This window comes from Bos taurus, chromosome 3, assembly GCF_002263795.3.
Source record: "Bos taurus isolate L1 Dominette 01449 registration number 42190680 breed Hereford chromosome 3, ARS-UCD2.0, whole genome shotgun sequence".
NCBI lineage: Eukaryota > Metazoa > Chordata > Mammalia > Artiodactyla > Bovidae > Bos > Bos taurus.
In genome coordinates, this window is record NC_037330.1 from 17087656 (window position 1) to 17229886 (window position 142231).

Consider the following 142231-nt stretch of genomic DNA (forward strand, 5'->3'; position numbering starts at 1 on the left):
TAAATAGATACTAAAAAATAAAGGAAAGTCCAGATAGGCTAATACATTAATAAAACACAATGTGAAGAATAAGGTATTCAATTGTTTTCCTGTGGGGTGAATGCTTCGATAATCAGTGACTTATCTAAAATAATCTCCCCGTCATTACTCCGGGTTTCCAAGGGTCTGGTGAAACAGGAGGGCCGGAAAATGAATGGGCATCTCTCACCAGAACCCAGCCAGCAAGCTGAGTTTCCATGCTGCATCTTTGGGACATTTACCGTTGTCCTCACTTAGCAGAAGGGGTGGTGATGTTAGTTATGGAGAAGGGGGTTGGGAGCTGTCACCAGAGTCTCTGCACCAGGGATTTTGACTTGGTCTATCTTGCCTGGAAAATCCCATGGACAGAGGAGCCTGGTAGGCTACAGTCCATGGGGCTGCAAACAGTCGAACACGACTGAGCGACTTTACTTTACTATGGTACATCTTGGGGCTTCCTAGGTGGCGCTAGTGGTAAAGAACCTGCCTGCTAACCCAGAAGATGTAAGAGACTCGGTCAGGAAGATCCCCTGGAGGAGAGCATGGAACCCACTCCAGTATTCTTGCCTGGAGAGTCCCCATGGACAGAGGAGCCTGGCGGGCTACAGTCCATAGGGTCACAAAGAATCAGATACAACTGAAATGACTGAGCAAGCTTGCACGCATGGTACATCTCTGGAACAGAACTGAAGTTGAGTACACCATTCTGATTGTATGTGTATATGCTCATTCCTCTGAGTCTTTCATCACTAAAAAAGGATGCAGACACCCCTCAAATGTTAATAACATTTGTTCTGGCTTCTGTATTTTTAGTAATGAAAGGTAGAGTGTGTATTTCCATTATTGTTGTTTTGTTTGTGGCTAGACTCGGTGGGGTGGGTAGCGGGTGGGGAACATGTGCTGCTAAGGGCTAAATTAGTTTCTCTGCTGCTGCCCCACCCCTTCACAACTCTTCTGCTCTGTGAAGCTGGGGTGGGGGCACTGTGTCCCAGGAGATGGATGCTGGCTTGGAGTCCCTCTGTATGCATCAGGCACTGAACCACTGCATAAACAGCAGGGAGCCTTCCACCCTCCCTGGGATGATTGTGTGCCTCTAACTCCAGGAGCCTGGGCTGTAGAGGAACCCAACTCTGTGAGGGTGAAGGTGGGGGAAGGAGGGGACCCTTGGTGAAGGCGGAAGTGCTTCAACCCCAGGAGGAGAAAAGGAGTTGGCCAATCCACCCCCCACCCCCCCACCCCCTGGATTTCAGGAGAAGCAAGTTTCTCCCTCACTCAAGAAAATGCCACTCAGATGAACTGGGTCCCAATGCTGAAGATTACTCACCCCAGATCACTGGGCTTTTCCTTTGTGGTAGGGTTTACTCATACAGAAATGCAAATGAACAGGGAAAGATTACAGCTTAAATCCTTATTCACAGAGCAAGTCTTTAATTACCAGCTAGCTTTGTTATCAGCTAATGTATTAGTGAAAATGGTTGGCAGTCAGCAGAGAACTGAGACTGGGGCATAGAATGGGATGGGGGATCTAGTCACTAAATATGGAGGTGGGCTCCCTCTGTGCAGGCTTGGGAAGGTTGGAGACAAAAGCTCTTCCTTCTCAGTTTTCCTGGAGGATCTCTTTATCTATTCCCCAAAGCCAAGTGTGTGCGTGCTCAGTCGGTCAGCCGTGTCTGACTCTCACCCAACTCAGGAGTGTGAACACACTCTGTACATGGAGGAGGCTCTCACTGCAGTTCTGAGAGGCACCTTTAAACGTGAGCAGCTTGTCCAAACGTGGCCCAGGGCAAAAAATATGGGAAAGGTTGTCATGGTTCACCAAGAAGCATCCCAGGCCTCACTCAATATTTAGGGAACATAATGGGTGAATGCACAAAAGGAGAGGGCAGCCCCATTCTGCCTCAGTTATCCACATTGGTGGTGGTGGTGTGTATATGTGTGTGTGTGTGTGTATTTGTGTGGATATTTGTATGTGTCTGAGTGAGGGTGAGGGGCAACATATCCCAGTGCTTCACTCTCCTTGAAAATGCACGTTAGACTTGTTGCTAATGGATTCTTTTGGGTGGGGTGATGGTGGGGGCTTTACTATTGTTAACTGTGCTCTGCTGGTTGAAAGTCCAATGAGTCCACTTTCTCTGAGTCCTCTCAGAGGACCATGGCGAAGGCAGCCCAGAATGCCCTCTGGAGTTTCACCATAAGTGATGGGCCAGTGATTGTGAAGAATTGTATTGACCCTGAGATGTCAAACGGTTGATACCCAAGCTCATGGTTGAATGTGGGAGGTAGACCAGCTGGCACTGGCCACCTGAAGGATGAGGTGGAGATGAGTGAAGCCATCTTTGGAAGGTCTGTGGAGGAGGCAGGCTTGCAGACTGTCATGTACAAACAAGGCTGTGCCCATTACAGGACCTACTGGGCAGAGTCAGGCAGGGCTTGTAGCCCAGAGCAAGGTGTTTCAGTTTCCTGTTGCTGCAGCAGCAAAAGAAGAACAAGGTGGTGGAAAGTTGAGAAATAGGTGGTTTAGTAGGAAGCCTCATGTCATTTTGAACCCACAAAGAACTTGGCTCACCAGTTGAGGCAGATCCGGCCTTAAAGGATGACTTGTCTGAAATCCCACTTCTCCACCCAGGCTCCCCACCCAAGACCCAAGACTCCTGACTTCAGCCAAGTGCCTTGCAGTTGTGACAGAATTATTAAAGAGCACGGGGAGTATTTGGAATTGGGCAACTGGTGTCTAGGAGCTGAACAGACAGCTTATTCCAGAGGAGAAGACTTCCTTGTACATCCTTCTACTTGGGAGCCACAGTGATTCTGGTTGGGTCCAGATATCAGCCTAGATTCTGGCCTCCTGACCTAGGGAATTCAGCCTAAATTCAGATGGGCTGAGAAGAGGGAAAAAAGTGTTATTTGCTCAGTTGTGTCACCTCTCTGTGACCCCATGGACTGTAGCCCGCCAAGCTTCTCTGTTCATGGAATTCTCCAGGCAAGAATACTGGAGTGGGTAGCCATTCCCTTCTCTAGGGGATCTTCCCAACCCAGGGACAGAACCCTCGTCTCCCGCATTGGCAGGTGGATTCTTTACCATTGAGCCACAAGGGAAGTCCAGAAGGAGAGGGAAGGTGCTATCCTTCTGGAAGGCAGTGTGAAAGGAAAAAAAAATCATCTCGAACCTGGAGAAAGACAAAATGGTGATTGCTTAAATCTTTGATCTCAGGCTAGAGTTTGTCTGAGTAGAAGCAAGTCTTCGCTGCTTGTTAACCTTCCATCATCTGGCACTTTGGGAAGTGTAACATGGTCAGCACAGTATGTTTGGTTAACAGGTCACAATGGATAAAGAAGTAGGCAGTTCACATCTGCTTGGTGTGGTAATATGATTCTATAGCTTGGCAGAGATGTTAAACCTCTATTTATTTCCACATGAGACATACTCCATAGCCGACTTTGAGGCCATGCAAAGTTGAATTGAAAAAGGCAGCATATGAGCTCTGTATGTGTGTGTGTGCTAAGTCGCTCAATCATGTCCGATTCTTTGCGACTCCATGGATTGTAGCCCACCAGGCCCCTCTGTCCATGGGATTCTCCAGGCAAGAATACTGGAGTGGGTTGCCATGCCCTTCTCCAGGGGATCTTCCTGACCCAGGGATTGAATCTGTGTCTATTATGTCTCCTGCATTGGCAGGAGGGTTCTTTACCACTAGTGCCACCTGGGAAGCCCCATATAAACTATCTACATTTGTTCAAATAATATTATGCAAAAGAGAAAAACTCAAATATATACATGACACTGAAACAAAATAGTCATTAGAAGCAATTACTTATCTTAAATTAAGTGACAATTCAGTATTATTCCAGTGTTTAGCTTTGGAAACAGGAACTGTTATAGATACAGTCATCATAAAAATAAAATCAAGACATTCACATTTGAGGTTGTTGCTTTGATTTTTATCTCCCTATTAAACCTTGAGTCATATTTAAAAATCTTAGTCATTCCTTTCCTGAATGTCTTTATATATTCTCAAATATTCTTCAAACCAGCTTTTAAAAATCTTTGCTGATTCTCTCATTAATGAACTAAAACAAGAATTTTGACACAGGCTCACTATATTTGTTGATAATTTTGCTTTTAAGTACTAGACTTTGTGATAGCTTATCTCTTTTGTTTCTTATAACACCCCTATAAGACTGATACTTGCTATTTCCATTTTACACATAAGGAGGTTCAGAGAAGTTAAGAAACTCAGCAAAATTTATTAATCTGGCAAATGGCAAAGCTAGGATTAGATCTGCGGGTGTCTCCAGGCAGGAAACCCCAGTTCAGACATGGAAGTGCTTTTCTTCTAGTTGATTTCCAACCTGTGTTTGCAGAGGGCCCGCCCTTCCTCTTCTGCCCTTCTTGGTCTCTTTGTCCTTGCCCCCTGCAGTTACAGGGACAGACTTTCTCTCTTGGACTTCTTTCTTCTGTCTCCAGGTCCTCACCCTCACTTGGGCCTGAATTACTGTGGTTATTTTTTTTTTCCTGGTATGAGCAATCCTCCAGACAATGACTGTAGAACTGGGGATTAACATTTTGTGTTCCATAAGCTCTTAGGGACTGTCCCTCCTTTTCGGTTAAGGAGTCTTCCTTCTAGTTTTAGGAGTGGTGAAAATTTCCATGTGAATAATTGTCTTGTTTGCAAAATCACGGTCTGAACTGGCTGCTTAGGTCAGGGCATAGACCTTTAGCAACTCTTTCAAATGATCTGTACCCATTGCTCTTTCAGTGGGCAGAAGTTTCTTCTTCCTCCTAAAGGGACCTCATTAGCAGCAGAAAGCATAGAACTATATCCTGCATCCAGAGTCAGAGATTCTTCATCAGCCTAGCCCAGTAAGGGCTCCACTCGGTTCAGCTTGCTCAGCATCTTGCTTTGTTATGGCATATTTCTCTTCTGTGCTTTCCAGAGCAAAATATCAAACACAAATAAAATGCTCTGGATTTCTTTCCTGCTTTGGTCCTAGAACTCTCCACTATAATGTAATTCATTAAGACCCCATCATAAATGTCATACTTAAAGGAAAAACATTAGACATTTATTTTTTTTTGAAGTATAGTTAATTTACAATGGTGTGTTAGTTTCAGGTGTATAGCACAGTGATTCAGTTATACATACATATATATTATTTTTCAGATTCCTTTCCCCCATTGGATATTACAAAATATTGAGTATAGTTCCTATGTGCTATACAGTAAGTCCTCATTGGTCATCTGTATAGTTGTGTGTATATGTTAATCCCAAACTTCCAATTTATCCCTCCCCTCTACTTCCCCTTTGGTAACCATTAGTTTGTTTTCTATGTCTGTGGGTCTATTTCTGTTTCATAAATAAATTTGTTAGTATCCTTTTATAAAGAGTCCACAGATAAGTAATATCATATATTTGTCTTCCTCTGTCTGATATATTTCAGTTAGTATGATAATCTCTAGATCCCTCCATGTTGATGCAAATGGCACCATTTCATTCTTTTTCATGGCCAAGTAATATTTCACAATATATATAAATATATACCACGCCTTCCTTATCCATTCACCTTTTGATGGACATTTAGGCTGTTTCCACAGACATTAATTTTTAATAACAGGAAAAACACAAGGATGCCTCCATTACCACTTCTATCTAATATTAGTATTGTGGGGCCCTAGCCAGTGCTATAAGACAAGAAAAACTAAATGAGAAGTAATGGGACATCTGGAGACACTGAGCTTGTGGAGCAAACCAATACCCCACGGGGCACTCTTGTCTCTGAATTTCATCACCTCCTCTGTTTCTCCATCTGAATAACTGCTACTCTTGTATATTTTTTCAGGAATGTGTCCAGCCAAGTTGGACTTAGTTCTTCCCTTGAGGCTATTAATGTCATTACTGGAAAACACACTGATTAGCTGGTGTTTCTTAGTTTTCTTTGGAGGCCGAAGGGCTTTTTCTGCAGCCTGCATCCGGAACACTCAGGCTTGGAGCAGAATCAGTTCAGTTCAGTTCAGTTGCTCAGTCATGTCCGACTCTTTGCCACCCCATGAATCGCAGCACGCCAGGCCTCCCTGTCCATCACCATCTCCTGGAGTTCACTCAAAACTCACAGAATAGAGGGTGCTATACTCTGGGACTCCAGAGGTCATCAGATATTAATACTGAATCCTCTCCTCTAGGAAAAGGTTCAGAAATTTAGAAATTTACAGTCTGAAGTAGGAACCTCAGAAATCATTTCTGATGCACTCCCCTCTTCAGTTTTCTATTCTGGGTCTCACAGAGAATTACTTTTTCAATAATTTTTAAAAAATGCTTTAATCTGCCTTCTTTTTACTCCAGAAATATTCTGCCAACTATTCCATGCTGTTGAAGGGTTTGGAGGTATCCTGTACAAATCCTTCAAACTCAGCCAGTTCCAGCATAGACAGTTGACAGTCAACATCACATCTGCCCCATTAACCAGACTTCTGACACAATTCCAGCTACTGTTTCAAAACGCAACTGGCTCCAAATTCCAGGAAAATCAATTGATCCACAAGGCAGATGAGGATCTTCCAAGGAACTTCCAAATGCAATAAGTATGATCATTTACAACTACCTGTTTTTATTTTCCCAGTTAACTGCTCAAGTTTCCACAAATCATACTAAGAGGGTGTCTGGTATCTGCTTCTTGAGCCTGGGGCTCACTCAGGCCAGTGGGGAGTCTGAGGATCATTCTGCTCTCATGAACAGCAGTAGTCTCTTGTGTTTGCTTCTATTCATTATAAAAGCTGATGTTGAAGGCCATCTGCACAATTCTGTGGATGATGCATTTCTAGCAAGCTGCTGGGAAGCCCTCTATAAAGGCCAGGCACTGCGGCCGCTGTAGAGGACACTGCCACCCAAAGCACATGGGAAGGTTGGGTTTGGAAGAGTTTCCATCAATTTTATTGTTCTTGTGTTTCCTTTGTCACTGGCATGATCTCCCCTTTTGCTCACCATATTAATTTGGTTTCAGGAAAGTTTTCCTGCTGTGGATCCGACTGGGGCCAAATGTCTCTCTTGCCTCATATCTCTAGGAGATTTCTCTTCCCCATTGGGCCAGCAGTGATGTTGACTAACTGCCTACCGGGGTGGGGATGGGGGAGGGTCAGAGGGCACGTATCTCAGTGCCATTGCCCCACAGAGCAAAGCAGAACTGCTTCAAGATAGCTCTCTGTTTTCCCTATTCTGAAAGCAGGTAAACAGCTCCTGTTTCAGGCTTTAATCCATCTGTATTTGGACACTTGTGGCTGATCCATCACTCACGCAGTTCTCACTTATAGGGTTGTGGACTTCTCCAGTTCTGGGGCTCTCCTGGCTGGGAAGGGGTGGCCCTTGCTCCCTCTCACTTCCTCGCTTGTTCTCTGATGGGGGATGCAGCTGGAGGGAGCAGAGACCTCTGCTGAATTTCTTTTGGATGTCTGCCTTTCCCCGACCTGAGTTTTTATTGTCTTCCTCTAGTGTTTCTGCACCGGGGTAGGAAAAGGCCCTGGTGATTACTGAGCTGAATCCTGTGGGGCTGAAAACTTCTCAAGAGGCCTCATCTCCCGTGTATGTCAGCCTCAGCTTCTGGGACACTATAGACAGATTCACCATATGGGATCAGGTCACCAGAAAATAGCCATTTTATTCACAGATAGGTGAGAGGATGGCCATTTTCATTTTCTCAAGGTTTTTAGAGGTTGTCTCAGAAAAAGCTCCTTCTCAGACCTATCTTCAGAGCTTTGGAATTTCCCATTGGCTGATGCCCTGAGTGGAATTCAAAGTCCCAGTCAGGTGCCTTGGCCTGTATGGGGCCCTTAGCTGCTTTCTCCAGTGAGATGTGTCTGTCTCTCTTTTCCCTCCTTCTATGGACCAGAAATTACTGCCTGCTCCCCCACCCACCCCACTTCTGGGACACAAGTCAGTCTGGAGGGCCTCAGCCCAGAGACTTTTGTGACAGGTGTCCCCCTTTCCCCTGACTCGAACAGGTCGAGCCTGCCTGGTGCACCCTTGGGCCCTGATGCCTCCTCCAGCAGTTTCTGGAGCACAGGGTCTAGCAACAACAGTCACCTTCTCAGGTTTCTGGGAAATCCCACTGGGGCCATGTAACTCTGCACAGCTCCAAGTACACCTTTTGTGGCCTCTGCTTCTCCACCAGTTATGGACGCTTTTTCTACATGAAGCCCATATGGTTCTTGCAGAGCCTCTTGACCTCCTTCATCTCTTTTTTTTTCTCTTACAGTTTTCAGCCAGGTTCCCAGTCCTGCCTGGAATGCATGCTCCCCTGAGGCTGTAATGTCAGCTTTCATCAACCACAGTCCCTCTTCACAGCGGACTGGCTCCACCAATCGCTCTAGGTTGGGTCAGAGCCTCAGTGTAGCCTCATTCCCAGAACCCACTGATCCAAGCAATGTGTGCCTGCCCCCTTCTACGAAGGGGCTCAGAGTCTTAAGAAATTCAGTCTGAGGTAGAAAAGCTAACAAATCATTCTCCCCCACCCCCTACCCAGCACAATATGTAGTATTTGCTTTATTTAAAATAATTTTGGATTTCCCTGGTGGTCCAGTGGTTAAGAATCTGCCTGCCAATGTGGAGAACGTGGGTCTGATCCCTGGTCTTGGAAAATTCCACATGCTGCTGGGCGACTAAGCCCATGTGCCACAACTAAACTGAGCCCACGCTCTGCGAGCCCACACTCTACAGCAAAAGAAGGCATGACCATGAGAAGCTGCAGCTGGAGAGTGACCCCGGCTTGCCACAACCTAGAGAAAGCCCTTGTATACCAACAAAGATCCAGGGCAGCCAAAATAATAAATAAAAATTTTTTAAAATTACGGATTTTTTTTTGTAGGAGCAAATCACTTTTTTTTTCTTTAAAAGGCATTTTATTTTATTAAATTGACATATGGTTGATTCACAATGCTGTATCAGTTTCAGTTGTACAGCTAAGTGATTCAGCCACACACACACACACATATTCTCTTCCCCCCCATTATGATTTTTCTCAGGGTACTGAATACAGTTCCCTGTGCTATACGGTAGGGCCCTGTTGTTTATGTCATAAGTTTGCATCTGCTAATCCCAAACTCTCAGCCCACCCCTCCCCCACCCCTCCCCCTTGGCAACCACAAGTCTATTCCTACGTCCCTGAGTCTGTCTCTGTTTCATAGGTAGGTTCATTTGTGCCACAGTTTAAATTCCACGTATAAGTGATACAATATGGTATTGGTCTTTCTCTTTCTGACTTACTTCATTTAATATGAAAATCTCTAGTTCCATCCATGTCGCTGCAAATGACATTATTTCATTCATTTTCATGGTTGAGAAGTATTCCATTGTATGCACATATCACATCTTCTTTATCCACTCATCTGTCCATGGACATGGCTAGTAACAACCATTCTTAAAGCATTCTTGGCTACTCTGCTAGCGTGTCTGGTGACTCTCAGAGAATTACATTTTTCAGCAAACAAAAAAGTTATTTAGTTTCTTCCTTCTCTGCTTTCTGGAATACTTTACTAATCACTCGGTTTCTGTCCGGAGTACTAAAGGCTTCCTATAGATTCACAGGTATTTGCTGCTTTATTTTGCCTTGTAATGAACTTATATGCTATGTATAGTCTTTTGCATGTCTCAAAATGATATGGAATGCAGTAGTAAGCGGGGGAACAAAAACAAGAAAGAAGCGCTCATCTGGAGTTCTTCAAGCAGTCTCACCCCTTCGAGCTGTATCCTCCTGGGCAGCAGTGACTACTACTGTTCAGTGGTATAAAGTTACAGTCCTGGGAGATGAAAAAGACCTAGGGATCTGCTGTACAACACAGTCAGTTCAGATCACCCAGTCATGTCTGACTCTTTGGGACCCCATGGACTGCAGCATGCCAGGCCTCCCTGTCCATCACCAACTCCCAGAGTTTACTCAAACTAATGTCCATTGAGTCAGTGATACCATCCAACCAACTCATTCTCTGTCATCCCGTTCTCCTCCTGCCTTCAATCTTTCCCAGCATCAGGGTCTTTTCCAATGAGTCAGTTCTTCGCATCAGGTGGACAAAGGATTGGAGCTTCAGCTTCAGTGCCTACATAGTGCCTACAGTTAAAGATATGGTATCATGCACTGAATCACAAGCTGGAATCAAGCAAGATTCCTGGGAGAAATATCAACAACCTCAGATATGCAACTGATGTCACTCTAAAGGCAGAAAGTAGAAAGTAAAGAGGAACTAAAGAGCCTCTTAATGAGGATGAAAGAGGAAAGTGAAAAGCTGGCTTGAAACTCAACATTCAACAAACTAAGAATATGGCATTTGGTCTCATTAATTCATGGCAAATAGAAAGGAAAAAGTTGTGGTGGATTTTATTTTCTTGGGCTCCAAAATTACTGTGGACAGTGACTGTAGCCATGAAATTAAAAGATGTTTGCTCCTTAGAAAAGAAAGCTATGACAAACCTAGACAGCATATTAAAACACAGAGACATCACTTTGGTGGTATAGTCAAAGGCCCATGTAGTCAAAGCTGTGGTTTTTCCAGTAGTCATGTATGGATGTGAGAGTTGGACCATTAAGAAGGCTAAACACCAGAAAATTTATGCTTTTGAATTGTGGTGATGGAGAAGACTCTTGAGAGTCCCTTGGACTCCAAGGAGATAAAATCAGTCAATTCTAAAGGAAATCAACCCCGAATATTCATTGGAAGTACTGATACTGAAACTCCAATACTTTGGCCACCAGATGTGAAGAGCTGACTCACTGAAAAAGACTCTGATGGTGGGAAGGATAAAAGGAGAAAAGGGCAGTAGAGGATGAGATGCTTAGATAGTATCACCGACCCAATGGACATGAGTCTGAGCAAACTCCAGGATATAGTGAAGGACAGGGAAGCCTAGTGTGCTGCAGTTCTTGGGGTCACAAAGAGTTGGACACGACTTAGTGACTGAACAACAACAACATCGTGCACTCGAGTGTGTGTTAAGATGGTAATCTCACCCTAAGTGTTCTTACCACAAAAACCAAAAACAAAGCCAAAGGCACTCAAGGAAGTTGTCAGGGGTAATGGATGTGCTTTTGACCTCGATTGTGGTGATGGTATCACCGGTGTTTGAAAATGTCTAAATTCATTAAGTTTTACACATTAAATATGTGCAATTTTTGTATATCAGTTATGCCTCAATAAAGCTGTTTAAAAAATAGAGTTAATTTCACCGGAAAAAGTAAAAAGAAAGGGAGCAGTGACCTTGGACAGGCTCTGCCACACCCAATTTCCTAACATAATCACAGCCTTGTATCAACATCGGTTGTCTAATTCAGAAGGGGTAAAGTAGCCCATGACACTGAGTAATCTGGATGTGATTTCAAAATAGAGTTGTGACATGATTTGCTCAGTTCAGGATGAACACAGCACTACAAGTCTCTTATTTTCTTGCCATCTGGCTCCTACCCATCTAGTTTCTCTTCCTTCTGCAGCCTCCCCATTCCTGAAATGCCCAAACACTCCAGTGGCTTTCTTAGTCCATCGGTAGGATCTGTTCTGCCTTCACAAGCCAAGGAGATAGGGATCTAGGGTCTCACTAGTTGCCTCCCCCAAAGCAGTTGCTTCTTGTGGTTGTAAGGTGTGGCCACTGAAACCTCCTGGTCTGGGCAGTTTTAGGGACAAATTGCTAGCCCACTACTGCAGAGATGTGCTACAGGGGTGGTCTGGGTCCTCATTTAGGCAGTACCTGTTGCCATGGTAACCATGCTACTACAAAGCATGTAGTGGAGTCTAGAGTACTGAATGGAGATCACTAGGCTAGGTTTCAAAAAGATTTTATTTCAGAATCCTTGATAACCTCTTCCTACCTTGGAGCTTTGATCCTGGTCATCATAGCCCAACTTGACAGCTTCTCTAATAGCCAAATTCGGGAATTGTGATGGTAAAGTGGGGGGAAGGCATAGAGGGATTGGTGTCTCAGTTCCTGAAAACCCTTGGATCCTTTCTGAAAAATGCTCCAATGATTAGCTTTGCATTCTAGAAAAAACTGAGGGAGAAGTCTCCCTTCCCTTACAGACAGAAAAGATTTTTGTCCACTTGCCAAAACTGAAGATAAGGCTGATTATTTTGTTCAAACAAAAAGAAGCAATTGCTTCCCTGCCCTTTTTAGCTCCATCACCACCTTATCAGAGAGCCTTTCCCATCCTAGAACTCCCTAGGCTGTTCAGTGAGGGCAGGTTCATGTCTGTTCTGTTTGTGGCTGCTTTCCCAAGTGCCTGCCCAGCAGTGACCAGCAGATATGAAGGGCTAGGAGGTGTTTGCCAGGTGAAGGAACCCACGCTGCCCTTCTGCTCACCACTGCTCAGAGGTTAGAGTTGATCTGAGCCTGCTTCCACATCTCCAGGAATGGAATCCCTTTAGACCCAGAACTTCCCATCCTTTACAGCAGGGGCCTTCAACCTTTGGAAGCTAATGCCTGATGATCTGAGGTGGAGCTGATGTAATAATAATAGAAATAAAATGCACTATAAATGTAATGAGCTTGGATCATTCGGAAACCATCCCCCTACCCTGGTCCATGGGAAAATTGTCTTCTACAAAACCGACTCCTGATGGCAGAAAGGTTGGGGACCACTGCCTTAAAGTGATGTCATCCTCTTTTCCCCCCTCTCCTTGCTTACCTGGGAGTGTGTTTCCCTCCCAGAGAAGCATCTTTTAGAGAGGGTGCTTATGTAAGGGCAGGCACTCATATTTATTGTCTCTACCCAGAGCTGGCTCTGGGATAACTTGGAGGGTGATCCCATCTTGGTGGGCTGCAACCTGCCCCTTCTGATCACCCTGCCTCACCTTCAGCTCTGTGTGTGCCCCTCCCCATGTCTTGAGTGTGACTAACAAAGTCATTTCAGCTGCTCTGAGTACTTTGTGGGTGATTTTAAACTTGGATATAATTTCAGTTTGATGTAATTTACTTTGATAATTCCAAACTCACAGAGAAATTACAGGTGCAGTACAAGAAATTCCCATATATGCTTTACTCAGATTTATCAACTTAATTCACTGTTTCCATGCATTATGAAAATTTAGTGAATATACATCGACAAGGTGTTTACATGATCACATTCAGTTTAATTCTTTTGAAGATCTATCTTCTACTTTAGAGCATGTATTTATTTCTCATTGAGGTTAGAAGAGTTAGAAAGAATTCACGTTTTTGTTAGTTAACATTTTCTTTAATGTGCTGGGTTCCCCACTGTTGTCGTGGTATTTTAACTAACTTCATAGAGGGGTGCAGGCCCCATTCCAGTGTGGAATCCAAGTCACTAGTCTTGGCCTGATTAGTGCTCAGAAATCTCCAACCTCCATGTGCGGTGAACTGTGTGTGTTATGATTAGGAAGGTGTCTGAACCCATCAGACTCCAAATTCCTGGAAGGCAACCACGGAATTGGTGCCTCTCTGTGGCCAGGTCTGGCACAGTGAGTTGGGGGTTGTGGAGGAGCGCAGAAGAAAGGATTTTTAAAAAGGCTAATCAAGAATTGACTGTGTTAAAAAAAAAAAAGGAAGAAAAAGATCAGTCAGATACAAGATGGCATCATTTTCCAAAAATTAGTCTTTTTTTTCTATAAAAGGTATGAGCATGTATTATTTTTACAAGAAAAAACAACCATTCTCATTTTAAAGAACAGTTACAAAATGGCAAAGGTTTTGAAAGCAAACAGTCTTGAATTTGGCACTTAGAAAAGTTCCTTAACCTCTCCAAAATCCTTTTCTTCATCTTCAAATGAGCAAACCATTAGCACTCACCCCACTGTTGGAGTGAAGGCTGTTTGGAGAATTAGGTGAGGTTTTGTGTAAGGCAGTGCCTGGCATGACGTGAGTGGCCAACACATGCCCACTTTTAAAAGGAGGGGATTTCCCTGGTGGTCCAGTGGTTAGGACTTGGTCTGTCAACTGCTGTGGCCTGGATTCAACCCCTAGTCGGGGAAGTAAGATCCCGGAAGCTGGGCAGCATGGCCAAAAAACAAAAACAAAGACTTCGGGCTTTAAAACAAACAGCTTTAGTTGTTCCCATAGTCCTGCATAGCCTCCCCTATTGTTAACATCTTACATAGCGTGGTACATAAGTTACAATTAATCAATCACTCTTGACGCTTTACTATCAACTGAGTTCTAAGCTTTATATTCAGATTTCTTTAGGTTTTTTTTTTTTTTGGTATGAGAAATGGCATTCTTTATTCATAAATAAAAATATATAATTACCAGAAATAGTTTACACGGCCAAAAGCGGGCATCAAAAATAAAATAAAACTGTCAAAAGCAGAGCAAACTAAACAGCACACAACGAAGAGGAAATAACTCTGTACGTACTCTTCCCAGCGCTGGGCCGTGGGCAGCCAGCCTGGGCCAGAGTTCCTGCTCTGCGAAAGCAGCACAATGGGGCCGCCGACAGGGGAGGAGAGCGGAGCGTCCACGCCCGCGGTGCACACACAGCTGTGCGCCCTCCTGCTCGGGCAGCTGTTGCTCCCACAGCCCAACCTGCCTGACCCTTGGGATAGATTTCTTTAGTTTTAAACCAGTGGCCTTTTCCTGTTTCAGGGTTACACATCCACTTTGATTGTTTTTTTATTACCATTCTCGTTTTTGTTGTACAGACACTTAGCAAACGCCTCTCCCCAGCCCTTCCCTTTCTGGGTAGGAGCTATGTAGGTGTTGAAACTTGTTTTCTTAGCCTCTTAACAGGAAGCAGGGAATAGAGCTCAACCTGCAGGCTGCGTCCTGCCCCAGGACTGAGAAACACGGTGGGCACGTGTGTGTGTGTGTGTGTGTGTTGGGGCGATGGGGTGGGGGAAGTGTGGGTGTGGCAGGGATGGGCGTTCTGTTTCAGGCTGAACGGGGGGTGGCAGGTGGCATGTGCCATGGGTGCAATCTGAGCTGCCTTCATTGCAGTCAAAGCCATAGGTCTGAAGCTTCTCTTGAGCAAGAGTATCGACCAGGGCTCAGCCCAAGATGAATCAGAGATGTTTCTTCACCAGAGGTCAAAGGTGCAGCCTGATTTATAAAAACCTCCCTACCCCAGGGCTCCTCACCACTGCTGTGCACTCTCCTGGCATTCCACACTTCTGTGCAGAGGGGTAAGTGTCCTTTCCTCGACTCAGCCCTCGGGGGTCACTTGGCAGGATGGTGGGAGCCACAACTCACTGCCCTCTGAACCCGCTCTGGCTGACTGCATTTTGGGACCAAGGGTACCAGCTCTTGCTCTGATGGGAAGACCCAGTCTCAGGACTTGGGAATGGCCAAGGTGGGAGGGGTGGCCGGCATGTGTAAGAACCCTAAAGTACCGTCACTTGGGGAAAGGAAACAGCCTGGCAACCACAGAACCCTTCCCAGGTGAGCCTGAGTGACCAGCACTCTCTGAATTATACTCCCCAGGAGACGGGGGCCCATGGAACAGGTGGCAGTTAGGGCTGATTCTTTGATACTTTAGGTGGTATCCTATGTCCTTCTCCCCTATTCTATCCACAAATAAGAACATTCACCGTGGGTCAAACAGAGCAGCAGACCCGGGATAGTAGCCCTTGTCTAAACCATTAATGAGGAAGGAGGAGACAGTGGAAGCGTGGGGCTGGGGAGGCGCTGCTCTAGACCTCCCTTGTCTCCTGAAGGTGAACGTAGTTTGGTAAAATGACTAAGCTGGAAGATCACCTGGAGGGAATCATCAACATCTTCCACCAGTACTCCGTTCGGGTGGGGCATTTCGACACCCTCAACAAGCGTGAGCTGAAGCAGCTGATCACAAAGGAACTTCCCAAAACCCTCCAGGTATGGGAGGCCCCTCTCTTGGCAGTTTCCCACCCCCTTGCGCTGAGGGCAGTGGTCTGAAGGATGATGGTGGGGGCAAGGACTGGGGTGGGTTCACCCCAGTTTGTGCTTCCAAGGATGTTCCCCAGCCCCTCCCAGCTGCGGTACAGGGGCCCACCGCTCTCTCTGAATAGCTCTCTCCATCACCTTAGATCATGCCTTCCTTTCTCGGTAAAGTGGAGAGAGGCAGGGCCAGGCGGGGTTGGATTATTGAACTATACAACATCTTCTAGGTTAAGACTTGGTTCTAGGATGGCTTAAGACAGCTGCTTCTGTCTGCCTTTCATTTTCTCATATTGGATTCTCCCACATAGTTTTGGATCATGAGTTACTGTTCCCTGGCTGCCCTGGGCTGAGTTCTGAGGGATGCGAGGCCTAAAGAAAGGGGAACTCACTGACCCTGCTTTCTCTTCTCCCAGAACACCAAAGATCAACCTACCATTGACAAAATATTCCAAGACCTGGATGCCGATAAAGACGGAGCCGTCAGCTTTGAGGAATTCGTAGTCCTGGTGTCCAGGGTGCTGAAAACAGCCCACATAGATATCCACAAAGAGTAGGAAGCTCTTTCCAGCAATGTCCCCAAGAAGACTTACCCTTCTCCTCCCTGAGGCTGCCTTACCCGAGGGAAGAGAGAATTAATAAACGTACTTTGGCAAAGTTCTTAGCAGAATCTGTGTCCTTTTGTTTTCTTTTACCAAACTTGATCCTTCCTCACCCCTGCTGTTCTGACAAGCCCCGTTTAGACCTCCGAGACCCGCTTCTCTGTCTGCTCGTTTGTTCACCAACAATTTATTAAATCTCTCTAATTTGTTCATGTATTCATTTATTTAACAAATATTTAGTGAGCATCTATAATAGCCAGAGATCAAAGACATGAAGTCCTCATCCTTCTGGGGTTTTCATTCTAATAGGGAGGGAATTGAAGATGAACCAACCGACAAACGACTAAGTATTAGCAGGCCAGTGCATCCTGTGATACACTGGTAGGTAATGAAAAGAGATATGTAGAAACCTAAAGCAAAGGAATATAGGGTAGAGGGAAGGACAGGGTTCCTGGTTTAAATATGTTGACAGAGGGATGCATTTGGGCAGAGATCTGCAAAGGATGCAAAAGCTGCAAAAGATCCACAGCTTGCGGATGTCTGGGGTCAAGAGTCCTGTAGAGAGAGGTCGAGGCCCTGAGACAGGTTCGAGCCTGACCTGCCCGATGGCCAGCACGATGGCGGGTGCAGAGCTGAGGCAGGGCTGGTGGGAGATGAGCGCCTGCAGGAAGCAGGTGTAGGGAGCAGGGGCTTACAGTCTGTGGGGAGGACCTTGGACTTGGTGCCAAGTGTGCTAAGGAGTCACAGGCGGTTTTGAGCAAGCAAGTGAGTTGACTTCACTTATTCTTCCTGTATGGATCATGAAACCTGGGGCATGATAAAAGGTGTGGGGAAAAGGGAGACCGGAGCAGGAGGCAAGCATGAGGTACGGGGGAGGGAAGACTTCTCAGGCCAGACTCCCTCCCCACGCTGATCTAGGCCAGGTTCTTCGTGACATGTTCCCCTAGGACTGTGTTGCTCTCCTGCTGGGCTCTTCTCTCCTGCTGAGATTCTGTATCCACTGGGTGCTTATTTGTTTAATGTCTGTCTCCTGCATTGATGGGGGTGTGTGCACGTAGGTGCAGCATCTCTGTCATCAGCACTGTGCTTGGCATGCAGCAGTTATTTCAGAAATATCTTTTATAGAAGTGAACGTATGGGCACTTACCTGGTGGTCCAGTGGTTAAGAATCTGCCTTCCATTGCAAGCAGGGGACCCAGGTACCATCCTGGGTCTCACAACAGGGCTCACAACAAAAAGCCCTCATCCTGAAACAAATACCCAGTGCAGTTAAAAAAAAATGAATGAATGAATGGAGATCATTGTTGTTCAGTCACTCAGTCATGTCCAAATCTTTCTGACCCCATGGACTGCAGTGCACCAGGCTTCCCTGTCCTTCACTATCTCTGGGAGTTTGCTCAAAACTCATGGAAATTAATAGGCTACTGATTTGATCCCCTATAAAAGGTCCAGGGGAAAATAGGAAGGAGCATGGAGTAATCTCCCTAGGGGCCAAGTGTTGGGTTCCCTAGTGAAAAGTGCATCCATCTGAATGGGAAGAAGTTAGTGGGGGCCTCCCTGTCTACCATCCCCTGTCGAGTGCTGAGTCAGGTCTGGGATAGATGGCATGCCCCTTTAGTCCAGATGTCAAGAGGTCCATTTTGTTAAGTGGTTAGAATACCCGCACATTATGGGTGCGTGTACCCTCCCAAATTCATTTGTTGAAGCTCTAACCCCTAGTGTGTTGGTGTTTGGAGATGGGCCCGTTGGGAGGTAATTAGATTAGTCATGAGGGTGGGACCTTCATGGTGGGATTAGTGGCCTTATAAGAAGAAGAATAAAGATTTCTTTCTCTCTATGAGCACACATGGAGAGGAGGTCATCTGAGCACACAGCAAGTCTACAAGACTGGAAGAGAGCCCTCACCACACCCCCAGCTCTACTTGCAGCCTGATCTCAGGCTTCCAGCCTCTAGAACTGGGAGATTAAATGTCTGTTGTTTAAGCAACCCAGTTTATGGCAAGGCTCCCCAACCTTCAGGCTGTGAACTGGTACCTCCTGTCAGACCAGTGGCAGAATTAGATTAAAAATAAAGTGCACAACAGATGTTATGTGCTTGAATCAACCTAAAACCAACTCCACACCCTGTCCATGGAAAAATTGTCTTCCATGAAACTGGTCCCTGGTGCCAAAACGTTTGGGGACCTCTGGTCTAGGGCATTTGTTATAGCAGCCTGAGCAGGCTGGGATACCGTGAAAGCAGCATCCAGGGCACAGCCTTAGGCTCTGACAGACACATCTTCCTCCTCTTCAGCAGCAGGAACAGGCCAGGAGGGCAGAGTTTATGACACCATTTAAAAAGATTAGATAACTTGCTGGAGCCCAGGTATGACCGATATGAGGAAAAGTGAGAAGAGAAACTTCACATTGGGGCAGGGGTGGTTTTGTATTTTGGTGCAAAGCCGGGCAGAGATGATGTGTAGAAAGCTGGGATTCAGGACTGAGGCCAGGAAGTGATAAGTCCTGGCCCCAGAGGCCCCAGGGTTGGAGGTTCGCTGGACTGTCCATCAGAGGAAAGCACTCTGTCTGTGATGTGGATCTGAGGCAAGTTGAGGCTGGAAGGGATTGTGGAAAGTAGGAACCTGTGGAGACCTCTCCTGGGGATGAGGCTGGGGCAGAGGATGAAGATGGGGATGGAGTAGGATTGGCAGAAGATGAAGGAATTCAGGACCCAGAGAAGGCAGTCTTGGGATGAAGGCTTCCATCACTGAATGAGAAAGGAGGACCACTCAGGGAAAGCCCTCATTTGCTGACTGACCTTGGGAAAATCACTTTGCCTCTCTGGATCTCTGTCTTCTTCATATTTGAAGAATTCAAAGGAGTTTTGGAAATTCATTTGAAGAGTTCAGACTAGGTGGACACTCAGGTATAATTCAACTTTAATGTTCTGAGATACTTGGATGGGATGGAGAACTTTAAGTAAGATCTAGAAAGATGGGAAGCAGGGTATTCTTGGGCAAAGAAATGATGGTGGCCTAAGTATGAGGATTAAAGTTATATTTCTGGATTCAGATCCTAGTTTTACCTTTTACTAATTGTGAGACCTTGAACTCGTTACTTAAAATCTCTAAGCCCCAGTTTCCCCATCAATAAAGTAGAAATAACAGCAGCATCTTTCCCAGAGTTGAAGTGAGGATTAGATAACCTAACAAAACATGCAAAGCACTTAGCACAGCGTCTGATGCTAAGTAAGCACTCAGTAGGTATTAACACTAGTAGTAAAATACTAATTTATATGGGAAGGCCACTTGCCAATGCAGGAGACGTGGGTTCAATTCCTGGGTTGGGAAGACACCCTGGAGAAGGAAATGGCAACCCACTCCAGTACTCTTGCCTGGAAAATCCCATGGACAGAGGAGCCTGGTGGGCTACAGTCCATGGGGTCACAGAGAGTCGGACACGACTGTGTGACTGAGCCCATATTGTGAGCTAAGGGACACAAAGTGCACCTTCCAGGGGCTCTGAGTGCACCCCTGCCCTTCAGGAGGATGTCTTGGGCCGGCACACTGCCACACACCGTGAGCTAAGCTTACTTGCACACTGGGACTTTGGAAGTCAGGAGAAGAATCTGGATTCAATGAGATGGCCACCAAGAGCCTCTGGGGCTAGCATGGCTAGGACTTGTCATTTAACTTGGCCCATATGTAAAAGTCTTCAATATTAAAAGGAAGCAAACCAGATTGTGAAAATCTGATGGGCAAGAGCCGACTTCCTCTGCTTCTCTGATTTCCCTTGTTACTTAACTCAGCCCCGGGTAAGCAGAAGTTCAGTTCTTGCCCTTTCAGCATTAATCTGAGGAATCTTTCCTTAATCCTCCCTCCTCCCCATACCTGCTCCACCCAAGAAGACTAATGAAAAGCACCTCCTCTGTGCTCCCAGGCACCCTGTGCTTCTCATCGCCTTTGTTTTACGGCCACAACTTAATATGGAAAATAGCTATTTGGGTGTCTCTTGCCCCTGTTAGGTTAAAGGTTCCTTGAAGGCAGGGGACCTGCAAAGTGTTTGACACAAACATCAGGCTCAGTAAGTCCCTATAACAGCCTCCAGCCTGATTCCTGTGCTCCTTTACTCTGGGTCCCCAGTCCCTTGTCCATGCAATAGCCAGTGTGATGCCCAAACATAAGTCACAGTGCGTCACTACCTGGTGAAGACCCTGCAGACTTTGTCCAGTGCTTCTTGTCATCCAGGTCTCATTCTCATTGTCACCTTCCTGGGAAGCCCTGTCTGGTTCCCCAGCCCAGTTAGCAGTTGTTCTAGCGTGTCTTCCTTTTACTGCGGCACTCGTCCGCACCTGCAATGATCTGTTCTTTCTTCCTTGACTTGTTTCTTGCCTGACTTTCCCTAAGCAGAAACTCCAGCCGAGCTGGGACCTGCTGTGTTTTGTGAGCTTGTGGCAGTGTCCTGCCCCTTCCGTTATTCAGTGATGCCTATTGGTTTAGTAGGATTAAGTTACTGTTTACTAACTGAGGGGAACAACAGCTTTTATAAAATGAAAGTGAGATGCTTGTGGTGGCGGTGGGGAGGGTGGGGGTACCCTACGGCAAGTACACCCCATCACAGAGGGCTTTGGAGCCCTCGCTGTGGAGAGGACCCCTCTCTCCAGACCTCAGCAATATTCGAAGGCAGTTGTCACAACCCCCTCCAGCTTCTCTTTTCCAGGCTCAATACCCTCAGCCCTATCTATAACTGATTCCCATTGTAATCTCCTTCCATTGTTAACGGGCATCTCAGAAGCTGAACATCTTGTTTAGGAGGTGTCAGGAAATGGCAACCCACTCCAGCGTTCTTGCCTGGAGAATCCCAGGGACGGGGGAGCCCGGTGGGCTGCCGTCTATGGGGTCGCACAGGGTCAGACACGACTGAAGTGACTTAGCAGTAGCAGCATCCCTGGTGAGATATGACCCTGATTATACCTCAAAGGCATTCCCCTCCCTGACAATACCCTACTTACTTGAGACTGCACCTCAGGCCTGAGATCAAGAGGCAGAAAGCACCTTGTGAAGGAGATTCAGAAAGAGACACAGAGAGAATATTGTAGGAAGGGAAGAGAAAGAGACGGCAGACCAAGAGGAGAAGGAAGAGAGGAGGGGGATGGATGGAAGTGGGCTGCCCTGCCCTGCGCCCTATGCTGGAATCCTGCTGCCCTGGTGCAAACACCCACCACTCTCCGCTTCACCCCTTGCCTGCCTCAGTCTTGGTGTTAGGGGAAACACGCAGGCTGAAACTGCCCACCCTGGCCAGGCACCATGGTAACCATTCCTGTGAGTTCTTTTATGACAGGAGGTCCTGGGAAGGAACATGAAATTAACAAGCCACTTCAAATCAGAAGACTTCAGGAAAGGTCAAAAGGAGATGAGCGTCCTACTGACCTCCGAGAATCCTCCTCATTGGAATACATTTTGGCTGAGCCACATGTGCACCACCAGGAAAGACCCTGAGTCAGAGAGACTGGCCAGAGACAACCCAGCAACGAACCTCATCACCACAAAACCCGAGACTTCAAGTCATGTGGCAGAGTGGTTCCCCTGGGTCCCCTTACCCTGCTTCTCTCCACCCAGGTGCCCCTTTCCAGTAAAGTCTCTTGCTTTGTCGGAACGTGTGACTCCTCAGACAATTCATTTCTGAGTGTTAGACAATGGCTCCCTTTAGGGCCCTGGAAGAGATCCCCCTTTCCTGCAACACTGGCAATAGTCCCCCTCCTCACTGTGCAATCTCACCGTACATGAGACAATTCTGGGTTCATGGGCAAGAGTGAGGGAACTCACAGAGAACAGGGAAACCCTGGGAATGCTCACTGGAGGCCAGTCTCTCCCCCTACCCCGGTGACCACTTTCCCTGGTTGACGTGTGCAGGCCGGGACCTCTGAGGACAGAAGCTAGGGGTCTAGTTCAGCCAGGGGATTGACCAGAGTCTTGGGGTAGAGGAATTGTTTTAGCCCGAGTCCCAAGGGGAAGCAGGAGTTGAGCAACCAATTGTTTCAGACCTGCTGTCACTTTGGTAATTCAAGTGTCAAAATCCATGACACAGGGCTTTCTAAAACACAGGTTTTCAGCAACTGTGGGAGGGGACAGGGCATTGAGGTTGGATTCTGGAGTTTACTTCATGGCAGGGCTTGTGTCAGGCTTGTGTAAGATTGCCTCAGCCGGCTGGTGAAAGCTGAGGCCTTCCTTCCTAGCAAGGTCTTGGGAAACATCACACAATCCTCTTCTTTTTCCTGTAGAGGTGGTGAGAAACACTTGCCTTGTTGACATGGTCCAGGTAGTTTGAGATCCTGGCTGAAAGCATCATTTCTCTGAGAAGCACCACCTCGGGCTCTCCTAGCCTCACTTGGACCATCATGCTGCCTCCAAACCTGTCTCACTTCTGCCCCAAATCATCCCCACACAGCAGACTTTTCCAAAGTATGTATATATCATTTCCCTCCCCATATCTCCACTGCTGCTCCTGCCCTCTGTTTTCTGGAAAGTGTAGCTCCCTGGCCTCTATCTCCCCGCTCTCCTCTTCATCTCCCACCTCCTTCTCTTGTACATCCAGGCCTTTGCACATGTGATCTTTTTCTGAAGCACTTGCAGCTTCATCTGAGGATGCCTGCAGCCAGCAGCTTTAACTCAGCCCTCCAGGAGACCACCCAGGCGAACGGCAGCCCTCCCATCAAAGCCCCACAGAACTTCATCCCTCTCTGACCTTTGATTTTCTATATCAGACTCATTTAAGAGACTGTCTTGTCAGCCCTGCAGTCCTGGGAGTTCCTTAAATGACAGAGTGAAGCCTTATTTATTGCAGGGGCCCCTCAGAGCCTTATACAGAGCCTGACATACAATAAGTGTGTAGTTAGCGTCTCTCGAGTGAATAAGAAGACAAGTGAGTGACAAACGAATTAATCTCCATGCCCAGTTCTGGAAGCATTTCACAACGCCCAGGTCCCAGAGCATATTCTGAGCATCGTTGAGCCTCTGGGCACCACCCACGTCCCAGAGCATATTCTGAGCATCGTTGAGCCTCCGTGCAGTGTCCTGCAGTGGGGGGTGCCCCTGTACTTCCTCACCCCTCCCAGAAAGGTATGCAGAAGTTCAGGTTTCTCTGCCAAGGAGGGAAACTCCCTCTTATAGGAATCGGGGGACAGGCATCTGACAACAGGCTTTCTGTTCTTCAATCAGCATAATGCTGGGGAAACCCCAAAGTGTTTGTTTCTTGAAAGAACTCAATCATAGAGGTAGTCAGCATTTCTCACCTGGAATGGGAATCTTAACCTTGACCCTGATGCTCTCATTCTTTGTCTGAGGGAAGAAGATGACTCCCCTCTACTCCATAGAACCACGTTTTTGGAATAGGAGAAGCTAAGTCACCCTTCCTTCAGGTCAGCTCTTTTAACAAGATCTCACAGGGCTCTGCAAGAGCGGTTTGCTACCACCTCCCCCCCTGGGATCTAGAGCAGCCTGCCCCTCTCAGACCGAGCTAACAAAGAGATAAGGCAAAAGTGGAACCCTTGGTGTCTAAGAAGCTCTGTCCCTTATTGTTCTGAGCCCAGCTGCTCCATCATCTCTGGCCTTCAGGTTGCCAGACCATCGGTACACCCCTCATGCCCAAAGCGGTCCCCACCTCACCCTCTCCCCAAGACAGCCCCAACGTCACCCTCCAGCTCCACGGGGCCCTAGGACCATCATACCTTCCCTTGCTCATTCAAAGTGCTCCTGAGAGTTTATTCCATGCTGACCTGGAGGCAGTCGCCATTGCCCCTGCTTCTAGATAAGGGGTTACAGTTCCCTAGTGCACGTGCAGACATATTGGAGAGTCCTACGGGCCTGGAGGAACAAGCCCCGGTGTGTTTGAGGAAGGTGGGTGGTCAGGAAAGTGGGGGCGGTAGGGGGGGGTGGGCAGTGACACAGGCTCTAGGCCCTCATGGCCATTAAGGGACTCATTAGAGACCTCAAGGCGAGGAGAGCATTCCTGGTGCAATTGTGCAGAGCCTGGGGATAGCCGGGATGTGATTTAGGGAAAATGTTTTGGAGAACTGATTGGGTAGCTGTGTGCATAGACGGAGTTAGATTTATTCTGTGCCCCCAGTGGTGTGGGAGGAAACCATGGTTAATGCTCAGCAGGCACGAGGAGATGGATTTTGGCTGGTGTAAAGAAAGTCTTAGTGTCAGCACCAAAGGAGGACACTCCCTTTCCCGGAGGAGTTAGGGCAGGCTGGGGCCAACTTCTTGGCAGGGAGAGAATCACTCAAGTGTGAGGGTGGGACAGGTGGGGTTAAACCAGTAATGTTCAAACTTTTTTCAGAACAAACTACTTTATTCAGGTGGAAGCTTCTAGTGTGCAGAAGATGAAGGCAGAACTGGTAAGAACTGAATAAAGCTGGGGAGGGGCTCCAGAATCCCATCCCCTCACTGCCCTTATCTTCCCGTTGGAGATGCCATAATGATATACAGGACCTTCAATATTTTCCCCCGGTGATCGAGGCTTTGGGGACATTTTGCTGGTTTTAATCCTACTTCTTCTCCCTCCTTTCTTCACGTTACCCCCCAGAAAGGGATTGTGGAGCATGTAGAGTATTTTAGGACAGCTGTACAGTCAGTATTGTTTGAGAACCTGCTGTGCATCAGTCACTACTCCAGGGGCTGGGAATAAACTAGAAAATAAGACAGATGCCATGACTTGCCCTCATGGAGTTCCCAGTGCAGTGGGGAAGCAAAGTCAAAGACATACTTCTGGCACACTGCAATAGGTAATGGTGGATGCACGGGACGTGGGGAGCCTACTCTATCCGAGGCATCTAGTCCGGGCCAGTACCCAGGCTGTGGTTTTTCCAGTAATCATGTATGGGTGTAAGAGTTGGATCATAAAGAAGACTGAGCACTGAAGAGTTGAGCTTTCGGGCTGTGGTGTTGGAGAAGGCTCTTGAGAGTCACTTGGACAGCAAGGAAATCAAGCCAGTCAATCCTAAAAGAAATCAACCTTGAATATTCATTGTAAGGATTGATGCTGGAGCTCAAGCTCCAGTATTTTGGCCACCTGATGTGAAGACCTGACTCACTGGAAAAGACCCTGACATTGGAAAGATTGAGGGCAGGAGGAAAATGGGGTCACAGAGGATGAGATGGTTGGTTGGCATCACTGACTCAATGGACATGAATTTGAACAAAGTCCGGGAGACGGTGAAGGACAGAGAAGTCTGCCGCGCTATATACAGTCCATGAGGTTGCAAAGAGTCAGATGTGACTTAGGGACGGAAAAAACCTCCCAGCTGCCAGGCCAGCTCTCTTTCTCCTGCACCAAGCTGCACAGCAGGGACTTGAGGGTGGCTTAGAATGGCTGTCAGGAGATGTCTCCCCATTTATGGGGTCTCCTAGGCAGGGAAGGGACTGGGACCTTCTGAACTCTGCTCCCCAAGCTCACAGCCTGGAGTGCTTCCTGGAAACACCCCCATACTCTCAAGCAGGATCCCTGACATCCCTGTTGCCATAGCAAAGACTCTTAAAACAGGATTTGTAAGGTCCATGGCAGGCAGGCTGCAGGGAGCTGGAATCTGAGCCTGGTTCCTTGCTTCGTGCTCAGCACTGGGGAAGGAGCTGCAAGCTCCAGGCTGCAGAGAAGATGGATTCAAGGCTCTCTGCCATCTTCACCAACCACCACTGTCTGACCCTTCTGCACACTATGCCTCACTTTCTTTACTTGTAACCCAGGGGACAGATGCTGTTCATCTTTTCCTGCCCTGTGCCCCATCCTAATCCTGCCAGAGTTCTCTCTCTGCTGAAAGCACAGTGCAGGAGGACGACCCTGATTCGGGCTCTGGTGTTTGGAAGGCTCACCCCAGGCCAGTGATGACCCGGGAGAGGTTGCGCGCAGGGCAAGCAGTGAGGGCAGGGGAGTCACTTGGGTGTCTCTGAGGTGAGCGCCTGGGTCTGGAGGCTGCTGAGGCAGGGAACCTGGGAGCCAGGCCAGGCTGCAGGTTCACAGGGCAGTCAGGGCTTCTGCTGACCTGAGCTCTTAGCTACCGACGAGGCCCAGAGGAACTCCCGACCCCTCCAGGAGCTCAGTTTGACCTGGAATCTTAAGATCAGAACCTGCAGGCCCGGGAGGCTCCCCGGACCCAGTGTCCTTCCTCATGGCAGTGGTTCGGCCTCATGGCTGCAGACCCAGGGATGGCTCTGGTTTCTTCTAGCGGATAGGCTGGGCCCTTCTCACGCCCCCATCCTCCTGGGGCCAGGGCCCTGCTCCCCACCTGTGTGCACGCCTTCCCTTGTGTCCACAGGAAGGACGCTGCATCTGCTAGAGATGCCCTACACCCCCATGGATTTAGAACTCCATCTGTCCTTGACTCCAGCGTTCTTCTTCAGACACGCTGTGTCTGTGTGCACATCTGGAGGACTTCCAGAGGCCTAAGGTTCTGGTTCCCAGGTGGCTCAGTGCTAAAGAATCCATCTGCCAATGCAGAAGATGTGGGTTCGACCCCTGGGTTGGGAAGATCCCCAGGAGAAGGAAATGGCAACTGGCTCTAGTATTCTTGCCTGGAAAAAGCTCATGGACAGAGGAGCCTGGCAGGCTACAGTCCACGGGGTCACAAAAGGTCAGACATGACAGCACACAGCACTCACACACTCAAGGTTCTAGTAGGAGAGGGCTGTGTGGGCAGCATTGGGCAAAGAGGGGGTAGGGCTAGGTTGGGACATGGCTGGAAGGTCGAGGGGAAGGTATGACACCTATTTCTCTTTGTGGTGACAATGGCCAACTTCACTGGGAGGTCCTGAGCTGGGATGAGTAAGGGGCACCTGAGCAGTGGAGTCTGGAGTCATTGGGGAGGAGATGGTTCAGGAGATGAGCCCAAGGGACCCAGAAGAGATTCACAGTTTCTCTGCTTCTTTTTTTTGTTATTACTGCATGAAGAAGTTGAGGCCCAATTAAGGCCCAGGACTGTCTGATGCCCAGACTTCTGGGAAGGTCAGGTTGGGAGGCGGGAGGGGGAAGAAGCACGCAGAGCACTGACTCGGAGGAAGACTTTATTTCACCCCCATCACCCTGCCCCACAGCGAAGGCAGCCCTGAGGCCCTAGGTGGGCAGTGGCTGGCCTCCTGATTAGTGGCTGTGGCCATGACCGCCGTGGCTGTGGCCGTGACCTCCATGGCTGTGGCCGTGGCCGTGGCCGTGGCTGCCCTGGTCGTGGCTGCCCTGGTCAGGGCTGCCCTGGCCAGAGCATGAGCCTGAGCCACCCTTCCCGTAGCCTGGCCCGTGCCTGTGGCCTTGTCCTGGGGGTGCGGTGTTGTGCATCTCCTCGTGGGAGGCTACCGTCAGCCTGGCCACCAGCATAATGAACTCCTCGAAGCTCAGCTGCTTGTCTACATTTGTGTCCAGATCCTCCATGATCTCATTGATAGCAGCTTCATTCTTCTTCTGCTTCTGCAGGTGGGAGACACAGGGTGTCAGGGCTGGGTGTGGTCAGGGCTGGGGACAGGGAAGAGCACTGCAAGTGACCCGATGGCAGAGGCATAGGGACACTGGGCTTCCAGGCCTCAGTTTCAGCATCTATTAGATACTTTCTAATTCCTTCCGCACATAACCCGGGCACCACGATTCTCTCCCTTATACAGGAGAGGATCCAAGGTCAAGTGACTTGCCCAAGGTCACGCAGTAAGTACGGCAGTGTCTCCTCACTGGGTTCTTACGACAATTATAGAGAGACTTGGAATTCCCTGAGGAACACTTGCAAAAATGGTCTTGCAGAGGGTAACTAGCTCGTGCAGATTGCCAAGGCTTGGGAGTGGAAGGGAGGACACCCACGTTACAATCTGACCCAGAGCTTGGACTTGTCCCGTTCTCACAGCCTCCCCTCCCCTCCCTCTCCAGGCTAGTGACCCTCATTTCAACCTGTAGGGTGGGAAAGCATCTGAAGGAAATGAGATGGTGTGATAAGTGTGCAAGGAAGGGCATGAGGGGAGGATCCAGGCCCCCCTGGGCTCCAGCTCTGCCACCCACTGGCCGGGCACTTTTGCTGAGTCTCCTCTTGCAATGCTTCACCATGATCTCCTCTTCTGTACCTTTGCCATTGTCCTGGCAGAGCCGTCACTCCTGAACAGCCCCCGGGCAGGGACCTGGCTTTCACTCCTGGCCTATCTGCTCTGTATGTTGGGGGTGGTGGATGGGGTGGAGTAGGGGTCACACAGAGAATCTTGCCCACACAACATCTTGGCTGTATCGTCTCTTGTCCCCCCTGAACCAGAGTCTGTCTTGCTGAGTTCTGCCCCTGCGGGGAGCTGTCAGCATCACCCCGACTCTGTCTACTGCAATTCTCCACCTTACAAAGGTGGGGGGGGGGGCCCAGGCAGGGCTGGCCACCTATTCTGGGCTATCCTGCTCCAGAAATGGAACTGAGACTGGGACTTACATGTCCCAGCCTTCTGAGCACAGCATCTGTGTCCCCCAAGTCACCAAATTTGGAAAGAAAACAAAAAGATCCAGTGGAATGAATCTTCCTTTTCTTAGAGCTGCCGGATCATTTTCAGATCAGGGAAATAAACTAACATGTTATGGAGCGCTTTGTCCACACTGGTGCTGGGCTGGGTCCCTTCCCACACGCTGTTTATTTGTTTCCTACCTGAGAGCCTTTGGATTAGAAAAGTCCTCTTGGGTCTTCTAAGTTCATCTGACGCTTGGAGGCTCATTAGCTTCCTTCCAAGGGTCGTTGTCACTTGCTTCCCCTAGCCCCTTCCCAACACTCAGGTTTCAGCTCAAAGGTCACCGCCTTGCAGGGACCCTTCACGTATTTAACTAGTTCCCTGTCTCCTGCCCAGTCCACATTGCCCACAGCACTCTTTTGGCAGTGAATCTCTCTGTGTTCTTGATTGGTCAACACATTTGCCACAAGTCTCTCCCCTCAAGACAGTGGGTCCCTGTTGGCCACTACGTGCCCCGCCTGGGACGGAACCCAGCACACTGCACAAGCTCAGGCTGTTGGGACCAGCTACTGTGGACCGCCTCTAGTGACAGGGTCCAAATCCTGCTCTAAACACGGAGCCCACTGCCTTTGGAGGCTGGGTCGAGGGGCAGGAACATTTTCCTTGCTGGTTGCAGACTGTATCCCCATTCTCCATCCTTAGCCCAGACTGAGTCAGGTCTGCCGGGAATCCAGCCTTACCTTGAGAAAGTTTGGCAGCTCTTTTTGCACCAGCTGTTTGAATTCTTTCTGGATCAGGGTGTCATAGTGCCCTAGCCGTACAGAGTACTGGTGGAAGATGTTGATGATGGTTTCTATGCTGCTTTCCATTTGTGACATTTTGTCCTCCATTTTCCCGCCTTCTGTTTGAGCAACGGAGTTGGGTGCTTAGAAGACTGTCAAGCTTCCTTGGACCCTCCTACTGTCCGCACACAGGAATGAAGAGGAAAATACAGAATGAAAAGAAATTGGGGACTGCAACTGAACTGGGAGATGACCCAGTTCCAGACATGAGAGGAATGGCTTATAGAATGTCTAGGGAATGCCCAAAAAGAAGCCTTTGAGGATAGGAGACTGCAGCAGAGCATGACCTAAGAAAAAGGGAAGGAAGCTTTAAAGTGAGCAGTCAATCAAGGAGGGCGTCCAGGTTTGAAAGGAAGATGGGGAAGGGGAGTGAAGAGTCAGTGGGCAGGCTCCGGCCCCGGGGTAGCTGGCAGCTCACTTACCCAAGCCGAGAAGCCTCGCAGAAGGGTTTGACAGCAAGATGTGGGCCCAGTTTTTATACACCACTGATGGAGACACTCAGCCCTCTTGTGCGAAGATTGCTTCATAGGTGAGCCTATGTGGTAAGCCCAGGCTGGGCTGTTTCACTGCCAGGAAGGGGGCTGGGCCAGGACAGGAAGTGTTCACAGAGCTCTTTTTGACTTTTTGTGAAATTCCCAGCCCTGGCCTGGAGCTGGTTTGGGAGGAAGCTGGTTGCTTGGTCCACTTCCCCTCCACCCCACGCCCCTGTCCCCCTGAGTGAGGTAGGAAGCAGGCTGCCTCTCTTCTGGGACCCCTCTCTCAACAACCACCAAGGTTGTGCTTCCCACCTGTGATAGCCAGGGGCTGGTGGTGGGCTGAGGACCCCTGAGGTGGCCAACCCACTCTGGCTCCCGCTGTGGCAGCCCAACAAGGATGGCTGAACTTCCTGCACCTGTCTGGCTCTGGCTTTTAAGAGGGCGAGGGGTCTGCCTCCATTGTTTGAGCTGATGGAGGTGGTGCAGACGACAGCCTGCAGCCATCCTGCGCGGTTCCCTCCTCAGTTAGGGAATCTCTGTTTTAGGCTATGGGGCAAGTTCGCCTGGGTGCCCCTCTGTGTGCATCCACAGCGCCCTCTGCTGCCTCTATCAGGGCATGTTTCGCTCTGGACCAAGGATCCGAGACCCAAGCTCACAGGAGCTAGAGTCCTGGAGCCAAGTGGTGAAGCAGTGTGGGCTGGTGAGCACCAAGAGCACCATCCGTAGTGTGACTTGTGACAGCAGATGTGGGTCTCAGGGTTGGAGAGACTAGAGAGTGGTGGGGACTGTGGCAAAGGACAGCATTCCCCACTTGAGGGGGCCGCTGTTACTCAACCTCAAGGGAAGGCAGCACGTGAGAGAGTGGATCATTTAACGGACCTTTCAAAGGTTCAGGAAATCTGATTTTTTCTGTGAAAACTCTTGCTTATAAGATTTGTCAACTACTTTGAAAGGAAAATAAAAACATTAGCTATGAAACATGGTATGCGCTGAACAAAGCATGGTTGCAGGGCAACGCCTGAAGTTCTTGTGTTTCAGGTCTCTCTCCTCCACTCTGCTGAGGTTGCCCGAACCAGGGATGTGGCCTGAATCACCTCTGCGGTTCCAGGATGGAGCAAGAGCCTGCTCGGTAAATGTAGAATGAACAGTTGTTGAATTAATAAATGCAGGAATGGGGAAATGAGTGAGTGTGAAATACACACAGGTCTGTTTGTTGCCCCGTGACTTTCTGCAGAGATGTTGGCTGGGACCATGCAGTGTTGGTTAGGATGGAAGTGAATGGGTAGGAGGAGAGGAGGGTCGGTGGTTGGTGGAGTGAGCAGCTGGACAGGGCTTCGAAACAGAAGGGAGTCCTCACTTGGGGGTCCTGCTTTGGCAGTGAGTTCCCTCATGACAGAAGGCGGTGGCAGGGGCAGGGGACTTCCCTGGTGGTCCAGTGGCTAAGTCTCCATGCTCCCAATGCAGGGGGCCTGGGTTTGTTCCCTAGTCAGGGAACTAGATCCCACATGCCACAGCTAAGAGTTCACATGCCACAACTGAAAGACACTACATGCCCCAAGGAAGATCAAAGATCTCAGAACTCAGAGCCTGTGCAGCAAAAAAAAAAAAAAAAGGCCTTGGTTGGCAGACCTCATGGTCCCAGGCTAACCCAGGCCTGGGTGAGGCTGAGGCTGATTGTAGAGGCTGTGACCTGGGTTGGCTATTTCTGGCTTGGTCAATAAGTGCCCAGATCCCACCCAGCCTCCTCATTGCCAACCAAGGCCAGAGGTTGGAAGGAAACAGTGGTGGGAAGTGGGGTCTTCTCGTAGAGAGACATTCAGAGCTGCCTGAGTGGTCATGAACTGGGACAGTTTTCCTGGTTCTGGACAGGGGGCATGGCTTCCTCAGCTGTGTTAAAAGCACACAAGCAAACAAGGGAGCAGGCAGACGCTCAGCAGCTCGAGACCTATCAGTGAGCTTGGTCACCCCTGAGGCTACGACCAAGAGGGGTCCCAAGTCTAAATCCTTTCCCCTGACTCCTTCTTGCTGTCTTCACTCATAATCTCTGTGATTTCTGGGGAGTTTTCTTTCCCCATTTTCTGTTCCCTGGCTCCCGTTTTTCCAGTCCTTCTCTCCTATCTCTTGTGGAACCTGGTTTTTGTTCTCAGTGCGTCCCTGAAGTTCCAGAGCCTTCCAGAAATTCCTGATGAATATCTCAGCGTGTCCCTGTTGACCTCCTCTGCCTTGCGGGAATCCCTCTGAAACAGGAAATAAAGAGCTGTCACATTATCACCACGTTGGCGTTCTAATGGCTGACCTTGGGGTCCCTCTCCCTCACTAGCTTATTAACTCGTTTTACTCATCCCTGGAAGATTAACGTCATCTGAGAGGCATCTGATAAACGGTTGCAGAGTAATATGTGACTGACATGGCTTTGATAGAAACTACGCTGAGAAGATGATCATTTCCTGTAATTAAGAAGTTGTGCAGCTCGGGAAAATGCAGAGAAGGAAAACAAGGAAGTGGGGAGGGGTGAAGAAGATATGGAGATGAAGGAGATTCCGCGGGTGAACGGTAGGTAGCCTGGGATGATCAGAGTTCGTGCTGCCTCCTTGTGGCCTATCTGTGTCAGGACAGCCTGCTGCATTTCTTGGGCCCTGATTCTTAACCTTTCGGTTTTCAAGGCCCTTTGACACTTGACAGATTATTGAGTATCTAAGAGTTTTTGTTTATATGGGTTACATCTACTAGTATATACAATACTATACAATTTAAAATACTTATTAATTCACTTAAAATAGTATCAGTAAGCCCATTATCTAGTAACATATTTTTAAAGTGAGACATAATTATATTTTCAAAAAAAGGCTAGTGAGAAAAATTATATCTTTTGTTGCATTTTTGCACACCTCTTTAATGCATGGCTTATATGAAGACAAAAGGACTTTCCTACTTCTGTAATCAGTTTGTTGTATGTGTTGTTTTCTTTTTCTTTTTTAAAATTTATTTTTAATTGAGGGATAGTTGCTTTACGATATCGTATTGGTCTCTGCCATATATCAACATGAATTAGCCATAGGTGTATATATGCCCCCTCTGTCTTGAACCTCCCTCCCACCTCCTTCCCCATCCCAGGCCTCTAGGTGGTTACAGAGCCCTGGTTTGAGTTCCCTGAGTCATACAGCAAATTCCCACTGGCTATCTATTTTACATATGGTCATGTACACTTCCATGCTTCTCTCTCCATACATCTCCATACATCCATACACCCTCTACTTCCTCCCCACCCCAACCCACCCCATGTCCATAGGTCTGCTCTCTGCGTCTGCATCTCCATTGCTGCCCTGTAATTAGGTTCATCAGCATCATCTTTCTAGGTTCCATATATATGTGTTAATATATGGTATTTGTTTTTTTGTTTGAAGATTTGAAGACAATCGAGCCTCACACAGATAAGTAGTTGGAAAGAGGAGAATATATTAATAGTCTTTAAAAGTTGTTGCTGAAATGGCAAACCACTCCAGTATTCTTGCCTGGAAAATCCCATGGACAGAGGAGCCTGGCAGGCTATAGTCCATAGGGTCGCAAAGAGTCAGATATGACTGAGCCTACACTTATATAAATAATTACAATAAAATTTGTTGTGAATATTCTTCTTTGATAATTCACCAAAACTCAACAAGTGGAAGTTTTGAAAGGGTTGTCCTAGAATCTCAGACCATATTAATCAATTCTTTGTTACATTAGAATTCGTTGGTCTATCACGAAATATAAATAGGTCTCCTCAGCAAAAGAGACACTGATGTATAGAACAGTCTTTTGGACTCTGTGGGGGAGGGAGAGGGTGGGATGATTTGGGAGAATGGCATTGAAACATGTATAATACCATATATGAAACGAGTCGCCAGTCCAGGTTCGATGCACGACACTGGATGCTTGGGGCTGGTGCACTGGGATGACCCAGAGGGATGGTATGGGGAGGGAAGAGGGAGGAGGGTTCAGGATGGGGAACACGTGTATATCTGTGGTGGATTCATTTTGATATATGGCAAAACCAATACAATATTGTAAAGTTAAAAAATAAAATAAAAAAAATAAATAGGTCTCCTATGACTCTGTAACTTAATATACTGGTCACTTGGAAAAGATTGATTCACTGGGTTATCCACATCTTCCAAATGCTGGCACATTTCATTATCTAATATATAGACATATGTAAAAATCACATTTATTGATAAAACCACTGATCTCATCAAGAAAATCTTTACGTTTTGAGAGACTGTCAAACTCATGGTAGCAGAGCCAAATTTTTCAAATTCTAATTTTTGCTCGAAAGTTCCAGTTTTATTACACTAACACATCCTACTGGTTTTCCTTGAAGTAAAAGTTTAACTCTGTTCATTTTCAAGATAGATGTCTGCCTTATATACTGTAGCATGAGTATCCATAATTGAGCTGTTATTTGTTCTTTCAAGTAAAAATGGTGTTTCTATGAAAAAAGTGGCTAGTTCAATTTACTCTTCAATCACGCAAGTGCTTTTCCTTGAGAGGATCATGGTTGAGATCGAATGAAATGAATAGCTTCCATCGCTTCACATTTTCGTTTGAAAAGAATACAGCATGAGAAACGCAGGGGCTGCTAGTGCAGTGTGCTGCCGCCTCCCTGGTGCCCGCTAACATACGAATAGTCTGACCCACTGTTGTTCTAGGGTCACTGGGGTAAATATCAGTGCAGCGAGGAAGGGGAGGATCTGGGGATACTTGGTTGGTGGGAGGCTTCTTGTGGTGGGTGGTTCAGGGTGTATTATCATGGACTGCAATGTTATATCATGACTGGAAATAGTCATGACCTCATGGAGCCCCTGCAGGGTCTTGGGAACCCCCAGGTTCCTTGGAACGTTCTTCGAGAACCACTGTCTCAGGCAATACGTTACTTGAAGCAGCCTGTGTTATCTGTCTGCTTTTCTTTTTCCTTCCTTCTTTTCCACAGAAGGTCTCTTGGAAGAAGCCAGGCTGGATGTGGGGCCTCCTGGCCCAGGTGAGGAGTGAGACAAGGACCCTCAGCAAGGTAGCCAAGGAGGGTGAGAGAGGGGGAGATGACCAGGGTGGGGCTGGTCAACTTAGCAGGCCAGGTAGGATTTTGGTCCTAAGCGGGTGTCAGGAGGGGAAGAGAGCGGAGTGGGCTGCTGCTGCTGCTGCTAAGTCACTTCAGTCTTGTCCGACTCTGTGCGACCCCAGTGTTCTTGCCTGGAGAATCCCAGGGACGGGTGGGCTGCCGTCTCTGGGGTCGCACAGAGTCGGACATGACTAAAGCGACTTAGCAGCAGCAGCAGCAGCCCACTCTGCTCTCTTCCCCCTCCTGACACCCTCTGTTCAGAACAGGGTTTTTCCCTCAGGGACCCCCTCAGCCTGTTAGTCTCCAAGAATTTTCTGGTCTCAGGATGGACCTGGGCTCACCTGCTCGCCCTCCTCTCTCAGGCAGCCACCACCCACCCAGTCTCTCCTCAGGGTTCCCACCTCCCAAACCCATCTGCAGAATGGAACCATTCTCCTCTCCCTAACCTGATGCTCTGGGGGCCACAGGCCTCCTCTCTGAGAGCTTCACTGTGGGTCAGGCCTGGGAGGTGGAGGCCTGGGAGACAGTCCACAGGTTCAGGAAAGCCCCAGGCCCTGCGGTGTCAGTCCCCAGGCTGCAGGTCTCCCTCCCCCTCGAGTATCTCTGGGGCTGCTGCCACTTGCTCCGGTGGCCCAAGATGAGACCAGAAACGCCCCACTCTGCTGCCCACCACCCCAGAGCCCTTCTTCCCAGCCCTGGGCCTTTGTGGGTCCACAAGGGAGAACAGTAGATGGAACTAAGGTATTCAAGGGGCCCCTCTGAGGGAGGTTTTCTGGGGACCCCAGGCCTCAGGGTGACTCCATAGCTTCACTCAGGACAACCTGTCCAGATTTGAGGTGTTTCCTCAAAAGGGTCCATTCAGTGGTCTCAGGAGGCTGCTCCACCCATGGAGCGGAGGGAGCTCCTGCAGGTCCCCATGGAGACACATGTCCTATGGCATGCACACAAGGTGTCACGTGAAGTTTCCTCCACGAAGACTCAAGGGCTCCCAACACCAGAGCCTCAGACTGCAAGTAAACGTGGAACATGTGAGGTGATAACTGTGGCTTTGGGCTGACAGCGGCTGAGGGGCTGGAGTGTCTTGGCTTGTGGGAGGCTTTTTGGGTGGGTGACAGTCTGATGCTGAGGTGTGGGTGGTGGGTGAATGGGCCCCTTGGCCACAGAGTGGGAATCAGTTCTAGCGATAAGCACATATGCACGTCACCTTCTGGGATACACTTTTCGACTTTATCTGCCGCTGCTGGTGGGGCTGATGGAAAGGGGTGGGAGGTGGGGGTTGGGGAGCAACCTCCATCCAGAACCTTCAGACTCCTGGAGCAGATCTGTCCCCACAGGCAGAAAGTTCCCAGAGGTCAGGATGTGACCCCCAGGTCCCACAGGCACCCCTGGGTTCGCCAGGCTTCCTGGGAGCCTTGGGCAGCCGCACCCTTTCCCAGGGAGGAGGTATCTGGGATTATTCACAGGGCGGGTCCCTGTTGTCAGCACCTGTCTGGTCTTGATTCTTCTCGGTTAGAGGGAGCCGCTCAGAGCCTGGCCCTCCTCCTCTCCCCCCTTTTTTAGGGCTCCTGGCTTTGCTCTTCTCTCTGAAAAACCAGGGCCCAGCCTCCGTTCCCGGGGCGAGAGTGCCCTCTAGTGCCCGGGAGGGTGAAGGCCGAGGAGGAGGGCAGGGCCAGAGGCCAAGCCTGAAAGGAGGCCCTGCCAGCCAATGAGGGGTGAGCCGGCCGCAGCTTGACTTGTGGAGCTGGGATAGCAAGGGACCCACAGGTATTTCCACAGGTATTTCTAAGTGTGTGTGTGTGTGTGTGTGTACCTATGTTTCTTCTTGAGAAGCCCTCTCTTATTAGAAGGACTGGACTCTACCAGATGGAGTGTAAAGATCAGGATTTTTGCTCTGCTCTGGAAATAGGACCACCCCCCAACCCCCGCTCCAACTCTTATATACACTCCTCTTCCCAATCGCAGTCTATCCCCAGCTGGGAAGAAATTCTCTGCATTAGACCCATCGAAGTGAGTTTGTATTTTTCCATTCTGCTACCCCCGGTCCCTGGTAGCTCAACTGGTAAAGAATCCGCTTGCAATGCAGGAGACCTTGGTTAGATTCCCAGGTTGGGAAGATCTCTTGGAGAAGGGAATGGCTACTCACTCCAATATTCTGGCCTGGAGAATTCCATGAACAGAGGAGCCTGGTGGGCTACAGTCCATGGGGTCGCAAAAAGTCAGACATGACTAAGCAACCTTCACTTTCACTTTCAGCCCTGGACCTTATAGCCCTCTTCTATAAGAGTGGGGGTTAGCAACCCTAGATTGCAGGCTTGGTGCGAGGATTAAATAAAGCATGTGCGAGTGTCTACTCAGGCCTCACACATGGTAGGCACTCAATGAGATCTGGTTGCCCAGGGAAACAGGATGGGAGTGTTTCCCCATCCAATGAGTGCCTGACGTGTGCTGGGGACCCAGAGAAGCCTATTCAGGTGCTAACCTTCAGGAGGGCAGAAGGGGCCATGCAGTAGGGTGGGTGCCCCATTTGAGGGGTGAGCACAGTTGGGGTAACCACCATTGTCTTTCGTAGAGCCGAGGCCTCTCCTGTCCGTGTCCTGGAATCACGTGAAGATGCTATGGTGGCTTCTTGTCTTCTCCACTCTGGGTCTCGGGGCCTGGGGTGAGTTTTCTTCATTGGCTTAGAGAGTAACTAAGAAGGATCATCCTACAGTCTCGTAACAAGAAATCTTTAAATGCCTGCTCTCCCTTAGGAGGCTGATAGAAAGCCAGAGCAGCAGGAGGAGGACAGCTTTGCATTTAGAGCACAGAACTTGGAGTCCGTAGACCTGGGTGAAAATCCTTGCCCTGCCTCCAGCAATGATTTTAAACAAGTTAGTCACCTCTGGAAAGCTTAATTTTCCCACCTGAAGCCTGAGATAAGGTTATGATCTCTATTTATCGTGAGAATAGAATGGGAAAATGCACTGGAAGGACTTAGCACTTGAGCAATGGGGCAATGATTCTATTTGCAATATTATGTCAGCCTATGACTGGGGTTTATGGTTGTCAGTAAGAGAAAGTTCCTTCGGGGCGGGAATCTGTTGAAATCCCCAAAGTTCCTCCCACAGGAGCATGGGCATAGCAAATGCCCCCAAAATCAATCCCAGAGGAACTGACTTGATTTGTGCAGGGAACTCCAGTCCCTTCTGTGCACAATCTGTCCCATTGCTTCCATTAGGCAAAATGCTTACAAGGTAAGACTGTGGTTTTGAAGAGCCTGGATGCATTTCCAGGTGGTTTTTGTTGTTGTTGATTTTGCCAGTTGTATGTGGCTCATGAGAAAAGGACAGTATTTCCGACCCCCTGCCCTTGTCTGTTTAACTAACTTCCTAGGTTACCTGGAGCTGGTGTTGGAGAAAACCATGCCTCATGGTACTGCTGGAGGTGGTCCTCTGGCCCCAGAGGGGCTTTCTGAAAGGACTCAGAGATCTGGGGAGGCAGAAGGTTGTGGAGAGGAGCCTGAGCCTCTGCCACGGAAAGGACTGGTACCGAGAGCTGATGCGAAATGGAATGTTCCTTTACAGGTGATTCCTCCTGGGATAAAATACAAGATAAACACCTGTCCAAGGGACTTCAGGACCTGCTTGGCAACATCTCCCAGCTCATTGAAAAAGACAAACGGGGTCTCAGTGGTGAGGAGGTTTGAGGACCAGCTGGGTTTCTCTTGGGACCAGGCACTTAATGGTGGGATGGGGTGGTTGGGGCTGAGACACAGGAACACCTGGGTGGGTTGTCTTAGGCCTTGGCAGGGAGGGAAGAGGGGGAAAGGGGAAGTGGGAGTGCTGCTGGGAGGGGCCAGAAACCCAGGAAGGGGAGGTGCAGTCTTTGCATTCAGGCCCCCCTAGTCTGAGGTTGGAGACTTGCACTTTGCCCTCGGGAGTCCTCAGACTGAAGGGGAGTCACTGGCCCTGCCTGGAGGGCCCCCCAGGTTGAGGAGGAAATGCCCCCCTCCGGGAGCGCTGGGAGCAGGGCGAAAGAAGCAGAGTCCCAGAAGAAACTGTCAGTGAGCTTGGAGCACATGGAGGGCAGTAGCGCTGGGGTGGAACTGAGAGGGGCCCCTGGGGGCTTTCCCTGGGGCAATGGTGACATGAAAGTCTTCCTGGAGCAGAGCAGGGAGGGACCCTCAACCAGAGAAGGTCATCCAGGTGTGGGGGCCAAGCACCTAGGCTGCTCTGGGCAGGCGCAGTCCCTGCATTGGTGTGAGTAATGAAATGGAAACACAGAGGCAAGGAGAGGAGGCTGTGCCTGTCTGACCACAGAAGGCCTCCTCCTGCAGCTCTTCTGCAGCCACCATGGGGCAGAATTGGCCTCAGCTGGTGCATGTGGCCCAGGGGCCCAAGGTGGCAACAGTGGACCAGGGTGTGCCAAGTGACACCCGCACGGCTCCCCTGCAGGTGTCTCCACCATGGTGTCTCGCAAGCAGTGGGGGGCAGACGCCATTGGCTGCAGTGCCCAGCTGGCCCTGCCGGTGGACTTCCTTGTCACGCACCACGTTCCTGGGCTGGACTGTCAAAACCAGACCTCGTGCAGTCAGAGGCTGCGGGAGCTGCAGGGCCATCACGTGCGCAACGGCTGGTGTGACGTAGCCTACAAGTAAGAGGCTGGGCTGGGGGCGTGTGACCCAGCGCTCCTAAGGGTGCCTCCCTCACCCCTCTCTTCTCTGTTTCCCTCATTTTCTGGGTTGTGGTTGTAGCTGGTTAATAATGAGGGCAATGAAAAAATATCCTATAAAATTCCAAAGCCTTTGAAATTTTCTGTGAGGTTCTTGATTTTGAGCTCTCTTAAAAGGAAGCAAGGAAGTTTTAAGTGATGACTGTACTTTCTGTTCGCCTCCTAATGGTTCACAGAGCACATCGCAGGTTAGGAATGGCTTCCCCGTATGTGGGTGCATGGGTGCGTTTGCCCCCTGACAAAGTGTGAGGTTGGCTGGGTGGGTGTCACCATCTCCATGTTACAGGCGGGGGGACCAAGGAAGGGGATCAAGGTCACACTGCTGCTAAGTTATGTGGCCCAAGCTGACTCAGGATTGCCCCTTTGCCCTCTGATCCTTCCACTACAGTGCGTGTTGGGGCTTTCACCTTATTGAGGGAGGCATCCACGTCTTCCCCTGATGGTCACTCTAGCAGGCCCTCCCAGTGCCCAGGACCAAGTTCCTCACCCACCTCTGATGTCAGTTCATTGTGGACGATTCCTGTGTGTGGGAATGGCTTCCCACCTCAAGAGCACCTGCATCTCTCTGCTTTTCTGCTTCACGCTTTCATCCAAGCCCCTGACGGTGAACCCCCGGGAGGGCAGGCTTTGTGGCTAACTTCTTAGTCCCCAGCCCTCTGAAGGGGCAATTTTAAGTACTTCTGTCCTTGGAAGGTCACATGTCAAGGAACGGGGTGCTGAGCCCCAGGTGTCCATGGGGAAGCCAACCCAATTCTTCACACATTGTCGTGGTTCTTCCTGGCTCACTCTTCTGGCCCCTTCAGTCTGGCTTCTGGGGTCTCTTCCCAAATAAACTGCCTGCGTCCACATCCTTGTTTGAGGTGCTACCTCCTGGGAAGTCTATGTAAGAGGTTACCCTAGCCGAGAGAAATCACACAAACAGCCTGTGTGGAGATCACAGACACACAGCATTTTGGAAGCAGGAGGAGAGCCATGTTTGAGGAAGTGTAGAGGCCAAGAAGAATCTTACATTGTTTGGTTGGGTCTGGGGGAGCCTCTGGGTGGCAGCTCCAGGATCCCTTCCCTTTTACGTGTGCAGGATGATTTATATAAAACCCAGCATCTGAACTGGGGATGGGATGAGGAGTGTGGGAGTGGTCCTTCTAAGGATGAGTGTAAGTCACTTTGTCTATCCATTGTCTCGGATGAATCCATGCAAATTCCCTCTAATGAACTTGGTTTGGCCCTTCTCCCTTAGGAAGCTAGGTTGGGGTTCCTCTTGCAGGGGCGTGCCTGGGGCCAGCCACCAAGCCTGGATTTCCCTCTCCACAGCTTCCTGGTTGGGGATGATGGCAGGGTGTATGAAGGTGTTGGCTGGAATGTCCAAGGTGTGCACACCCAGGGCTACAACAATATTTCCCTGGGCCTTGCCTTCTTTGGCACCAGCAAAGGTAATGGTCACCCCAGCTGTCCTTCTCCATAGAGTTAGCTAGTTCTTTGTCTCACACTGTCTCTCCACCCTCCTCACACCCTCTCCTGGAATTTTCTCCCCTGACTTTGGTGAACGGTCTTCCTCCCCCTGCTCTGGCTTCCTCCCCGCCTCCTCGCCCTCTGGCCACCCCTCAGGGAAGGCTCTCCATCCTTCCTCCCACACCCTAGTTCTGCTCCCGCTCTGGTCTTGGGAGGATCCGGGCTCCAACTCTCACTCTTGCATCAAAGACTAGAACACCTTCTCTCTAGCTCAGATCTGTAGCATCAGGCCTGGCTTCTGGCCAGCCACTTCCTCCTTCCATCTCTCTCTCTCTCTCTGAGATTTTCTGTGCAATTTTTAAAAGCCATGTTGGGATTCCAAACCCAAGTCCCCTTCACAGTCCTCTAGTCTTACTGCCACCCTGCCCACCTGCATCCCAACATACATCCATTGAATTTCTGAATGTTTTCAGTTAATAAGTGGGCTTCCCTGCTGACTCAGTGATAAAGAACTCACCTGCAATGCAGGAGATGAGGGTTCAATTCCTGGGTTGGGAATATCTCCTGGAGAAGGGAATGACAGCCCATTTCAGTATTCTTGCCTGGGAAATCCCATGGACAGAGGAGCCTGGCAGGCTACAGTCCACGGGGTCTCAAAAGAGTCAGACATGATTTTGCGACTAAATAACAACAGTTTAGCAAAGCCTCTGCACGTCTAGTTTCTCATGGCCCCCTCTCAATATCTTTTGAGATGGCCCAGATAAGTTTCATGATTACAATTACAGTGCTGCTACTGCTAAGTCACTTCAGTCGTGTCCGACTCTGTGCGACCCCAGAGACGGCAGCCCACCAGGCTTCCCCGTCCCTGGGATTCTCCAGGCAAGAACACTGGAGTGGGTTGCCATTTCCTTCTCCAATGCGTGAAAGTGAAAAGTGAAAGTGAAGTCACTCAGTCGTGTCCGACTCTTAGTGACCCCATGGACTGCAGCCTACCAGGCTCCTCCATCCATGGATTTTCCAGGCAAGAGTACTGGAGTGGGGTGCCATTGCTTTCTCTGACAATTACAGTAGGTACAGCCTAAGTTTCAGAGAGGTAAGTAACCCAGGTGACATAGCCATAAGGAGAGGAACACAAGCTCATCCCTTCCATTTCTGCTCCAGGGCAGCTTCTGGTTTGCCAGAGGAGTCTCGATGTTCAACTTGGCTGGTTTCTGTGACCACTCTTTGCCCCTGGGTGTTACCTTGTGAGCTGTGGGATCTTGAGCTCAGTACTTCTTGGCAACCTCAAGTTCCTGTTTGTGAATAGTGGGGTTCATCATAGCATCTGCCTCACAGGCTTGATGTGAGGATTACAGTGGTCACAGCAGACAGAGAGGCTGGCACATGCCTGGAAGGGCCCTAGTGATGGGAACCCTAATGCAGCCAGGGGGCATTAGTGAACATGGGGCTGCCATCCAGCTCTTTCCCAGGGAGACAGATGAATGAAGTCTCAGTGGGTCTTTGGGAAAGGTCTTTCTCATCACCAAAGCTCTGTCCAGACAGACCTTTGAGTTCCAAGCTGTCCGACGCTCAGGATGAGCCTGTTTCCCTTCCTCCCCCTTCATCAGCTATGTGGGGGCTAGCAAGACATCTCGTCCTCCCCCACAGAACTCTGCAACTCAGGCCAGATCGAGGCTTCCTAAGGATCACTCTCTTCCAGGCCACAGCCCTAGCCCTGCCGCCCTGTCAGCCATGGAAGGTTTGATCTCCTCTGCTGTCTACAAGGGCCACCTGTCACCCGTGTATGTTCAGCCACTCCTTGTGAAAGGCGAGAGCTGCCTGTCCCCTCAGCAGAATGCAAGTCTCAAGGAAGGTAAGACTTTCAGTCTTAAAAAAATTTTTTTTTTGGCAGTGCTGCAAGGCATATGAGATCTTAGTTCCCTGACCACGGATCAAACTCAGGTTGCCTTCCTTGGAAGTACAGAGTGTTAATCACTGAACCCCCAGGGAAGTCCCTAAGACCTTGAGTCTTACTGGACCTCCCTCCCATTTACTCCCACTCACTTCCAAATGTCATTGGATGTGACTTTTTCAGTCAGGCTCTCACTGGAGTTGTTCTTTTTTTTAAAATTATTTTTTAATTGGTGGAAAATTGCTTTACAATTTTGTGTTGGTTTCTGCCATAAGACGATGTGAATCAGTCATAATTATATATATCCCTCCCCACCCCCCAGCCCTCTAGGTCATTACAATGTGCCGGGCTGGGCTCTCTGAGTTATTTAGCAACTTCCCACTGTCTGTTTTACCGATGATGGTGTATATATATCAATGCTACTCTCTCAATTTGTCCCACCCTCATCGTCCTCTGCTGTGTGTACAAGTCTGTTCTCTACTAGGTTCATCAGTACCATTCCTCTAGATTCCATATATATATGTTACTATATGATACCCATTTTTGTCTTTCTGACTTACTTCACTCTGTATAAGAAGCTCTAGCTTTATCTATCTCCCTGCTACTGACTCAGATTCATTCCTTGTTATGGCTGAATAATATTCCATTGTGTAAATGTACCACAACCTTTTTTTTCTTTTAATACAAACTCATCTGTTGATGGACATCTAGGTTGCTTCCATGTCTTGGCTGTTGTAAATATTGCTTCAGTGAACATTAGGGTACTTGTGTCTTTTATAATTGTGGTTTTCTTGGGGTATATGCCCAGTAGTGGAATTTCTGGGTCATATGGTAGATTTATTCCTAGATTTTTAAGGAGTCTGCATACTATTCCATTTGTCTTCCATAATGGCTGTATCTATTTACATTCCCATCAACAGTGCAGCAGGGTTCCCTTTTCTCCATACCTTCTCCAGCATTTACTGTTTGTAGATTCTTTGATGATGGCTATTCTGACTGATATGAGTGATACATCACAGGAGTTTTGGTTTGTATTTTTCTCATAACTAGTGATGTGAGCATCTTTTCATGTGTTTATTTCCCATCTGTATGTCTTCTTTGGAGAAATGTCTGCCATTTTTTTTTTTAATTGGGTTGCTTGTTTTTCTGATGTTGAGCTGTATGAGCTGCTTATGTATTTTTGAGGTTAACCCTTTGTCTGGGGAAACAGTGGAAACAGTGTCAGACTTTATTTTTTGGAGCTCCAAAATCACTGCAGATGGTGACTGCAGCCATGAAATTAAAAGAAACTTGCTCCTTGGAAGGAAATTTATAACCAACCTAGATAGCATATTAAAAAACAGAGACATTACTTTGCCAACAAAGGTCCATCTAGTCAAGGCTATGGTTTTTCCAGCAGTCATGTATGGATGTGAGAGTTGGACTATAAAGAAAGCTGAGCACTGAAGAATTGATGCTTTTGAACTGTGGTGTTGGAAAAGACTCTTGAGAGTCCCTTGGACTACAAGGAAATCCAACTAGTCCATCCTAAAGGAAATAAATATTCATTGGAAGGACTGATGTTGAAGCTGAAACTCCAATACTTTGGCTACCTGATGTGAAGAGCTGACTCATTTGAAAAGACCCTGATGCTGGGAAAGATTGAAGGCGGAAGGAGAAGGGGGCAACAGAGGATGAGATGGTTGGATGGCATCACCAACTCAACGGACATGAGTTTGAGTAAACTCCAGGAGTTGATGACAGACAGGGAGGCCTGGAGTGCTGCAGTCCATGGGGTCACAAAGAGTCAGACACGAGTGAGCGACTGAACTGAACTGAACTGAACCCTTTGTCAGTTGCTTCGTTTGCAATTATTTTCTCCCATTCTGCTGTTTATCTTTTCATGTTGTCTAGTTTCCTTTGTTGTGCAAAAGCTTTTAAGTTTTATTAGTTTCCACTTGTTTGTTTTTGTTTTTATTTCCATTAATTTAGGAGGTGGGTCAGAGAGAATCTTGCTGCAATTTATGTCAAAGAGTGTACTGTCTATGTTTTCCTCTAAGAACATTATAGCTTCTGGCCTTGCATTTACGCCTTTAATCCATTTTGAGTTTATTTTTGTGTATGATGTTAGGAAGTGTTCTAATTTCATTCTTCTACACGTAGCTGTCCAGTTTTCCCAGCACCACTTATTGAAGAAGCTGTCTTTTTCACTGGAGTCCTCTGATAGGCAACTGGTCACCCAACTCTCTGAAACATTAGGGCTGGCAAACCTTGAGAGGGACCTCCAGGTCACCTACTTGCCCCTCAGATTCCTAGAGTGATAGAGGCACGGCACTCTGCATAGTCCGCCGTGTGTTCACTCATTTCTACATCAGTTACTTACTGAGCACCTGTGCGTCACTGAGGATGTATCAAGAGAGCAAACGTGCAACAGCAGTGCCCTCGTGAAGTTTCCATCAAGATGGTAGAGAAACACAATAAGAACACAAACAAGTGAGATAGTTGGTGTGCTCCATGGTGAAGTGGTGAAAGTGCTATGAGGGGGAAAAAGCCTGGCGAGGGATAGGGTATGCAAACACAAGGCACAAATGCACACCTTTCTGAATACAAAAATTATCAATAGAGCTGCATTAATAGACCAAAGAGCTTAAGGTATTACTTGTATTGACTTAAAGGAAGAGTTTAACATAATTCAAGGAAGATTAAAAGCAGATTTGGAGTTTAACAAGCAGCAACATCAAAACCAGGACAATTAGAAGGGCGTTTCCTGGTGGTCCAGTGGTTAGGGCTCTGTGCTTTCACTCCTGGGGGTCCCGGTTTGATCCCTGGTTAGGGAACTTAGATCCCACAAGCCACATGGTGTGGCCTAAACAAACAGTATAGTTAATAGGCACTATTCACCTTTTCTTGGACTTAAATAGAATTTTAAAGAAAATTGGAATTTTGTATTAGACCTTGGAGTGAGTTTGGTCTCTGCCTTTGGATGGTGTCATCTGTCAGTGTTAATAATTGCTTACACTGACAGAGTTTTGTGGACTACAAGTGATTCTTTTTTTTTATTTTATTTTATTTTTAAACTTTACATAATTGTATTAGTCTTGCCAAATACCAAAATGAATCCGCCACAGGTTACAAGTGATTCTTAAAGACATGTTTTCAGATGAAAATTCAATTGATTTCTCCAAAAAGACCTTGTTACACACACACACACACACACACACACACACACGACAGTTGTTCAGATAAATAAGTATACTTTGCACTTGGGATAAAGCATCCATGTCCCCTCAAGATCAACATTCCCATTGTCCTTTGGGTTCTGATTTTTGGGGTTGTAACTGGTGATTCTTAGCTCCTGCATCTTGAACGCAATTCCTGTTCCCAGATAGGCCCCCAGGAGCTGCTGGGCTCTCGAGGTCCGTAGTCATGGTCAGGGCAGGATGCCAAGAGGGTGGGCAGGATGTTCAGTAGTGAGGTGGGTGACCTGAGCAGGCACAATAAATCCTCACATCCATTTTTTGCCCCACTACAGCTTGCCCACTTATTGTCCAGCGGTCTGCTTGGGATGCCAGGGAGGCCCACTGCCCCAAGATGAACCAGCCAGCTCAGTATGTCATCATTATCCACACCGCGGGGCGAACCTGCAACAAGTCTGATGAATGCCGTGTGCTGGTCCAAGATATCCAGTCCTCCTTCATGGATAGATGGGAGTCGTGTGATATTGGGTACAAGTAAGTGTGCCTGAGGCTGTGAAGGCTTCTCTTCCCATGGGGGTGGATACTGAGCCTGTGAAAGGAGTGAGAAGAGGAGCTAATATTTACTGAGAGCCCAGCATAGGAGCGGAAAAGGCAATGGCAACCCACTCCAGTACTCTTGTCTGGAAAATCCCATGGACAGAGGAGCCTGGTAGGCTGCCATCTATGGGGTCGCAGAGAGTTGGACACGACTGAAGCGACTTAGCAGCAGCAGCAGTAGCAGCAGCATAGGAGAGGTGGTCCTTCTCACTGAAGGATTCCTCACCAAGCCCTGGGTAGGCCTTATTTAGGATGTAGCTAAGGGGTGGTCATCTCCCTTGAGCACATTCTCAAAATGTGTGTCTTTATTATTTTAATTGAAGTATAGCTGTTTATAATGTTTTGTTAGTTTCAGGTGTACAGCTAAGTGATTCAGTTTTATACATACATATATATTCTTTTTCAGATTCTTTTCCCTAATAAGTTATTCAGTTCAGTTCAGTCACTCAGTTGTGTCTGACACTTTGAGACTCCATGGACTGCAGCATGCCAGGCTTCCCTGTCCATAACCAACTCCCAGAGCTTGGTCAAACTCATGTCCATTGAGTCGGTGATGTCATCCAACCATCCTATCCTCTGTCATCCCCTTCTCATCCTGCCTTCAATCTTTCCCAACTTTAGGGTCTTTTCAGATGAGTCAGTTCTTCACATTGGGTGGCCAAAGGATTGGAGCCTCAGCTTTAGCATCAGTCCTTCCAATGAATATTCAGAACTGATTTCCTTTAAGACTGACTGGTTTGGTCTCCCTGCAGTCCAAGGGACTCTCAAGAGTCTTCTCCAACACCACAGTTCAAAAGCATCAATTCTTCAGTGCTCAGCTTTCTTTATGGTCCAACCCAAATATACGTGACTACTGGGAAAACTATGGCTTTGATGAAAGTCTCTACTGTTTGCATTGTTTCCCCATTTATTTGCCATGAAATGATGGGACCAGATGCCATGATCTTAGCTTTTTTAAAGTTGGATTTTAAGCCAGCTTTTTCACTCTCCTCTTTCACTGTCATCAAGAGGCCCTTTAGTTCCTGTTTGCTTTCTGCCAAAATGGTAGTGTCATCTGCATATCTGAGGCTATTGATATTTCTCCCAGCAATCTTGATTCCAGCTTATGCTTCATCCAGCCTGGCATTTTTCATGATGTACTCTGCATTTAAGTTAAATAAGCAGGGCGACAATATGCAGCCTTGATATACTCCTTTCCCAATTTGGAACCAGTCAATTTTTTCATGTCCGGTTCTAACTGTTGCTTCTTGACCTGCATACAGATTTCTCAGGAGGCAGGCAACGTGGTCTGGTATTCCCATCTCTGTAAGAATTTTCCAGTTTGTTGTAATCCACACAGTCAAAAGCTTTAGCATAGTCAATGAAGCAGAAGTAGATATTTTTCTGGAACTCTCTTGCTTTTTCTGTGATTCAACAGATGTTGGCAATTTGATCTCTGGTTCCTCTGATTTTTATAAATCCAGCTTGAACATCTGGAAGTTCTCAGTTCACATATTATTGAAGCCTCGCTTGGGGAATTTTGAGCATCAGTTTGCTAATGTATGAGATGTGTGCAATTGTGTGGTAGTCTGAGCATTCTTTGGCATTGCCTTTTTTTGGATTGGAATGAAAACTGACCTTTTCCAGTCCTGTGGCCACTGCTGAGTTTTTCAAATTTGCTGACATATTTACTGCAGCACTTTAACAGCATCATCTTTTAAGATTTGAAATAGCTCTACAGGAATTCCATCACCTCCACTGGCTTTGTTCGTATTGATGCTTCCTATTTAACTTATATGCAGAGTACATCATGAGAAACTCTGGGCTGGAGGAAGCACAAGCTGGAATCAAGATTGCTGGGAGACATATCAATAACCTCAGATATGCAGATGACACCACCCTTACGGCAAAAAGTGAAGAGGAAATAAAAAGCCTCTTGATGAGAGTGAAAGAGGAGAGTGGAAAAAGTTGGCTTAAAGCTCAACATTCAGAAAATGAAGATCATGGCATCCGGTCCCATCACTTCATGGGAAATAGATGGGGAAACAGTGGAAACAGTGTCAGACTTTATTTTTTGGGGCTCCAAAATCACTGCAGATGGTGACTGCAGCCATGAAATTAAAAGACGCTTACTCCTTGGAAGGAAAGTTATGACCAACCTAGATAGCATATTGAAAAGCAGAGACATTACTTTGCCAACAAAGGTCCATCTAGTCAAGGCTGTGGTTTTTTCCAGTGGTCATGTATGGATGTGAGAGTTGGACTGTGAAGAAAGCTGAGCACCGAAGAATTGATGCTTTTGAACTGTGGTGTTGGAGAAGACTCTTGAGAGTCCCTTGGACTGCAAGGAGATCCAACCAGTCCATTCTAAAGGAGATCAGTCCTGGGTGTTCTTTGGAAGGAATGATGCTAAAGCTGAAACTCCAGTACTTTGGCCACCTCATGCGAAGAGTTGACTCATTGGGAAAGACTCTGATGCTGGGAGGGATTGGGGGCAGGAGGAGAAGGGGACGATAGAGGATGAGATGGCTGTATGGCATCACCGACTCGACGGATGTGAGTCTGAGTGAACTCCAGGAGTTGGTGATGGACAGGGAGGCCTGGTGTGCTGTGATTCATGGGGTTGCAAAGAGTCGGACATAACTGAGTGACTGAACTGAACTGAACTGAAGGCCCACTTGATTTTTGACTCCAGGATGTCTGGCTCTATGTGAGTGATCACACCATCATGGTTATTTGGGTCATGAAGATCTTTTTTTGGTATAGTTCTTCTGTGTATTCTTGCCACCTCTTCTTAATATCTTCTGCTTATGTTATCTATTAGGTCCATATTATTTCTGTCCTTTATTATGCCCATATTTGCATGAATTGTTCCCTTGGTATCTCTAATTTTCTTGAAGAGATCTCTAGTCTTTCCCATTCTATTGTTTTCCTCTATTTCTTTGCACTGATCACTGAGGAAGGCTTTCTTATCTCTCCTTGCTATTCGTTGGAACTCTGCATTTGGATGAGTATATTTTTCCTTTTCTCCTTTGACTTTAGCCTCTTTTCTTTTCCAGCTATTTGTAAGGCCTCCTCAGACAACCATTTCACCTTTTTTGTGTTTCTTTCTCTTGGGGATGGTCTTGATCACCACCTCCTGTATAGTGTCACAAACCTCTATCCATAGTTCTTCAGGCACTCTATCTAGCAAATCTAATCCCTTGAATCTATTTGTCACTTCCACTGTATAATCGTAAGGGATTTGATTTAGGTCATGTCTGAATGTTCTAGTGGTTTTCCCTACTTTCTTCAATTTAAGTCTGAATTTGGCAATAGGAGTTCATAGTGTGAGCCACAGTCAGCTCCTGGTCTTGTTTTTGCTGACTGTATAGAGCTCTTCCGTCTTTGGCTACAAAGAATATAATCAATGTGATTTTGGTGTTGACCATCTGGTGATGTCCACGTGTAGAGTCATCACTTGTGTTGTTGGAGAGGACGTTTGTTATGACCACACAATATTAAGTATAGTTTCCTGTGCTATACAGTAGGTTGTTGTTGGTTATCTCCTTTATGGACAGTAGTGTGACTGTGTGTCCTTTTGAACGATCAGATATTGACATGATGGAGACCAAGGCTCTGCTGAAAAGGTACTATAGAACATCAAATGCAGGGAAGATTGTAAAACCAGTAGAAAGGAGCATCTAAAGATTATGCCTTTTTCACATAATCACCTCCCACTCCTCAGCTTAGGCTCTGTATCTCAGTTCAGCACCAACCTGAAGTTTGTCTCCCTCATGTTAGACTCTCCTTTGCATCTGGAAAGTATCAGCCTCCTTGGGGAGGACATCTTTCCTTACACAGGAAGATGACGTGACGGGGAGCAGCCAGAGAAGAAGCAACTGGGAGAGTGTGGTGCAATGGAAGCTAAGAATGTTTGAAGAGGTGGGAATTGGCAGGACCTTCCCTGGTCGGAGAAGGCAATGGCACCCCACTCCAGTACTCTTGCCTGGAAAATCCCATGGACGGAGGAGCCCGTTAGGCTGCAATCCATGGGGTCGCTAAGAGTCGAACACGACTGAGCGATTTCACTTTCACTTTTCACTTTCATGCATTGGAGAAGGAAATGGCAACCCAATCCAGTGTTCTTGCCTGGAGAATCCCAGGGACGGGAGAGCCTGGTGGGCTGCCGTCTATGGGGTCGCACAGGATTGGACACGACTGAAGCGACTTAGCATAGCATAGCATAGCTGCTTCCCTGGTGGCTCAGATGGTAAAGCGTCTGTCTACAATGCGGGAGACCCAGATTCAATCCCTGGGTCGGGAAGATCCCTGGAGAAGGAAATGGCAGCCCACTCCAGTACTATTGCCTGGAAAATCCCATGGATGGAGTAGCGTGGAAGGCTACAGTCCATGGGGTCACAAAGAGTCAGACACGACTGAGTGACTCCACTTTGTTTCTTTCTGGAACAGAAAGGTGAGGGAAGGCAAGGTCGGGGAAGTGTTCTCCTGTCCAGACAATACCTTTGGATTTCTCTAATGGCAACATCTGTAATCCTTTTATAAAGAACACACTGACCTAATAGAAGAGTGGAGACTTTTTGAAGGATGCTTTCAGAGACTGAAGATAAGATGTTTGGGGTTAGATACTATCTAATATCTTGGACTTAGCATCTGAAAAACAACAACAAGTCCTATCAGAAACAACTGCACAGAATTTTAAATCTTAGGGTGGGTCTCTAGTAACCCAGATGGCATATTTGTGCATGTGAATCAAAGGAGCCCTAGTGGAGCTGGATTTTAGTCCCTACTTGTCCCCAAGCCCAGAACAGCTATGTGCAGGGACCCTGCCTTAGATGGGTTTACCACTGCTTGATATGTACTCCTGGGCTGACTGCCTCTCCTCTCTCCAATCCCTGGTAGTAACACCGTTTTCAAGACAGGAGGAAACTTTTCCTCCAACATCTGTTGCCCATCAGGATGTGTTTTGCTGGGCCCTGCTATGCAGAATTATTCCCAGTAGGAGGAGGGAATGGTGGGATTTCTCACCAAGACCAGGAGCCCAGCAAGGGGAGTAGGTGGGTCCAGGTGTGGGTTCATGGTCTTTCCGGATGGCAGCTGAAACCAAGGAAGTAGATGGGTTAGTCCTGGGACAGTGTGTCAAGTGAGAAGAGGGGGGTTAAGGCTGCATCCCAAGGAACCCCCTAGGTGCAGGGAAGGACACAGGAAGATGAGGTGATGAGGAGCAGCCAGAGAAGAAGCAACTGGGAGAGTGTGGTGCGACGGAAACTAAGAGTGTTTGAAGAGGCAGGGATTGGCAGGACCTCCTGAACAGAGAGGCCAGGGAAGGCAAGGTTGGGGAAGTGTTCTTTGTGTGACCTTAGTCGAGGGGAGGTGTAGGTCATCTGGGGGCAGCAGTTTCACTGGTGAGGTAGGGCTGCAGGGGTTGAAAGCTGTCACTCTTCCTAGTCTGTGAGCTACCTGCGACAGTGGTGCTGTGCTGAGGCCCATGGGCTCATGAGAGAGGATTGTTGTTAAGACTTTTGTCAAATCATTGGTAGGCTGAGATCAACCATGGTGGGAGATCAATGCCCATGAGAGCTGGCTGACCACCATGACACTGGCAAGGACTCCTTTTTTGTTACAGTGTTTAAAACTTGATAAGCTAATCAATGTCTGATGAGTAGACAAGAATGAATGAATGAATGGAACAGTCTCAGAGTGTCTCTCTTTCATGCCCTTCTCCATCTCCCCTGGCTATCCTCTAGCTTCCTTGTGGGCCAGGATGGCATCATCTATGAAGGAGTAGGCTGGAGTGTCCAAGGTTCCCACACCTCTGGCTACAATGACATTGCCCTGGGCCTCGCCTTTATGGGCACCTTCTCTGGTAAGTGGATGCTTCTGGCAGTAGTGGTCATTGTGTGGTATTTGAGGGAAAGCATCTGGCATGAAAGACAGTGGTGTCAGACACAGGTATCATTTTAGTGGCTGTGTGTGCTGGATTTAAATGGCAACCCACTCCAGTGTTCTTGCCTGGAGAATCCCAGGGACGGAGGAGCCTGGTGGGCTACCATCTCTGGGGTCGCACAGAGTCGGACACAACTGAAGCGACTTAGCAGTAGCAGCAGCAGCAAGCAGTGCTGGACTTGCCCGCCTCAGATCTGATGTTGAACTAAGTTCAGTGTGAGAGGTGGCCTCTGAGACAGAATTCTACCCTAAATTTACATCTTTCACACCCAAGTAAATGCCTCTCTCTTCTGATATCCAAGACACATTAGACAAGGAAAGAAGATTTTTGTGTATGTTTCTGATAAATTTTTACCATGACATCCACGTGTGGACACTTGCCTTATTTGCCAAACACACAGACGAGCCCCGTATCTGCATCCAGAGTGCACGCTGAGAATTGCCATTGCTCAGAGATTTGATCAGAGTCTGTTTAAGCTCAGGGGCCTTTTGTGGAATCTCTGGGAAGAGAAGGCTATGTCCCTGGGGGCTAATACTAAATCGGGCGTTGGATAGGGGAAAGGGTGAGCCAGGAATATGCCTGGGGATGATGCTGGGAATGTGAAGGTGAAGAAAACACTCCATGGCTAATGCAGGGTTGCTCAACCACAGCATTATCAACGTTTCAGGTCAGATAATTCATTGGGGCTGCCCTGTGCACTGTAGCGTACTTAGCAACATCCCTGGCCTCTAACTACTGGATACCTACAACATCCCCCTCACTGTGACAACCAAAAGTGTTTCTAGAAATTGCCAAAGGTCCCCTGGGGGGTTAGACTGTCCCCTGTAGAACTACCAGGCTAAAGGCTTTGTACAGCCCCAGAATGATTGCATATTGTATCTCAGGCTCTGCTCTTCAGGCTCAGGAAGAACTTTGATGCTGAGGAATCTAAAGTCTTGACTTGGTTTCTATCTGTCTGCAAGGTGAAATGTACCAGTTTGGTGGTAAAGGTGGGTTAGGGGGATCTGGGAGTGTGTCCTGCCCTGGAACAAGCTTGGGAATCCTATAACTGATGAGTCTGCTGTGTTTTGCAGGTTCCCCGCCCAATGCCGCAGCGCTGGAGGCAGCCCAGAATCTGATCCGGTGTTCCGTGGTCAAGGGGCACCTGGTCCCCGACTACCTGCTGGTGGGACACAGTGATGTGACCAACGTTCTGTCTCCTGGGCGGGCTTTGTACAACATCATTAAGACTTGGCCTCATTTCAGACACTAGGGAGCCCCTTTTCCGCCCAAGACCATTCCCGTCCCCACCCCCATCCCCTTCCCCAACCCCACCTGCTGGTCCTCCCCTTCCTCTCCATTCTGATTCAACACCTGTATCCTCTCCTTGCCAGCCCCATCCTGTCCCTCCTGCCTCAGGTTAGTATGATCATTTCCTGCCAGCATCTCCCAGAGCCCCTTAAACCCTGTGGTTGGATGTTCCCAGCCCTCTGAGCCTAGGCCAGTCTCCCTCTTTTCTCACCTTCCTCTCCCTGCCACCTGTGTCTTCAGCCAGGTGAGCTTTCTTGTGCCCTGGTGCACACCCCTCTCCTGGTGTGCCTTCCCCTGCCGTCTGCCTGGCAGCCCCCAGCCTCATGAAGTGTGACCCAGGTCAATGTCCCAGCCCCTCCTCTCTGTTCACACGCTGCCTTGCCCGAATCTGAATGCAGCCCTTATTTCAGGGCAGTAATTGTTTATAGATATTCTCTCCAATGGGCTGTGAGGTTGTCCAGTTTCATTCATGTCTGTGTCTTCAGTTCTTCAGCAGTGTCTAGAATTCAGAAGATGAGACAGATATTTTTTGGAGAAATGGATGAATAAAGGGGAGTGGGCCAAGTCCCTGCTCCCCTTTCCAATTTGCTGGACATACTCTCTTTGGGCAAGATTTGCTGGACCTTGGGCAGTCCCTCATCCTGCCAGCACTCTCTCTGTTCCATTCTTTTCCAATCTGAGGCTCAGAATCGGCTCTGGTTGCTTGTCTCTAGGGTCCCATGTCCCCATCCTCCCATACCCCTGTGAGGACAGGACCATGCACTACTCCAGACCCAGGCCTAGGCTGTGTCCACACAGGCCACCCAGCACCTCCCCACACAGGAGATGCTCAGAGATAAAAATTTATAAACTAGCATTTCAGATCCAGCTAAAAATATCAAGAAAATCATGTAAGATAGGAAAGAAAAATTAACTACAAGTGTAAAATATGAGAAATTGGGTAATAGAACTCATGAGAGAGTAAGAAAAATAATAACCATTTCAGAAATGACCAGGTAAAATAAGGAAGATAAAAAGTAAATGCACATAACAGATAATACCTTAGAAGAAAATGAAAATCAAATAAAGGAAAAAAATTAAAAATCCAAAAGAAATAAAAAACGAGAGTAAAACAACTAGATGGAAAGTAACCAATATAGTTGATAAGCAAAGAAGTTACAAGGTATGTATAATTGAAGTCCCTAAACAAGAAAATGAAAATAAGGGAATAGGACAAATACAAAAACTGTAATTCTAGAAAACCTTCCTGAAAAAAAAGTTTTGAAAATTTGCTTTTACTTTGCTTTGTATTTAAAAAAAATGATTAAAAAAAATGTATTAAAAAGATGAATTACAGGGTGTATTAAACTAACGGGTTTTCAATAAAAGTTTCCTTTGGGCATTCAGGATAAAAACCAAAAATGTGACAAATAAGAGAAAAATGTCATCAGACTTATGACAACATTTTCAGCTAGGGAAAAAATGGAAGAATATATTTAAAATGTAAGGAAAAAATGTGATAATGTGATCCAAGGGTTTTATAGTCAATAAAATTGAGCTTCAAATACAAAGGTCACAGATACAGTCTCATCAACATGTAAGAACTCTGGGAATATAGTCTCATGAACCCTTCCTTAGGAATCTACAAGATAATGACCTCAAACAACCAAAATAAGACATTAACATAATGACCAGAGATAAATATTAATGTATGTGTATTTGTAAATTAAGACTAAATGAAGATTATCAAAGTGAGAGTATAGTATGTAGTGGTTGTGAGTGCTAACAATGCAGCAGATTATAGAACTGAAAAAAATGTGGAGGGAATGAGAAGAGTGTCTGAAAATTTGCTTTTAAGCTATTTTAGTAATTATATTGTTGGTGCTAATCTTTGTATTGTTTTTGCATGAAAGTTTACTGTGAGATGTGGGATCAAACAAATGAGTAGATATGTGATATTCTAATTCCATCATCCCCAGTGTTTTTGAAAGTAAGATTCTCAGGGTGGAAAAAGAAGAGGTTAAGTAATATACCAGAGCCCTGGATTTGAATTGAAAATACAAGGATAAACTCACGAGGTACTTATGAACTCATGAAGTGTTTCATCTTAATGTTTTTAACCACTGTCTGGTGAAAGGTCTGGAAACTGTGATCAATCCAGTAGCAATAAGTTAGCACCAGATTGTGAGCTGAAATTACAATATCCCAATAAAAGAAATCAAAAGTTCTTGGAGAAACAACTGATTTTGTGTCTGGGGATAGAAAATGTGCAAGATAAGTGTGAAACATTTTCTCATATCAGATAACAATGAAGCCAAAAAACATTTTCTCAGTTTGGGTCAAAAGGTCTTGGGAGATTGCTGCCTAATGGGAGAATTCCAATGTCTACTATCTACCCAATGGGACAAGCTGAGCTTTGAGAGCAACAATAATTTCTATGGGTCTGAGCTCATTAAATTTAAATTCATAAGTTCATAATGATACAAAATGCCTAACCGATCACCTTTGGAAAACCTGAATCCACTTATTTATTTGAAAAGCTGTAAAAAGGGGAAAGAAAAAAGCCCCCATTCTGCTCTTCCTATACAAAGAACACAAGTGAATAACCAAATGGTAGAGAAACTTCACCAAACTTCACCAGATGTTCACATGTCAAGTGTGAATTTCCTGGTGGTTGGTGAAAAGGCCCTTAAAGTAATGTCAGACTCTAACCAGTTCCTGAGCCACGTGTGTTTCCTTTAGTATTACCCTTATAACATGACACTTGTAAAGGATACTGTCGGGTGATCATTACTTGTGATGGGAGGACAGAGGTTCTTGGAGAAATAATTGATTCCAAGTCTGGGATAAGAAATATACAAGATACATATGTGATCTATGGACAGTTCAGAGTGTGCCTATCACTGCAGAAATGTTGGGGAAGCTCGGCTTAGATCTTAGTTACTGTGAGGCCAAATTTATACATTCTATTTTTACTTTCACATCAAATAATGATGATATTGAAATACCTTGGGCAAGGCTAGTTGAGAAGGGATGGGAACTTACATTGTAAGAACTTAGAACACTGTGGATATAATAAGATAAAGAATCAAATGTCCACATATCTTTAGGCTGTTTAGACTAAAGGTGAAGCTCTTGCTTTCACATAGTACATGGTTGTTTCATCTGTAGGTGCTCTGGAGTGGGGAGAACTTGCCAGGGAACTGACATACGGATTCACCAAGTTCCTCCCTTCCTCAAGAGGAGAGATCCTTCCTTGCGAGAAGAAGAGGGCTGGAGGGAGGTGGTTTGTGCTCTAAGAGTCATGGAGCTGTGAACCTCAGGGTCTGCTCATATGCACTCACTCTTCCCCTCTAGTTTTGGGAGACATCTGTTCATCTTTTATGTCCCAATCCAGCATCACTTTCTCACAAACGTGCTCAGTGCCCTGCTTTTTCAGCACAGCGCCATCATCATTAGAGATGTGTTCATTCGATTGCTTTGTGTCTCTCTTTCCCCCTAGGATATAGACCTCATGGGGCAGACACAGGGTGTGTTTCTCTCCCTGGCATATCCCCAGTTCCTAATATGGTGTCAGGAGCACTGGGTCACCCTGGTAGCTCAATGTTTGTTTCATCAATCAATGTATATATGTTCTCGATTTCTGGATTGTGAGAGGGATCTCCTCATATTCCAGTTACCATAGATTGAATTTTGCTATAGACTGGTTTTTCTAGTAGTCTGTATGAATGTGAGAGCTGGACTATAAGGAAGGCTGAAAGCCAAAGAATTGGTGCTTTTGAACTGTGGTGTTGGAGAAGACTCTTGAGGGTCCCTCGGACTGCAAGGAGATTCAACCAGTCAATCCTAAAGGAAATCAGTCCTGAATATTCACTGGAAGGCCTGATGCTGAAGCTGAAACTCCAATACTTTGGCCACCTGATGTGTAGAACGGACTCATTGAAAAAGACCCTGATGCTGGGAAAGATTGAAGGCAGGAGGAGAAGGGGATGACAGAGGATAAGATGGTTGTAATGCATCACTGACTCAATGGACGTGAGTTTGAGCAAGCTCCAGGAGATGGAGAAGGACAGGGAAGCCTGGCGTGCTGCAGTCCATGGGGTCACAAAGAGTCAGGCACGACTGAGCAATTGAACAACAAAATAGATTGAATTGTGTCTCCCTGAAAATTCATGTGTTGAAGCCTTAACCTCCAAGGTGATGGTATTTGGAGATGGGACCTTTGGGAGGTAGAGCTAGATGAGATCATGAGGGTGGGGCCCTCATGAAGAGATTAGGGTCCTTATAAGAAAAGACATCAGCAAGCTTTCTCGCTCTCTCTTTCCCCTGACTAGGTCAGGACACAGTGAGAAGATCCCAGGGCCCAAGAGTACTCTCTTGTCTAACAGTTGGAAATGAATTGTCCGAAGAGACGCATGCGCTGACAAAGCAAAAGACTCTATTGGGAAGAGGTGCCTGGGCAGAGAGTGGGAGGGTAAGGGAAGCCAGGAGGACTGCTCTGCCATGTGGCTCACAGTCTCAGGTTTTATGGTGATGGGATTAGTTTCCAGGCTGTCTCTGGCCAATTATTCTGACTCAGGGTCCTTCCTGGTGGCTCACACATTGCTCAGCCAAGATGGATTCTAGCAAGTAGGATTCTGGGAGGTTGGTAGGACACGTGGCGTCTCCTTTTGACCTTTCCCAAATTCTTCTGGTTGGTGATGACTTGTTAGTTCTGTGTTTCTTACCAGGACCTCCTGTCATAAAATAACTCATGCAAATGGGTTGCTATGGTGCCTGGCTAGGGTGGGTGGTTTCAACCAGTTTTCCCCCTAACAGTTCCAAGCCAGGAAGAGAGCCCTCACCCCAAACTGACCATGCTGGAGTCTTAATTGTGGACTCTTAGACTCCAGAATTGTGAGAAAATAAATTTCTGTCTAAGTCATTCAGTCTAGGGTATTTTATGGTACCTCAAGCTAAGACTCCTATATATCTCAATATTTTATTTTAAATCAATACTGTCTATCTTAATTGAAATGCAAAACTAAAAATAATATGCAAGCCCAGTAAAGCATGTCTCCAAGCAGTCAGGTGCAGCCTCTGCTTTGTAGGCTGGTTGTTGGTGTGCTGGCCTAGCCTCCCACTTGTGACTTTGAGCTCCTTGAGGGTGGGGACCCTGTCTTCTTCCTCTCTGGATTCCACACACCTAGCCCATGCAAGGGATAACCGACTGGCAGGGCTTCCTGGAGGCTGGGGCTGAGGAAGCAGCTGGGGAGCCTCAGGCAGCCGCACCCTTTCCCAGGGAGGAGGTACCTGGGATTATTCACAGGGCGGGTCCCCTGCTGTCAGCACCTGTCTGGTCTCACTGATTCCCTCTCCATGCTGTAGACTGTGGACTGAGCAGAGTCTGGCCCTCCTTTTCCTACCCACCCTCCTCCTTTTGTTAGGGCTCCGGGCCTTTCTCTTCTCTCTGGAAAGCTAGGGCCCATCCTCTGTTCCCAGGGAGAGAGTGCCCTCTAGTGCCTGGGAGGGTGAAGGCCAAGGAGGAGGGCAGGGCCAGAGGCCAAGTCTGAAAGGAGGCCCTGCCAGCCAATGAGGGGTGAGCCGGCTGCAGCTTGACTGTGGGACTGGGACAGCAAGGGATCCACAGGTATTTCTTAGTGTGTGTGTGTGTGTGTGTCTTCTTGAGAACCCCCTCTATTATCTGAAGGATTGGACTCTGTAAGGTTACAAAGTTAACATGGTGGAGAAAGTCCCCCTGATCTCTACTCTTGAACTCTTCCTCCAAATAAGAAAACCCTCTACCTAAATTGTTCTAAATGGGTTTGGTTCCACCATGCCTGGATCTTTCTTGCCCAGGCTGTGGATCCTGGGATCACCTCTACCCAATTTCTTTCCTTTCTGACTAGCCTGGAATCCTTATCTATTATATCTCACTTGTCTCCTGTTCTAATATTTCATCTTCATTTTAAGTACAGAGAATACATAGTAATGTGAGCCATGGTGGGCGAATTGTGGCTGCAGCCTGTCCTGCTGGCTCCGTGTTTGCAATTAGAGGTAGGGGTGGGAGACACCAGAAATTCCTGCCTTGGCATGATCAGGGGTTGGGCTCAAGCTTTTCTTCTTCAGCTGTGTGATGTGACAAGCTCGGGACAGCATTCACTACATTATCATTCATGGCTGGGGAAGCACCATGATCAAATGACCAGAGTCTAGACCTCCTGTTGACCAGAATTGATTGCTGGTGTCTAGGCAGTTTTGCAAGATGCCAGCTTCTTTCCTGGGAGGCCAGCCTATGGGACTTCCATTTTGGGCAAGTGAATCCATGCCTCTTGTTTGACCAAAGAGGAAAGCTCAACACTTTCCCGCATTAGGTGACTGCCTTCCTTTGTGGAGGGCTCATTTGTCATCAGGACACAGTTTTCTTGAATGAATGGATTCCTGGGTGTTAATGGCTGAGAGGTTGCTTGTCCTGATCCAGGAAGCTCTTGGATGCTCATTTTAAACTGGGGTTCTAAACATTTTCCATCTGGGAATTACTGATGATAACATAAAATCTCTTGAGGGCAGTCATCTACCCCATTTGATCTCAAACCTCCCTCTACAGTTTCTTAGTAGGATAATTGGGAGAACTGTTGATGTTTTGGTTGACATCACTGGGAGTCGATATTTTATTTGGATTGAGTTTAAGCAAGCAGTTCATTTCTGCCTGACACAGCAGAAAATATTTCTGCAATGGAAAGGACATAATAATCCTGGAGGTTAACCTCCTGGACCCTTGTTGTGAATCTCCATCATCAGAAACTCAAGTAGATTGTGGAGAAATTCCAGGCAGAGGCTTTCAAATCAGACAGATCTGCCCTTTCTAACTGGGTAACTTTGGGCTAGTGACTTAACCTCTCTGAAGTCCAGTTTCCTGATGATAAGTACAGGTCTCATAAGTCATTGTGAAGATACTTAATGAATAACTGTGAAGTCACTTAATGAATAACTGTGAAGTCCTCCTGGAGAAGGAAATGGAAACCCACTCCATATTCCTGCCTGGAAAAGCCCATGGACAGAGGAGCCTGGCAGGCTGTACAGTCCATGGGGTCATGAGTTGGACATGAATTAGTGATTAAACTACCACCACTACCTCAGCAAATACTTGGAATATAGGATGTGATCAGTAATTGGCAAATGCTGCTATTAGTATCGTTCTCTCTTGAGAAGAAGTTAGGTGAGCGTCTGTCAGGAATCTTTGCGAATGAAGCCCACCCCTGCCTCTACTGTAGTTTGCTTTTTCTGAGCCTCAGTGTTCTCACATGTGAAAATGAGATTATGATAATTTCACAGTAATAAGAGAACAGACTCCATATGATTTCAAGACCATGCAATTTTTGCACCTTGTTTATGTCCCTGGGTATTTCTCCTAGCTTACAGTCTAAGAGAACTTGAATATAATTTGTGTCCTACTGTTGTGTGAAAATTGTATAAATTTCAATTATGTTCAGTTGATTCACAGGGCTTTTCAGGCCTATTATAGCCTTCTCTGTCTCTGTATATTCAGTCTGTTAATTTTTGAGAGTTTGATATTGAAACTCCAACTAAAAGTCTTAATTTATTTACTTAAAAAATAATTTAATATATAGTGGAACTATATGTAACCTTGTTCTGTATTTTCCAAGCCTCCTGTAAATCTGTTATCATACTTTTGTAATTAAAAAAAATTTAAAAATAGGATTACTAATATCTTATGGGAATTTTATAAGAATTAAATATAAAATAGCAGCACTAAGATGTAAAAATGTCCACACAGAGTTTATTCAAATAGCTACTCAAGAGTTTTAGAAATTGTTATTATCTGTGCTGGAAATCTGTAGATGAGGCACCGGGCTCCTAGGAGGGACCATGACTTCTCAGGGTAATAGTAGGCTGGTGGCTAGACAGAGGTGTTAGCTCACCTTTGCTGAGCATCTGCTAAGGGTCAGCCTTGTCCTGAGGACCTTAAGAAGCCTCACCAGGTGCTGGTCCTTAGGAGGTTCTCAGTTTGGCAAGGAGGCAGATGGGGGCCATGCAACTGGTAGGTGCTTTGTTTGAAGGGTGAGGATGATTAGTCTGACTATCGGTGTCTCTCCCAGGGCTGTGATCCATACTCTCCCTGTTGGTGACCTAGGACCTCATGAGGATGCTGCTATGGTTTCTTGTCTTGTCTGCTTTGGATCTCGCAGCCTGGGGTGAGTTTTCTTTTACTAGGTCACAAGTGCTTTTGGCATCAGCTCCAGCCTGGTTTTGTTTGTAAACTATCCTCTCCAGGATAAGTCCTCCCCCTCAGCTGTGTTCCCTATCGGAGCCCAGCTCAGGTGCCCCCACCCCAGCTGAGACAGGCTCCAGTCCTCAGCAGCCTCTCCAGCCTGCCCGGTACAGCTTGGTATCAGCGTCATGGTCAGGCATTTGCTCCTGATGATTTCACAGAAGGACAGAATCTCAGAACCACGATGGAGACCCTTAACAACTTAGTCTTGTAGACAGGGCAACAGGCCCCATTGTGGCAGTGACTTGCTCTTGGTCATCTGACAATTTGGGGGTGGATGCAGAGTCCAGTGGTTATGAACATGGGTCTGGGGTCAGACAGCCTGGCTTGGAATCCAAGTCCACAGCTTAAAACCCATAGCATTTTAGACAAATAACCTCTCTGAGCCTCAGTTTCTCATTTGTATAGAGGGAGTAGTTAATTTGCTTTGTTTATTTCACAAAGATTTTTTAAGCCACAAATGTGATAGAGCCCTTGAACATGCTTTGTTAACTACAGACTGGTCTGTGGGCGACACTGTTGTCCCAGTGACAGTGCCCCCATGACCTCTGGTACTGAACAGACAGAGGGGAATGAGGCATGTTTGTGATGATTGTGTGTGTGTGTGTGTGTGTGTGCGCACTCAGTCGCTTCAGTTGTGCTCTGACTCTTTGCTGCCCCATGGACTGTAGCCTACCAGGCTCCTCTGTCCATGGGATTCTCCAGGCAAGAATACTGGAGGGGGTTGCCGTGCCCTCCTCCAGGGATCTTCCAGACCCAGGGATCGAACCTGAGGCTCCTGGATTGCAGGGGAATTCTTTATTCACTGAGCCATCTGGGAAGCCCATTTGTGGTGATTAATCCTCCATTAATCCTATCTTAAAAAAAAATTAAGTTGGTAGGGCAGTCACAATGATCTGTAAATTTCTGTATTTCAAGAACCTTGCCTGGATCACTAGGTGCTTAACATATGAATACATACCAAGATGACCATCTTGGTATGTGACCCTCTGGTCTATTAATACATATACAGGTGAACTGGGAATGAGCTGGCCAGCTGAGAAGACAAGAGAGACTGCATTGAACTGGAAATGAAGGGAGGCTTGGGGAGGCTGGGGAGGGTGGGAGGGGGGAAAGGCCTCACTGGGGCAGATGTGAGAGGCAGGATGAGGCCAGATGCATCTGTGGTTTTCCTCTTTCTTGTCTCCTAGAGGAAGTCAGGTGGGTCAGATGGGAAGTTATCTGGGGAGACCGAGAGGCTGTGGGCTGTGGGGTCACAGGAGGAACATGGAGCCTGTGCTTCTGAGCTGGTCCAGGTATTTTCCAAGGACCAGCACCAAGCGCAGTGTTCCTTCGCAGGGGATTCCCTGGAGTTGTCCTGGAACGAGACCCAAGCCAGGGGGCTGTCACAGGAGCTTCTGGACCTGTTTGTTGGCATCTCACAGCTCATTCACACAGGTCACAATGGTGAGGCATTTGGAGGGGCTGCCTGGGGCTTTTTAGGGAGACAGAAGTGTTTCTTAGAACATCACTATGGCTGGGTGGGGTGGATGGGGTAGGGTAGAACCACAACTCCTCCCATGGATTGTCCTGAGTCCTTGGGCAAAGGTGAGTTCCAGAAGGGAGAGGAAAGCCAGGGAAAAAAGACAAGGATCCCAGTCTCTAGCTCTCAGGGTAGAGATACCACTTCGCTCAGGCAGTTCCCGGGAGCTCCCAAGTAAGGATACTGAGGGCGCCCTCGGGGGTCCTGGGGTCCTGGGTGGGGCTCTCACAGCCTTGCCCACAGTGCATGTTCATCTGGAAGAGGGAAGCCCCCACCCCAGTGTTCATGGGGCTTCCTGCAGGCTCTGGCTGGGGAGCTGCTGGTTTGAGGAGAGTGGCAGAACTTTCCTCAGGAGCCTGGTCTGGTGGTCTACAGTCCATGGGTCGCAAAGAGCTGGACAGGACTGAGTAACTAACACTTTTACTTTCACTTTCAAACAAGAGATGGAGAAGGGAAGGGGAGGCTGAGGTGGTGCAGGCCTCCTTCTGGGGCCTCTCCCATCACAGAGGATTCAGGATGGCCTGGACAGCCTATGGAGGGCATGGCAGGGCCTCAGCATGCCAGTCTATTTCCCCTCTCCCCTCCCCCCAGGTGTGCCCACCATTGTCTCCCGCAAGGAGTGGGGAGCGAGATCCCTGACCTGCAGGGCCCAGCTGACCCGGCCCGTGGCCTATGTCATCACGGACCAGATCACAGGGATGGAATGTGAGGAGCAAAACGCGTGCAGTCAAAAGCTGAGGGGCCTGCAGTCCCGTTCCGTCTACACCAAAGGCTGGTGTGATGTGGCCTACAAGTAAGAGGCTGGGGGGGTCCCTGGAGCCCACGTTAGAGTTCTCCCTTTGAGGGGTCTCCTGTTCCCCCTTCTCTGCATTTCTTAATTTCCCATTCATGTTGCTTTTCTAATGAATAAAAAATGCTAATATAAACAGAATCCAAGTCTCCCAGGGGTCATGAGGAGGACCACCGTGAGCCACATATTCAGATGTGGTCTTGGCCGCTAGGAGTTCCAGGAAAGAAGTGAGGGAGGTTGTGTGATAAGTACAGTCTCCCTCTTGACGCTCGAAGAACATTTCAATTTACGAAGGTCTTTACAAGTACTACTCAAGTAGGCTCTCCCTGCCACACTGAGGAATGGGCTGGAGAAATATTTACCACCCCTGTGTCATAGGGGGATGCTGTCTGGAGAAGTTAGAGAATTTGCTGAAAGTCACTCAGAGAAGGAGTGTGAACTCAGAACTCTTCCCAGGCTGCCTGCTAGTCCTGCCTTGTTCCACTTCTGCTCACAGACAGGGCTTTCTCCACCAGGTACCCTGAAGGGCCCCCTCACAGTGAGACTGGGATCCCACAGGAGACGTACCACTGGGGATGCAGGGAGGAGGGCCTGTAAGTGTGTGAGGCGAGGAGAGGCTTGTGTTGTGTACTGAGTATGCTCTCTGAGGATTATCAGTGGAGTGGATGCCCACAACCTCCTCTTTTCCCCTTTTTCTTTATAGAAGGAGAGAGAGAGAGGGAATGGTGCTCTCCTCCCTGATTCTAAGTTCAGTTCAGTTCAGTTGCTCAGTCATGTCTGACTCTTTGCGACCCCACGAACCCCAGCACGCCAGGCCTCCCTGTCCATCACCAACTCCTGGAGTCCACCCAAACCCATGTCCATTGAGTTGGTGATGCCATCCAACCATCTCATCTTCTATCATCCCCTTCTCTTCTTGCCTGAATTCTAAGGACAAGTATAAATGCTTTCTGAATTATCCACTTTGGAAAGGGTAACCCACATCCTATCCTTGATTTATTGAGATTGCAAATAAGTAAGAGCAGCTGGAAGCCCCCACTGTGGTCACCAGAGCCCCCGAGGGCCAGGGTTGGAGTCTTCCCGTCTGCCCTCTGTGGGTGCCGTGTTCACTACAGCTCAGCTGCTGAGCCTACCACGAGTGCCCCCGCAACTCTGCCGGTGTGGCACTGCTGGGTTGCCTGCTTCAGCCACTGCATCTCGCAGCCAGGTTTCTGGGGTGACAGTGCAGCAGTCTCTAGTTTGTACGATGCAGTTGCTGTAGCCATAGGGACTATTCACTTTGGGCTCACCAAAGGCTGCAGGGACAGAGTACCTTAGTAGCTGAAAGTACTGTGGCAAAGCCAGGGACACGGTGGACACAGTGAGGCCCCCACCTGGTTCTCAGGCCGATGTCACTGCAGGCTAGGAGGTCTGTTCCACTAGGAGGTCTGTTCCACTCCATTCGGGGTCTTTGGTGACTTCGGGGAAATGTTCTTTCTGTGCTCAGTTTGCTGTGGAAATTCATGACCTGTTAAAAGCTGAACACGTAAGAGTTGTGAAAATAAAGTTTTTAAGACTGCAACTGGAATGTGGAAGACAAGAAAGTTATAAAGAGAAGAGGAGGTAGAAGGAAAAAAAAATACTTTGGCCTCAAAAACTAAACTGGGAAAAGGAACATCCTAACCAAATTTCTGCAATAAAAAAGAGCTTAGGGATTCCTAAGGAGAAACTGAAGAAAACGTTAACTTAAAGGAATCCCTAAATTCTGGTCAACTGTTTTCAATGTACAAGTGCTTGGTCCTATAATTTAAAAACATGACGAATGGATTCTCCTTGAAAAATGTTGAACTAAAGTTCTCAGGTTCTTGAGAGTCACACATTGAAATTCTACTTTGAACCAAATGAGTCTTTTTAAATTGAGATTCTGGGAAACACAGGTAAACTAAGTCACAAGAAAATTAAAGACATATTCCTGCATCTCTTGGAAGTTTAAAATGCATTATTCCACTCGGTCTCAGTGTTAGGTCACTGTAACATATGAGCCTCTAGAACTTTTTGCATTCTGACGATGGGTGAGAAGTTTTCTGTTACAGAAATTTTCCATTTAATCATGTTTCCTTGCCTGGCAGCTTCCTGGTTGGGAACGATGGCAGGGTGTATGAAGGTGTTGGCTGGAACATCCAAGGCATGCACACCCAGGGCTACAACAACATCTCCCTGGGCCTCGCATTCTTTGGGAATAATCTAGGTAATGGTCACCCCTCTGGCCCTCTACCAAGAGTTGTCTACACTGTCTTCCATCACCGACTCTTGTCTTTTCAGCCTACATCATGTTGTTCTCTCTGATGATGGCCCCTCTCTTGAAGTTCTTTTCTCCCTTGGATTCTATGATGGGGCATTTTTGGAGTTCTCTTTCTCCTCTCTGGTCTGTACTCCCATGAGGCTGCTGAAGCCACCACTGATACTGCTTGAGCTCATAGTTACTGCCATCACTCTGAGAGTCTGAAAAAAGTGGAAGTCGCTCAGTCGTCTTCGGCTCTTTGTCTCCAGGCCAGAATACTTCCTTTCTCCAGGGGATCTTCTCGACCCAGGAATTGAGCCAGGGTCTCCTGCATTGCAGGCGGATTCTTTACCAACTGAGCTATCAGGGAAGCCTTGAAGTTGATAATTAGGAACTGGCGGAGGCAGAAAAACATGGCTTCTCTCTGCCTCCAGTGTCTCCCATTGGTAGAGCCCAACCAGTGGCCAGCAAGCAAGGAAGTCTGGGAAATGTAGTTTGCAGGTTTCTGCTGCTGCTGCTGCTGCTGCTAAGTCGCTTCAGTCGTGTCCGACTCTGTGCGACCCCATAGATGGCAGCCTACTAGGCTCCCCTGTCCCTGGGATTCTCCAGGCAAGAATACTGGAGTGGGTTGCCATTTCCTTCTCCAATGCCTGAAAGTGAAAAGTGAAAGTGAAGTCGCTCAGTCGTGTCTGACTCTTAGCAATCCCATGGACTGCAGCCCACCAGGCTCCTCCATCCATGGGATTTTCCAGGTAAGAGTACTGGAGTGGGGTGCCATTGCAGGTTTCTAGTCCTCTGCAAAGCACAGGAGAGCACAGAGTAGGCCATGGCTGATTCATGTTAATGTATGGCAAAAGCCACTACAATATTGTAATTAGCCTCTAATTAAAACAAATCAATTAAAAAAAAAAGGAGCCAACAACAACTAATTGGCATCTGCCAGGATCCTCATCTTCCAAGTAGTAGGGCTAGTAATAGCATTTATATCAGAGGTTTTCTGTGAGGATTACATGAGTTAATGGATGTGAAGAGCACTTGGCCTCATGTCTGATTGTGGAAGCTATTAAATAAATACAGTCACCTTTTCCTCCAAGCGAGGGCATTCCTGACTTGGTCAGGTGGGCCTCCTACATGTAGCTTTCACTGTCTCCGAGTGACTCCACATAGTGATAGAGTGGATAAATAAGGCACTTGGAAGAAGTCACCAACTTGGTTTCTAAGAGCTGTGTGTAAGTACTTCTTTGTCTCTTAGCCTCTTTGTCCTGGCTACTGGACTGGTTTTTTCTCTTCTCATCCATCAGTCATTTAGGCTCAAGGGGTCAACTTATCCTCCCTCTACATCTAGACCAGGTTGGAACTTTCTGCTAATAGTTCTGTGCTCCATGTTGTCCTCTCTCAGGCAGCAGTCCCAGCCCCACTGCCTTATCAGCCGCAGAGGACCTGATCTTCTATGCCATAAAAAATGGTCACCTATCCCCCAGGTATATTCAGCCACTTCTCTTGAAAGCAGAGAGCTGCCTGGTCCCTCATCAGCCACTGATGCCCAGGAAAGGTAAAGCCTCTCCGTTCTGCCTCATCCTCCTCCCAGTTACCACCCAGCAACAGTAGGGAATGCCTTTTATTATTGATATTCATTGGTTTCTCAGACCAAGAACATCTCTTGCTGAGATCTGGAAAATTCTAAGAGGGCACCTTTCTGGCCTCTCCTTTCCACTGGAACCATATAGCCATGGAACCATTCTTGACATAAATATATATGTACACATGTTTTCACTCAACGAGTGTTTACTGAATACCAGGCACTCTTCTAGGTACTGAGGGTGCAGCTGTGAACAAAACTGATGAAACTGCACATTTAAGTAGAGAAAGATAGAAAATGAAGAATCAATAAGTAAAAGGTATATGATGTTAGATGTAACATCAGGGTTATGGAGAAGAATAAAGCATGGAAATGGAGTGGGGTAAAATATATATATTTGTGTATATTACATGAATACACATACACACACAATCTCTGTCTCATACTCTCCCTCGCTCACACACACCTCCTTCTAAAAGCAAAACAAGCCAACCTTCCACATGACCACAACACAGAGAAAAACTTGGGTTCACAGATTACACTGCCATGAGTGTGAATAGTCCAAGAAGTCGGATAATAAAAATCATGCACTATTTTGGAAAGACAAGCAGCAACCTAAACCCAGTACAATTATAAGCACTTTCAATAGTTTAACACTCTCTGCTAGAGTGGGTCTTGCCTAGGACTCAAGAATGTTTTTCATTAAGCTTTTCAAGTTGCAAATCTTTAAAATTTGTCTTGCTTTCAGACTGGTGTTGTCTTCATTAATAACAGTTTTACATGTGTAGAATTCTTTAGAGATTTTAAATTACCATATGCATGTGATCAGTTCAGAAAGTCAGCTGATTTCTGCACACTGGTCTTGTCTTATAAGTACACATATCTGCATTTATCTGCAGTGCATATTCAAGCATGTAGATATCAGTAGTCTTTTCCCTTCTGCTCACATGCTGATTTCCATAGTTGTTATCAGAACCTGACTTTTGCCTCTGTCCCTTGGCTCCAGCTGCCTGACCCAGACAATCCCTATCTAGACTTTCCCAGAATCCCACAAAATCTCACATGTTAAGCTGTGTTAGTGGGTGCCACTAACACAGGTTGGGGATTCTGAGGAGTTACCAGCCTGCAGTTGTGAGATTGTCCACATGTGGGAACAGGCAAATTCGCATCTCATTGTTTTTTCCCCTCACCACAGCTTGCCCCAACATCATCACAAGGTCAGCTTGGGAAGCCAGACAGACACACTGCCCTACAATGAGCCTCCCAGCCAAATATGTTGTCATCATCCACACCGCTGGGGCAACCTGCAATGTATCCATGGACTGTCGGATCCGCGTCCGAGATATACAATCTTACCACATTGACGCAAAGGACTTCTGTGACATCGGATATCAGTAAGTGCGACTGGTACACACTTGACCCTCCTTTTCTTCAGGGCTATTGGAAGGAAGGCCTGGGGAGGGAGCCGGTGTTTACCAAGCTCTTCCTTTGTGCCAGGCGCTTTACATTAGACATCATCTTTTTATTTGTGCAGGATTCTGGCCTGAGCATTCTTCAGAGCCTAGCCAAGGTTTAGTTATCTCCCCTGGGCATGTTCTCCATGAGTGGTTGGGAAGACTCTGAAAGGAAGATGTTAAAACAATAGTGATAAACCAAGAGCTCGAGACACTTATAGGAGGCTGTCAATGGACCATGCCTTTTAAATGTAATCCCTTCCAACCAGCCAGAAACCCAGACCCTGTTCACCCCCTGCTGCCCTTGAGCCAAACCCCAAACTTGCTCTCTCTGATGTTAGAATCCTGCAATACCTCTGGTATTGCTTACTCCATTTATAGACACAGGAAACTTTAACTTCTCTGGACTTCTTTTGCCTCCTCTCTGCAGTAGGGCAACAATACCTTATCTGTTTGATAATACAAAGTGAAAAAAAAATGTTCTCTTTCGGTTCCTTTAATGCCAAGTCTATAATTAAGAAACACAGTAAGCTAGTAGAACAGTGGGAAGCTTCTTAGGCATTCCCTTGGAATTTTCTTGAAGAAGTTTAGGGTTAGATAAAAGTCTGATAACTTTTAATTATTAGTACTAATTTTAATTTTATTGGCATCTAGTTGATTTACAATGTTGTGTTAGTTTCAGGTATACAGCAAAGTGATTCAGTGATAACCTATAAAAGAATAAATTTAAAAAAATTTATTTATTCATTTACTGGCTGGTCTGGGTCTTCATGGGCTTCCCTGGTGGCTCAGATGGTAAAGCGTCTGCCTGCAGTGCAGGAGACCCGGGTTAGAGCCCTGGGTTGGGAAGATCCCCTGGAGAAGGAAATGGCAACCCACTCCAGTACTCTTGCCTGGAAAATTCCATGGACTGAGGAGCCTGGTAGGCTACAGTCCATGGGGTCGCAAAGAGTCGGACATGACTGAGTGACTTCACTTTCTGGGTCTTCCTTGCTGTGCTGGTTTTCTCTAGTTGTGGGGAGCAGGGGGTGCCTATTCTCTAGTTGCGATGCAGGCTTCTCTTTGTGGTGGCTTCTCTTGCTGTGGCGCACAGGCTCAATGGTTATGGCTCATGGGCTTAGTTTCTCCACAGTGTGTGAGATCTTCCCGAATCAAGGAAAAACCTGTGTCTCCTGCGTTGGCAGGTGGATTCTTTACCACTGAGCTACAGGGAAGCTGTGAGTTAATCACAACAAATTTTATGAAGTCTCAGGTGGGTTTACTTTTGTATATATCCTGGTGGCTCAGATGGTAAAGAACCCACCTGCAATGAAGGAGACTTGGCTTCGATCCCTGGGTTGGGAAGATCCCCTGGAGGAGGGCATGGGAACCTACTCCAATATTCTTGCCTGAGAATCCCCATGGACAGAGGAGCCTGGTGGGCTCTAGTCCTTGGGGTCGCAAAGAGTTGGACATGACTGAGTAAGCACATGTCTCATTCTGGGATGGCTGCCTTTCTCCTCTGAACTCCCATTTTAAAAACAGCCTTTGTAAATAGGAGAAAACTATGGCTGCATTTTACAGGGTTTTCCACAGCCTTGCTATGGTTATTAAGCTTAGTTAATAAAAAATTAAATGTGGAAATTCCAAATGGAAAATGCCAGGATCTGAGGGAATGTTAGTTTCCTTTCACATTCATCCTTTGGGGACTGGCTTGATTCCTGTCCCTTGACTTTGGAAGCCTGTTATGATGCTCACTCCCACTGCAGCCTCAGGATACAGCATCTGTTGCTCTGGCACCAACTGTGCTCAGAATGGACAAAGGGCCCTCCCATTCATCATTTCTTACTTTTTCACCAATATTTATTGGGGTATCCCTGGTGGCTCAGCAATAAAGAATCTGCCTGCAATGCAGGAGATGCAGGTACAATCCCTGGAGAAGGAAATGGCAGCCCACTCCAGTATTCCTGCCCGAAAAAACCCATGGATAGAGGAGACGGGTGGGCTACAGTCCATGGGTTCTCAAAGAGTCAGACACAACTGAAGCCACTGAGCACGTACGCACGCTATGTGCTTGGTGCTCAGCGAGGTGAATTGGCTCCTTCCCTTGTGGAGGAGAGAGGATAAACAGGTCATGACATTGTGTTGGCACTGGGATGCATGAGTAACAGAATGTGCCCAGGGTAGACCTCTAACAAGACTTTGGAGGACTGAACGGTATCACAGCAGGGCTTCAGCAGGGAGAGGCATCCACCCTGGGACATGGGTACAGAGTGGGGGTCAGTCAGGCAAAGAAGGATACGGAGTGTTCCAGGCAAGAGGGAGCAGCATATACAAGGGCCTGGAGTCCAGACAGAGCACAAATGAAAGAAGCTTGTGTGCTAAGTTGCTCCAGTCATGTCTGACTCTTTGAGACTCTATGGACTGTAGCCTACCAGGCTCCTGTGTCCGTCGGATTCTCCGGGCAAGAATTCTGGAGTGGGTTGCCATGGCCTCCTCTAGGGGATCTTCCTGATCCAGGGATCAAACCCGTGTCTCTTATACCTCTTGCATTGACAGGCGTGTTCTTTACCATTAGCACCACCTGGGATGCCCACAAAGAAGCTTGATGCTGCTGCTGCTAAGTCACTTCAGTCGTATCCGACTCTGTGCGACCCCATAGATGGCAGCCCACCAGGCCCCGAAGTCCCTGGGATTCTCCAGGGAGTGGGTTGCCATTTCCTCCTCCAATGCATGAAAGTGAAAAGTGAAAGTGAAGTCACTCAGTCGTGTCCGACTCTTAGCGACCCCATGGACTGCAGCCTACCAGGCTCCTCCGTCCATGGGGTTTTCCAGGCAAGAAGAGTGCTGGAGTGGGGTGCCATTGCCTTCTCCAACAAAGAAGCTTAACTCCTACCTAAAACAGACTACAAAGAGGGGACTGGTGAGAGGGAAGGCTGGAGGGGCTGACAGGAGCCACAGCACAGGGGCCTGGGCATTGGTCCTGACAGGCTGACTCTACTTGAAAGGCAACTGGAAATCCATGCCCTATGATGGTATCTGTATTTAGCAAAACCACTCTGGGGGCTGTTTTAAGCATGGATTGCCAGGAGGTAAAACTCTGGGCAGACAGCTTTTGCAGTAATTCAGACAACAGGTGATGGTGACCTGGAACAGCATACCAGCTGTTGGCATAGAGGTAAGTGGAGAAATTTAAAACAGGAGAAATAGTTGACAAGCCATGAATGTTGATTGGATGGGGCTCGGAGAGGGAGAGTGAGGCATTCAGTCTGATGCCCAATTTTCTGGCTGAGGAAATTGTGGAAGAAGATGGGTTTGTTTGGACATGTTGGCTTTTAGAGCTTGTAATTGAGCTATGGGTTCCCAGCTGGCTCAGTGGTAAAGAACCTGCCAGCCAAGCAGGAGACACAGGAGACGCGGGTTCAGTCCCTGAGTTGGGAAGATCCCCTGGAGAAGGAAATGGAAACCTACTCCAGTATTCTTGGCTGGGGAATCCCAGGGACAGAGGAGCCTGGGGGGCTACAGGCCATGAGCGGATATGAGTCAAAAGCAGTCAAAAGTGTTGGACATAACTTAAGTGACTAAAAAACAACAACAATTGGAATTATCAGACTGGATGGTTGTCCAGGGAGAATATGTTGAGTGAGAAGAGAGAAGGGATGAGACCAGAGTCCCAGGGGAGGAGAACCAGGGAAGAGAAAACATCAAGAAATTAGTGGCCAACAGGATCAGAATACAAATCAGTTTTCATTACTAGTGTAACCATGTGGCAGTGGACTGATGCTGCTCTCATCATTGCTTGACACTGTCTGTCTTCATTCCTTAGGTTCAGGGACTATTTTTTTTTTTTTTTCTTTTGCCTTTTTGTCTCTGTTCACATTGGCACATACGGTAAGAGTATAGTAATGGTAATAGTAATAATAGTAAGTGGATGAAAGGATGAATTGATGATTCAAGGAGTGAATGAAGCCAGTTCTCTCCAGAGTAATTTTCTCCTTTTCCTTTTCCTGACCTTAGCTTCCTTGTGGGCCAGGATGGTGGTGTGTATGAAGGAGTTGGCTGGCATACCGAAGGCTCACACACATACGGATACAATGATATTGGCCTAGGAATTGCCTTCATAGGCAACTTTGTAGGTAAGGGGTCAACATGGAGCAGAGGGACTCTGGATGATGAAGTATTATGTGAAATATCTGGGAAGCAATGGGGATAAGATGCATTGTGGTGCCCGACAGTGTCAGTGGGACTCTCAGTGCAAGAGGCAGGTCCCCAGGAGTCCCTCTCAGGCAGAACATTTCCTCCAAATTCACCTGTACCAATACCCGGTTCTATCTGTCTTTAGAGCCATGCCCAATGCAAGCATGGAGCAAGAGAGAAAAAAAAATCTTTTGCAAACTTTGGTGTTTTCATAGCACTGGTGGCAAATGTAGCTTCTTCCTTGGTAGCCATGGCAACAGCATTGGGGGGCACCACTATCTCTTATGGACAAGAAATGAACGGTCTGGGGCTGTCATGTCTGCCCTGTGGTGACTGTTGAGAAGTGGTGTGTTGAGCTGCAGTTATTTTTCAGAGAGGTTTTGAACTTGCTAGAAGGCAGAATCAGGGGGCACAATGACCTTGCTTTCCCAATGTGCCTGGCTGCAGAAACTTACAGGAATTTGTTGGCTATGGTGTTGACGGGGATAGAGAGAGACTGGGCTAGGTGCTTGTCCCTGCCCAAAGCAAGTAACCTTGAGACCCTAGTGATTGCTTGGCTAAATGTGTTTTGCAGAAAAACCACCGAATGCTGCAGCGCTGGAGGCAGCTCAGAGCCTGATCCACTGTTCCGTGGTCAAGGGGTATCTGGTCCCCAACTACCTGTTGGTGGGGCACAGCGATGTGACCGATATTCTGTCTCCTGGACGGGCTTTGTACAACATCATTAAGACTTGGCCTCATTTCAGACAATGAGGGAACCCCAGTTCCTTCCAATACCACCCCCTCCCCAACCCTGGCTTCTGAGCCTCCCCTTCTTCACCTTCCATCCTGGCTCAATACCTGCAACCCCTCCCTGCCAGCCCCATCCTGTTTCTTCTGCTTCAGGTTAGTATGATCATTTCCTAACTAGTAGGATCAGTTCCATATGATCAAACACCATAGTGGGGCATTCCGGCCTTCTGAGTCTGCACCCAGGCTCCTTCCCTCCTCACCTTCCTCTCCCCAGCACCCACCTCCTCACCCAGCTGAGCCTTCTTGTCCCTTTGTACACACCCCTCTCCTGGTGTGCCTTCCCCTGCCGATGTTGTAGCCATGCATTCCGGGAAACAAACTCACTCAGAATGATAATGCAGATAGTGGAGTGCAGTTTCATTACACCAGCTGGCCCAAGGCAAAGTCTCCTCTTAGCCAAGGATGCTGACCGACTTTTGTGAAAACCTTATATACCTTAAGTCTACTACTCAAGTCCACACCCCCAGATTCCTTAAACCTAGCCTGTAAACTGTTAAAGGGAGATACAATCAGGTTACAGCCATGATTCACCATCAGAAGGGTCAGCTGGTTATGCATTAAAGCCTACACCAATGGATTCCATAAAGATTAAGGTGATTGATTACATAGGGGATTATTACATTCTTTTTGGTGACGGGAAATCTTGGTATGGAATCTGGTGTTTATCCCGAACAGTCCGGGAGGCCAGTTCGGCCATAGGTATGTTAGCCCCATGGCTACCAGGCACATAGTCCAAAGCTCACTGAAAATGCAAGATGGAGGTTCCTTTTTTTTCAAGATGGAGTCAGCTCGGCCTGTTCCTTTCCTCGCTCACCGTCTGCCTGGCAGCTCCTAGCCTCACACGTGATCCAGGTCAACATCCCAGCCCCTCCTCTCTGTTCACACACAACCTTGTCCATATTCGGATGCAGCCCTTATTTCAGGGCAGTGATTGTTTATAGAAATTCTCTCCACTGGGTTGTGAGTTTGTCCAGTTTCATTTGTGTCTGTGTCCTCAGTTCTTCAGCAGTGTCTGAAAAGTGAAAGTCACTCAGTCATGTCCTGCTCTTAGTGACCCCAAGAACTACACAGTTCATGGAATTCTCCAGGCCAGAATATTGGAGTGAGTAGCCTTTCCCTTCTCAGGGGATCTTCCCAACCCAGGGATCGAACCGGGGTCTCCTGCATTGCAGGTGGATTCTTTACCAACTGAGCTCTCAGGGAAGGTGCTACAAGTATTTATTGGAGAAATGGATGAATAAATGAATGAGTGGACCAAGTCCTTGCTCCCCTTTCCAATGTGCTTATCATCCCCCTTTTGGGGAAGACTTGCTGGATGATACATCATCCCACCAGCATTCTCTCTGTTCTGTTGCCTCCCAGTCTGAGACTCAGAGCTGCTCTGGTTGCTCAACTGCAGTGGTTATTGTGTCTCCAGAGTCCCGTGTCCCCATCCTCCCAGAGCTCCCTGAGGGCAGAGGCTGTGTCCACACAGCACTGCTCTCTGTCCTTCCCTGGTTGGGTCCGCTAGGCATCAAGCTGAGTGGGACTCAGAGCTTGGGGGCTCTGCAGCCTCCCTCCCTGGGCTCCTCCTGCCCCAAGTGAAGCCTCATCCTTTCAGGTGGGGGAAACACTGACTGCTCTTTACTAGAAGCACAGGAACTGGAAAATCCCTGCTAGTGGTTAGTTTTTCCTGATCTGGAAACAAGGAAAGGAGAAAGAAGGGGAGAAACACGGACTCCCCACCCCCTCCTTTGGTATTCACACGAGTCTTTGCTTTTAGAGTGTTTCACAGCTCTTAGAACAAAGCAGGTTCAACCTTGCATTTTCACAGCTGTTCATGCTTTTCAAAGACTGTCCCCCAATCTCACTGGATTCACTTTATCCTCAGGCCACCTGGGCACAGAAGCAGGGGAAGGAATTGTTTATCTAGAGAGTCAAGTAGGCCTGGGGGGTCTCAATGCCCCTTTCTGATTTACAGAGCCAGGGGGAGAGGGAAGGCTGCTCTAGGAGGAGACCCCCTTGGGATGGGAGTCACTGGACCAGAAGCTCTGGTCAACCCAGTCCTTTCTTAGGGGTGAAACCTCCCCAACTTGTCACAGTGTGTCTCCCCTTCTCTTACAACTTCCAGGGTGAGTTTCAGAGCCCTTCCTACAGGGAGTGGCCAAAAAGGTGGATGTGTGATGAGAAATGATCCCAAGAAAAGAGCTGCCCTCCAGCTTTCTCTGCCTTTCTTACCACCCTCCAAAGGTCTCTGGCCTTTGATTCAAAGCACATTCCTGGCCTGAGGGTCTCACTAGCCTCCCCAGCCCCTGCCCCAGGCAGGCTTTCCTGGGGGTGGGAGTGGTGGTGGGTTGCAGACACCCCCATCTCCATCAGTGCTCATCAAGGCCTCCTCAAATCAGCATTATTGCAGGGTCTGAATTATTGTCTTTTCAAGATTATTTACTTTTATTAGTCTTAAATACACATAATCTAGGTGAAACCAGAGCACTCAGTAGGAAAATGCTTTTTCAAGGTCAATCCTGAGGCAGCCAATTCCACTCAGTTGCCTCTTCAGAGTCCTTTGTGTGCAGAAATTCTTTCCAGCTCCCCTTTAATTATTTAAAGTGGGATTCAGAGAACTCCCCGGTAGTCTGATGTTTAGCTCTCACTACTGGGGCCCAGGTTTGATCCCTGGTGAGGGAACTAAGATCCTGCAAACCATGAGGGGTGGCCAAAAAAAAAAAAAAAAAAAAGTGGAGTTCATACTAACATCCCTCCTCAGAGGTTAGCTGTGAGGATTAAGTGAATTTAGAGTCCTATGACTCGTGGTTGGATATAATGTGATCCTGCCAAAGTTGAGTGGTTGTATCATGGTATTCTTGTTGCTGCTGTTGTGGTGGTTGCAATCTGTTACTGCTGTTTGACTCTGGCAGGAGGGATACACCCTTGTGGGCATCAGTCTCAGCCTCCTGGGGAGTTGGCAAAGGCTGGTGAGAGCAGGGAGGAGCCCCACAGGTCGGGCACAGGTGAAGGAGCCCTTGGTACGGGAAGGACACAGTGGCTTCACGACCCTGGACTTTCAGGGCTGGAGGGCCTCTAAGCCCATCTGTTAGTTGTTTTCCACAACTGTAAGCTCAGAAAGAAAAAAAAAAAGCCACAAAAACTTTTATCTGATTCTGGGGTACTAATTCGATTTAAGCCTATTTTCCATAAAACTGAAACCAAAGAGGGCAGATGACTTAAGTTCATTCAGTGAGTTAAATAAAAGAGGAACCCTCAGATTCTTCTTCTTTTTTTTTTTTTTAACTTTGTTGATCTTTCTTTAAGGGATGAGATTATTTGTTTGGCTGTGCCAGGTCTTAGCTGCATCATGCAGAATCTTTGGTTACAGCATGTGGGATCTAGTTGCCTGACCAGGGATTGAATCTGGGCCCCTTGCACTGGGATTACAGAGTCTTAATCCCTGTACTGAAGGAGGAAACAGAACAGACTCTATCTTGAAAGCAGGACTCCATCTTGGGCCAGACTGTGGACTTTGAGCTACATGCCCAGTATCTATGGAAACAACATACCAACTGGAAAACCAGGCCCCCGGAAGGAAGAGCCCCAGGGCTCTCCATCGCCTAAAAGAATACCCTAATTATCTGTGTAACCGAATAGAATCATACATTCTATTATGCTTATTGGGGTATGACCACAAGCCTATTGATAATTGTCTTGTTAACTACCTAGGCTTAAGGCATATGAATCAGGGTTAACTTTGATTGTATCTTTCTTTTTCCTTTGTTCAGACTAGTTTCAGTGAACCTTATACACTTAGGGTATACAAGGTTTTTACAAAGACTGATCAGCGTCCTTGGCTAAGAGAGACTCTGCCTTGGGCCCTCCGGTGTAATAAAGTGCACTCCACTATCTGCATTGTCTTTCTGATTGAGTTTGTTTCCTGGAAGTGTGGCTACAACAGTACCACCAGGGAAGTCCTAGGAATCCTCAGATTCTGAGCACAGCCCCATTCTTGCACCTCTCTGGTTGAAATCACATATGACCCCTCCTTTCCGACAGAATAAAGTAAAGCATCTTAGCATGCACAGCATTTAGGGCTTTCCACAATCACTCCAACCTACCCTTTTGCACAGAATGAGACTTAGGTGGCAATTTGCAGATTCTCCTCCCGCAATTGCCCACCTTGGGGCCTTTGCCCACCTGTCCCTGCACTCCTTGTGACACACCAGTTTTCCAGATGCTTCCTGTTTCTCCAGACCAGAGATGACATCTCCCTCCACTGGGTGCCCGGGGCGTTTGCATGTTCCTCTTGGTGGCTCATCGCTGTTCCCCTCTCTTCTCCCTTCTGACCTGGATTTCTGAACCTGTGCCTGCACCTCCCTGGCCCAGAGCTGGTGCACTGGGGTGGGGGTGTGGCACCTGCCTGTCTGTGGAATGGAAAGGGAAGAGCCCCATCTGTACAGGGCAGGGCAAGCAGAGGCAGCGTTCCCAGCCCAGAAGGGCGGCAGCCCTTCCCCGGGCTGGTCTTGGGATGTTTGTCACAGAGTGGAAAATTCCAGTGTCTGCCTGCTGCCAGGAACCACCCACTTTTGTAACACATCAGAGGCCACAGATTAATTCCATCTTAATTCCCAACCCTCTGTGGCTTCCGCACTCTTGTGGCCTCTCCACTGGGGGGAAGAGTTTCTCCAGCCCCAGTGCTCCCCCAGCCCTTGGAGGCTTCTGTAACCTTTTCGCTGTGGGGCCTTGAGGCTGCTCCCCACGAGCTGGCCCTTCAGGAAAGGCTCCCTCCCCGAGGTCTCTGCCCAGCCTCTCCTGTGCTCCCTGGCTCTTCCTCCGTCTCGCTGGCTTCTTTCTTCCCACACTTGTGTGTCTCACTAGTGTCCCACTGTCTCCCTCCTGCCTCCCCCCTCTCTCTTTTTCAAATGCTGCCTTCCTCTTCATCTCTCAACGCCTCTCATTTTCTCTGACACCCTTCTACTGCTGTATCTCTCTGCCTTCGCCCTTTCTCTTTTGCTCTCATCAACCTCTAGGCTGCGGCGGCATGGAGGAGATGATGGGCTCGGTGCTGGAGTACTGTAGACCCTGCCCTCCACCAAGCTCTGCTCTGTCCCAGGGCTGCCAGGCCTGCTGGGAAGGAGGAAGTCGGGGTGGAAGGCCGGGGTGGGGTGGCTCTGGGGAAGGCACACATTTTTGGGAAGCTTAGAGCCACAAAGAATGGACAGGTGTGTTTCTGGCCCAGCAGGTTCTGCTGGGGCAGCTGATTTAGGACAGGGCTTTAATTAGAGGAGCCAGCTTGGTGAGGAAGGTGTGATTAGCTGGGAGGAGTGGTGGGCAGGGGTGTGAGACCCTGAGAGGGGTGGCAGGGACTCTGGGGGGACTTTCTGCAGTGGGCTGGATTAAGAAGTGCATCCCCAAGGTGGGAAGCTGGGGGTTCTCTCTCAGGGTGGCCAAGAGCCTTTGCACCCAAGGTTGATGAAGCTGCCTGCTGAGAGGTGTGAAATGAAAATATCTCTTGCCATATTAATAAACAAGAAATGGCATAGCCATTAGCGATTTCTGGCCTTCAAATGTGAATGAGAGCTCCCCAAACTGTGATCCGGTGGATGCTGCCACCCTGCCCACTCCCATCTCTTTCACCCTGATTTCAAGAAGCAAGGTAAACAAGGAAACAGGATTTGGCCCCAGATAGCTGAGAAGCATATGAAAGGAATGGATTCTGTGAGCCCAGAGGACTGCATCTTTCCATATAGAATGCTAAATTCCTTAACTTGATACCTGATATTTGATGTTCAGACTGCCTGCTCCCATTGTAGCCAACTTTTATATATAGCCAGACGTCCCCCCCTGCCTCCTTGGAGCAGTTTTCTCAGAGCTACGGAGATGCTGTCTCCCTGGCTTGGAGTCCTAAACATCCCACAAAATAAAATAACTCTCTACTTTCAGGTTGTGACTATATTTTTTTTAGTCAACAGAGGGGAGCTGGGGCATCTCTTACGCACCCTCAGCACTCTGCTCACATGTCCCTTCTTCTGAGAGTCCATCTCTCGAGGCCCCCAAATTAGTAATCTCTTCTCTTCTTCTTTGGCACTCTGTCCTTATTTATTTCATGTGTTTCTCTTTGTGTAGGTGCATATCTTATTATCTGTCTTTCTTCCCCACCAGATTACAAGGGCTGCGAGAGTGGAGATCATGCTCACTGCGTTCATGTCTGTCTGCTCCTGGTGCATAGTAGTTTTATCGCGTCCATGCTCTTTCTGCTTGCCGCGCGATAGGCCAATGAATCTGAGAGACGACGTGTTGCGGCAAAGAAGGGACTTTCATTGGGGAGCTGGCAGACTGAGAAGATGGCAGGCTAGCACCTCAAAATAACCATCTTATTGGGATCTGAATGCCAGCTTCTTTTATCGATCAGAGAGATAGAAACAATGAGGAACTAAAGTCAAAAGGCAGAATAGAGAGGGAGATGCAGTGGGGAAATAAAGTGAAAGGGTCTTCAGTCTTGCAAAACATCTCCAAGGGATGTCCAGCCTTCAGAAGCGGTGTGTTAGTCTCTTCTATTCACAGGTGGGCAGGGACAAACTATCTCTCCATAAGCCTGACAAAGGCTTTAGTTTACAGTCAAGCAGAGGGGCAGGGTCCTCCAGGCAAGCCATTGAGTATAATTATAACAATAAAAGCAAGTCAAAGAAACAGTTTCCAACATGGAGTCAGAATTGACTTTATCCCTGCAACAGATGCTCAGGAAACATCCAGGCACGTGGAATCCCAAGGTCTGGGGGGACAGGAGGTGTGGTTGTCTATTGACTTGTCTTACAGCAGGTGGCCAGTGTAGCTGGTTTCTCTGCAGGCCCCACTGAGCTCTCACTGGTTCATCACATTGGGGTGGGGATGCAGAGTGTGAAGATGGAGGGACCAGGAGGCAACTTGCCTGGGATCAAACCAGATTGCAGTAGACCCTGGAAACAGATACCCAAACATGGCTGATAGAGAGGGCTGGGTTCCCAATAACATTCAGTGGTCCTTTCTCTGGACTCTGCTAGGTACCTGATACACGTGATTTCATTTAATCCCCAAGACAGGTTAGTAGGATAGGAGCCGTCATTCCCATTTGACAGCTGAAGGAGCTGAGGCTTAGCTTGGAGAGACTGTCACTTTCTTAAGATTACACGGCTAATGCATGGTGCTGCTGAGCTGAGTTTCTGTTCCTTTGTCTGCACAAATCAGGCTATCCTCTGGTTGCTCATACTATTTTTACAGCTAGTGACTAGAAGTGGACAGAACACCCAAGGATCCCTTGACTCAGGGTTCACTGGAGAAGTTACTTCCCTTGATCTAACAATATTCTTCAATTAATAAGGTGATACATGTAAAACTATATAAATGATGTAGTTCTGAATTCATGTTGTAGCAACATCAATAATAATAGCATTGCAGTCCAAGATTGTATTACCTTTCGGTCACATTGACAGCCCCACTGACCCAGTGGGTTGTTCCATCATAACTGCTGTTAACCCATCTCTCACCCCGTTATTCCCTCAGCAGGCACATTTTTTCAACCTAAATGCAGGACTCTAGCGTGTTTTGATTTAGTGTGCTCTTAATAGTGTTTCTTCATAGTAAAATTCTGTTGAAATCTTTTTGAATTTTAATGTTATCATCCTCTGTGAGTCATCATTTACTTCTTCATCATCAGCATTTTTATTCAAATCCTTCAGTATCATTCCCCAAACATCCACATATATTGGGCAATGAGCCCCAGGCCCTCCTACATACAGTGCCCCATTCGAACCTGTGAGGGAGGCACTGTGATCCCCATTTCATAGATGAATGACTGAGAAGACGTGTTCCAGAACTGTTGCGGGAAAGGGGACCCCTTCCAGGGCCCGAAACTGGGCTCTTGTCTAAGACTCGGAAATGAATTGTCCGAGGAGACACATGTGCTGACAAAGCAAGAGATTTTATTGGGAAAGGGCACCTGGGTGGAGAGCAGTAGGGTAAGGGAACCCAGGAGAACTGCTCTGCCACATGGGTCACAGTCTCGGGTTTTATGGTGATGGGATTAGTTTCCGGGTGGTCTTTGGCCAATCATTCTAATTCAGAGTCTTTCCTGGTGGCGCACGCATCGCTCAGCCAAGATGGATGCTAGCGAGAGGGATTCTGGGAAGTGGACGGACACATGGTGTCTCCTTTCGACCTTTCTGGAACTCTTCCGGTTGGTGGTGGCTTATTAGTTCCACATTCCTTATCAGGATCTCCTGTCATAAAACAACTCATGCAAATGGTTACTATGGTGCCTGGCCAAGGTGGGCGGTTTCAATCAGTGTGCTTCCCCTAACAACTCTGCCCCTCGCCCCAAGAACGATGCATGCACCACGAGGAAAGACTCTGAATTAGAGTGATTGGCCAAAGACCACCCAAAACCTAATCCCATCACCATAAAACCTGAGACTGTGAGCCACACGGCAGAGCAGTTCTCCTGGGTCCCCTTACCCTACTGCTCTCCACCTGGGTGCCCTTCCCAATAAAATCTCTTGCTTTGTCAGCATGTGTCTCCTTGGACAATTCTTTTCCGAGTGTTAGACAAGAGCCCAGTTTCGGGCCCTGGAAGGGGTCCCCTTTCCTGCAACAGAACTAAACTGAGTGCCCACTTGCATGCACACTACTGCCTTGTATGGTCTTTCCAGGAATCCACCTCCACTGGCTACAAGTCTCTGCTGTTCATTACGACAACCACAAACACGGTGACAGATACTCTCGTTCAATCTCTGCTGGAGGGAGAGAGGAATTATGGCTGAAATGTGTGAATGTGTGTGTATGTGGGGTGTGTGTGTGTGTGTGTATGTGTGGTGTGCAGATACTATTGTTCATTGCTATCATTAGCCTATTTTCATTTTTGAGCACCCACAGGCATCATTTCAAAAACCACCAATATTCTCATGCATCCCAAATTTGGAATTTTTATTTTTGTTTTTCACTAAAGGCAAGCATATGCCTTAACTCCGTTCTTAATTAGCTTCCCTCTCTTAGTGCTTTCGTGTGCATGTGATGGGGTTCACATTGTAAGTACCATGGCTCCTTAATTCTTTAAGTTAACTATGGGCACACTCACCTGTTACTGAAGCAGGCACATGGGCATAGCATTTATTTATATAATAAGCTAAATATGACACGTACAAGGACTTTTCTGATGAATGCATGGCATGTAGAGGGTTGATGGAGCTTCATGATCTGTACGCTTCTAGTGTTTGAGGAAGTTAAAGGCAGGCTGTTGCTTAAAAATCACAGGAAAACTTGGCTTAGATTCTAGTTCCCGTGAATCCAACAATACTTATTTAATCATCTTGGTTTTCTACTCTGTCAAGTTTAGGTAATAATGAAATTTTCTAGATTAGTATTTAAAGGAAAATGAGAGGGAGAAGTTGCAATGTTACACATAAGCTGAAGTATAAAATACCCATTCTTTACCAGTGGTAAAGAATCCACCTGCAATGCAGGAAATGCAGGTTTGATCCCTGGATCAGGAAGATCCCCTGGAGAAGGAAATGGCAACCCACTCCAGTATTCTTGCCTGGAAAATCCCATGGACAGAGGAGCCTGGTGGGCTACAGTCCACAGGGTTGCAAAAGAGTCAGACACGACTTAGTGACTAATCTCATCTCTCACACTGAGCAAGCTAAAGGCAACCAATATTGCCTTCCTGCCACCCCCACCCTCAGCTTAGGGAGGTCTTCATCAGGGGATAGGTGGGAACAAGGTAAGGGAGGACGCCCACCAGGGAACTGATGTCAGGTGGTCATGGGGTATGGACCTCAGGGCTTAACCCTGTCTGAAATGTCCTCCCTGCCCTCTCCATTCCACCCCTCCATCAAGTTCTATTCATCCTTCAGTTCCCAGTCTAAATATCATGCCTTCAGAGAGAAACCCTCCTCCACCCCTGCTCCCCATGAGCTATACACTCATTCAGAAACTTGCCTTTTCCCAGCACTGCACGATTCAGAACTGAATCTTTAATTCTGTTGTTATTTGATTTGTACCCATCTTCCTCAATGGATGTTAGCTTTATGAGGACAGGGACCTCCCTGGTGTACCCCTGACACATAATAGTAGCCTAATAAATACTTGGGGACTGAATGAATGTCCTCAGTATCTTTTTTTGTGACTGTGGGGTTAAATCAGGTGACCTGGGCATTTTCCAGATCTGAGATATTTTGGGGTCTAAGGGTCCCAGTAAGGGCTCTAATTCCAGAGGCTCTTGGTGGAGGAAGGTGCATGAGGAAACAGCAACAGAAGGAAACTGGAGTTCTGCTCTGGTTGGGCCAGTAGGTGACTTCCTGGTTGGGGCCGGGGCATGGGAAGTCCCTGGTGGGTGTGTAGTTGGTGCATCTTGGCCAGATCTGAATGTCTGGACCTGCTGGGTGAGGAGGCAGGTTGCCCAGCTGGCACAGGTGCAGGAAGGAAGGGAAAAGGGCTAGAAATGCAAGTGCTGGCTGCAGAGGTGTGTTGGGTGTTGGAGTCCTGGTACTTCTGGTTTTAAGACCAATCAGCACATCAGGGTGTGGAGTGGCAAGACAGCGCGTCCGGAGACTTGGAGGTCGGAGAGGAGCCCCACCCAAGCTCCTGGAGGGGTTTCCAGCACTGCCCTGAGACAAATTTCCTACTTGCTCTTGGTCAGCTTCTGCTCCCACTGTCGTCACAAATGCTCCCATGTTTCACTTCCTTCCCCAGGCTTCCATCCCCTCTTACTCTCAGCAGAGAAAACTGGGACCCATCCTGCAAGACATCTTTCAACTTCCTGTGACCTCGAAATTGCAGCCACATTCCCACCCGCTGTTCTTCACATTTTTTCTTCCTTCACATCAGCCTCAGAAGGTGCTGAGTCCCCTCTGCTATCAAAATCCAGCTCTCTGCTTCTCCTGTCTCCTCCTGTTAATGCTCTTTTGGAATCCTTCTTTTAACTCATCACCTATACCTGCTGAATTTATAATTTATAGACTAAACACCTTTCCTTAAGACTAGGTTCAAATTCTAACTGCGTGTATCTCCACTTGAATCTCTAGTAGCATCGACAACTTTGATGTCTAAATCTGAACTCTCTGCTCTTTCCTCTGAAACTGTTCCCACTGCTATCTCCCCCAGCTCAGCAAGTCAATGTCCTGTTTCTAGCTGCCACAGCCGAAGATTCTCGGGGCCATCACTGACTCCTTTCTTTCTCTCATTTCCCTCATCTGATTGGTTCTCCCTTCAAAATATATTTAGGATTACAATTCTAAATTCAGCCACTTCTCAGCACCTCCCTGGTTTACACTCTGGTTCTAGTCAGCATCCCCTATCACTCGAAGTGCTATCAGATCAGATCAGATCAGTCGCTCAGTTGTGTCCGACTCTTTGCAACCCCATGAATCGCAGCACGCCAGGCCTCCCTGTCCATCACCAACTCCCGGAGTTCACCCAGACTCACCTCCATTGAGTCAGTGATGCCATCCAGCCATCTCATCCTCTGTCGTCCCCTTCTCCTCCTGCCCCCAATCCCTCCCAGCATCAGACTCTTTTCCAATGAGTCAACTCTTCGCATGAGGTGGCCAAAGTACTGGAGTTTCAGCTTTAGCATCATTCCTTCCAAAGAAATCCCAGGGCTGATTTCCTTCAGAATGGACTGGTTGGATCTCCTTGTAGTCCAAGGGACTCTCAAGAGTCTTCTCCAACACCACAGTTCAAAAGCATCAATTCTTCGGTGCTCAGCCTTCTTCACAGTCCAACTCTCACATCCATACATGACCACTGGAAAAACCATAGCCTTGACTAGATGGACCTTTGTTGGCAAAGTAATGTCTCTGCTTTTGAATATGCTCTCTAGGTTGGTCATAACTTTCCTTCCAAGGAGTAAGTGTCTTTTAATTTCATGGCTTCAGTCACCATCTGCAGTGATTTTGGAGCCCAGAAAAATAAAGTCTGACACTGTTTGCACTGTTTCCCCATCTATTTGCCATGAAGTGATGGGACCAGATGCCATGATCTTCATTTTCTGAATGTTGAGCTTTAAGCCAACTTTTTCACTCTCCACTTTCTAATTGGTTTCCCTGACCCTGCTGCCCCCCAGTATGCATGCTCAGTCGCTTCAGTTGTATCTGACTCTTTGTGACACTTATGGACTGTAGCCTGCCAGGCTGTCCTGTCCATGGGATTCTCCAGGCAATAATACTGGAGTGGGTTGCTGTGCCCTCCTCCAGGGGATCTTCCTGACCCAGGGATTGAACCTGTGTCTCCTGCACTTCAGGCAGATTCTTTACTGCTGAGCCACTGGGGAAGCCCGTCCCCTAGCCCTGGAGTCTATTCTCAACACAGGAGCCAGAGAGAACCTGTTAAGATACAACCAGGTCAGATCTGTCTCTCCTCTACTCAAGACCCCCTGATGGTTTCTCTCCCATGTCACTCAAAGTAAGAGCCAATGTCCTTTTACTATGACCTGAAAGGTCCTACTTAACCTCACTCCTAGTTTTGCCTCTGACCACATCTCCTACTCTTTCTCCCCTTTCTCACTGCACTCCAGCCTCGCTCACCTGCTTTTGCACCCAGGAGACACTCCCTTCAGGAGTGTTTCATACTCCAACTTTAGGCTGTTTCATACATTTGTGATACAGTTCAGTTCAACTCAGTTCAGTCACTCAGTCGTGTCTGACTCTTTGCGACCCCATGAATCGCAGCACACCGGGCCTCCCTGTCCATCACCAACTCCCGGAGTTCACTCAGACTCATGTCCATCGAGTCAGTGGTGCCATCCAGCCATCTCATCCTCTGTCATCCCCTTCTCCTCCTGCCCCCAATCCCTCCCAGCATCAGAGTCTTTTCCAATGAGTCAACTCTTTGCATGAGGTGGCCAAAGTAATGGAGCTTCAGCTTTAGCATCAGTCCTTCCAAAGGACACCGTTAGGTTAAAGAAAATACATGTGTTCTATCTTGGAATTGTGCCTAAATGATTAAAAAAAAAAAAAAAAGGTTTGCATGCATTTAGGAGCATTCGTTGTGCTGAACAATACAATGAATTTTGCCAAATGCACAGTCATAATTTATAAATGCAGATCATGCAGAATTGTTTCACTTCCCTGAAAATCCTTTGTAGTTAACTTATTCAACTCCTCTTCCAAAACCCTGGACCCAGGGCAGCCACCGATCTTTTTACTGTCTCTGTAGTTTTGCCTTTTTCAGAATGTCATATGAGCATATAGGATATAGCTCTTGCAGACTGGCTTCTTTCCCTTATTAATATACATTTAAGGGTCACTCATGTTTTCTCCTGGCTTGATAGCTCATTTCTTTTTAATTGCTGAATAATATTCCATTGTATGGACATACCACATTTTGTTTAACTATTCACCTATTGAAGGATATCTTGGTTTCTTCTAGTTTTTGCTGATTACGAGCAAAACTGCTATAAATATTTCCATGAAAGTTTTTGTTTGGATATGTTTTCAAATCAGTTGGATCCCTAGATGAATGAGTGCCAGATAATATGGTAAGCCCAAGCTTAATTTTGTGAGTGAATGAGTGAGTGAAAGTCACTCAGTCATGTCCAACTCTTTGTGACCCCATGGACTACAGAGTCCATGGAATTCTCCAAGCCAGAATACTGGAGTGGGTAGCCTTTTCCTCCTCTAGGGGATCTTCCCAACCCAGGGATCAAACCCAAGTCTCCCGCATTACAGGCAGATTCTTTACCAGCTGAGCCACAAGGGAAGCCCTGATTTTGTGACGGAAGAGCTGTATCATTTTGTGTTCCCGATACATTGAACAATGAGTGAAAGTTTCCATTGCTCCACATCCTCATCAGTTTAGTTTTTTGGATTCTAGGCATTCCATTAGATGTGTAATGGTATCTTGTTATTATTTTAGCTTGTCATTCCCTAGTGACAAATGATAGCATCTTTTCATATGCTTATTCATCATCTGTATCTCTTTTTTAGTGCATGCAATGTCTGTTTAGGTACTTTGTCCATTTAAAAATTGGATTGTTTGTTTTCTTGTTGAGTTTTAAGAGTTCTTTGCTTATTTTGGGTACAAGTCCTTTATTAGATACATGGTTTGCAAATGTTTTCTCCCAGTATGGGATTTGTCTTTTCATTCTCTTATCATTGTCATTCACAGAGTGGTAAGACACTCAGTTCAGTTCAGTTCAGTTCAGTCGCTCAGTCATGTCCGACTCTTTGCAACCCCATGAATTGCAGCACGCCAGGCCTCCCTGTCCATCACCAACTCCCGGAGTTCACTCAGACTCATGTCCATCGAGTCAGTGATGCCATCCAGCCATCTCATCCTCTGTCGTCCCCTTCTCCTCCTGCCCCCAATCCCTCCCAGCATCAGACTCTTTTCCAATGAGTCAACTCTTCGCATGAGGTGGCCAAAGTACTGGAGTTTCAGCTTTAGTATCATTCCTTCCAAAGAAATCCCAGGGCTGATCTCCTTCCTAATGGACTGGTTGAATCTCCTTGCAGTCCAAGGGACTCTCAAGAGTCTTCTCCAACACCACAGTTCAAAAGCATCAATTCTTCGGCGCTCAGCCTTCTTCACAGTCCAACTCTCACATCCGTACATGACCACAGGAAAAACCATAGCCTTGACTAGATGAAACTTTGTTGGCAAAGTAATGTCTCTGCTTTTGAATATGCTATCTAGATTGGTCATAACTTTCCTTCCAAGGAGTAAGCGTCTTTTCAACTCTTTGTATGGACTGTAGCTCCCCAGGCTTCTCTGTCCATGGGATTCTCCAGGCAAGAATACTGGAGTGGGTTGCCATGCCCTTCTCCAGGGGATCTTCCCAACCCAGGGATTGAACCTTCGTCTCTTAGGTCTCCTGCACTGACAAGCAGGTTCTTTACCACTAACGCCACCTGGGAAGCCCATTTCTTAGAGTAGAAATTTTTAATTTTAATGTAGTCCAGTTTTTAAGTTTTTTTCTGTGAATTGTGCTTTGGATGTCATGTCTAAATAAATTGCCAAACCCAAGGTCACATAGATTGTTTTCTTTATCTTATTCCAGATGGTTTATAGCTTTGCATTTTACATTTAGGTCAAGGATTCATATTGAGTTATTTTTGTGAAAGGTGTAAAGTCTGTATTTAGGTTAGGTTTTTTTTTTTTTTGCATATAGACTATCTAATGGTTCCAGCCCAATTTCTTTAAAAGACAATCTCTTGTTAATTGAATTGTCTTTATTCTTTTGTTAAAAGTAAGCTGACTTTACCTGCGTGGGTCTATTTCCAGGCTCCCTCTTCTGTTCTATTGATCTATGTATCCATTCTTTTGCAAGTACCACACAGTCTTCACTATTATGTTGGCTATTCTGGGTCTTCTGCCTTTCTGTTTAAACCTTAGAATCAGTTTGGCAATACTTCTAAACTAGCTTGCTGAATATTGACTGGGATTGCATTAAATCTATAGATCAAGTTGGGAAGAATGGACATCTTAACAAAATTTTAATCTACAAACACAGAATATCTCTCCATTTACTGAGGTCATTTTTTGATTTATTTCATCAGAATTGTGCAGTTTTCTGCATGTACACCCTATGCCTATGTAGTTAGATTTATATTTAAATGATTTATCAGTTTTGCTGCTATTGTAAATTGTGTAATTCAATTTTCATTTCATTTCTGGTATATAGGAAAACAATTAACTTTTGTATATTAACCTTATATTCTGTGACTATGCTATGCTTATTTATTTATTTTCTTGGGTCAATTCTTTGGGATTTTCTACATAGACAGTCCCACCATTTGTGAACACAGATCTTTTTTTTTTTGTTTTTCCTGTGTTTGAAGAAAACATTGTATTTCTGATTTTGAAGCACATATTGACAGCATTCTACACCAACGGCTCAATGTGGCATCAGGGGAGACTTATTTTTTGTCATTTGCTGGGGTTGGTCCTAAGAGCAGAAATCAAAGCTCTTATGAAAGGGGAGGTATGAAAGGTGGCATTTCTGAGAGATCAGCCCTACAATGGTGTAATGTCAATGTTTTCATTGAAATTTTACCTTGGGAGTAACAGAGAAACATCAAGGGGCTTACAGGCCATGGGTGTTTTTTTTGTTCACTTGATTGATAGTTGGAATTGTATTCTGAAATCCAGGTTTGCAGATTATAACAAACTTCCTTGGCAGAGAAAACCCAAAGTGACAGGCGCCCCAGTGAGGGGGTGCGCTTCTGCTGCTGTCCTCTTGCTTCGCTGACTGCCTCTGATCATCCTCCCCCACAGGGCCCTTTCCTCCGGCTGCTTGGAGTGTCAGCACTCTCCAGAGTTCTGTCCTTGTCCTTCTTGTCGGTCTCCTCTCTTGGTGCACAGACCAGCTCACCTGTTGTCATAGTTTTAATCTCTTGTCTATTGAGAAAGCCTAATTCTGTGGGTCCAGCCACGATTCTTTGCTGAACCCCAGGTGCACACATGCAGTGGCCGGTGTGGCCGCTGTCCCGGCGCCTATGTCACACATGCAGTGGCCGGTGTGGCCGCTGTCCCAGTGCCTATGCCCAACAGTGAATGCACCTTCCTTCCCAAAAGCCTTTTACAAGCTGGAAAACTCCTTATCCCTTTTCCCTCCTCTTTTCCACCCACATCCCCTGTGGAAGGCAGTATTGTTACTGGTTCAATACTTATACGCTGGACAGAGCCAAATCTAAGCCTCTGTTCCCAGATCTGCAAAATAGAATATACTAGTGCACGACGTCTAAGCTACTGTGAGGACTGAATGGGATAATGCAGATGGAGTGCTAATATCAACCAAGAGCATAAGAAGCCTCAGCAAATATGAACTATTATTTACAAGCCATGAGCTGGAAGTCTTCTAGTTTTGAGCTCAGAAACGTCCCCTCATTCTACTCCCTTTCTTTCTCATGCCAAGGCCTGAGTTAATGTCATCATTGCTCACCCAAGTACTTCATGAGTCATATTATTGGCTATTCATTTCTCATCCTACGGATGATATAACCTTTCTTAAAAACAAAAGGAAAGCAAAGGAAGAAAAAACTCTCTGTTAGGCCTTGCTGTTTCCTTTTACCCACAGGATACAGTCGAAACTTCTTGTTCTGGCACACCAGGCCCTTCTCTCTGCATGCTCAGCTCCCCTAGTCCCATCTACTCCCTTCCTCATTCCCTTGTTTCTCTCCTGACTCAGCCAACATAACTGTTCCCTAAACTTAGCAGACCCTTCAGGTCAGTGCCTTTAATTGTGCTTTGCATGTGCTGTTCTGTCTCTTTGGGCGTTCTTCCCATTGCTCTTCTGCCTGGTAACATAAATATTCTTAAAAATCCAGCACAAACATCACGTCTTCTGTTCATCCCTCCTCAGTCATCCAAGACAGAAATTCCCTCATCTGACACCCTGGGAGCTATTGTTTTTTGAGTTGTGTTGGATTTTGACTTATTTCTCTAATTTCCCTGTGAGCTTTTGAGGACAGACTACATTCTGTTATATTTCATAATACAGCCTCAATTTTTAAGGGATCAATAAACATTTGCGGCATGATTAATGAACTAAAAGCATTGTTGGTCGACTTGATTGTATTCCCACTGGAAGTTGAACTTAGAAAGGGCTAAGACCTGTGCGCCATTCATTTCTGTGTCTTCCGTGTCTAGCTGAGTTCCTGAATGTCATAGTTGCTTATTAGCTTGTGTGAGTGAGTGGGAAAATGAGAGCTGAATGTCACCATGGATAAAGACACAGGGCTACCCTCAGACTAAAACTGCTTGGCTGATACTTTGTGGGTGGGGGCTCAGTCTGTGTTAGTCCCTAGCTAGACACTCTCATGGGGGTTCCTTGGAATAGAATTGTCTTCTTCTATGGGAAACAGCTTCCTGGCTTTTCCTTCGGCTTCCTGTTTCTGCACCTACCATCCCCTCCTCTAACATTATGGGTTTTTCCTTGAGTTTAAGGTGATGCCCACAGTTTAACAACAATAACAATAGAAATAAAAGTAAACCTGGTGATTTCGGATAGTTTAGCTAGTCTCTCCAGGCCTTAACTTCATTTGTGTCTATAACATGGCTGTGAGAAATTTGCTCTGTTTTCCACAATGATGGAGTGACAACCTTCTTAGCAAAAGGAAATTGTTTTTTGGTCTTAGTACACACACACACACACACACATATAATTTATTTAAAATTTATTTATTTTAATTGGAGGATAATTACTTTACAATATTGTGATGGTTTTTGCCATATATCAGTATGAATCAGTCATAGGCATACATGGTTCCCCTCCATCCTGTAACCCTCCTCCCACCTCCCTCCCTCTAGGCTGTCACAGAGCACCAGCTTTGGATGCTCTGGCTCATACATCAAACTACCCCTGGTTATCTATTTTAACAAAGGTCCGTTTAGTCAAGGCTATGGTTTTTCCAGTGGTCATGTATGGATGCGAGAGTTGGACTGTGAAGAAAGCTGAGCGCTGAAGAATTGATGCTTTTGAACTGTGGTGTTGGAGAAGACTCTTGAGAGTCCCTTGGACTGCAAGGAGATCCAACCAGTCCATTCTGAAGATCAGTCCTAGGTATTCTTTGGAAGGAATGATGCTAAAGCTGAAACTCCAGTACTTTGGCCACCTCATGCGAAGAGTTGACTCATTGCAAAAGACTGATGCTGGGAGGGATTGGGGGCAGGAGGAGAAGGGGACGACAGAGGATGAGATGGCTGGATGGCATCACTGACTCGATGGACGTGAATTTGAGTAAACTCCGGGAGTTGGTGATGGACAGGGAGGCCTGGCGTACTGCGATTCATGGGGTCGCAAAGAGTCGGACACTACTGAGCGACGGAACTGAACTGAACCTATCTTTCAATGCTATTCTCTCAAATCATCCCACCCTTTCCTTCTCCCACTGAACTCAAAAGTCTCAGCTAATGAATTTCTATTTCCCTTAATATTTTGATATTTTCTTAAAAGACCAAGTGGCCTCAGAAAGTAGGTAACCAAGTGGCTCTCAGTAAGTGCCAATGAAGAACCCAAAGTGGCTCAGCTGGAAAAGGCACAGCTCTGCAGACTCAAGCCTGGCTGACTTCAAAGCCAGTGCACTTTCCTTAGTATAATATCCTCTAGTCTTACGGACACAGGGGACACTGTACCCCCAGCCCCTTTTTTTATGTGTGTGGAAAATGTGACTGATCCCACTGAGCCTTTGTCAGAGAATGCTAATCACCCATGAGGCTGCCTGTGCAACCCTGAGACTGAATGAGGCAAATACTTGCTAGAGTGGGAAGGAGACCTCAAACTTGGGGTTGTTGTTTGGTCGCTAGGTCTTCTTCAGTGACCTAGCTCTTTTGTGACCCCCATGGACTGTGTAGCCCGCCAGAGGCTCCAAGAGGAAAATAATGTGCAGTACCGCCATTCACCAGCAGGGGGCAGGCGAGATCCACAGCTGTGAGATCCACAGTGGCCATGTGAGGTGGACTTTGTTGCTCTTTGTTACAGAGACTGAGATAGGTTGAGTGATCTGTCCTTGCATAGGTCACATAGGTCACATAGCCTTGCATATCCTGAGTCCCCAAATAGAATAATTTTTGCTGCACATCTTGGGCTGTTTCTGGCACATCATACTGGCTCTTTGGTACATCTGACAATTTTACAAATGTGTATATGACATTTCCACATACAAGTGGTGCTGGTGGTAAAGAACTGGTCTGCTAATGTAGGAGACATAAAGAGATATGGGTTTGATCCCTGGGTTAGGAAGATTCCCTGAAGTAGGAAATAGCAACCCACTCCAGTATTCTTGCCTGGGAAATCCCATGGACAGAGGAGTCTGGTGGGCTACAGTCCATGGGGTCACAAAGAGTTGGACACAACTTACTCATTTACCTGTACAATCCACCACAGAAGTGGCCCTATTTGACATCCCCAGTGATCAGGAGCTCATTACCTCCAAATGCTTTCTTCAGTAGCGGATGGAACAGTTTTGTAGGGAACTTTCTGGTGTTGCTTCTCCTGGTAGTTGTAGAATTTAGGGAAGGTTTTATTTATTCATTTATCAAATAATATGAGATATTTATTAAGTAGTTACAAAGTCCATGTCTTAGTCAATTTGGGCTGCCATAACAAAATACCACAGACTGGGTGACTTAGCCAACAGATTTTTTTTTTTTTTCCTCACAGTTTTGGAGGCTGGAAGTCTGAAGTAATGGTGCTGTTGCAGGAGGCGGGACCCCTTCCAGGGCTCAAGAGTGAGCTAACACTCAAAAATGAATTGTCCAAGGAGACAGACTTTATTGGGAAGGGGTGCCCAGGTGGAGAGCATTAGGGTAAAGGAACCCAGAAGGACTGTTCTGCCACATGGCTCACAGTCTTGGGTTTTATGGTAACGGGATTAGTTTCTGGGTTATCTTTGACCAATCATTCTGACTCAGAGTTCTTCCTGGTGGTGCACAGATTGCTCAGCCAAGATGGATGCCAGCGAGAAGGATTCTGGGAGGTGGTTGGACACATGCTGTCTCCTTTTGACCTTTCCTGAACTCTTCTGGTTAGTGACGACTTATTAGTTCTGTGTTCCTTACCAGGACCTCCTGTAATAGAATAACTCACACAAATGGTTACTACTGTGCCTGGGCAAGGTGGGTGGGTTTCAGTCAGTGTGCTTCCCCTAACAGTGCCACCATGATCAGGTTCTGGGGAGAACTCTCTTCCTGGCTTTCAGACAGCTACCTTCTTGCTTTGTCCTCTCATGGTAGAGAGAGGAAGAGAGAGCCCACCTCTTCTTATAAGGGCACTAATCCCATCACAAAGGCCCCATCCTCATGACCTCATCTAAACTTAATTATTTCCCAAAGGTCCCATCTCCAAATACTGTCACATTGGGAGTTAGGGTTTCGACATTTGAATTTGGAGAGGAGGACTTAATTAAGTCCACAGCTGTTCAGATACCAATTAGTATAAAGTTATATTCTGTAACATTGTGATTTATAAGATATATGTGTTTGTTCTTCATCTCTGATTCTGACACAGAGCTCCTAAAAGCTTCAGAATTTCCTGTGATGAGAGCTTTAAAAGTGTTTTTGCTATATTAATTAGGGGACTTGCAGAAAGCACCTAAGGTTGGGGTTTGCTTGCCAGTGGAGCAAACCATGTAATTAAAGAGTTAAAACTTTCAGTGCTGGCCTTTTACCGGGACCTAAAGCAGGAGGGGGTGGGGTCGAGGGCGGGCCCAGGCCCCCCCATAAAAAAAAAAAAAACCAACAAACTTTCAGTGCTGCCCCCATCTCTAGGGAGGATAGAGGGGCTGGAAAATGAGTTCAGTCACCAATGGCTAATGTTTAACCAACCAAGCCTGTGTAATAAAGTGTCCATTACACATTTGATATTTCTAAAAATAGAACTACCATAAGATCCACCAATCTCACTTCTGAGTATATATCCAGAGAAAACATAATTAAGAAAGATACATGCACTCTGATACATGCACATCACTATTTACAATAGCCAAGATATGGAAGTAACCTAAGTGTCCATTGACAGAGAAATGGATAAAGATGTGGTACATATATATAATATAATATTACTTAGCCATAAAATAGTATGAAATGATGTAATTTTCAGCAACATGGATAGAATTAGAGATTATCATACTAAGTGACATGTCAAAGACAAATATATGCTATCATTTATGAGTGAAATCTAATAAAAATTATACAGATGGACTTATTTACAAAACAGAAACAGACTTACAGATTACAAAAAGAGATTTATGGTTAATAAAGGGGAAAAAAGACGCTTACTCCTTGGAAGGAAAGTTATGACCAAACTAGGTAGCATATTGAAAGCAGAGACATTACTTTGCCAACAAAGGTCCATCTAGTCAAGGCTATGGTTTTTCCAGTAGTCATGTATGGATGTGAGAGTTGGACTGTGAAGAAGGCTGAGCGCCGAAGAATTGATGCTTTTGAACTGTGGTGTTGGAGAAGACTCTTGAGAGTCCCTTGGACTGCAAGGAGATCCAACCAGTCCGTTCTGAAGATCAGCCCTGGGATTTCTTTGGAAGGAATGATGCTAAAGCTGAAACTCCAGTACTTTGGCCACCTCATGTGAAGTGTTGACTCATTGGAAAAGACTGATGCTGGGAGGGATTGGGGGCAGGAGGAGAAGGGGATGACAGAGGATGAGATGGCTGGATGGCATCACTGACTCGATGGACGTGAGTCTGAGTGAACTCCGGAAGATGGTGATGGACAGGGAGGCCTGGCGTGCTGTGATTCATGGGGTCGCAAAGAGTCAGACACGACTGAGCGACTGAACTGAACTGAATTGAACTAAAGGGGAAACATGAGAGGGAAGAATAAATGAGGAGCTTGAGATTAACATACATACACCACTATATACAAAATAGATAACCTCCCAGGGCATATTATATAGCACAGGTAACTCTCCTCAGTATTCTATAATAACCTACATGGCTAAAGAATCTGAAAAATAATGACTATATGTATAACTGAATCACTTTGTTGAACACCTAAAAACCACCACAGCACTATAAATCAATCCTATTGTTGTTCTTAAGTTGCTAAGTCCCGTCTGACTCTTTTGCAACCCCATGTACTATATAGCCCAGCAGGCTCCTTTGTCCATGGGATTTCCTAGGAAGTATATTGGTTGTTGTTGTTCAGTTGCTCAGTTGTGTCCGACTCTTTACGACCCTATGGACTGCAGCATGCCAGGTTTCCCTGTCCTTCACCATCTCTTGGAGCTTGCTCAAACTCATGTCTATTGAGTTCGTGGTGCCACCCAACCACCTCATCCTCTGTTGTCCCCTTTTGCTACAACCTTCAATCTTTCTCAGCATCAGGGTCTTTTCTAATGAGTCGGCTCTTTGCATCAGGTGGCCAGAGTATTGGAGGTTCAGCATCAGCATCAGTCCTTCCAAAGAACATTTAGGGTTGATTTCCTTTAGGATCTCCTTGCAGTTCAAGGTACTCTCAAGAGTCTTCTCCAACACCGTAGTTCAAAAGCATTAATTTTTTGGTGCTCAGCCTTCTTTATGGTACAACTCTCACATCCATACATGACTACTGGAAAAACCATTGCTTTGACTATGTGGACCATCATCAGGAAAGTAACATCTCTGCTTTTTAATACACTGTCTAGGTTTGTCACAGCTTTTCTTCCAAGAAGCAAGCATCTTTTAATTTCATAGCTGCAGTCACCATCTGCAGCGATTTGGGAGTCCAAGAAAATAAAGTCTGTCACTGTTTCCATTGTTTCCCCATCTATTGACCATGAAGTGATAGGACCAGGTACCATGATCTTTGTTTTTTGAATGTTGAGTTTTAAACCAGCTTTTTCAATTTCCTCTTTCACCTTCATCAAGAGGATATTTAATTCCTCTTCACTTTCTGCCATAAGGGTGGTGTTATCTGCATATCTGAGGTTATTCGTATTTCTCCTGGCAATCTTGATTCCAGCTTATGCTTCATCCAGCCCAGAATTTCACATGATGTACTCTGCATATGAATTAAATAAGCAGGGTGACAATATACCGCCCTGATGTACTTCTTACCCAATTTGGAACCAGTCTGTTGTTCCATGTCTGGTTCTAACTGTTGTTTCTTGACCTGCACACAGGTTTCTCAAGAGCCAGGTAAGGTGGTCTGGTATTCCCATCTCTTGGAGAATTTTCCATAGTTTGTTGTGGTCCACACAGTCAAGGGCTTTGGCATAATCAATGAAGCAGAAGTAGATGTTTTTCTGGAATTCCCTTGCTTTTTCTATGATCCAACAGATGTTGGGAATTTGATCTCTGGTTCCATTTTCCTTTTATAAATCCAGCTTGAACATCTAGGAGTTTTCCATTCACATACTGTTGAAGCCTGGCTTGGAGAATTTTGAGCATTACTTTGCTAGCATGTGAAATGAGTGCAATTGTGTGGTAGTTTAAACAGTTTTTGGCATTGCTCTTCTTTGGGATGGAATGAAAACTGACCTTTTCTAGTCCTGTGGTTCCTGCTGAGTTTTTCAAATTTGCTGACATATTTACTGCAGCACTTTAACAGCATCATCTTTTAAGATTTTAAATACTCAACTGGAATTCCATCACCTCCACTATCTTTGTTCATAATGATGTTTCCTGAAGTCCACTTGCCTTCGCACTCCGAGATGTCTGGCTCTAGGTGAGTGATTGCACCATCGTGGTTATTTGAGTCATTAAGATCCTTTTGTGTAGTTCTTCTGTGTATTCTTGCCACCTCTTCTTTATATCTTCTGCCTCTGTTAAGTCCATACCATTTCTGTCCTTTATTGTGCCAATCTTTGCATGAAATGTTCCCTGGGTATCTCTAATTTTCTTGAAGAGATTTCTAGTCTTTCTCATTCTAAGAATACTGGAGTGGGTTGCCATTTCCTTCTCAAGGTCATCTTTCTGACCCGGGGGTTGAACCCATCTCTCCTGCATTGCCAGGTGGATTCTTTATCATTGAGTCATCAGGGAAGTAAATCAACTATACTCCAATAAAATAAAATCCCCAGAAGTACTGGGCTTTGGAGAACTTCTGGGTGGGTGAACATGTGGGGATTTCAGAGACTGGCACCCTGGAGAGGGCACGGGAGCTCTGTACCCTTTCCCCATACCTTGCCCTGTGCATCTCCTCTATCTGGCTCTTCTGAGTTACACCTTTTTGAATCAACCTGTAATCTAGTAAATAAAATGCTTCTCTGAGTTCTAGGAGCCACTCTAGCAAGATATTAGTAATTGAATCCAACTGGAGGTCATTGGAACCTCCAATCTATAGCGTAGGCAACAATCTGCGTGTGTGATTGGCATCTGAAGTGGTGGTAGTATGGCAGTCTTGTAGGACTGACTCTTAACCAGTGAGCTCTGATGCCATTTCCAGATAGATGGTGTCAGAAGCTTCTCTGGTGGCTCAGATGGTAAAGAATCTGCCTGCAATGTGGAATATCTGGGTACAATCCCTGGGTTGGAAAGATTCCCCTGGAGAAGGGAATGGCTACCCACTCCAGTATTCTGGCCTGGGTCACAAAGAGTCGGACACAATTGAGTGACTTTCACACACTCAGTGTCAGAATTGAGTTGAATTGTTAGGACACTCTGGTGTCAGATAATCACTTGGTGGTGTTGGAAAACTCACACATCAGAATTGATGTCAGATATTAACTCCCTTCTCTTCTTTGTATGAATTTGAACTTTCCACCATATATGTTTGGACATTTTCTGCTATGCTGTTGGTTGGAAATTGAATTAGTCAGGATAGACTTCACTAGCTAACTGTTGCTACTGCTGCTAAGTCGCTTCAGTCATGTCTGACTCCGTGCAACCCCATAGACGGCAGCGCACCAGGCTCCCCCATCCCTGGGATTCTCCAGGCAAGAACACTGGAGTGGGTTGCCATTTCCTTCTCCAATGTTGAAAGGGAAAAGTGAAAGTGAAGTTGCCCCATCGTGTCCGACTCTTTACGACCCCATGGTCTGCAGCCTACCAGGCTCCTCTGTCCATGGGATTTTCCAGGCAAGAGTACTGGAGTGGGGTGCCATTGCCTTCTCCATCACTAGCTAACAAAGCCCTCCAAATTACAGAGTCTTAATGCAACAAAGATTGGCTTGTCACTCATGGCAAGTCTGGTATCGGTCAGTGTGGACTCTTACTAATCTGTCAGTCAGGGTTATTCTAAGTGATAATCCAACACTAATATGTGACTGTTGAATACAGCAAACATATCAATAGGCAAGCAATGCAGACTGGTAAGTGCTACCATGGAGGTATATGAAGCCCTAAGGTAACATAGGTGAGGGATTGGGACATTGAGAAAGTCAACCTAGAACAGGAAGTAACCAGGTGAAGGATGAGAAGGGTTCATATGAAACCATCAAGAAAAACCATTGAGTATCTTGGAATGGGTAGCATTTGACATGATTGGGGAGCAAAGAGTGTGAGTGGGATTAGTGTGAGATGGGGCAAGCAGGTGAAAGGTGTGGATGGCCTTCTGAGAGAAGCTGAAGACTTGGGATTAAAGGAAGGGATAGCTCACAATAGAAGTGAAAACACACGTTTAAACTCTTTTGATAAATTAATATTTTTTGAGCACCAACAATGAGCTGGGTACTTGTACCTACATTATTTCATATCATATTTTCCTTTATATTTGAGTGATTATCTGCATTTTGTGATTGAAAAAGACCTTTGGGGAAATTAAGTGCAGTTCTCTCACACCACATTGAGAAAACTTTTTGCTGTATCTCACCCCCTGGCCACCAAGATACAAAACACTAGATTAACCAACATCCCTGCCCTATGAAGGTCAAATCTTAGAACAAGCCATTGTCAGAGATGGAGGCACTCTGAGGTAAAATCAACTGTGTTTTTTAAAGAACGCACCTTGGATCATCTGAGTGTGAAAATTAATAAAGAGAAACTTAAAGTTATGAGACCAGAACGGGGAGCTCCTAGGCCTTACAACAACAGTGGCACCCCACTGGAAAAAGAAAAACTTCCTCTTCTTGCCTGGCAAGAGTTCAGCCAATGAGAGGCTGTCATAACTTAGCCAATGAAAAGTCACTATATTTTTAACTCTCAGTTCCTCCAGTGGATTCTTTTCTACTACAGCCCTCCCAAATTCCTTTTCCCCCTCTAGAAAAGCATTTTCCTCTTCTTGCCATGTGGGGACATGCACGTAGCTTGCTGTGGTTGCAACCTCCAAATGACAATTCTTTGCTGATCCTGAATAAACCCATTTTTCCTGGACAAATAATTGGCTTTCTATTTGTTTTAAGTCAATACATATCAGCAATACGGTGGGTAATCTTTAAAATTTAAATTCCTAAGTTCCACTCCAGACTCTCTGAGAGGTAAAGGTTGAAAATCTGTATTTATTATTATCACTTTGGTTAAGTTTTGATGAAAGTGAAAGAGGAGAGTGGAAAAAGCTGGCTTAAAACTCAACATTCAAAAAATGAAGATCATGGCATCTGGTACCATCACTTCATGGCAAATAGATGACAGACTTTGAAACAATGCAAACAGTGATAGACTTTACTTTCTTGGGCTCCAAAATCACTGCAGCTAGTGAAATCAACTGCAACCATGAAATCAAAAGATGCTTGTTCCTTGGAAGAAAAGCTGTGACAAACCTAGATAGCATATTAGAAAGCAGAGACATTACTTTGCCGACAAAAGTCCTTATAGTCAAAGCTATGATTTTTCCAGTAGTCATGTATGGACATGAGAATTGGATCATAAAGAAAGCTGAGTGCCAAAGAATGGATGCTTTTGAACTGTGGTGTTGGAGAAAGCTCTTGAGAGTCCCTTGGACTGCAAGGAGATCCAACCAATCAGTCCTAAATGAAATCAAAAATTCATTGGAAGGACTGATTCTGAAACTGAAGCACCTATACTTTGGCCACATGATGCAAAGAGTTGATTCATTAGAAAAGACCTTGACGCTGAGAAAGACTGAAGGCAGGAGGAGAAGGAGATGACAGAGGATGAGACAGTTGGACGGCATCACCAACTCAGTGGACATGAGTCTGAGCATACTATGGGAGATGGTGATGGACAGAGAAGCCTGGCATGCTGCAATCTACGGGGTCACAAAGAGTAGGACATGGCTGAGTGACTGAACAACAAAGTTTTATGTGCACACAAAGAGTTAGAAGTGCAGATCTAGTTCATCGCTTCTTTTTTACACTTGAGAAATTTAGGTTCAGAGATGATACTGAGTAACTTGTATAAGCACACACAGCTTTCTCTTGAATTTGCATTGGGATTTGGATCTTAAGTCATCCAAGCCAGTGCTCTAGGTCCAAATGCAGCCTTGAGGAGTGACCTTAGATAAATGAGTTAGACTACTTTGGACTTCAGTGTCATTTATAAAATGGCAACAGTTTCCACTCTGTGTACATCACAGGAGTCAAAGAGGGATATAGCTGTGAAAGTGCTTTGTACATTTTGTCTTTGTTATTGCACTGTTGTGCGTATGAAATCAGAGCTCTGAATATGGAGCAAAAGACCAGGAGAAGAGTAGCCAAAGAAGTAAAAGCATTCATAATAGATAAATCCAGAAAAGACAAGAAACTGACCAGAAAGGCTAATCTTTAGCATTATGAATGTGTGCATGACCCTCTTTTAGCTGTAGTCAATTAAGTCAGATTTTCCTTTCAGCAGAGAATGGGGGCAAAATAGATGGAGTCAGAGGTCATTGCCTCAGAAGAGATGTATGGTATTAGTATTAGCATGTTCTACTGGTGTTCCAGAAATTTCTAGATGTATAAAAATTCTTATAGTTTATTGTGATGCATTTATGTGAATGCATTTTGTAAAGCTAGGTTATTCTTGACATCAAAACCAGAGATAGGCAATAAAACAAAATTGAAAGCCAGTTTCTTTATTGTATACAGATACAAAAATCCTAAAGATAATTATTAGTATTCTAAGTGCACAAAAATCATATGCAATAACCTGACTTTCACTCCAGGAATACAACTCCCTGTTCATGAATATAGAGAACTCTTATGATTCAACTAGAAAAAGCAGTCAACCTAGTAGAAAAATGGGCAAAATATATGAGTAGGCATTTTGTAACAGAAAATGTCACTGGCCAATAAATATATGAAGAAACTTAGTCTTATTAGTTATTATGCTGATAATCAGCTAACTATATAATTTGAGACATCTAAAAAGCAACAGCAGAATTAACCTAAAGTTAAAACCTTAAGATATGCATAAATTGGACTTCCCAGGTGGCCCTTGTGGTAAAGAAGCCTGCCTGCCAAGATAAGAGCTGCAAGAGACTCAGGTTTGATCCCTGGGTCGGGAAGATCCCCTGGAGGAGGACACGGATACCCACTCCAGTATTCTTGCCTGGAGAATCCCATGGACAAAGGAGTTTGGCAGGCCATGGTCCACAGGATTACAAAGAGTCAGACATGACTAAAGTGACTTAGCACGCATGCCTAAATTAGTAACAGTTAAAATATCTGACAATATCAAGGACTGATAAGGACGTGGAAGAACTGGAACTCTTATGTAGCACTGCTGGCTGCTGCTGCTAAGTTGCTTCAGTCGTGTCTGACTCTGTGCAACCACATAGACGGCAGCCCACCAGGCTCCCCCGTCCCCGGGATTCTCCAGGCAAGAACACTGGAGTGGGTTGCCATTTCCTTCTCCAATGCATTAAAGTGAAAAGTCAAAGTGAAGTCGCTCAGTCGTGTCCAACTCTTCATGATCCCGTGGACTGTAGCCTACCAGGCTCCTCCGTCCATGAGATTTTCCAGGCAAGAGTCCTGGAGTGGGTTGCCATTTCCTTCTCCTAATGGAGATTTAAATTGTAACAACCACTTTGAAGAACAAATGGCATTGGTAAGAATAAAGTTGAAGAGGTATGTAGTCTAAAATCTGGCAATTCTGCCAATTCTAGAAAAACTCTTACACATGTAACAAATAAATATATAATAAAATGTTACAGTAGCATTCTAAAACTTGAAAATAATTCAATATCATCAACAGTACCGTGAATAAATAAAATATACTGTGCTATAGCCAAATGTAGACTACTAAACCCCTGGAGGAGGGCATGGCAGCTCACTCCAGTGTTCTTGCCTGGAGAATCCCCATGGACAGAGGAGCCTAACAGGCTACAGTCTATGGGGTCGCAGAGTGACTGAGTGACTAAGCACAGCACAACACAGAATACTATACAGCAGTGAAAATCAATGAAAATTAGTTTTATGCTTTAAAATTGGTGTATCTCAAAACTTAATATTGAGTGAAATAAACATATCATAGAAGATAAAAAAGTATGAATCCATTTATGTAAACATAAAAATGTGGTCAAAATGAAACATATGATTTAGGTATATGTTACACATCAGATCAGATCAGATCAGTCCCTCAGTCGTGTCCGACTCTTTGCGACCCCATGAATCGCAGCACGCCAGGCCTCCCTGTCCATCACCAACTCCTGGAGTTCACTCAGACTCACGTCCATCGAGCCAGTGATGCCATCCAACCATCTCATCCTCTGTCGTCCCCTTCTCCTCCTTCCCCCAATCCCTCCCAGCATCAGAGTCTTTTGCAATGAGTTAACTCTTCGCATGAGGTGGCCAAAGTACTGGAGTTTCAGCTTTAGCATCATTCCTTCCAAAGAAATCCCAGGGCTGATCTCCTTCAGAATGGGCTGGTTGGATCTCCTTGCAGTCCAAGGGACTCTCAAGAGTCTTCTCCAACACCACAGTTCAAAAGCATCAATTCTTCGGCGCTCAGCCTTCTTCACAGTCCAACTCTCACATCCATACATGACCACTGGAAAAACCATAACCTTGACTAGATGGATCTTTGTTGGAAAAGTAATGTCTCTGCTTTTGAACATGCTATCACACATATTGTCAATATTTACTGAAATGATTTTCATAAATTCAAAGTGAAGTGGAAATAGAGGTTGCTACTGGAAAGAGGTACCCAACAGGTTTCCAAACTACTGGTTATTATCTATTTCTTAAGATGTGTGTTGAGTAGATTTTAATTGTTGAGCTATTTGTTTCATTATTATTTTAAGACTGTAACTACACAATACTGCCCCTCAAATATGTGAGGCATTTAACAATTCTTATAAAAGAAAACAAAAATACATATTTTCCCCATAAAAATAACTATAATGCAAGGAAAACAGCTTCATAAAATTTAGGTGATCTGCTAATAATGTAATTGCCTGCCAGAGCAAAAATTAACAGTCTTCTAGAGAAAGAAAGTAAAACCAAAAGTCCCAACATTACTAGACGTAGCTCCATGCACAGCCCCTAAAAAAGTATATCAAGAATTAACCAGCAGGTAGAGTTAGCAGACTTTAAAGCAAGTTAACAATATGATAAAGAATTGATAGGAAAAAATGGTCAAAATAGGTAATTAGATGTAAATTCTCAGCAGTAAGATGGACTTCTTACAAAAGAAACAAATGGACATTCTAAAATAAAAAGTACAATATTTAAATGAAAAAATCCAGCAGATCAGCTTTACTGAATTCAGCAGGAGAATCAGGGAACTTAAAGATCAATAGAAGGAGAAGGAAATGGCTACCCACTCCAGTATTCTTGCCTTGGAAATTCCATGGGCAGAGGAGCCTGGCAGGCTATAGTCCACAGGGTCTCAAAAAGTAATCACGACTGAGCGACTAAAAAAAAAAAAAAAAAAAAACATCAATAGAAATTCCTCAAACTGAAATAGATGAAGGAGAGAGAATGAATAAAACATAACAGAGTGCTTAAGACCTGTGGGATTAGCCAACAAATATGTCGAGGCCCAGAAAGAAGGGAAAAGAGGCAGAGGATAAGGGGAAGAATAAACCTTTCAGGTGATAGATAGGCTAATAAATATTTAAAAGTTAATGAAACACATCAAACCACAGACCAAAGAAACTCAGAGAATGCCAATCAGGACAAATACAAAAGAGATGGCATTTAGCCTATTTTAGTCAAAATTACTGAAAACCAAAGATGAAAAGAACATATTTTAAAAGTCAGTCAGAGAAAAGAAAGGCATTACACTCAGGGAGAACAATCACTGATTCTTTTACTTTGTCATCTCATTTTGTTATTGAGCCTATCCAGTGAGGTTTATATTTTTCAATTTTAAAATTCATTCTACAATTGGTTATTATGTTTTTTTAGTTCTAAAAATTTCTGTGTATGCGTATGCATGCATGCTCACTCGTGTCCAACTCTTTGCGACCCTATGGACTGTAGCCCGCCAGGCTCCTCTGTCCATAGGATTTTCCAGGCAAGAATACTGGAGTGGGTAGCTTTGTCCTCCTCCAAAGGGTCTTTCTGACCCAGGGGTCAAACCTGGGTCTCCTGCATTGCAGGTAAATTCTTTACCACTGAGCCATTGGGTATTATCTATTTCTTTGGCAAGACTTTCCATTTTTTTCATTTGTTTCAAGTGTGCTTGTAACTTCCCATTGAAGTATTTTCATAATGTCTTTAAAAAATCCCTGTCAGATAATCCCTCAGTTGGTACCATTTCAGTGTTAGTATCAATAGTATCTTTTCTTGTTCAAGTTGAGCTTTTCCTAGTTCTTGGTATGATGAGTCAGTTTTTATTGTGTGCTAGACATTTTTGGCATTGTGCTATACGACTCTGGATCTTATTGAAATCTTCTGTTATAGCATGCCTTCCTCTGCTAATACTGTACCAGTGAGTTATGGGGGAGTGTTATTTCCTTGCTACTAGGTACAGTTTAAAGTCTAATATTTCCAATCTTTTTTTTTTTTTTTTTTTGAGATTGTTGGTTAAAGTAGGGTGGATATTGTCAAAAAAGATTTTTGCTTTGTGAGAGGTCACCTCTAATTCAGTCCTTTGAATGGAGAAATCAGATTTTCCTGAGGTTATTTTTTGCCTGCATCTGTTGGCATTTCTTGGTTGCAGACTTTCTAGACCACTCCCCACCTCCCCAGTCAGGAACTTACCACAGTACGAGTCCTAAAGTTCTGAGGACTCTAGCTACTCTGCTTTCTTCTCCCCACCTTTCAGACTCTGCTTATATTTGGGTTCTATATTGTGCCTAGATATTTTAGTTATGCTAAGCAGGAGCAATAGGGTGAAATGCATCTATTCTATCTGTACAAAACTAAAAGTCCTACTTTCATGACAAGAAACAAAAATAATATAGTAGATGGACTATGCTGCTGTTGCTGCTAAGTCGCTTCAGTCGTGTCTGACTGTGTGCGACCCCAGAGACAGCAGCCCACCAGGCTCCCCCATCCTTGGGATTCTCCAGGCAAGAACACTGGAGTGGGTTGCCATTTCCTTCTCCAATGCATGAAAGTGAAAAGTGAAATTGAAGTTGCTTAGTCGTGTCCGACTCCTAGCGACCCCATGGACTGCAGCCTACCAGGCTCCTCTGTCCATGGGATTTTCCAGGCAAGAGTGCTGGAGTGGAGCTTCTGCACAACAAAGGAAACTATTAGCAAGGTGAAAAGGCAGCCTTCAGAATGGGAGAAAATAATAGCAAATGAAGCAACTGACAAACAACTAATCTCAAAAATATACAAGCAACTCCTACAGCTCAACTCCAGAAAAATAAATGACACAATCAAAAAATGGGCCAAAGAACTAAATAGACATTTCTCCAAAGAAGACATACAGATGGCTAACAAACACATGAAAAGATGCTCAACATCACTCATTATCAGAGAAATGCAAATCAAAACCACTATGAGGTACCATTTCACGCCAGTCAGAATGGCTGCGATCCAAGAGTCTACAAGCAATAAATGCTGGAGAGGGTGTGGAGAAGAGGGAACTCTCTTACACTGTTGGTGGGAATGCAAACTAGTACAGCCACTATGGAGAACAGTGTGGAGATTCCTTAAAAAACTGGAAATAGAACTGCCTTATGATCCAGCAATCCCACTGCTGGGCATACACACTGAGGAAACCAGAAGGGAAAGAGACACATGTACCCCAATGTTCATCGCAGCACTGTTTATAATAGCCAGGACATGGAAGCACCCTAGATGCCCATCAGCAGATGAATGGATAAGAATGCCATGGTACATATACACAATGGAGTATTACTCAGCCATTAAAAAGAATACATTTGAATCAGTTCTAATGAGGTGGATGAAACTGGAGCCTATTATACAGAGTGAAGTAAGCCAGAAAGAAAAACACCAATACAGTATACTAACGCATATATATGGAATTTAGAAAGATGGTAACAATAACCCTGTGTACGAGACAGCAAAAGAGACACTGATGTATAGAACAGTTGTATGGACTCTGTGGGAGAGGGAGAGGGTGGGGAGATTTGGGAGAATGGCATTGAAACATGTAAAATATCATGTAGGAAACGAGTCGCCAGTCCAGGTTCGATGCACGGTACTGGATGCTTGGGGCTGGTGCACTGGGACGACCCAGAGGGAGGGTAGGGGAGGGAGGAGGGAGGAGGGTTCAGGATGGGGAACGCGGGTATACCTGTGGCGGATTCATTTCGATATTTGGCAAAACTAATACAATATTGTAAAGTTTAAAAATAAAATAAAATAAAAAAAAAAAAGAGTACTGGAGTGGAGTGCCATTAGAATAAAACCTTGAAAATTGCTCCCTCTTTGGATTTCTGTAAGTTATTGTTTTAAATGGTAAAGGTGATGGTGACTTGTCAGGGGACGTTCAGCTTTAAGGGATCCAATATGATATTCTTTTCTTTTGTTGCCATTTCTCAGGGATTCTCTATTCCTTATCAGTTCATGGAAAACAGGAACAAGCAGAGCTGCATGAAGTTCTCGGGACTGAGATCATGAGAAGGGGCACCTGCTTGGATTCCTTTCAGTGACTCCCTTCAGTGACCTTACTTAAATGTAATCTATCCAGTTATGCCCCTCTTACTCAGGATATGGAATGCTTTCTGGCCTTTTGAAGATTGTTATCTGCTTGGCTTTGTTTTTGCTCAGTTTTTTTTACTGCCTAAAGCTGCCGTGTATGAAGATATGTAAACATGCGTTTCTACAAATAAAGCACCCTTGTTTCACTCGAGACTTGGGTCCCCTGTGTCCCTCTTCTCGTTGACTCTAGTCCCCAGGTCCCAGTCTACAAAGACTGTGACAAGTGGCACCCAAAACAGGGACCTGGTGGAAGCCCTTGGCAAGCGGATGGAGTGACTGTTAGGACCTACGGAGTTTGGTAAGTGCGGGGTTATGGGACAAATGGCTGGAAAGCCCCACCACTTTTCTACTTTACTTCATCATTTATTTAAGGTTCAAGGACTTTTGGTTTCATGTCAATGGATAAGGGCTTGTCTCCAAACAGTGGTTGAATATAATTCCTGGTTCCCTGATGAAGACAGTTTCGATTTAAAAATTTGGAACCGGGTTTAAAAAAAAAAAGAGCCACAGACGGGGAAAAAATATTCCAATAGATTTCTGGCCCTTGTGGGCCCTCATTAAAGCCATGATCTTGCCATTTCAAGGCAATTCTAGCCCCCCTGATATTTGTCAATAAGCAGAATGCTCATTATACAAACATAAATGATAAGACTTTACAAAAAGCCCAATTAGAGCAACATAAAATGTTTCAAAGCTTTCCCACCATCCCTGCTCCGGCTGTCCCAAGCGCTTCTCCTCCTCTTATAATGGGCATGAAATCAAAGGCACCCTCGATTTGAGGACAAGATAAATCTGATGATGATTCTTCTGATGCTCTCTTAGACACTAAAGCCAGCAATACTTTTTTTGATGACAATGATAAGCCACTAACACACACTCATATTTGTGAATACAGATGATCCACTTCACGACAAAAGCTTTCTGATTTACTGCCTTTGCAATCTCAAGTCTCTGAGGCAGATGATCTTTTTGCCTTTCCTATGTTAAAAAATGTTAATGCTCAAAGATAACTAATACCTCAATATGGAGACATTGATTTTTCTCACATACAATAAATGAAAAAGTCTGTAACTATGTATGGCCCTCAGTCACCTTTCACTAAAGAACTTCTAAATGCTATGACATCTTCTATTAAAAATTTTATTCCTTATGATTGGCAAATTTTGATAAAAGCTCTTCTTAAACCAAGAGAATATCTTCAATAGATAATGTGGTTTCATGATGTAGCCCGAGATCATGCCAGTTCTAATGCTCAAGCTGGCACTCCCCCAAACTGAATTACTTTTAAAATGTTAACCGATACAGGGCAATTTAATTCAATGGAAGCTCAGATACAGTGCCCTCCTTTGTTACGTGAACAATTGAAAGAAATTGCCCTTGAAGCATGGGATCAAATTACTCCTCAAAGAAAACCTGAAGATAGCTACACAAAGATATTACAAGGGCCTAATGAAGCCTGTGCTGATTTTTTAGCTAGACTGGGAGTTATTATCTCCCATAATGTTGTCCGAGAGGAAGCAAAAGTACAATTAGAAAAACTGCTTACATATGAAAATGCGAATCAGGAATGTCAGAGAGCCATCGCTCCAATGCATGAGACCAGAAATGTTATTGATTATTTAAAGGCTTGTCACAATTTAGGATCAAAAACTTAGAAAATGCAAATGTTACTGAAGCAATGGCTGCTATCTTTAAAAAGAAAAATGAAAGATATTTTGTTTGTAGGGATAAGAGCCATTTAAAAAAGGATTGCCCAATTACTTCTTTTACCTTACATTTCTATTAACTCCTCTAATGATATACAGATAGATGGATTTGGTAATACTAATGAAAAAACACGGAGAAGGCAATGGCACCCCACTCCAGTACTCTTGCCTGGTAAATCCCATGGACTGAGGAGCCTGGTGGGCTGCAGTCCATGGAGTCGCTGAGAGTCGGACACGACTGAGCGACTTCACTTTCACTTTTCACTTTCATGCATTGGAGAAGGAAATGGCAACCCACTCCAGTATTCTTGCCTGGAGAATCCCAGGGACGGGGGAGCCTGGTGGGCTGCGTTTATGGGGTCGCACAGAGTCGGACACAACTGAAGCGACTTAGCAGCAGCAGAATAAAAAACAATCCTTATGGACATCAATAGTATCTAAATATGTACGACCAAATATAAATATCAAAATTAATGACAAAAGATTTTCTGGTCTTCTTGATACTGGATCTGATATTACTATTATTTCCAAACATTTATGGCCCAAATGTTGGCCTATATAGAGAATTTATTGCCGAATTGCAGGAGTTTTTCAAACCAAAGTACAAGAGGTTTATCAAAGTGTCCAGATATATCCACGTGAGGGACCAGAAGGCCAGCCTACAACATTATGACCTATGTGATAGATGCATCCTTTAATTTAATAGGAAGAGATTTACTTATGCAATGGCAAACTCAAATATATACTCCAAATTTTCCCTAGGGGCCACTGCTCATTTAACAAATGATACAACTATTAAAATAACTTGGAAAAATGACGAGCCTATTTGGACAAAGCAGTGGCCCCTTACAAAAGAGAAATTAGAGGCTACTAAAGAACTTATAGATAAACAATTGAAATTAAAACATATTGAGGAATCTTATTCCCCTTGAAATTCTCCCATTTTTGTAATTAAAAAAAAAGGAAATCTAGCAAATGGTGTCTTTTAACAGATCTTCAAAAAGTTAATACATCTATGAAACCTATGGGTACATTACAACCAGAAATTCCATCACCTACCACTATTCCTCAGAACTGACATATTATTATTATAGATTTAAAAGAGTGCTGTTTACTATACCTTTACACCCTCTAGAGTGAGAGAGATTTTCGTTCTCTCTTCTTTATCCTAATCAGTCGGGCCTCATAAACGGTATCAACAGACTGTGTTGCCTCAAAAAGTGATGAATTCTCCCACCATATGTCAATATTATATAGCCAAAGCCCTTGAACCTGTGAGAAAACAATTTCCTGACTTTCTTGTTATTCACTACATGGATGATATATTGTTTTCGGCTCCATCTGTTTTAGAAACTCAACAAATGTTTGACGTAGCTCAAAAATGCTTAAGAGATTCTAGATTAATCATTGCCCCTGAAAAGTTTCAAACCTCTACACCTTACCATTACTTGAGATTTATTGTTAATAGACAACATATCACTCCCCAACTAACACAGATTCGTGTTGATAAATTATCAACCTTAAATGATTTTCAAAAACTTTTAGATGACATAAATTGGATTAGACCCTCTTTAGACATTGCAAATTATCAACTAATTTATTTAACACTTTAAAAGGAGATCCCGATTTAAATAGCCCTTGTTCACTTTCACAAGAGACACGAGAAGAACTCTGGTGCAAAATAAATTGCAAAAGCAGTTTCTTACTCGTATTAGTCTTGATTTACCTCTAGAGTTATTTATACTCCCCTCTCTCCATTCTCCCACAGGACTTCTTACCCAACAAGAATACCCGATAGAATGGATCTATACCCATTTTAGAGAGACAAGATCACTTACATCCTATCTTGATTTGATCACTCTAATCATTATCAATGGAAGAAATAGAGCTAAGACTCTAACAGGCTCCTATCCTCATAAAATTGTAATATCTATTAATAAATTTCAATTCGAGAATGCATTACAAACTTATAGCGATTTCCAAATAGCCTCTCTGGAATATTTTAGAGAAATTTCATTTCACTATCCTTCTAACAAACACTGGAATTTCTTAAAAATACTGAATTTATTATCTCTCACATTGTCACATCATCAGTTCAGTTCAGTTCAGTCACTCAGTCATGTCCAACTCTTTTCGACCCCATGAATTGCAGCATGCCCGGCCTCCCTGTCCATCACCAACTCCTGAAGTTCACCCAAACTCATGTGCATCCAGTCGGTGATGCCATCCAGCCATCTCATCCTCTGCTGTCCCCTTCTCCTCTTACCCCCAATCCCTCCCAGCATCAGAGTCTTTTCCAACGAGTCAACTCTTCGCATGAGGTGGCCAAAGTACTGGAGTTTCAGCTTTAGCATCATTCCTTCCAAAGAAATCCCAGGGCTGATCTCCTTCCAAAAGGACTGGTTGGATCTCCTTGCAGTCCAAGGGACCCTCAAGAGCCTTCTCCAACACCACAGTTCAAAAGCATCAATTCTTCGGCACTCAGCTTTCTTCACAGTCCAACTCTCACATCCATACATGATCACTGGAAAAACCATAGCCTCGACTAGACGGACCTTTGTTGGCAAAGTAATGTCTCTGCTTTTGAATATGCCATCTAGGTTGGTCATAACGTTCCTTCCAAGGAGTAAGCGTCTTTTAATTTCATAGCTGCAATCTCCATTACCTCAAGCTGATATTTTCTATATAGATGGGACTAAAAACTCCAAAGCCTCATTCTGGTCTCTCAAAGAATACAAAGTCTTTTATACTAAATTTCACTCTGCTTAACAAAGTGAATTATATCCTCTCATTCATGTTATTCACCTACGTTCTTATCCTATTGATATAGTTTCTGACTCCTTATATTCAGTTTTGTATTAAGAAATATAGAAACTTCTACCATAAATTCTAATCAATCTATTATCCAACACCTTTTTCTTGAACGACAATCTATTATTAGGAACTGTACTTCCCCTATTTATATTACCCATATTCGAGCACATTTTTGTCTTCCTGGCCCTATGGCCCATGGCAATGAACAAGCTGATAAAGTTGTCTCTTTCGCTACTCCTAAAGACCAACATGCTCTATTAAACAATAATGTTGGCTCATTACATAAAATTTAGAAAATTCCACACCGACATGCTAAAACAATCATTAATAATTGCTCTACTTATAGGCCCATACATCTTCGACCCATTACACAAGATATCAATCCTCAAAGATTACAACCCCCCCAATGAACTATGGCAAATGGATGTAACTCATTGCTCTGAACTTTCTTTCTCTTCCTTCTTACATGTCTCGATTGATACAAATTCTTCTCTTATATGGGCCACACCTCTCTGAGGTGAAGAAGCTACACGACATTTTATAACCCACCTGTTCGCTTGCTTTGCAGTAATGGGAACACCTAATTCTATCAAAAGACAATGGCCTTGCCTATATTTCTAGGCAATTCAAACAATTTTACATTCATTTTCTATTAGACAGATTACAGACATTCCTTATAATCCACAAATACAAGACATAGTTAAACAAGCACATCACACACTGAAAGTACAAATAAAAAAAATTAAAAAAGGGGGGAATACACAGGAACACTTCTATCTTCCTTATCCAGAGCAGACTTTACTAGATTCCAATGCAATATATTCTCTAAGCCTATCAGTTCAGTTCAGTTCAGTTCAGTCACTCAGTCGTGTCTGACTCTTTGCAACCCTATGAATTGCAGCACGCCAGGCCTCTCTGTCCATCACCAACTCCCAGAGTTCACTCAAACTCATGTCCATCGAGTTGGTGATGCCATCCAGCCATCTCATCTTCTGTCGTCCCCTTCTCCTCCTGCCCCCAATCCCTCCCTGCATCAGAGTCTTTTCCAATGAATCAACTCTTCGTGGTGGCCAAAGTACTGGAGTTTCAGCTTTAGCATCATTCCTTCCAAAGAACACCCAGGGCTGATCTCCTTTAGAATGGACTGGTTGGATCTCCTTGCAGTCCAAGGGACTCTCAAGAGTCTTCTCCAACACCACAATTCAAAAGCATCAATTCTTCGGCATTCAGCTTTCTTCACAGTCCAGCTCTCACATCCATACATGACCACAGGAAAAACCATAGCCTTGACTAGAAGGACCTTTTTTGGCAAAGTAATGTCTCTGCTTTTGAATATGCTATCTAGGTTGGTCATAACTTTCCTTCCAAGGAGTGTCTTTTAATTTCATGGCTGCATTCACCATTTAAGCCTTTAACTGTTGTTAATACAGCTTTATTCGCTTTAATTTTTTTAAACTTACCACAAGGAGATATTTTGACAAAAGCAGAAAAATATTTTGAGGCACTGAAGGACACCTCCCTTCCTCTGCCCATTTGGTATCAAGATGGGTTGACCAAACAATGGAAATCTGGAAAATTAACATTACAGGGAAAAGGGTATGCTTGTATTTCTCCAGATGGATCCAACGAAATCAGTTGGCTCCCTCTTCGGAAAATCCGCCCCAGGGGAGCCAGCGACATTCAAGATAGAGAAGAAACAGCAAAATCCCCAGGAGGAGGAGTTTCCAGTACAAGCCATGGCGGCTTTAAAAATTTCCAAGAAACGCCACACTCGACGTCATCAACCTTATGATCTCCCTACTTGGGGACAGATAAAAACCCTTACTAATCAAGCTGAAAATCTGGTTTCTCAATAGGGAATACCTCGGAATCCTGAAAATATTTTTGTCGCTATGCTTGCTTTGCTTGCTTTTGCTTACTCCACTCAGGCTGACTTGATTAATCACACTTATTGGGCTTATATACCTACCCGCCCCCCCCCTGCTTTATTGCAGGTTGCAGAATGGACAGATATAGGACCGTTCGTATCCATTAATGACTGAACACATATGCTCCCTCTTTGGAGCTTGGAGGGGCCCTCTCATCCTGAGGAAGAAGGAAGACTAACATTTCTCTAATGTTCTTGCCTGGAGAATCCCAGGGACGGGGGAGCCTGGTGGGCTGCAGTCTACGTGGTCGCACAGAGTCGGACACGACTGAAGCGACTTAGCAGCAGAAGCAGCAGGCTATGAAATCCTTCCTTTATGCATGGGCCCAGTAGAATTATGTATTAATGTTAGTCGACAATCGTGGGCTTTCATCCTGCCTCCAAAAAAGAACTTCTGCACATTGCTTGGACTGTTTACTGCCCTGTCCATTTATAAGAACCATGTCAATACTACCAAAACTCTAGGAAAAGGACAAAAGTTGGAATGTAAGGGGTTTACTTACAAGGACTTTAAATATACTCCTCTTTATTGGGATAGATGTCAGTCTAAATCAGGGAAATAAATGTTTGTAGCCAATTACACCATTGTTGGTTGGGGACCACATGGTATATGGCTATCTAACTGCTCAGATGACATTAATAGTACTATATGTGATTATGTTACTCAAGTAGCATAGAAGATTACCAACAGTTCAATGAAACACTTCCATGACAAAAGACTCCTTGGCTGGCTTGATGGTGAAATGGCACCTTCTCGCCCTCAAATCATTCTCAATAAACAAATTGGGCCTGAACAACGGGACATCTGAAAACTTGCTGCAAGTACTGAAAAACTTGGAACTTGGACTAGATATTTCAGAGAGACCAGTCGTAGTCATAGTAATTATTCCTTCTGTTATAGTCATATACTTTATACAAGCTTGTGTTCCCCTTCCTTTTGTTATAGCCATAGGAAACTTACAATTTAATAAACTTTACATTGTGTGACCTGTATAGATTGCATATTGTATACTTGTCTTAATTCCTCTATTTCTCTAAAAAACAAATTCCTTTTGATCCTTCCATCTCGATGTAGTCTGTGGTTACCAGTAGATCTCCAACGACCCTGGGAAGAGGGTCCCATGGCAGGACTTGCTTCCCGGTTACTCACTAAATTACTCCGATGATCTAAACGATTCATTGGATGGTTAATTCTTAGCATTTTGGGGTTAATAGCCATTTGACCACTGCTGCTGTCGAAAGCATTGCTTTACAAACTTCAATTCAAACACAAAACTTTATTCAAAATTGGACTACAGATGCTCATAGTATGTGGGCCACTCAGGCTCAGATAGATAAAGTTCAGGATAAAATTCAGAAATTAAAAATATCCATTGGGTTGGAGACCAATTAATAGATTTACAAAAACAAATATTATTAAATTGTGATTGGAATTCTACTCAATTTTGTATCACTCCTGTTTGATTCAACCATAGTGCTTACAATTGGGAACAAATCATATTTCATCTGCAAGATATACATAATAAAACTTCCTTAAATGTACAATTGTTGCAAAAGGAAAGTTTTGAAACCTTTTCTAAGACTCTACCCTCTTCCAACTATTTGGAAATCTTAGCTGAACAGCTAAGTGATCAATTATCTGGGCTGGACCCTCGAGGATGGTTTCAAAGCATTACACATAGTATTGGATCTGGAACTATAATGCTGACAATTGTCCCGGTGATTATATTTGTAGTATACTGATGCCTTTCAAGAAAATCAGAGATACCAAAGGAATATTTCATGCAAAGATGGGCTCGATAAAGGACAGAAATGGTATGGACCTAATAGAAGCAGAAGATATTAAGAAGAGATGGCAAGAATACACAGAAGAACTGTACAAAAAAGATCTTCATGACCCAGATAATCACGATGGTGTGATCACTGACCTAGAGCCAGACATCCTGGAATGTGAAGTCAAGTGGGCCTTAGAAAGCATCACTACGAACAAAGCTAGTGGAGGTGATGGAATTCCAGTTGAGCTATTCCAAATCCTGAAAGATGATGCTGTGAAAGTGCTGCACTCAATATGCCAGCAAATTGGGAAAACTCAGCAGTGGCCACAGGACTGGAAAAGGTCAGTTTTCATTCCAATCCCAAAGAAAGGCACTGCCAAAGAATGCTCAAACTACTGCACAGTTGCAGTCATCTCTCATGCTAGTAAAGAAATGCTCAAAATTCTCCAAGCCAGGCTTCAGCAATACGTGAACCGTGAACTTCCAGATGTTCAAGCTGGTTTTAGAAAAGGCAGAGGAACCAGAGATCAAATTGCCAACATCCACTGGATCATGGAAAAAGCAAGAGAGTTCCAGAAAAGCATCTATTTCTGCTTTATTGACTATGCCAAAGCCTTTGACTGTGTGGATCACAATCAACTGTGGAAAATTCTGAAAGAGATGGGAATACCAGACCTCTTGAGAAATTTGTATGCAGGTCAGGAAGCAACAGTTAGAACTGGACATGGAACAATAGACTGGTTCCAAATAGGAAAAGGTGTTCGTCAAGGCTGTATATTGTCACCCTGCTTATTTAACTTATATGCAGAGTACATCATGAGAAACGCTGGACTGGAAGAAACACAAGCTGGAATCAAGATTGCTGGGAGAAATATCAGTAACCTCAGATATGCAGATGACACCACCGTTATGGCAGAAAGTGAAGAGGAACTCAAAAGCCTCTTGATGAAGGTGAAAGTGGAGAGTGAAAAAGTTGGCTTAAAGCTCAACATTCAGAAAACTAAGATCATGGCATCTGGTCCCATCACTTCATGGCAAATAGATGGGGAAACAGTGGAAACAGTGTCAGACTTTATTTTTCTGGGCTCCAAAATCACTGCAGATGGTGACTGCAGCCATGAAATTAAAAGACACTTATTCCTTGGAAGGAAAGTTATGACCAACCTAGATAGCATATTCAAAAGCAGAGACATTACTTTGCCAACAAAGGTCCGTCTAGTCAAGGCTATGGTTTTTCCAGTGGTCATGTATGGATGTGAGAGTTGGACTGTGAAGAAGGCTGAGCGCCAAAGAACTGATGCTTTTGAACTGTGGTGTTGGAGAAGACTCTTGAAAGTCCCTTGGACTGCAAGGAGATCCAACCAGTCCTTTCGGAAGGAGATCAGCCCTGGGATTTCTTTGGAAGGAATGATGCTGAAGCTGAAACTCCAGTACTTTGGCCACCTCATGTGAAGAGTTGACTCATTGGAAAAGACTCTGATGCTGGGAGGGATTGGGGGCAGGAGGAGAAGGGGACGACAGAGGATGAGATGGCTGGATGGCATCACTGACTCGATGGATGTGAGTCTGGGTGAACTCCGGGAGTTGGTAATGGACAGGGAGGCCTGGTGTGCTGCGATTCATGGGGTTGCAAAGAGTCGGACATGACTGAGCAACTAATCTGATCTGATCTGATCCGATGCCTTTCAACTAAAATTGTTCAAACTAAAATTGGTGAGGGCCTTCTTCACAAAAGTATCTACAGTCACCCCCAATTGTGAAAAAATAAAAAACAGGGAATTGTCAGGGGATGTTCAGCTTTAAGTGATCCAATATGTTATTCTTTTCTTTTGTGTGCTGTTTCTCAAGGATTCTCTATTCCTTGTCAGTTCCTTGAAAACAGGAATGAGCAGAGTTGTGCGGAATTCTCAGGACTGAGGTCATGAGAGAGGGCACCTGCTTGGATTCCTTTCAATGACTCCCTTCAGTGACCTTACTTAAATGTAATCTATTCAGTTATGCCCCTCTTACTCAGGACATGGAATGCTTTCCGGCCCTTTGAAGACTGTTATTTGCTTGGCTTTGTTTTTGCTGTTTTTTTTTTTTTTTTTTTTACTGCCTAGAGCTGCCTTGTATGAAGATATATAAACATGCATTTCTGCAAATAAAGCACCTTTGTTTCACTCGAGACTTGAGTCCCCTGCATCCCTCTTCTTGTCAACTCCAGTCCCCAGGTCCTGGTCTATAAAGACCATGACAGTGACTCTATAAATAGAAGAGCTGAAGAGGGATAATCTGTCTTTTTGTCCCTAGCAGTGACTGAGTAGGGAGGATACCTTGGCTTCTTGAGGCAGCAGATATGTTGCTTTGAGTAAATCAGTGTTAGCTTTTGCCTTGAGCTGGTAGACTTAGGATACGAAATAGGGCCTGCAGAGTTCCTGACCAGACTGATGTTTTACATCTCTTTTGAGGGCTATACAATCAACAGAGCAACAGTAGCTTCTTCCTTGTTAATGGGAATGCATCCTGTGTTTCCTCATGATCTCTCTGGTGCTGGTATTTAACATTTTAATATAATGTAACACATGCTTACGTTATATTTTCTTAAGTTGGCTAAAGCTCTATGAGAGCAAGAAATAGCTCCTCTACTTCCTGCGGCCCCTACACGTACTTAGTAAACGGTCTTACACACTGTAGAGGCTCATAAATATCTGATAGGACTGCTTTTTCTGCTGTGAGTCGGGGTGACTTGAGTTGCTTCTAATGTGCAGACACCTACTTTTAGACCTTGAAGACTAGGCTACAGATTATGAGAGACGGCATCTTCTCAGGGCAGTCCTGTCTGTAAAAATTTTTTTAATTGAGATATAGTTTGTATACAATGTTGTATTAGTTTCAGGTATATAGCAAAGTGATTCAGTTATATGTATATATATACACATTCATGTTTAGATTATTTTCCATTATAGGTTATTACAAGCTATTGAATCTATTCCCTGTGCTATACAGTAGGTCCTTGTTGGTTGTCTACTCCATATATTGTAGTGTATATATATTTTAATCCAAAATTCCTGATTTATCTCCCTCTTTCCCCTGTGGTAACCATAAGTTTGTTTTCTATGTCTGTGAGTCTATTTCTGTTTTGTAAATAAGTTCATTTGTATTGTTTTTAAAGATTCCATATATAGGTGATATCATATGATATTTGTCTTTCTCTTTCTGGCTTATTTCACTTAGTATGATAATCTCTAGGTCCATTCATGTTGCTGTAAATGGAATTATTTCATTCTTTTTTATGACAGTACTATTCTGACAAGTACATATATCACATCTTCTTTATGGATTCATCTGTCAAGGGATACTTAGGTTTCTTCCAAGTTTTAGCTATTGTAAATAGTGCTGCTATGAACACTGGGATGCATGTATCTTTTCAAATTATAGTTTTCTCTGGATATAGTCCCAAGAATGGGATCACTGGATCATGCAGTAATTCCAGTTTTACTTTTTAAAGGAGCCTCCATACTGTTCTCCATAGTGGCTGTACCAATTTACATTCCCACACACACTGTAAAAAGGTTCATTTTTCTGCACTGACCCCAGCATTTATTTGTAGAACTTTTGATGATGGCCCTTCTGACTGTATGAGGTGTTACCTCCTGGTAGTTTTGATTTGTATTTCTTTACTTATTAGTGATGCTGAGCACCTTTTCATGTGCCTGTTGACCATCAGTATGCCTGCTTGGGAGAAATGTCTGATTAGATCTTCTGTCCATTTTTGATTGGGCTTTTTTTTTTTTTTGATATTGAGCTGTATGAGCTGTTTGTACATTTTGGAAATTAATTCCTTGTTGGTCGCATAGTTTACAAATACTTCCTCACAGTCTGTAGGTTATTTTTTGTTTTGTTTATGCTTTCCTTTGCTGTGCAAAAGCTTTTAAGTTCAATTAGGTCCCATTTGTTTACATTTGTTTTTATTTCCATTACTCTAGGAGATGGTTAAAACTCAACATTCAAAAAACTAAGATCATGGCATCCAGTCCCATCACTTCATGGCAAATAGATGGAAAAACAATGGAAACAGTGACAGACTATTTTCTTGGGCTCTAAAAATCACTGCAGATGGTGACTGCAGCCATGAAATTAAAAGATGCTTGCTCTTTGGGAGAAAAGTTATGACCAACCTAGACAGCATATTAAAAAGCAGAGACATTACTTTGCCGACAAAGGTCTGTCTAGTCAAAACTATGGTTTTTCCAATAGTCATGTATGAATGTGAGAGTTGGACCATAAAGAAAGCTGAGCGCCAAAGAATTGATACCTTTGAACTGTAGTGTTGAAGAGTCTCTTGGACTGCAAGGAGATCCAACCAGTCAATCCTCAAGGAAGTAAGTCCTGACTATTCATTGGAAGGACTGATGCTGAAGCTGAAACTCCAATACTTTGGCTACCTGATGTGAAGAACTGACTCACTGGAAAAGACCCTGATGCTGGAAAAGACTGAAGGCAGGATGAGAAGGAGATGACAGAGGATGAGATGGTTGGATGGCATCACTGATTTGATGGACATGAGTTTCAGCCAGCTCTGGGAGTTGGTGATGGACAGGGAAGCCTGGTATGCTGCAGTCCATGGGGGTCACAAAGAGTCGGACACAACTGAGTGACTGAACTGAACTGAGGAGACGGTTCCAAAAAAAGATCATTGTGACTTATGTCAAAGAGGGTTCTGCCTATATTTTCCCAGGAGTTTTAGAGTACTCAGTCTTACATTTAGATCTTTAATCAGTTTTGAGTTTATTTTTGCATATGATGTTAGAGAATGTTCTGGTTTCATTATTTCACATGTAGCTGTCCAGTTTTCCCAGCACCACACTTGTTGAAGAGACTGTCTCTTCTGCACTGTATATTCTTCCCTCCATTGTTGTAGATTGTGTGCATGCTCATTGTAAATGGAATTATTCTTTTCTATGGCTGAGTAATAGTCCATCACACACACACACACATATATATATATATATATGTGTGTGTGTGTGTGTGTGTGTGTATGAGATATATATATTACATCTTCTTTATCCATTGTTCTGTCAATGGACACTTAGGTTGCTTCCAAATCTTAGCTATTGTAAATAGTGCTAACTCTTTGCAACCCTTTGGACTGTGGCCTGCCAGCCTCTTCTGTCCATGGGATTTTTCGTGTTAAATTTTATCAAAAGCCTTTTTCTATATCTATTGAGATGATCATATGGTTTTTATTTTTCAATTTGTTAATGTGGTGTATCACATTGTTTGACTTATAGATGTTGAAAAATTCTTGCATTCCTGAGATAAATCCCACTTGATTGTGGCATATGATCTTTTTAATATATTGTTGGAGTTGTTTTGGTAGTATTTTGTTGAGGAATTTTGCATCTATGTTCATTAGTGATACTGATCTACAATTTTTTTTTGGTGATATCTTTGTTTGGTTTTGATACTAAGGTCATGGTGGCCTCAGAGAATTAGTTCGGAAGTATTCTTTCCTCTGCAATATTTTGGAATAGTTGGGCTTCCCTTGTGGCTCAGCTGGTAAAGAATCTGCCTGCAATGTGGGAGACCTGGGTTCGACCCCTGGGTTGGAAAGATCCCCTGGAGAAGGGAACGGCTACCCACTCCAGTATTCTGGCCTGGAGAATTCTATGGATTGTATAGACCATGGGGTCACATAAAGTCAGACACAACTGAGTGACTTTCACTTTTCAGAGGAATAGGTGTTAACTCTTTGAATGTTTTATAGAATTTACCTGTGAAGATATCTGGTCCTGGACTTCTGTTTGTTGGGAGTTTTAAAATTGCTGATTCAATTTCAGTACTGGTAATTGGTCTGTTGATATTTTCTACTTCTTCTTGGTTCAGTCTTCAGAAATTATATCTTTGTCCAGTTTCCTGGAGGTTGTCCATTTTATTGGCATATCATTGCCCATAGTAGTCTCTTATGATCTTTTTCCCCCCAAATTTTCCTTACTTAAAAAATATATGTATATTTATTTGGCTGCATTCGGTCTTCAGCCGTGGCACATGTGGCATGAGGGATCTACCAGGGATGGGACCTGAGTCCCTCGCATTGCAAGGCAGAGTCTTAACCACTGGACCACTAGGGAAGTCCCTCCTGTGATGTCGTGTATTTCTGTGGTGTCAGTTGTAACTTCTCCTTTTTCATTTCTGATTTTATTGACTTGGGCTCTCTCTTTTTTTTTCTTGGTGAGTTTGGTTAAAGGTTTATGAATTTTGTTCTTTTCAAAGAACCAGCTTTTAGTTTCATTGATCTTTTCTCTCCTTTTTTTTAGTTTTTATTTCATTTATTTCTGCTCTGATCTGTATAATTTCTTTCCTTCTACCATTTTAGGATTCTCGTTGTTCTTCTTTTTCTAGTTGCTTCGGGAATAGGGCAGCCTTGTCTTTAAAAAAAAAAAAAAAAAAATCACTGAGCTCAAAGAAGAGACCCATGATTGCTACCGAACCTACCGGGTACCGTTTACTGAAGTCTCTTCCCAGGATTTTTGTGCTTTGGGATCACCTCATGATTTTACACCATAAATCAGATAATTCATGCCTTTGGTCCTTGGTTGCCAGCCATTCTCCCCTCTCCTGCTGACTCTCATCTAACCACCCACTCTCCCCCAACAGAATAAATATTGTTGCGTGAACGTCCCTATGGATGAATGGAATGGATAAAAGGAGAATGGGATGGAACAAATGAACTTAGAAGCTGCAAAGATGCCTGGAAACGCAGAAATTCTCATGAATTGCAAATTTATTGACTGAGAAGGTACTGGAATTAGGAGGTAGTTGTACAGAAACTAGGGAGGGAAAACTGCAGAACAAGACGCAGCTCCAGAGCTCAGTGGCTTCTTATGGTGGATTCAGATGTGAAGGGCTGAGAAACCTCAGGGCAATATCATGAGAGCGGTAAGCCCATCGACGCCCACGGAGAACACCTCCAGCCTCTTCGTCTCCGTGGAGTCCGGGGGGGCCTTACTTGCCTGGCCAGGTAGGCGCCTGCTTCTGCTGGGTCTGATGGCAGACTGGGACGCCCTTGCCGCCCCCGGAAGCACCCCCGGAGGAGCCGCCGCCGCAGCCGGAACCGCTGCCGCCCCCACCGCTAGAGATGCAGCCGCCGCCGCCCCCGGAGGAGCCTCCCAGGCAGACGGATCCACTGCCGCCGCCACCGCTGGAAAAGCAGCCGCTGACCCCGGAGGAACCGCCGCCGCAGCCGGCGCCGGATGAGCCTCCTCCGTAGCTCTCCTGGGGCAAGCACGGGGTCTGGGAGGTCTGGGAGGACGAGAAGTATCCGGAGCCACCCCCGGAGGAGATCCCGCCGCAGCCGGAGCCGCCCCCAGAGGAGATGGCCCCGCAGCCGCCCCCGGAGGAGATGCCGCCGCAGCCGGAGCCGTCCCCGGAGGAGATGACGCCGCAGGCAGAGCCGCCCCCACTAGAGACGCCTCCGTAGCTCTGGCACTGGACCTGCTGGCCGGAGGAGCCACCGCCGCCGCTGGAGTAGCAGACGGTACCGGAGGAGCCGCCGCCGCTGGAGTGGCAGACGGTACCTGAGGAGACGCCGCCGCTGGGGTAGCAGACGGTACCGGAGGAGGCGCCGCCGCTGGAGTGGCAGACGGTACCGGAGGAGACGCCGCCGCTGGGGTAGCAGACGGTACCGGAGGAGCCGCCGCCGCTGGAGTGGCAGATGGTACCGGAGGAGCCGCCGCCGCTGGGGTAGCAGACGGTACCGGAGGAGCCGCCGCCGCTGGGGTAGCAGACGGTACCGGAGGAGCCGCCGCCGGAGGAGTAGCCTTCGCAGCCGGAGCTGCCGCCGCCCCCGGAATACTTGATACTTCCACCTGAGCAGCCGCCGCCGCCACCACCCCCGGAGCTGCCGCAGCTACCAGAGCCACCGCCGCCGCCGCTATAGAAGACGCCGCCGCTGCCGCCAGAGGTTTTCCCACAGCCCACTGGGGGCTGAGGGGTGGGCTGCTTTTTCTGGTGAGACATCTTGTCTAAGGAGGAACAGAACCCTGGAAGGAGAGCAGAGAGCATCAGTGGGCCAGCTGCAAAAGGATGCGGCGGCAGAGGCAGCTGCATCCATGGAAACGTCCATCATCCTCTGAGCAGCACTGCCTCCGCCAGGCTTGATGCTCTTTCTGATCGGATTGGGAAGAGCATTCAGCTGGGACTCCTGGATTAGTGCTTTTAGAAAAGTGTTGTGTTTCTCCTGAGAAAGTCTTTACCAAGTTTTAAATAGCCCACTTAGTGGTACCCATTTCTCTTTCTTTCCCAGCTTTGCTTCAGGCCTCTGCTGTGTGATCTCCCGGCAAATGACCCACACATTTTCTGTTTCATTTCCTGTAAAATGAGATGGGTCGAATATTTCACTCCTTGTTCTCTGATCCCAACACTGAATGCAAATGGAAAATTACCACAAACCTCCACCTGGGGTAGGGGATTTTATCCACTCCTGGGACAACAGAGGGAGGTTTGTTCCAATGCTAGAGGGCTGTTGCACCCCATTCTTTGCAAAACAGAATTAGTTTAAACTCTTGGTCTGTTCCACTGACCTCAGCCACGATCACCCACCAGTTACCAGAAAAGGCAGTCTCCCCCATTGTCCTGTCTGGAAACAGGAGAAAGGATCCCAGTGATCCTTTGGACCAACATCTCTGACTAGGAGATATCAAGCAATGCTTGCCAAGGAGGCAAGCTGGGTTGAGGGGACCAAATTAGCAGGAATTGTGTCCAGCATCTCACAAGTCATTTCCCTCTCAGAACATCTTGTGTAAAACAAGCAATGGGTTCTTATGACTGCTAAAATCTCCCCATCTGCAGCATCCTCTGAATCATTCTTCCTGTTCTCTGAAAGTACACTCAACCTCTCTTCCTTACAAATTCACAAAGTCCATCCAGCCCATCCACAGGCTGCTGGGACAGTCTCTGCAGAATGCACTTCTATGCCAGGGACAGGCCATGTCTCTTATAGGGGTGCCAGAGAGACAGGAAGATAGTCTTGTCTTTGTGGCATTTACATTTTGGCCAGATCAGAAACACCATCTGTACAGCAGTAGCTCAGCTCTCTTTCCTGCCTGAAGCCCCTCTGAACACGGATGCAGTTGAAGAGCAGAGGTCCTGTAGGTCCTATAGGGGAGAGAGGCCTTGCCCACCTGTCCCCTGGTCCACCTAGCCCATGCAAGCCTGGGCGAGACCGACTTGGAAGATGAGAGCCAGTAGAACTCACACTTACCCAAAGCACCAGGAAGGATGAGTGAGGAGAGGAGATGCTTGCTGGCTGTGTGAGGAGCACTGGAGCTTCTGAGGTTTTATACTCTCTCTGAGTTCTGACTCATCAGCTATCGATCTGGACCAGCCTTTCATGTTTGGCCTCAGTTACGTGACCTTTGGCTGTCACCCCACCTCCCTGTGATTGTAGTCATGGGGTGACCCATTCATGAAGATTTTGGCATTCTTGAGATGGGCAGCCTCCTGTATGACTAGCCCCTTCTCTGATGCAAATGTGAAGCAGGCTGGCTAGCAGGGATGGTCAGCCAGAGTGGATGTTAGACATTGTTTGTAAAACTCCTGGCATGGGGCACATGCCATCACCAGAGGGCTGTGCTTCAGGAATAGGTCTCAGACTCTTCAAGCAACCTGAGAGAGTCCCACTGGAGTTCTTAGTCTTTGGTCCAAGAAGTAGGAATTTTCACATCCCACTCTTTGGCTCCTGGTCCTATTGCTTGGAACCTCTTAGAATTTTAAAGAGGTGCTCTTTCTTCTTTGCCAAGTTTCTCCCCCGGGGTTTCACATGAGCCTCACTGGGATGTTCCTGTCTTGCTTCCTGTCTAGAGAGAGTGTGTAAGCACCCAGCACCCACTTCTGGGTTGCACAGCATGGACAGCGCCATAAGTAATGGGGCACTGGTCGCAGTTTTGATTTACTCCTGAAGACAATGAATGTCTAAAACTACTGATCTTTACTATTGACTTTCCTTGTAGAAGAACAAGCTAAAGAGATAGACCATGTGGTTCTTCCCACCAAAGCCATTCAGCTCTGGGGTCTTGTCTTGTGTGGTAACACTGACCTCAGTGTAAGAGGCAGCCATGGAATGGAATGGACTTGAGATTAGGTGGCTGGATTTGGGTGCTCCCTGTGCTACTTGCCAGCTGTATCACCTTGGGTAAAATCACAGTACCTTATGCAGTGCCTACATACCGGGGCACTTTGTAAGCATTTATTGATTATTGAACAAACTTTCTGATACTCAGTTACCTTGCCTATCAAATAAGAATGGTAACTGTTGTTTTACTGAAGCCGTGAGGGAGTCCACAGATGGCGTGAGGCAAGCTCTTATCTAGGAAAATAACTTGGAAATTCCTGGCTGACCCTGGACCAGTAGCATCAACTCTGTGTATGAGAAACAGCATTTTGTCCTCTTCTTTCATCACTGGAGCTCAACTGCTTTGTTTCAGATATCTCATTTGAAGTTAGTTCCACCCAGATACATGTTGAAATGACAGCTCCAATAATACATTGACGGTTAATTATGGTGGCGTTTTAATGATCTGCATGATCTGATTAGACTGTGGCCTTCAGAAACTGGTGGCACTAGTTCAGTTTGGAGAGCATGAACCCAAGTGAGCCCAGGAGGAGCCCAGGTGCTCCCCTCCTGAGAGAATACCCAGGAGGGAGAAGTCCGGATCTGCTGGAGAAAGCATGTTTCAACTTGAAGCTGAAGCATCGTGGAGGTTTTGGAGGGGGAAAAAAAAAAGGCTCCAACTAGCTGTGGGTATAATAAAAGACACATACTAAAGGACCGCTTTATTTTGTTGGGTTCACTGGAGAAGAGAAGATGTGGACCAGGTTCCCACACTGATCTGTGGACCCATGTTGGCCCCTTCATGTGTGTACCCTAGTCCTCAGGAAAATGTAAGTAAAAAGATGCCAGCAGACGTTTTGTGAGAAGGAAAGTCTAATTCAGAAATCATGAGCCTCTTACCTTTTTTGGGCGTATATTAAGGCTTCATTCCTTTTAAAAGTGATGTTGACAAGAGGTCCAAGTTGTTTCTTTCATGTCCTTATTTGTCAAAATGAGAATTTGGCTATCATATTATTCAGCTATCACAGTTTTTATGAGGGCGATATTACTTCTTTATGAAATTCTGAAGTTTGGTAACCTCAAGTGCAGGGGACTCCAAAGAGCTAATAATCTTGAAATTGCCTGTATTAGTTTGGAGCATTTATGTTCTTATAAGAAAGATACGATATTTTCTTTCTATCAGATTTAATATCCTAATGCTTTATTCATTAATCCAGCCAACTGTTTTGCCGAAAGCTTCAACTTTCGTTTCAGGTTTGAAAGATTTGTTAACAAAAGAAACTACTTGTTAAACACAAATAAATAATTTCAATATTTAATAGAGAATTATCTAACTTACTTTCAATATGCAATCATTAAAAGAAGAGAGAAATAGAAACAGTAGAGGAATGTAATAGCACATACATCACCCAACTGGGACCAAGTAGCATCCAGATTCAAACTGTGCTGGAAAGCCCCACCAACCCCACCAGTAACAGCAATCTGGAGTCTCAGTTGGAAAAAGATACTGGACGACGCATCCACCCTACGGGTGAGACTTCAAAATTGCAGTTTTGGGGGGTCCTGCTTATAATTCCAGGCCACAAACTGATACCGTCATCAGTTTGTGAACAAATTGCAGCTCTGGTTTCACATTAATCTTTTTTTTTTTACAATACTGTTTGTTTTATCTTGTGAGTCAGAGGGTTTTGTTAAGCCCCAGGTGTGGTTGGCTAGACTTCCTCCAGGGGCTCAAGAATTCTAAAACCTGCTCCCTGTCTTTTCTATATTGCCGCTGGTTTTACTAGAAAAAATCGGGGCACTCATGAGCAGGCACATAGTCATGGCACTGACCAGGCAGGTCAGAAGCAAGGTCAGAGGTCTGCTCTGCTTTTTTGTCTCTGAAGCCTGAACAAGACTACTTCCATTTAATTTCTCTAATACCAACACCAGTGTACTGGGCAGTGTGCTAAGGAGTACAGAGGAGTTTTTTAGAGCTGTGCATGGATCCCCTTGGTAGATTTGGGGAGGGGCACTCCATGCCTGCCTCTGCTACTCTGCATGACGTTTAGTAAGGAAAATTTTCTAACTGGTACTTTGTTAACATGAGGAGGAGGCTGAGGCAACATGGTATTGACAGCTGTGCTCGATCTCGTGGCTCTGAGTTAACCTTGCCTCAAGTGTGAGATATGAATCTGATTCTCCATTTTATCCCTTTCAACCAGAAGTAGGGGGGATATCTGTGTGGAAGTGGTTGATGATTACATATTGTCTTTATCAAGGAGGAAACGATGAAAGTTTGTAGAATTATAACACTTAAGTATTTGGAGTTTTGCAAGACTTGGCATTCAGATTTCTAAAATTTGTAGCTTTTAGACACTTGAATCTGCATATGTGCTTGCTAGTACATCTGGGTTCTGTAGCCTCACAAATGAAGTCATTAATCCTGCCTATAACTGTGTCCTTAGAGGGGATGGCCCTTACAGCAAATCTTTCATAGCTAGGCATTAGCAGGTGCTCAGTAAATACTGATGGTAAATTGAAGGGAATTATTGAGACTCATTGACTGACAGCCCTGTAGGAGGCAGGACCTGGTCCCTGTCCCCAGGCAATCCCCAGTGTGAGGGGACATCACAGCTCTTGAACTGAGGAACCCTCAATCTGATAGAAGCCTGCTCATCACCATCTTTAAGTACCTAAATCTTCATATTTGCATTCTCATGACTAGTGTTGACAACCTACCTGAGGAAAAAAAGGCAATGGATGGCTTGTAAAGAATAAAATGGACACAGGGCAGGGGTTCAGGAGCACTGGCAGGTCAGGCATAGAACTTGCAAGCCCTTGGTGTCGTTTATATTCAATGGGAAAAGTTTTCTCTTAGTCACAGACCAGGAGGCATCTCAGAGGCCCAGACACCCCCCTGGGTTGCCATTTGTCTCCTCTCTCCAGCCCTCCTGGTCAGCAGGTTCTGTTACTTAGAGATCAGGCAGAAGGACAGCACTATAGCAGCTCCTAGCTGCTGGAATTCCTTCTCCAGGAAGCTTCCCTGGGTTCATCCCAACCATTGTTTCCATCTCTCTTGCCACTTTCCTTTTCAAAGGTCTTAAGGAATGATTGTACCTTTACAGCCTGCTAGCGGCACAACCAGAAGCCTTGTCCTCTTTGTCAAGTTACAACTGACAAACCTTGAGATCAGGGTCTCCTTTAGTTCTTGATGGCCCACTGGGACCTTCTCAGGATGTGTTTACTCTTGAGATGTATCTCTCTCAGGTGCTCCTGGAGCGCATACTTGCAGGGAGGAGGAGGACGGTGGCTGAGATGTTCTGCATTCCCAGGGAGCTTGTAGCATGTGGGGTGAGCCATGTACCTACGGACTTCCTGTCTGGACAGACGCTTGGGTTTATGGACTGCTGTCACGTGTCTTATTCATGTCTCACAATGGTCCTGTGTGCTCGGGGATATCTTATCTTCATTCCCCAGCTGAGGAAGTGCCTCATGGAGGCCAATGCAATTGCTCAAATTCCCAAAGCCAGGATTTGGACTCAGTTCTTTTGATTCTAAACCTTGTGTTCTTTGTAAGCACTGCATACCTCTTCTTTTGGATTGATGTAGGCAGAACAAAGGGATTGCACCCCCTCTTCTTTCAAGTCAGGCCCAGGCTTGTGCCCTCTGGGAAGTAGGGGACAGAGGAACCTTATATGGGCTCTCCTAGCTCCCCAGGGACTCTTGTATGCATTGGTGGATGGCAGCAGCTGGAAGGACAGTGGAGGTCACCCAGTCAGTTTCTGTCATTTGTAGAGGTAGACGACAAACCCAAAGCCCAGAGAGGCTAACGCACTTCCCAAGGCCACACAGAAGGGCCAAGAGCAGAACCTGGGTCTCTCCTCCCCGCTCAGTACTCCTACTGCAGACCCAAGAGGTGACAGTCTGCTTTCTCCTGACAAGCGTACCTTCAGGTGTTGGCAGTCAGACCAGAGAGTTGTTAGAATGACAGTAAAAGTTTCAGAGCTGAGCAGACTCGCTCAAGGAAGCTGCTGGACCTGCGTGCTCTAGCCTCTGGGCCTGGAAGTTAACTGCTGATGTCATGAAGCCCTTTCACAGGTGGGCAGCTGCTCTGTAGCCTGAGGACTCAGGGCCTACTTCCTGGGCTTACACATAAAGTTTATAGAAGGGAGGAGCAGCTGCTGCTGCTGCGTCACTTCAGTCGTGTCCGACTCTGTGCGACCCCATAGATGGCAGCCCACGAGGCTCCGCCGTCCCTGGGATTTTCCAGGCAAGAACACTGGAGTGGGTTGCCATTTCCTTCTCCAATGCATGAAAGTGAAAAGTGAAAGTGCAGTCGCTCAGTCGTGTCCGACTCTTAGCGACCCCATGGACTGCAGCCCACCAGGCTCCGCCGTCCCTGGGATTTTCCAGGCAAGAACACTGGAGTGGGTTGCCATTTCCTTCTCCAATGCATGAAAGTGAAAAGTGAAAGTGCAGTCGCTCAGTCGTGTCCAACTCTTCGCAACCCCGTGGACGGCAGCAGTGAGCAGCATCTGCGGGCCCGATCTCCTGCCCTGAAATCGGCAATGTCGCTTGACCCCTCTAAGGACTTTCACACATGGTGGTGATAGCAGGTCCAAGCACGCTGGCTCTTTGACCACCTTCTCCACTGGTGTCTGTGGGTGGATAATCCAGGTTGTTTTAACTGAATCCCAAGTCAAATGGAATCTTGGAAATCAATATGACGCAGAGGGAAAAGCAAAAGCATTTCAAATCCATAGCCTTAAAGGCTTTTTGGCCTAAAGGTTTAATCCTAGTTTTTTTTCCTTTGTTCAAATTATTTTTAATTGAAATATAGCTGCTTTACAATGTTGTGTTAGTGTCTTACTGTACAGCAAAGTGAATCAGATATGTATATCTCCTCTTTTTTTGGGATTTTCTTCCCTTTTAGGTCAACACAGAACACTGAGTAGAGTTCCCTCTTCTATACAGTAGGTTCTCATTAGTTACCTATCTTATGCACAGTAGTGTATATAAGTCAATCCCAATCTTCCAGTTCATCCCCCCAACCCTTTGGTATCCATATATTTATTCTCTACGTCTGTGTCTCTGTTTCTGCTTTGCAGATAAAATTGTCTATGCCATGTTTCTAGATTCCACATACATATGTTAATATATGATATATGTTTTTCTCTTTCTGACTTACTTCACTCTGTATAATGGTCTCTAGGTCCATCCATGTCTCTACAAATGACCCAGTTTTGTTCCTTTTTGTGGCTGAGAAATATTCCTTTGTATATTCGGACCACATCTTCTTTGCTCATTTAATCCCAGTTTTTCAGGCATGTGCTGCTTTAGGTGACCATGCCAAGGCACTTCTTTTCTGGGGGTCATTGAAAAGCAGGGCAAGGTGAGTGCTCCCTCCACTTTGGTTTTGAATCCTCTTTGGTACTTATGTGCTGCTTTCAGAAATTGCCTCGTCTGCCCTGGGCTTTGGGTGTAACTTCTCTCTTACTCACAGACTGTTCATAGGATTTACTACTGAAGATCAGAATCTAGATCCAGTCCCGGTCTTGGCCAGGAAAGCTTGTTCCTCAGACTTTCTGGCTATTCTTAATTTTTGTTCATCCTTCCAATGATACTCTTAATTTCAAAAGCTGAACCTGTTGAAATTAGGTGGATGACTTGGGGCAAATCTCCTCACTGCCTACAGAGTAGAAAATGATCATTTTGGTTGCAGAGTCTCTAGTGACTTTTTCTTTTGTTTCATCCATGTGCTCAGAGAATCCCAAGGTGAGAGACTATAGGACCATTGTTCACATCTGTGTAGGTTCCCAGGGTCTTTCCTTCTGCGCTATGAGCACCGTCCAGGCAAGATCAGATCCTCCTAAATCTCCAAATCTCCACAAGGCTGGGCCTCAGTGTGAATATTTGATAAATATTTGATCAACCAAGAAGATGATCCCAGGGCTATTATAATCTGATTTATTTTTCTATGGAAAGTAGCTTATATAAATTGGCCATGGCAAATGCCTCTCCCTTCCCATCCCCCATCTTCCATCTAAGGCACCTCATTGCCCTCATTGTCTCCTGCTTCTTATTTTCAGAATCTCCCTTGGATTATGACTTCCAGAGATCCTGACCACCTGAGATCCAGTGGTCAGCTTTCTGGCTGGATCTGAAGCAACGCCAGGTGACCTGTGAGGTTTGCAGTCTCTGCTCTGTTCTGAAGGGTAGGGATCAGAAACTTTTCTGAGGACTTGGGATCAGGGAGGACCTGTGCTCTAAACCTGGACCAACCACCAGTGACTTGACTTGGGGTCAGGGAGGACCTGTGCTCTAAACTGGACCAACCACCAGTGACTTGACTTGGGGTCAGGGAGAACCTGTGCTCTAAACCTGGACCAACCACCAGTGACTTATGAGTCTGGGCCATGCACTATCCCCCAAACCTGTTTCTTCATCCATAAGGTCAATCTGACTTAGTCCTGTACTGGTTTCCTTTTGGGTAGCCTCTCCTTCCCCCACCCCTGGCCAAGTCCACTCTTTGGACAGAGAGGAGGGAACGATGAGGAGGGTCAGAGGTAGTGATAGGGAAAAAACTAGATGGAATGACAAGAACACAGGCCTCTTGGAAAAGAGCATCAGTTCAGTTCAGTTCAGTTGCTCAGTCATGTCTGACTCTTTGTGACTCCATGAATCGCAGCACTCCAGGCCTCCCTGTCCATCACCAACTCCCAGAGTTCACTCAAACTCACGTCCATCGAGTCGGTGATGCCATCCAGCCATATCATCCTCTGTCGTCCCCTTTTCCTCCTGCCCCCAATCCCTCCCAGCATCAGAGTCTTTTCCAATGAATCAACTCTTCGCATGAGGTGGCCAAAGTACTGGAGTTTCAGCTTTAGCATCATTCCTTCCAAAGAACACCCAGGGCTGATCTCCTTTAGAATGGACTGATTGAACCTCCTTGTAGTCCAAGGGACTCTCAAGAGTCTTCTCCAACACCACAGTTCAAAAGCATCAATTCTTTGGTGCTCAGCTTTCTTCACAGTCCAACTCTCATATCCATACATGACCACTGGAAAAACCATAGCCTTGACTAGACGGACCTTTGTTGGCAAAGTAATGTCTCTGCTTTTCAATATACTGTCTAGGTTGGTCATAGAAACTCTCATATCTCCCTGGATGCCAGCCTCAGGCTCAAATCAGAGGCATTTTGGGAGCTTTTGTCCCCCAAGAGCATTTCGGCCCCTGAGCTAATTATGGAGGAGGAGGAAGGGGGACAGCAGGAGGGCTGGGTGAGGAGAGTTGGCCTGTGTTATGAGTCACATTTGCAGTGTATCATTACCCAAGGTGGATGTAATTACACTGGATTAAGAAAGGCATGTGAACACTGCGATGCTTTAGAACCTCCTGAAATTAACATCTATTCTTTTAGGTCTCAGAGGAAGGATTAATTTGGCTCCTGAATATTCCTTTGCAGTGAATCCCTTGGTGGTAGAACTGGCCTTCTTACCCTCTAGTAGTGAGTTATTCTGCTGTAAAATACAAATAAAAAAAAAAAAAAGAAAGAAAGAAAAAAGCCTCACTACAAATAATTTGAAAACAAAGCAAAGAAAAACAGTCACCTATAATTCCAGTATTCAGATAGAACTGGTGTTAAGGTTTTGGTGATTATTTTTATCTTGCTCTTTTTTCATTTATCCTTCCCTTTTATATAAACTCGCAGTTTGGGGTGCTGATTTTCCATGTGACTTTGTTATCATGCGCATACCATCGTGTTCCTAAAACACCTCTGATCTGAGCCCGGGGCTGGCACCCAGGGAGATGGGAGAGTTTCTATGCTCTTTTCCATGGCCTCTTAACCACTAGTTTTAGTGGCTGTGTTCCACTGCTCATTCTGAGTCTTACTGCTTAGACCTTCCAGCTATTGGGGAACCTCTGAACCCTTGAGACCTCATTACTGAATTTTGTTGGGTCTTGGTTATCTCCCTGATGGGCTGCTGGTGGGACTTTATATGTAGGATGGCTGCCCAGTAGCTGAGGAGAAGAAAGGTTTGTTGTGTGAGTGCCATCCTCCCCCTCTACTTCTCATCTCCCCTGACTCTCCTTGTGCAGGAACCAGTGCCTCAGTTTTCCTAGACTCTGTCTAGCTCCACAATATCATTGTTTCCCTCCAGAGGTTTTCATCTTGTCTCCTTCAATGTCATCTTCTCTTCACAGGCTTCTGGGTCACCATTCCCTTGGGAACATGTGATCGGAAGCAACGTCTTTTAATGTGTGTGTGAGAGGATATGGGAGGGGAGGCTGTGGGGAGGGCAGAGGATATGCCCTTGGATATGCATTTGGATAAAAAGTCACCAGTGTAATGGGAGCTGAGTGCCTGAGGGGGCCAAGGGAGGCAGAGAAAGGAAGCAGCTGGAAAATTCTTCTTGGAAGAGGTGAGTTTTGTGTTAGGATTGGAAAACAGTGAAAACCATAGATAGGTTTCCCCAGATTTAGGCTTCGGGTCTCGTATTGCCTTCATGTGTATGTGTGTACGTGTGATATGTGTGCATAAGTCTGTTTTTTGTCTGTCTCCTCTCCCTGTGCCCGACTCTTTCTGGTAGAACCTGTTCCCTCTCTCCTTGGACAGGATTGTGGGCACTCCTTCTTGGCCCTGAGATTGCTCTCGACCCTCACTTGTTAACCTGCTCTCAGTGTCCGTGACAACAGTGTTGTGTGTGTGTGGCTGACCCACACCTTGCATCACGACCTGTTTCTCTAGCCATGGCAGTGGATTTGCTCTATTATGTCATTCTTCTGCTCAAAATCTTCAGTGTCCCCACATCAGGATGAAGCCTGGGGTTCTTAGTTCAAAGGGCCTTTTGTGGTTCAGTTTCTGCTCAACTCTGACTGTTCCCCTTATACTCATAACTCAGTCGCTTCAGTCGTATCCGACTCTTTGCAACCCCATAGACTGTAGCCTTCCAGGCTCCTTGACCATGGGATTTTCCCTGCAAGAATACTGGAGTGGGTTGCCATGTTCCCCTCCAGGGGACTATTCCCCTAGAGAAGCATTTTGCTCCAGAGAGATTCAGGCCCTTTCCTCCGCTGAGCCATGCTAGGTTTGTGTTTTTTCCAGAGATTTTCCTTGCACCTGTGAATGCCCCTTTCCCTCAATGTGCCAAGCTTCTATTTCCTTTCAACATCCTATTACATATCACTCCTCCAGGAAACATTCCCCAGCACCCCAGTCTAATGGCGAGAACACTTCGCCTTGCAGGACAGGATCCTGTCTCCCACTAGACTGAGGTCTTCTTGAAAGGGCTACCAGATCTTGATCACTATCCTGCACATCAAGCATTCAGCACAGTGTTTGGCACAGTCCACAGGGAAATGCCTGTAGAATGGATGGGTGAATGAATGAATTGCTCTTCATCTGCCCACTCCTGGAATTGTCAGTGACCTAGATAGTAGCTGTTTCAGCCTAGGTGGGGTGGATATTAACTCTTTGTCCTATTTTCATCTCTCCAACAGGACTGCTTGCTCCTGCAGGTCAGGGATGGCATTATAGCTCTTAGTAAACCTGGAGCTTGTAGACGCACTAGGCTCTGAGTCAGTGTTTATTGAAAAGAGAAGAGAAAAAAGAAAAAGAATGAGGTAGAGAATGGAGGAAAAGAGAGAAAGAAGGGACCACAGGATTGTTTCAGGATTTATAACAATGCTGGTTTGTATCTGGTCTGAATGTCTTTCTCTCTCTATCCAAATTTGAGTTCTCTGATCTAATTCTGGCAACTCCAAGAAATTACATAAGGCCCCTAAAGGGGGAGATAATTGAGATTAGATAGTTTTAGAAGTTTTAAAGTGAATGTCAGGATAGGCTTTTGAATTACTGATGTGATTTCATTGTCAATATAGTTAATATATATTAACCTACAAGTACCCATCCTTAGAGGTTAATATACTCAAGTGTGGATGTGAGATAAGTACGAATGTTAGAGTTGGTCTATAAAGAAGGCTGAGAACTGAACAATTGATGCTTTCAAATTGTGGTGTTGGAGAAGACTCTTGGAAGTCCCTTGGACTGCAAGGAAATCAAATCTTTAATCCTAAAAGAAATAAATCAACCCTGAATATTTATTGGAAAGGCTGTTGCTGCAGTTGAAGTCCCAATACTTTGGCCACTTGATGTGAAGAACCGACTCACTGGAAAAATTCTGATGCTGGGAAAGATTGAAGGAAAAGGAGAAGAGGGCAGCAGAGGATGAGATGGTTAGAGGGGGTCACTGACTCAATGGACATGATTTTGCAAAAAGTTGGCACCACTTAGCTACTGAACAATAACACCAGCACTCATCTTATCTCTTAGAGTTAAAATTCTTTCTCCTTCTCTTCCCTTCCTCTTTCCAAACAAGGTTGAGAGAATAATGAGCATCTGATTGAAGTATGAAATGTTACTCAAGATTACAGAAGGCACTATGGATTCAAGATAGACACCAGAAGAAAATCTCTTTTTGTGGAAGAAAGTAGTATTTTTCCTATGGGAAGAGGTGAGGTGGTAAGTAGGTGAGTCCTGGGGAAGGAGAGATAGACCAACAAGAAAGAGATTCTAACAGGATTATGAGTCAAAGCAAGAATGCTCAATTTCTGTGCCATAAAATTTGCCAATAGAATTAAAAGAATAATTCAAGAATGTGAAAAAACTTGCTTGATTTCTGCTTATATTGATGAAAAGATTAGCTTATTGTTAGTCAATAGGATAAAATGTTGAGATTGGCTTGAACAACTAGCCTGACTGAAATCAGCTGAGAACAACTAGAAAAACTGGCCAAAATATAAAAAGGCTTGTGTTTGAAGGCACTGGAGAGTTTCCAAGACAGTGAAGATTTTAGAGCCAAGATCATGGAGAGAAAGAAAGCAAAGTCAGTCCTGTATGCTGTGCCACTTTTCCACTGGGAACTTTAGAAATTAAAGCACCAGCTGAGAATATGATCAGAAAGTGGTGGCTAGGAGACTGAGAAGATGAACAGTCTTTGAGCTTTATCACAGAGTTTGAGGGACAAACATTGGAATTCACAAAGCCAGACACCAAAGTCTATTCTGTATGTTTTCATGGCATGACTAAACTAAGATGTTGCAAGAAAAGTTTTTCTCTTTGATGGATAGGGTGGAGATAGTGATATGGAAACCTGAGAGCAGCTTTTGTTATGTTGGTAATATTTTACTTTTTGATCTATAGGCTACATTACAAAAATATGTTCATGCTGTGATAATTCATTAAGTTTTACAGTTAAGAGTTACATACTTTTATGTAAATACATTAACCTTGTACTGAGTGTATTAAAAATAAAATTCTACAAGCAATAAATGCTGGAGAGGATGTGGAGAAAAGGGAACCCACTTACACTGTTGGTGGGAGTGCAAACTAGTACAGCCACTATGGAGAACAGTGTGGAGATTCCTTAAAAAACTGGAAATAGAACTGCCATACAACCCAGCAATCCCATTGCTGGGCACACACACCAAGGAAACCAGAATTGAAAGAGACACGTGTACCCCAATGTTCATCGCAGCACTGTTTATAATAGCCAGGACATGGAAGCAACCTAGATGTCCATCAACAGATGAATGGATAAGAAAGCTGTGGTACATATACACAATGGATTATTTACTCAGCCATTAAAAAGAATACATTTGAATCAGTTCTAATGAGGTGGATGAAACTGGAGCCTATTATACAGAGTGAAGTAAGCCAGAAAGAAAAACACCAATACAGTAAACTAACGCATATATATGGAATTTAGAAAGATGGTAACGACAACCCTGTATGCGAGACAGCAAAAGAGACACAGATGTATAGAACAGTCTTTTGGACTCTGCCGGCCGGAGGGGGGGAGGGGAGGGGGTGATGATTTGGGAGAATGGCATTAAAAAATGTATAATATCATATGTGAAATGAATAGCCAGTCCAGGTTTGATGCAAGATACAGGAAGCTTGGGGCTAGTGCACTGGGATGACCCAGAGGGATGGTATGGGGAAGGAGGTGGGAGGGGGGTTCAGGATGGGGAACACATGTACACCCGTGGCAGATGCATGTTGATGTATGGCAAAACCAATACAATATTGTAAAGTAAAAAAAAAACCTAATAATTAAAAAAAATAAAATCAATGATATAAAATTTGACTGTCAAAATATTTATATATATATATTAATATCTGTGAGTATGGTTTCAGTGTGTCTGCCCTCTGAGGCCCTCTTGCAACACCTACCGACTTACTTGGATTTTTCTTGCCTTGGACGAGGGGTATCTCTTCATGGCTACTCCAGAAAAGCACAGCCGCTGCTCCTTACCTTGGACGAGGGGTATCTCCTCACCGCCGCCCCTCCTGACCTTGAACGTGGAGTAGCTCCTCTAGGCCCTCCTGCGCCCACACAGCCACCGCTCCTTGGACGTGGGGTTTCAGCTCAGCCCCCTGCCAGTTCCCAGCGGGAGCTGTCAGCGAAGCGCTCCTGAGCCATGCCCTGTGGGGCAACCCAAGACAGGCGGGTCATGGTGGAGAGGTCTGAGAGAATGTGGTCCACTGGAGAAGGGAATGGCAAACCACTTCAGTATTCCTGCCTTGAGAACCCCATGAACAGTATAAAAAGGCAGAATGATAGGATACTGAAAGGGCAACTCCCCGGGTCAGTAGGTGCCCAATATGTTACTGGAGATCAGTAGAGAAATAACTCCAGAAAGAATGAAGGGATGGAGCCAAAGCAAAAACAATACCCAGCTGTGGATGTGACTGGTGGTAGAAGCAAGGTCTGATGCTGTAAAGAGCAATATTGCATAGGAACCTGGAATGTCAAGTCCATGAATCAAGGCAAATTGGAAGTGGTCAAACATGAGATGGCAAGAGTGAATGTCGACATTCTAGGAATCAGCAAACTAAAATGGACTGGAATGGGTGAATTTAACTCAGATGACCATTATATCGACTACTCTGGGCAGGTATCCCTTAGAAGAAATGGAGTAGCCGTCATGGTCAACAAAAGAGTCTGAAATGCAGTACTTGGATGCAATCTCAAAAACGACAGAATGATTGCTGTTCATTTCTAAGGCAAACCATTCAATATCATAGTAATCCAAGTCTATGCCCCAACCAGTAATGCTGAAGAAACTGAAGTTGAATGGTTCTATGAAGACCTACAAGACCTTTTAGAACTAACACCCAAAAAAGATGTCCTTTTCATTATAGGGGACTGGAATGCAAAAGTAGGAAGTCAAGAAACACCTGGAATAACAGGCAAATTTGGCCTTGAAATATGGAATTAAGCAGGGCAAAGGCTAATAGAATTTTGCCAAGAGAATGCACTGGTCATAGCAAACACCCTCTTCCAACAACACAAGAGAAGACTCTACACATGGACATCACCAGATGGTCAACACCGAAATCAGATTGATTATATTCTTTGCAGCCAAAGATGGAGAAGCTTTATACAGTCAGCAAAAACAAGACTGGGAGCTGACTGTGGCTCAGATCATGAGCTCCTTATTGCCAAATTCAGACTTAAATTGAAGAAAGTAGGGAAAACCACTAGACCATTCAGGTATGACCTAAATCAAATTCCTTATGATTATACAGTGGAAATGAGAAATAGATTTAAGGGACTAGATCTGATAGATAGAGTGCCTGATGAACTATGGATAGAGGTTCATGACATTGTACAGGAGACAGGGCTCAAGACCATCCCCATGGAAAAGAAATGCAAAAAAGCAAAATGGCTGTCTGGGGAGGCCTTACAAATAGCTGTGAAAAGAAGAGAAGTGAAAACAAAGGAGAAAAGAAAAGATATAAACATCTGAATGCAGAGTTCCAAAGAATAGCAAGAAAAGATAAGAAAGGCTTCCTCAGTGATCAATGCAAAGAAATAGATGAAAACAACAGAATGGGAAAGATTAGAGATCTCTTCAAGAAAATTAGAGATACCAAGGGAACATTTCATGCAAAGATGGGCTCGATAAAGGACAGAAATGGTATGGACCTAACAGAAGCAGAAGATATTAAGAAGAGATGGAAAGAATACACAGAAGAACTGTACAAAAAAGATCTTCACGACCCAGATAATCCCGATGGTGTGATCACTGGCCTAGAGCCAGACATCCTGGAATGTGAAGTCAAGTGGGCCTTAGAAAGCATCACTATGAACAAAGCTAGTGGAGGTGATGGAATTCCAGTTGAGCTATTTCAAATCCTGAAAGATGATGCTGTGAAAGTGCTGCACTCAATATGCCAGCAAATTGGGAAAACTCAGCAGTGGCCACAGGACTGGAAAAGGACAGTTTTCATTTCAATCCCAAAGAAAGGCAATGCCAAAGAATGCTCAAACTACCGCACAGTTGCAGTCATCTCTCATGCTAGTAAAGAAATGCTCAAAATTCTCCAAGCCAGGCTTCAGCAATACGTGAACTGTGAGCTTCCAGATGTTCAAGCTGGTTTTAGAAAA

General features: G+C 45.6%; 5 protein-coding genes and 1 long non-coding RNA gene across 15 annotated transcripts; 4 read left to right on the forward strand and 2 right to left on the reverse strand.

Moving 5' to 3' along the window:
• Positions 1-15074: 15074 nt before the first annotated feature.
• On the forward strand, positions 15075-16521 carry S100A12 (S100 calcium binding protein A12). 2 transcript variants are annotated; one of them, XM_005203612.3, is made up of 3 exons: positions 15075-15121; positions 15653-15809; positions 16268-16521. In XM_005203612.3, the coding sequence occupies exons 2-3, from the start codon at positions 15672-15674 to the stop codon at positions 16406-16408; spliced, it is 279 nt and encodes a 92-aa protein (XP_005203669.1). In that variant the 5' UTR covers positions 15075-15121; positions 15653-15671; the 3' UTR covers positions 16409-16521. The 2 variants fall into 2 exon arrangements, with proteins under 2 accessions (XP_005203669.1, NP_777076.1); NM_174651.3 differs by lacking the exon at positions 15075-15121 and having other exon boundaries at positions 15397-15809.
• A 10951-nt stretch (positions 16522-27472) lies between these two features.
• Positions 27473-30174, reverse strand: S100A9 (S100 calcium binding protein A9). 4 transcript variants are annotated; one of them, NM_001046328.2, is given in 4 exon segments: positions 27473-27672; positions 27700-27886; positions 29622-29841; positions 30146-30174. In NM_001046328.2, coding segments are annotated over 3 exon segments (444 nt in total). In that variant the 5' UTR covers positions 29772-29841; positions 30146-30174; the 3' UTR covers positions 27473-27565.
• A 4-nt stretch (positions 30175-30178) lies between these two features.
• Positions 30179-35497, forward strand: LOC132344836 (uncharacterized). Its single transcript, XR_009493853.1, has 3 exons — positions 30179-30252; positions 31238-32752; positions 35169-35497. It is a non-coding gene; the product is annotated as an uncharacterized lncRNA (long non-coding RNA).
• Positions 35498-35516: 19 nt separating this feature from the next.
• Positions 35517-56537, forward strand: PGLYRP4 (peptidoglycan recognition protein 4). Of its 3 annotated transcripts, none has more exons than XM_024989960.2 (9): positions 35517-37070; positions 37864-37953; positions 38858-38965; positions 39728-39926; positions 41316-41434; positions 43153-43305; positions 46856-47054; positions 52844-52962; positions 54117-56537. In XM_024989960.2, the coding sequence occupies exons 2-9, from the start codon at positions 37905-37907 to the stop codon at positions 54293-54295; spliced, it is 1125 nt and encodes a 374-aa protein (XP_024845728.1). In that variant the 5' UTR covers positions 35517-37070; positions 37864-37904; the 3' UTR covers positions 54296-56537. The 3 variants fall into 3 exon arrangements, with proteins under 3 accessions (XP_024845728.1, XP_024845729.1, XP_024845730.1); XM_024989961.2 differs by having other exon boundaries at positions 35517-37058; XM_024989962.2 differs by lacking the exons at positions 35517-37070; positions 37864-37953; positions 38858-38965 and adding an exon at positions 38674-38857.
• A 3242-nt stretch (positions 56538-59779) lies between these two features.
• On the forward strand, positions 59780-82397 carry PGLYRP3 (peptidoglycan recognition protein 3). Of its 4 annotated transcripts, XR_009493854.1 has the most exons (10): positions 59780-59941; positions 62412-62507; positions 63923-64030; positions 64698-64899; positions 67005-67123; positions 68556-68708; positions 69931-70129; positions 74186-74304; positions 74940-75250; positions 81290-82397. XR_009493854.1 is itself a non-coding variant. In XM_010802985.4 (9 exons), exons 2-9 carry the CDS (start codon positions 62453-62455, stop codon positions 75116-75118), a joined length of 1134 nt encoding a protein of 377 aa, XP_010801287.1. In that variant the 5' UTR covers positions 59780-59941; positions 62412-62452; the 3' UTR covers positions 75119-81069. The 4 variants fall into 4 exon arrangements, 3 of the variants coding, with proteins under 3 accessions (XP_010801287.1, XP_010801288.1, XP_059740974.1); XM_010802985.4 differs by lacking the exon at positions 81290-82397 and having other exon boundaries at positions 74940-81069; XM_010802986.4 differs by lacking the exons at positions 63923-64030; positions 81290-82397 and having other exon boundaries at positions 74940-81069.
• Positions 82398-124448: 42051 nt separating this feature from the next.
• On the reverse strand, positions 124449-126982 carry LORICRIN (loricrin cornified envelope precursor protein). The gene is given in 2 exon segments (NM_001113757.1): positions 124449-125724; positions 126945-126982. A coding segment is annotated over 1 exon segment (1014 nt). The 5' UTR covers positions 125702-125724; positions 126945-126982; the 3' UTR covers positions 124449-124687.
• Between the last annotated feature and the right edge of the window lie 15249 nt (positions 126983-142231).

Coding starts and splice junctions, on each gene's coding strand:
- PGLYRP4 (XM_024989960.2), top strand. CDS start 37,905: ATGCTATGGTGGCTTCTTGTCTTCTCCACTCTGGGTCTCGGGGCCTGG. Junction 37,954..38,857: donor TCTGGGTCTCGGGGCCTGGG/GTGAGTTTTCTT, acceptor GTTCCTTTACAG/GTGATTCCTCCTGGGATAAA. Junction 52,963..54,116: donor CTTTATGGGCACCTTCTCTG/GTAAGTGGATGC, acceptor TGTGTTTTGCAG/GTTCCCCGCCCAATGCCGCA.
- S100A9 (XM_005203730.5), bottom strand. CDS start 29,771: ATGGAGGACAAAATGTCACAAATGGAAAGCAGCATAGAAACCATCATC. Junction 27,887..29,621: donor AGCTGCCAAACTTTCTCAAG/GTAAGGCTGGAT, acceptor TCCCACCTGCAG/AAGCAGAAGAAGAATGAAGC.
- S100A12 (XM_005203612.3), top strand. CDS start 15,672: ATGACTAAGCTGGAAGATCACCTGGAGGGAATCATCAACATCTTCCAC. Junction 15,810..16,267: donor AACTTCCCAAAACCCTCCAG/GTATGGGAGGCC, acceptor CTCTTCTCCCAG/AACACCAAAGATCAACCTAC.
- PGLYRP3 (XM_010802985.4), top strand. CDS start 62,453: ATGAGGATGCTGCTATGGTTTCTTGTCTTGTCTGCTTTGGATCTCGCA. Junction 64,031..64,697: donor CATTCACACAGGTCACAATG/GTGAGGCATTTG, acceptor CCCTCCCCCCAG/GTGTGCCCACCATTGTCTCC. Junction 70,130..74,185: donor TTCTGTGACATCGGATATCA/GTAAGTGCGACT, acceptor TCCTGACCTTAG/CTTCCTTGTGGGCCAGGATG.